At 45.4% G+C, this 134,647-nt stretch overlaps 6 protein-coding genes across 13 annotated transcripts; 2 read left to right on the forward strand and 4 right to left on the reverse strand.

Annotated features, from left to right (window-relative positions):
* Window positions 1-3,469: 3,469 nt before the first annotated feature.
* Window positions 3,470-23,935, reverse strand: incenp (inner centromere protein). The gene is made up of 21 exons (XM_056282119.1): window positions 23,811-23,935; window positions 20,161-20,309; window positions 19,821-19,931; window positions 19,091-19,713; window positions 18,899-18,947; window positions 17,964-18,033; window positions 17,737-17,854; window positions 17,561-17,600; window positions 16,427-16,514; window positions 15,912-16,052; window positions 15,626-15,643; window positions 13,009-13,118; window positions 12,806-12,926; window positions 11,995-12,108; window positions 11,393-11,541; window positions 11,085-11,205; window positions 8,438-8,518; window positions 7,495-7,542; window positions 5,681-5,740; window positions 4,429-4,582; window positions 3,470-3,847 (listed from the first exon to the last, which is right to left on the reverse strand). Exons 2-21 carry the CDS (start codon window positions 20,298-20,300, stop codon window positions 3,666-3,668), a joined length of 2,538 nt encoding a protein of 845 aa, XP_056138094.1. The 5' UTR covers window positions 20,301-20,309; window positions 23,811-23,935; the 3' UTR covers window positions 3,470-3,665.
* Window positions 23,936-30,133: 6,198 nt separating this feature from the next.
* Window positions 30,134-40,157, reverse strand: pgghg (protein-glucosylgalactosylhydroxylysine glucosidase). 2 transcript variants are annotated; one of them, XM_056282138.1, is made up of 14 exons: window positions 39,957-40,157; window positions 38,231-38,490; window positions 37,842-38,052; window positions 37,274-37,709; window positions 37,050-37,169; window positions 36,321-36,452; window positions 36,104-36,215; window positions 34,605-34,677; window positions 34,065-34,201; window positions 33,831-33,964; window positions 32,733-32,828; window positions 32,531-32,628; window positions 32,211-32,434; window positions 30,134-30,412 (listed from the first exon to the last, which is right to left on the reverse strand). In XM_056282138.1, exons 2-14 carry the CDS (start codon window positions 38,472-38,474, stop codon window positions 30,336-30,338), a joined length of 2,094 nt encoding a protein of 697 aa, XP_056138113.1. In that variant the 5' UTR covers window positions 38,475-38,490; window positions 39,957-40,157; the 3' UTR covers window positions 30,134-30,335. The 2 variants fall into 2 exon arrangements, with proteins under 2 accessions (XP_056138113.1, XP_056138114.1); XM_056282139.1 differs by lacking the exon at window positions 39,957-40,157 and adding an exon at window positions 39,189-39,387.
* A 1,067-nt stretch (window positions 40,158-41,224) lies between these two features.
* On the reverse strand, window positions 41,225-61,796 carry zmp:0000001167 (protein phosphatase 1 regulatory subunit 12A). 6 transcript variants are annotated; one of them, XM_056281561.1, is made up of 25 exons: window positions 61,475-61,795; window positions 58,237-58,367; window positions 57,856-57,974; window positions 55,637-55,793; window positions 55,267-55,411; window positions 55,046-55,120; window positions 54,849-54,928; window positions 53,871-54,076; window positions 53,625-53,734; window positions 53,291-53,485; window positions 53,080-53,162; window positions 52,895-52,984; window positions 52,640-52,741; window positions 52,440-52,541; window positions 52,218-52,308; window positions 51,940-52,065; window positions 51,757-51,859; window positions 51,513-51,616; window positions 51,229-51,288; window positions 51,077-51,099; window positions 50,886-50,949; window positions 50,678-50,782; window positions 49,293-49,337; window positions 47,849-47,899; window positions 41,225-42,587 (listed from the first exon to the last, which is right to left on the reverse strand). In XM_056281561.1, exons 1-25 carry the CDS (start codon window positions 61,748-61,750, stop codon window positions 42,501-42,503), a joined length of 2,730 nt encoding a protein of 909 aa, XP_056137536.1. In that variant the 5' UTR covers window positions 61,751-61,795; the 3' UTR covers window positions 41,225-42,500. The 6 variants fall into 6 exon arrangements, with proteins under 6 accessions (XP_056137536.1, XP_056137537.1, XP_056137535.1 ...); XM_056281562.1 differs by having other exon boundaries at window positions 49,293-49,343; window positions 53,871-54,052; window positions 61,475-61,794; XM_056281560.1 differs by having other exon boundaries at window positions 49,293-49,343; window positions 61,475-61,794.
* Window positions 61,797-70,875: 9,079 nt separating this feature from the next.
* Window positions 70,876-78,354, reverse strand: pnpla2 (patatin-like phospholipase domain containing 2). Of its 2 annotated transcripts, XM_056281687.1 has the most exons (9): window positions 77,711-78,354; window positions 76,647-76,879; window positions 76,032-76,097; window positions 74,543-74,752; window positions 74,340-74,400; window positions 73,651-73,851; window positions 73,109-73,241; window positions 72,670-72,792; window positions 70,876-72,512 (listed from the first exon to the last, which is right to left on the reverse strand). In XM_056281687.1, the coding sequence occupies exons 1-9, from the start codon at window positions 77,895-77,897 to the stop codon at window positions 72,314-72,316; spliced, it is 1,413 nt and encodes a 470-aa protein (XP_056137662.1). In that variant the 5' UTR covers window positions 77,898-78,354; the 3' UTR covers window positions 70,876-72,313. The 2 variants fall into 2 exon arrangements, with proteins under 2 accessions (XP_056137662.1, XP_056137663.1); XM_056281688.1 differs by lacking the exon at window positions 76,032-76,097.
* Window positions 78,355-80,244: 1,890 nt separating this feature from the next.
* Window positions 80,245-101,330, forward strand: pidd1 (p53-induced death domain protein 1). The gene is made up of 15 exons (XM_056281910.1): window positions 80,245-81,524; window positions 81,807-82,220; window positions 82,404-82,556; window positions 82,655-82,706; window positions 82,836-83,037; window positions 84,063-84,212; window positions 84,381-84,554; window positions 84,664-84,811; window positions 84,894-85,029; window positions 85,131-85,281; window positions 90,458-90,581; window positions 90,730-90,845; window positions 92,740-92,847; window positions 93,356-93,549; window positions 99,448-101,330. The coding sequence occupies exons 1-15, from the start codon at window positions 80,837-80,839 to the stop codon at window positions 99,683-99,685; spliced, it is 3,048 nt and encodes a 1,015-aa protein (XP_056137885.1). The 5' UTR covers window positions 80,245-80,836; the 3' UTR covers window positions 99,686-101,330.
* Window positions 101,331-101,730: 400 nt separating this feature from the next.
* Window positions 101,731-116,597, forward strand: slc25a22a (solute carrier family 25 member 22a). Its single transcript, XM_056281905.1, has 11 exons — window positions 101,731-101,807; window positions 111,811-112,016; window positions 112,123-112,248; window positions 112,443-112,498; window positions 112,861-112,951; window positions 113,621-113,675; window positions 114,435-114,495; window positions 114,754-114,898; window positions 115,868-116,022; window positions 116,127-116,202; window positions 116,346-116,597. The coding sequence occupies exons 2-11, from the start codon at window positions 111,997-111,999 to the stop codon at window positions 116,497-116,499; spliced, it is 939 nt and encodes a 312-aa protein (XP_056137880.1). The 5' UTR covers window positions 101,731-101,807; window positions 111,811-111,996; the 3' UTR covers window positions 116,500-116,597.
* The last annotated feature ends 18,050 nt before the right edge of the window (window positions 116,598-134,647 follow it).

The following is a 134,647-nucleotide window of genomic DNA, read 5'->3' on the forward strand; positions in this document are numbered from 1 at the left end:
CGGGTATCTGCATTTCAGGAAGATTTCAAATTGATTGATTGACTGATTGATTGATTTGGGGTTAAAAGACAGAAACATAATCCAAAGGATAACTTGTTAAAGTGTTGCCACTTATTTTCAACATGGTCACTGACAGACTATCAAACAACATTTAGAAAAATATTAAAAGCTATGAGAAAATTAAATACATATCTTGTAAAACATAAATAGAGCAGTCATAGATGAACAAAATCTAATTCAATAATTTAAGACTTTTTAAGAACATGCGGGTTTGGTTTGTCAGAATTGAAAGTATTTCACCTACCCAGTCGTCAACATCTGCTGTGATGCTTTGCCAATAGAACCTCTTCTTGATCTTCTCCATCATCCTGTCTCGTCCAAAATGACCAGCATGGACTTCCTCAAGGATGACCATCTTCTTCTCGTCAGTGAAAACAACCCTCCTCAAGGGGCCATCAGCCCTCTGGTAGAACAAATCCTCACCTGAAAAAGAGAAATGAAAACAAAATGTCAATTGCAATGAACCTAACAGTGGGACACTTCTGTATACATATACAGCATATTTCATTTTCTATACAATACTTGATTATTTAGAAAAACGTTTTGTGAATGACTGCACTGTAAGGATGGAACATCAACAAAATATAATTGCTGCATGCTGCATACAAAAAGGGAAAACAACATATCAGACATGTACATCTCATAATAGTATTTTAAAGTAGTCAAAGGACATAAATCACTTTGACTCAAATGTAAAAAAAAAGCAACACGTAGAAAAAGAAAATATTCCTTTCAAACTTGGTGCCAGTATATGAAACAACTCCTTGCCAGTCAGAAAACCAGTCCCTAGCACTAGTCGTCACCATTTAGCAAAGTCATTACGGTTTGATTACCAGAGTTGACTCTCCATTTGTCTCAGGTAAATTCTGGGGTACAACTATCCTATCATAGTAACATAAAGATAGTCCCGACACACACCCCTCATAACATGGTATATTACTTACATTTGATTGGCAATAGGAAACACTTTGGTCGACTGACACTACTCTAGTCTGACTGCTCTGTTGAACAACTAGCACTAGTGCTAGCTAGCTAGTGAGTTAACCATTAGCCAAGGTTACGAAGTGTTTGGTGAACTTTAACGTCAGCAATGATAACCTACGGGAACTTGCAAACCAAACGAGTTTACATGAGCCTGCAATAACAAAGCGGTGTCCCTGATATACAACTCAAGTTACTTAGCATTACCTTGAAGTGAATAGTTTTTTGCAGCCTTCCTGATGGCTCTCTTGGAGGACTCGGAGAGTCCAGGGTTGTACTTCTCCTTTCTGGAAAGATAAAACAAAATATCCTGGAATAACACCATCCTAACAAGTTACAGATGACTGACAGGTTGTTAAGTTATACAGTATTAGTAAGATAGCCGTCTAACTATGCTTTGAAGTATCTAGCTGCTAGCAAGCTAATGCCTGACTATAGCTAACGCGATCGGTAGAGACTAGCTAACTGTGAACAGCTGATTAGAACGCCATTGTCGCGTCAACCGGAACCTTTCCCCCGACCGGAACAAATACACTGTGACGGCAGTAAATTTGTTCCGGCGGGGAAACAGTTCCGGTCGCGTCATCCGGAACTGTTTCCCCGGCCGGAACAAATTTACTGTGACAGTTCCATACTGTGAGACATTTAATCGCTCCGTTGTCAAGATGCTGAGCGTCTATTTACAGAGAAGTGGCGCCAAAAGAACAGAACAACTAAAGATATATGTGACGAGAAGGGCCCTGCCTTTGTGAAGCTATGAAAGTTTCACAACATCAGATGGTCTGCATGGAGGCAAAAGACTTGGCAATATGGAGGCTATTACCTGGCATTCAAATTCAAGAGGCTACAAGGGATGACAGTGACCTAAAACATATCTGCACAGTGTTTTCAGTGTTTCCTAGCCAACATGCTTGACACCGGAAACATTTCACAGTTCACCTCCTTCAGGTTCCAGCAAGACAAACTGACTATTGGTGAATACAAAGATGGGCTCATGGTAGCTGCTGGACAGCTGACACTATTGCTTGACAGTGAAGGCAAGTACAGGAAAGAGACTGCTGACAGGGACAAGACTGATGTATTGAGAGGTCTAGTTCATGAGTTTGAAAGCAGATATGAATCCCTTAAGTCGTGTGATCGGTTTTTAATTTTTGACCCTTCAACTCGGCCTGAAGAAATGCAAGACCTCCACAGTTTTTGGCAACACAACACTTACTAACATCCTCCAGAAATATGAGGCCAGCTTGTCTGTTGACAGACAAGAGAATGGGTACGTTTAAAGCAAGCAGGAAAATGCTTGGCAGCCTCCTCTGTGTATGACTCAATAAACACAGTGAAGATAAGTGATCCAGATAGTTACTCCAACATTCATAAAGTCCTTCTGTTGTCCCTTACACTGCCCGTGCAGTGCTACATGAGAGGGGATTTTCACATCTCAATATAATAAAAAGTACAGATCCCACCTATCAGACTACCTATCAAATACCCCTTTCACACTGGCCAAAAAAACCCCACTAACATCCGCCTTTGGTGGTCAATCATTGACCAAAGGCGGATGTTTAGCGGGTTATTTGGCCAGTGTGAACAAGAGACTTTTGACCCGAAGCTGGCTGTTGATTTATGGATGCAAACAGCTAATCGCAGACTCAACCAGGAAGAAAGAAGTAGGCCTACATCTTCATCTGCCATGTTTGAAAGAGAGGAAGACAGTGAGGGGAGCAGTCAGGAGGGTAGTGATGATGACAGCTTGTAGGATAACCATGCCGCGTAAAGACTGAGTACCAAGCAACATCTCCAGGTGCTCCCTGGAGAACCAGACCAAAAAAGTTATGTGCACCCCTGCTTAAACAGGCAAAATAAGAGGCGATAACGTGCAGAGAATACATCAGAGATGCTGCAATAGATGCTAGCAGGTTACTTACATACATGCCTGACGTAGCTGGACATGACAGAGCGTACCAGTATCCTCAATAAATGTTTGATACTTCCATGTATGAATGCGTGCAATTGTATAAATAAAGCAGGGAATTGCTGCAAAAGAGCCTCTGTACTCCATAAACCTACCCGAGGGGAAAAAAAAGAAGTCTGCATAATTGCAATTGATTTATCAGAGGAAACCCTGCCCATTTCATTACATTTGATAAATGAGCAGATGTCAGAGGAATATGCAAATGTAGAAAAAAAAGTTTGCATAGCATTCACAGAAAAGCTTAAGAATGAGTGAAAATGCAGATATTGGTGATGCTGTATTGCACTGATGAGTCTCAAGGCTCTGCACGTGGTTTCTTATTCATAACATGTTTAACACGAGGACACCGAGGCTGCCTCATTAAACTTGGAAAAAGGTAGACACCTTTCTTCTAAGCCAGCCATAATAGATTCTGCAGACCATTTTTTTAGTTTTTACAAACGAAACTTTAATCCATATTTACCCCTCATCTACCAGTCATAAAAACATCTCAATCATTTCACGTACATCGTATTTTACAAGAAAAAAATATAAAGAGCCAATCACCCCATTAAGAGGAATCCGTAACTTTATTCAGAAGATTTGACTTTATACAAAATGTTTGGAGAAAAAAAAAGAGAAAAGGTTTCAAAAAAGACCCATTCCCAGTGTTTAATTAAAAATGTTGGCCATTTCCAGGTGGTGAGTACCAGACCGCAGAGCTGGTGCGTTTAAAGTAGCGAGGCTTGTTCTTATAAAAGATGTCCTCGAGCCTTGGTGGTTCAATCACGCCGAAATAGCCATCTAAATCCGGAGGGTTGAAGTACTGTTTGATGATGGTCTGCTGTAGATTGGGACCTTGGAGGATTAAAAAGAAAAAAAGCATCAAGTAACATTTTACATTTAACCATGACGCATAGACATTAAGTTTCACATCCATCCATTATCCAAACCGCTTATCCTGCTCTCAGGGTTGCGGGGTGCTGGAGCCTATCCCAGCAGTCATTGGGCAGCAGGCGGGGAGACACCCTGGACAGGCCGCCAGACCCCCCCCCCACCACCACCACCACCACCACACACACACACACCTAGGGACAATTTAGTACGACCGATTCACCTGACCTACATGTCTTTGGGAGGAAACCCACGCAGACAAGGGGAGAACATGCAAACTCCACACAGAGGACGACCCGGGACGACCCCCAAGGTTGGACTACCCCGGGGCTTGAACCCAGGACCTTCTTGCTGTGAGGCGACCGCACTAACTACTGCGCCACCGTGCCGCCCCATCGTGATGTTTCACATCATCCATCTTATTTGTATATACATTTGATTCATAGCCCAAGTTACAACTAAGACTCTGTTGTTAGAATGGCAAGATTGTAAAATAACAGACATCAGGGTCGTCATTAAACGGAGAAATTCCACTTTGTGCATACCTTCTGCCCACGACGGTATTGTTTTCCTGGGTGCAGACTCGTCATCAGTTGAGTCATCACTGTTTTGGTCCATCCCATAATCATCAGAATTATTGCTTACAACTACTGCTGCGTTGCCCCCCTTTGGAGTAATGTTATAGGTCTGGGGTGACTTCTGCAGGAGAGGTCAAAACATACATTAAATCAGCATTATTTTAACTACGGAGTGAAATGGGTTAAATCTTTTCTGATTAGAACTTAAGGAAACCACAGAAAGTTGAATCAGTTCACCTGGACACAACGTTTATTGGGAGAAACGTTCCATCACTCATCTAAGTGACGTCTTCAGTCTCGACTGCAGGTACGCCCACCCTTATAAACAATACAGCTGCGTAACGACCGAACCAAAGCCCACTGAGGCAAATTTGTAATTTGTGATAATGGGCTATATACAAATAAAATGGACTTTACTTGATCGGTTTCATGTGCAAATTGCCGTGACCATTAACTGGAGTTACAATGGCCATGTGTACTATTCACAGAGGATTTGGGGAATAGTTGCAATCACAGCATTGTAAGACGGTTGATGGTTGTAAGATGGTCGGTCGGACAGAATCTTCACCCACTTGTCCACATCACTGACGTGTGTCTGGCATCCATCTCTGTCTGCCGTTGAGGGCAACGTCTCTGGTGTGCAGCAAGTGGGTCGAACTTCTTTTGCTGCCTGGTTTTCGACTTCCCATGGTGGGCTGGATGAGCCTTCTCCGTGAACTCAATCACACGGAAAGTGATCTCATCTAGACGCGACGTGAGTCTCTGTTGGATCTGCTCCTCTTTGGCTTTCAGAGCGTCGATGGTAAAATTAGTTTGTCTCATCCATGCATTCAACAGTTGGCTCTGTGCCTTCTGGAGGATCTTATTAGCTCAATGGCCGAAGATTTCATTTGCAGGCTCTTAGGTTTAATCCCGCTCTTTCTGCACCCGAGGCTGAATCTCAGGTGGTTCCTGTAGTCTGCCATCTTACGCGCTGTTCGCTTGTACTCGCGTACAAGTTTAAGGCAATCCTTGCCAAAATGACAGTTGTGGGGATATCTGCAGTCAGTTGAGACTGAAGAAGTCACTTAGATGAGTGATGAAACGTTTCCCCCAATAAATGTTGTGTCCAGATGAACTGACTCAACGTTCCTGGATTTCCTTACCTGGATTACTGAGCATGCATCAAGACAACTTGCAACAACAAAAAAAAAAGACTAAAACATATTAGGTGCTTTACCTCAATATCCATGGTAACATTCAGTGTGACAGCATTTTTAACAGGAGTCATTGCCGATTGCTGAAAGAGAAAAAAAGTGCCTCATAAGTCTTTGCATTTCTGCTCCTACTATACAAGCAGAGCCTATTGAATATCCTTTAAGAATACTTGTACATGGAGAATTTCCCTTTTATATGTATAATCACTGCCTGTTTTGTTACCTACAAAAAATTACCACCAAATGACTTTATTTCCTAAATCCTGGTACAGTTCAGAGAAGTGTTCTGGTTGGATTAATCGGTGCTTCAAATGAAGAGGCACCATCCAGTTATCTTTAAACATTAGGCAAGATGTCAGCTGGGAATTGATGAAGTGTATACAGTTAATATAGTCCCTATCTACTCTGAGAGAGGGGCCCCTCCTCTGATGCTGCTCTTGATGTCTTTTTTCCTATGGATTTTTGTCCTCATCCGATTGAGGGTCTTTGGTCTTCCTCTGAAGTGTCTCCATAAACTCCAATTGGTCCAGAACTCAGCTGCCCGTATCATTACCAGAACACCCCTTCCATAGATCATATCGCTCCTGTTCTTCAGCAATTTCACTGGCTCCCGGTTAAATACCGTATCGAGTTCAAGATGCTGCTTCTCACCTTCAAGGCCCTTAAAAGCTCCTTCACTACCACACACCCTCCCGTACTCTCAGATCCTCTTCTGCCATCCAACTCACTACATACACCATCTGCCCGCTGGACTACCATGGGGTCTAGAGCCGTCAATCGTTCTGCCCCCCGCCTCTGGAACCCTCTCCCACAAGACATTCACAATATCGACTCTCTTTCCATCTTCAAATCCCATCTCAAAACACACCTTTGCAAACTGGCATATTCAGTCTGATCCCAACTTTAATGGTTACACCCACATTGAGTTTTGCACAGATGTTGATTTTATACCTACCTGTTGTATTAACTTATTATGCTTTGTTTGATTTTATGATGTCTGATACAGTGCTGTTTGTTTTTAACTGTGTTTTGTAAGGTGTCCTTGAGCGCCCATACATAAAATGCATCAATAATATTATTATTAATAAAGACAAGAGGGTGTTGTCAAATGTCCCTTACTGTATCCACCCTGCCTTTTAAGGGGGTGAATACAGTAAGCCCTGCAAGGCGGTAACTGTGATTCAAAGCTGTGCTGATAAGTGTGATGTAATGTAAAATGCTCTCCAGGCACCCTATTCAAATTAAAACCTAAATTAGCCAGAGCAGTCAATATAAAACAAATTCTTGACAATGAGACTTGACAAGCTGAAATAAGCTTCCAGAAGTGAATAGTGGAAGGGGTTAAAAAGTAAGTTAAAGGGCTTTAACAGTTAGGGAAAATCAATACCAGGGGGACATTAGACAATGTTGACAACCCCCCCCCAAAAAAAACCCAAAAGACCCCAAAACAAAACACCCAGCACCAATATTAACAGAACAGTGATGAAAAGCGGGGGGCAAAGGGGGGTGGGGAACAGTCAAGTCAATTTTATTTGTATAGCTTAATATCACAAATTTGCCTCAAAGGGCTTTACAGCAACACAACATCCTGTCCTTAGACCCTTGCGTCGGATAAGAGACTAGTATTGCAACTTAAATGGGTCAAACTTGTAGATGTCACCATCGGCTTGCTGCGCCGGCTAGATCACACTATTCCAAAGAGGGTCAGTTGTTCTTGAAATGTGAAGTCACAACCTTACACAAAGGTTTACACAAATACCAGCGTTTAAAAAAAATTGTGCAAATAAAGCCATGCGGGGACACATGGTGTAATGGTCAAACTGGTATAACTCTTTACCTCAACATCCATAGTCACATTTAGGCCTGCCCCTTTGTCCACAGGTGTCTTCATTATAAAGTGCAGAGAAGAGCAAAGAGGCGTATTTTAGACTACAGAACTGGTTTCATTTGCTCCATAAAAACAGACACCCAGAGAGATCTTAACCAAGCATGTCTTTATGCATGCTCAATAATCCAGGTACCACTGTGCCCAAGAGAAGTTTTAACACTGGCCAACATTTAGTCTTATCATGGCGTTTTTAATTCCCATCTTTTGTTTTCATCCAACTCCCTTTTCAATTCTTAATACCAGTTCTGGTGGCAACTTTTTTCTTTTATTCCACCCCCCCCCCTTTCTCCCCAATTGTTCTTGGCCAATCACCCCACTCCCCGAGCCGTCCCGGTCGCTGCTCCACCCCTTCTGCCAATCTGGGGAGAGCTGCAGACTACCACATGCCTCCTCTGATACATGTGGAGTCGCCAGCAGCCTCTTTTCACCCGACAGTGAAGCGTTTCGCCAGGGAGACGTAGCGCGTGGGAGGATCATGCTGTTCCCCCCAGTTCCCCCCCCCCCCCGAACAGCCCCGACCGATCAGTGACCAGGACACATACCCACATCCGGCTTCCCACCCACAGACACAGCCAACTGTGCCTGTAGGGACGTCCGACCAAGCCAAAGGTAACACGGGGATTTGAACAGGCAATTGCCGTGTTGGTAGGCAACGGAATAGACCGCCACACTACCCAGACGCCCCTGGTGGCAACTTTTGATTTGTTCATGCTCACTGATATGCATAAAATATGAAACCATTCTGTATCCTTTGCAATTTGAGAAATATATCAGAATGTTTAAAATGATGGGGGTGGTAGAAGACTACAACTTCCTTTTCTTCAACTTCTTATATCTGAGTTAACGTCTAAGTTTTTATTCAGTTAAGTGTTTTTCCCCTCAGTTCACTCACCTGAATAGTGGCAATAATCTTGGCAGCAGCCTCTCTTTGCTTAGCAGCCTGTTCCTCAGCAGCCAGTCTCTGTTGTTCCTCCTAATCCAAAAAATCAGTCAACAAAATAGGAAGGTGAGAAAACCTGTGCAACCCATTAGTGTTGCAGAGAATAAATAAGTACAGTGACAGTTCAAGTTTTTCAGGACGGCAGATGGGGTTCGTTGCAATATTGGTGTCAAATGAAACACAATGAAGACATATGTAAGAAAACACAAAAATGCCACGAAAAGCGTTTGCTATTTCACCTATTTAATGCATGGTTAGCCTAGTACAATCCGTTTCCAAGCTAACTTTATCAGTGAAATGCCAGGAGCCCGAGTAATCCACTTATTACTCATTTTACATTTATTTACACACGATCCATCTGTCACCCACTTTTGCCAAAGAACCTTTTTTTTTAATTCAGGGGAAAAGAAAGAACGACATGATGTAATGCACAGTGGGTTATGTTGATTTTTTTTTAACCATTCATTCAAGAGACATTACCACTTTCTCACGTGAGCTGTTGAGTAATGATAAACCATGCAGTCTACCTTTCTACCAAACTCTCTCCCCTCAGCGGAAACTAGGGCTGTCAAAATTGGCCAAAAATAGCCATCGATTATTCCTTCTAAAAAAACACATGGGTTCGAACCCGTTCGAATATATTTTTGTGCATTATGTCCACAAGAGGGCAAACCAGTACGAGACACAACTACTTGTGCAGGTATATTTATTTCAACGTAAACATGTCTTTTAAAAGATCTGCATACCTACACATTACAAAACAAAAAAATAAAATGTCCTATACCGTAAAACATTTAAAGACAACAGACCTCTCTCTCTCTCTCTCCCTCATGGTTGGTGCTAGAGTCAGAAATGAGAACGCGCTGTCTCCCGGAGCGAGATGAATGATTCGTAATTGATGCGTTATTCGATAGCCTAATTTTTTATAAAGATTAGGTAATATTCATACTGATTTAAATGAACAATTTGCATCCCCCAGTTTTCCCGTTTTCTGACCAAAATCCGAAGTATTTCCAAACGGGGCTTTTTCGTTTGTTCAGAGTGAAAATCACTTCCTCTGCAGCCGAGCTGGGTTGTGAACTCTCTGCCATCCTTACCACACGGTTGTTGAATTTTTCACTTGTTTCAGCTTGACCTAAATTTCCTTTTCAACCAATGACGACGTTGTGTGACTCCTGTCCATCATGCAGCAGCGTATTCAGTACAGCCGCAGTAGTGCTTTTTCTATTTCCACAAACAATAATTGTCCCACTGGAATCACTCTCTTTTTTTTAAACAATTCAGTTATATATTTGAATTTGGAATATTCATTGACAGCCCTAGCAGACACCCATAATGCATTGTGCTCACATCAAAACTTTCTCATTATGGGCTGGATTTTACAGGAGTCCGTGTGCAAGAAAACCGAATTGCCTAGTTTTGGCGTGGATGGAGCAGTAACGGTATGTGCTGGCAACACACGGTATTAGAACCACGTGACATTTCACCAGGAATTGTGACATAAGGAATACCTGAAATTAACAAATGATGCTAAAGATGACACCAATCATGAGCTTTGGTAATAACAGCCAATCAGTTATACTGTTCTGTACGTAAGTACAACTCTGAACAACTTATGTTGTGCGAGCTGCGGCAGCTGTTGTCGCTCACAGCACTTTTGGGCGTAGTACTGGGCAACTTAAAGCCTCGGACATGATCGCAGCGTCTTGCGATGGAATCTGCCCTCAAGACTTTTGCTACACGTCCTCCCCTTCTACGTTCATCCTTTATTTTTTGTGTACATCAACTATCTTGACTAATATAGCCTAAAATGTCCAAAAGCTAGTTTTTAGAAAACAACAAACAAAAAACAAATAAAACCGCAGCAAGCAAACACATTCCTCAGAAAATTTAAACTTTTCTAGTTTAGCTTTTTATGTTATATGTGCTAAATCTAAATCATATCTAGTTTATATAAAATATAAGTATAATAATACATATAAAATGTAAATCTAATATGTGCTAAATCATCTTTAATATCGGCATAATATAAGAACGATTTTCTAACAGACTAAGAAAAGGTCACACATCAAAGAAGGTTGAATCAGTTCATCTGGATACAACGTTTATCGACAGATACTACGTTTTCATCTCCCCCCCTTTTCTCCCCTATTGTACTTAGCCAATTACCCCACTCTTCCGAGCCACCCCCTCTGCCGATCCGGGGAGGGCTGCAGACTACCACATGCCTCCTCCGATACATGTGGAGTCGCCATCCGCTTCTTTTCACCTGACAGTGAGGAGTTTCGCCAGGGGGATGTAGTGCATGGGAGGATCACGCTATTCCGCCCAGTTTCCCCTTCCCCCCGAACAGGCACCCCGACTGACCAGAGGAGGTGCTAGTGCAGAACCCAGAACACATACCCACATCCAGCTTCCCACCCACAGACACGACCAATTGTGTCTGTTGGGATGCCAGACCAAGCTAGAGGTAACACAGGGATTCGAACTGGCGATCCCCATGTTGATAGGCAACAGAATAGAATGCTATGCTACTCAGACGCCCCCACACATCATCTTTATTTGAGGATACTTTGGTGCCTTGGTTCTTTATGCTTACCCTTTTTCTCTTTTCCTCAAGTGCCTTTCTTTTCTCCTGCAACTCTCTCTGCTCTTTCTCCCTTGCAGCCTTCTCCACTGCTCGCTGAAGAGCAAGAGCCTTTTCTTTCTCAATGCGCTCCCTATAAAAAGACAGGATTAAAATGAGAGAAAGAAATAAAGAAATACACTCGAAGCAAGCCAATTTCATTTCAAGATTTTAACGCCAGTCTCAACCTTTCTAGGTACTGTTGCACAGTCAAAGGCTCAAAAGAGAAACTGTCAGGTTAATTAGTGAGGTATCTCTCAAGTCTACAAAACATGACAGACCGCTCAGCCGCATCTCGTCTTTGCTTCTCCAGCTCCCTCTCCTGCTCTCTTTTCAGCTCCAGGGCTTTGCGGGCCTCAGCCAGCTTTCGAGCTTGCTCCTCTTCAGCCTTCCGTTTAGCCAGGGACTCCTGTTGCCGCTTCTCTTCTTCCTTTGGAGTGAAAGTTGACAAATGAAGCCCAACAACAGATAAATAATCAACAAAAAAGTACTCCACCATTAAAGACAAATACAGATTTTTTTTTTTAATCAATCTTTCCATTAACAAAGGTCAATTACCAGGATTTCAGAGATGCATTTTTTTTCTTCAAATTTCAGTGTAAAAAATAAACACAGAAAGCTTAAAGTCAAAAGCTGATCTAGCAGGAAAACTTCATTTAATTTGTTGACTAATCAGTATATATTACAGGGAGGGGACCCCACCTCACCTGTGATTAAGGGGAAATGGGATAGAAAAATTCGAGTCACATGCAAAATATAGGTTGTCAAAACAAATTCTAATTCCATGGTCTATCTAAGTAGTGGGTTTTTTTTTTTACAACAGTGAGAAGTATGAAAATATCATCAAGTTCAGCTTCAGTGCAAAAACCAATAATGGTCTGACCATTTTCTTCTTTCGAGCTTCCTCTTCCAGTTTGCGTTTCTGCTCCTGTTCTTCTTGACGCTTCAGTGCGACCTTTTTCTTGGCCTTCTCATCTGCCTGGCGTTCAGTGCGCAGCTGGGATGAAAAAAGGCACACAATATTTCCAAGGGTCATTTTCCCTCACTCAGTTTTTGACTTAGGGCTGAAAATCTGTTTTTTGTTGTTGTTGTTGTTTTTTAAATACACCAATAACCTTAGACAGCTTATTATAGATTTGCATATAAATAAAGTTGTACAAATGGTAGACTTTGACACAAGTTGTCAGAATGTTAGTTTGGGATATATCAGAACTTTGTTTTATAACCATTTTATTTTAATGAAGTTAGGAATTTTAATGGGACATAAATATTCGGTGTCTGCCAAGTCAGCGTTAACCGCCCATGGTGCGGGAGACACTGGTTTGCGTCCCGGCTGTGGCGGTTCCTGGGCTGCCCCCCCGAATTCGCTACATTGGTGTCAGAATTGGGATGGTGAGACCGTGAGGCCATCGGAAACGCGTGCTACCAGAGGAGTGTGGGAGCGTGTATGCGCGCTTTTAGTTCCTTGGAAAGTAGTTCCCGGTACTTTGGTTGGAAGCGCGGCTCAAGTCTATAAATTTCCAGGTTTTCCCAGACAGGCGGGAACCCTGTTAGACCACGCTATCAAAGTTTTGGCTGAAGCCTTCATGCTTACAAAAATTGTATAACTGAACGAGGACCTTCTCGAAAAACACTTCCTTTCTATTTACAGTGAATATTCACAGAAAACACAGTCAGAATGTAAAATTACACACCTTGTCATTTTTCTCCTCAAATTGTGCCATTTTCTGCTCAATCTTCTTTTTCTTTTCCTCTTCTTTCTTTTCCTCCTTTACTCTGGCTTCGACAACTCTTCTTAGCCTCTCATCCCTCTTCCTAAAAAAAGAGTCATAAATTCAAACAAAGCCAACTAAAGAAACAGAAGTCACCGGGCTAAACAGGAAATCAGTCGGTCAACCTTTTCTGTTCCTCTTGTTTCCTTTTCTTCTCTTCCTCCATTTTCTTTAGTATTTCTTCCTCATGCTCCTGCTTCTTTTTGAGTGCCTCCAGTTTCTGACGCTCCCTCGACTAGTGAGGACAGAAAAATAAGTCTCAATAAAGTTTAGTTGGTCTGTATCAAAACTGGTAAATATTGGCAGAGGTCAAACAGCCCCAATATAGCAGGTAGGGTAAACTGTCTAACAAACAACAAACAAAAAAACAACAACTTTGCATTTGTTAGTTAGAGGGAAAACCACCAGGACAAAACAGCCCATATTCATTTAAACACCATATGCTCCCTCCATCTCCAAAATGGCTGCCGTGCATCACCCAGGTGGTGCTACACATTGGTGGTGGTTGAAGTGAGTTACCCCCTTCAATGTGAAGCGCTCTGGGCGTCTAGAAAAGTGCTTTAAAGATGTAATGATTATTATTATTGTAACCACTAGGGATGGGGTGGGTACTGTTTTTGTCTATATAGTGTGATAAAACTGCTGATGGTTATACCGTGTCAAATTTTCATAATCTAATTTACTGTGGTTTTATTATCCCTTCAACGTAATTTACGTAGCCACGCAGGCATGTTGCTTGTGGAACGTGCTACTACACAGACTAGCTGGGTTTTTTTTTTTCTTTCTCCAATTTAATGGCTGAAGAATGTGATAGTGATGCTCAGATTTTTCACCCGTCTAAAAAGGAAGTCTGAAGTCCGGGCATATTTCAGTTACTTTAAAAATTCTGACGGGAAGCTCACAGAAGATGACTACCCCATCTGCCGAACACGCAGGAGAAAAGTTGCTGCAAAGGGGGCAACACTTCCAATATGTTAACCCAGCTCCACGAACGCCATCCTTCGCTTTACAGTGAGCGCAAGATAAGGCAACATTTATCGTTACTTTATGCGTGTGAGGACTTTGGAATGGGGAAATGCACATCAACTGCACACGTGTTGTCATGCAGTATGCTCACTGCACGTGATCCACACATGCAGTATGTTTAGCTTTTTAATGTAAACTCTAGCGGTCGTGGAATTGGTTATAAAAGTAACGACAAACGCTATCGGTATCATCATCTTTTCATTTACATAATCTATGAACGAAGACAATACAAGTACTGTATAACAAAACACACAGAAGACTGTGTTTGCATGTACACGTGTATCTGGGCATTAATATTTTGAAGATATTTTAACAATACCGTGATAACAGTGAAAACCGTGCTATTTGTGGTCACAATAACCTTGACGTGAAATTTTTTCATACCGTTCCATCCCTAATGACCACAATGCCTCTCTTACGTCCCATAAGTGATTCATAAAAGCAAACCACTGCACAAATTTAAAACTTGCTCTGGCAAGGTGGTAGTTTCCAACTTGTGATTATCTACCATGTCAATCTGTGCCAAGCTTGTCCTTGGAAATAGGTCCTAGCAGCCAAATTAAGAGGCGACATTTGTCACTACATTTTCAACAGCTTATATGGACCATATTCAAGGGCCAGTCTCCATCTTATCTGACTTGGATTCATGGCAAATATTGTAGTTATCACACCAATAACACAACGGAAGAGTGTCTCTGCAGCTCTAACCACCACCACGGTATTTTTAAGAATGAGCTTTGATTGCCATGATGCAATGATTTTACTGCCGGGTTTTATGAATATGGGGAAAAGTGTGTTATTCCTAAATTGGCATAAAGCTCAGCCAAGATTTGTGCACAAAACCAAGCCTGGTAAAAAGCTGGGGCATCCGTGTGGCATGGCAGTCTATTCTGTTGCCTACAAACACGGGGATCGGCGGTTCGAATCCCCATGTTGCCTCCGGCTTGGTCGGGGTCCCTACAGACACAATTGGCCATGTCGACAGGTGGGAAGCCGAATGTGGGTCTGTGTCCTGGTCGCTGCACTAGCGCCTCCTTTGGTTAGTCGGGGTGCCTGTTCAGGGGGAAGGGGACGGCGTGATCCTCCCACGTGCTACATCCCCCTGGCGAAACTCCTCATTGTCAGGTGAAAAGAAGCGGCTGGCGACTCCACATGTATCGGAGGAGGCATGTGGTAGTCTGCAGCCCTCCCCGGCTCAGCAGAGGGGGTGGAGCAGCGACCGGACGGCTTGGAAGAGTGGGGTAATTAGCCAAGTACAACTTGGGAGAAAAGCCCCCCCCCCAAAAAAAGCCTGGTAAAAAGTTTAGTACAAAAGCAAGGGCTCTAGTCTTTTGATTATGCAGAAGCCTCTTATTGGACCATGCTACAGTACTCCAACAGGCAGAGTGGGTGGGTAACAATTTGTTCACAAACGTTGATTGAACTCTCCATGATATTAGCAACTTATCAAAAAGTGTGTTTCTTAAAGGACCCCACCTTTAGTAGTGTTACAGAAACTATTTGACACTCTATGGGTTAAATCTATCATTGACAAAAGTAAGCCCTTGTGACACCTGCAAACTAAGGTACCCTCAGCTGACAAAGTCCAGGTTGGGTGAGTCAGGTGAATGAGAGGCAATAAGTGATGAACAAAAGTAGACATTTAGACAAGTTGCTTAAATAGCTATTGCAGACGAGACAATGCCCATATATTGTGCAGTTACACCTTGCACTTACCACCACACCACCGCTAATCTGAGGAGATGAGAAAGAGATCCATAAGAACACCAACCACACAAAATAAAAACTACATCTCAACAGCTTGGTCTGATGAACGGGTCTGAAGCGACGTGTAAAAATCTTTTCTGCTAGATCCCTCAAACTGTTGTGTCTGAGATACATCATGATTTTCTCCTTCCTGAACATCAGTGATTCCAGCTGTGACACTTTTAAAGTAACTATGTTGACTTAGAGGGACCTGAAACGACTTGAGGCCAAAGAACGTGAAGGATATACAACCAACCTTGGAATCACTCTTAAGTGGAGTGGTGTGTTTTATGAAGGACTTCATGACATTGCTTCGGCCCAGGGAAGTAGGAGCCATCATTAGCAACTGGTTCTTCTGCACAGTGTGGAGGAATGATCTCATATTGGGCCGGATCGCCTTTACAGTAAAAAACAAAACACAATGAATTAATAAATATAAACTCAGTGCACTAGTTTTTGGAGCAACAAACAGACAATAAGAACAGCAAAGACAGTAACTATTACAATAATTCAAAACGTAATTTTTTGCCAGTGGCTCAGGCAAGAAAGGAAGGGTGATTGTTTGGGATAAGATTGTTGACAGGTTTATTACAGGAAATGCAGACTTGCATTTGCATAATACTTGCACGCAAATGTTGAGTTTTCCACCAGGATAGATGTCTTTCAAGAAGCCATCAATCCGTTTTTCATTAAAAAGTTGATTCAAAAAACTCGGAGTTATTCTTAAAATAAAAAGCAACAACGTCAAATTTTTTAAGACTCCCATCTTACGCTTTGAGTTTTCTTTGGTGGAGAGGACCTCTTTGTTGGGCTTTCCTCTGAAAGGTCTGGAGCTTTGCGTTTGGCATTCTGGTGGGACCTATGGACAAAGATAGGTTTCTTTAAAGAAATAATCCAGTACAAACTTGACCTTCTAAAACCTATAGTTAACATTAACATATGTACATACGTTGCACATGACGTGTAGATGGAAAATCCGGTTTTCAAAACCTTCCTGACCCGTTCCATCTTAGGATACAGGTCTTTATGACCGGGGTTTCACTCCTACCTAAAACGACCATGGGCCTTCAAAATTACCGCCGGTTTTTAAACTCTATATTCTGTCAAAATTAATACCCAATTGAGATATTAATGCACTGCATATGTTAGCATGTCTGTTAGGAAACGACTGACACCAAAATGAACATTTTAACAACTATATTTTTAAACCATTTTAAAATCGCCACTGTCCAACACCTGTAAATAGTGCAACGCCTTGGTAGTCATGGTGCGTCGGAAACGGCGTCTGTACCCAGACATGTTGGAAATAATCAAAAATCAAGTTTAGACTATTACTCTGCACTGGAGAACGCTAGTGTGTTTCTAGGACAGAGCAGTTAACTTCATGATGCAACCAACACACGTCATAAATAGTGACATGACACGCACGATCAATGTACAAATTATGGGCGGTCTTTTTGGCGGCTCATGGTCGTTTGAGGTAGATCTTATCATAACTTTTTTTTGTGCAATTGATCTGAAACTCATATTAATGCAAATATATACAATTTTAGGAGCACTCATTGAGCGGCAGGTCTGTATCTTTATTTTCCACAAAGTTATTAAACTTTGAAAATCCAAAACCGTCAAAATGACGGCCTTGGTCGTTCCAGTGTTAACACCAGTGTAAAAGCAATGCAGCTGTACACAGTCCTTTCAAAGCCTCTAAACACACATAAATCATGTTCGGCTGTCACATGATTTTCCTCTACCAAAGGCTTCAACAGCTTTAACAATTAAACCTTACATAAAATAATCTATCTGTAGGTAGAGAATAAAGTTGCAAAATACAGAATAAGTTATGTCAAAACTAGAAGTGAAAAATTTTCTAGAACTGTAAGCTTAATTAGTACAACTAAAACTTACCTCAAACTTGACTTGGGCGGTGTTTTTGATACATTTCCATCTATGAAAATAAATTTCAATAAAATATGAGAAATTCACTAAACAGTTCAGCCAAAGTTGTATATCAGTAAATGTAAAATACTAAATTTTGCTCATGTTAAAAAACCGAATTTCATGTGTGCAAACTTTAGGCTCACCAGGCAACAAACCTGGAGGGGTCATTTTGGAAGAATTTACAGCCATAGAACGGGTAACAGGACAGAGCGTCGTGTTGTTGGAGTGACGTTGGTTAGCCTGAGTCAGCCCCTGGTTTTGCTGGGTAAAATTAAGAGAAATCATCAGATTTTGAATTCCTAGCTGAAAAACTGCATTATGGTCATTGGAGGAAAAAAAAGGGGGGGAAAAGTTGCTATGCTATTCATACCTCAAGAGCCGCCTCAGGATCTGTAGCTCCTGCCTCAGCCATCGTATCCAGAGGTTCCACTGTTGGCACACTGCACACAAAACAAAACAAAAAGATGTCTTATATCTTGTTTTAACATATGACTATGACCTTTGATGGAACGGGTCAGGAAGGTTTTGAAAACTGGATTTTCCATCTACACGTCATGTGCAACGTATGTACATATGTTAATGTTAACTATAGGTTTTAGAAGGTCAGTGTGAGTGACGAGTTAACAAATTAATTAGCTAAAGAACCCCCCCCCCATTTTTTGGAACCCCCCCCCCTGTTCTCCTCAATGGTATCCGGCCAATTACCCCACTCTTCCAAGCCGTCCCGGCCGCTGCTCAACCCCCTCTGTCAGTCTGGGGAAGGCTGCAGACTACCACATGCCTCCTCCTATACATGTGGAGTCACCAGCCGCTTCTTTTCACCTGACAGTGAGGAGTTTCGCCAGGGGGACGTAGCGCGTGGGAGGATCACGCTAATCCTCCCAGTCCCGAACAGGCGCCCTGACCGACTAGAGGAGACGCTAATGCAGCGACCAGGACACATACCCACACCCGGCTTCCCACCCGCAGACAGCCAATCGCGTCTGTAGGGACGCCCGACCAAGCCGGAGGTAACAAGGGGATTTGAACTGGCGATCCCCGTGTTGATAGGCAACAGAATAGACCGCTACGCTACCCGGACGCCCGAAAATCCCAAATTTGTATTGTATTTTTGTTGCTAGTGTCAACTTCCCACAGTCTCCATCACTGGAAAAACTGCATTGTAAACAAGTTATGGTTCTGTTAGACAAGTAAATGCCATTTCAACCATAATTTCTATAAGCAAAAAAGAATAAATTTGACTTGTACAAACAGAAGATGATGCATAAACCAATGGATAGCAATTTTTTAATACACATTACTCACGTATCTCTGATATCTTCAACCTGTTCCTCATTCTCCATGAAATTGTCCGCTATAATGAAAACACTAGCATTAACCAAAACTAAACAATTCAATGTTCAACCAAAATTAGCATGGGCCTTGTCAGACAAACCACTAATAAATTGTGTGAAGGCTTCAGGCAAAGCGTTACAGCATAAGTGGCCAATCACTTACCACTGCTGCAGATGGAGTTTCCCATGCCAGCCCTCTTCTTTAGCATGGAACGCCTAGAAGCTCGACGAACTGAATCTTGTGTCATGCTGTGCCGTAAGCCAGCCAATGAGTGTCGCAACTTCAGGGAGACGCGCACGGAGCTCCGTTGAGAAGCGTTCGCTGGGCCGGCTATTGCAATCCTAGTGGCTGAGCGGCCAGGAGAGACCTCCGGCTTCACGGCCATCTCAGCAGTCGTACGCTCTGCTGTGGACAGCTTCAATGCAACCTCAGGCAAAGCCATCTTGGCTGAACCGTGGGCAATGTTTGATAAATCAGGGTCAGAACTGTCCAGCTCACCCGTGGTCCCTGTACGGTTGACCTCACTCTGTTGGTTGGCCCCCTCGTCTGCCACAACTACTTTTTGGTCTTTGTTCAGATCACCGCTCTGCTTGGTTTTACGGCTGCTGAGTGGAGGTTGCATTGCTGCATCTGCGGAGTCTTCAGCCTGGATTTGTTTGTTTCTGCGGGTGCTACGTTTGGGCATCTCGCAGGTTGTGGCCTCAGGTACACTTTTATCTTCATCAATTAGGTCTAGTTTTCTGACAGACGAGTCACGTAGCTTACTGCGTTTCCCCTTAGAAAATCTGCATGTAAAAAGGAAAGTCACTTGTAAAACAAAAAAAAACAAAATTTTACTGGTAAAAAAAAGAAGTAATTAAACCATAACAGTATAGAAACAAAAACAACAGACCGTCGCTTCATATGATTCTCTTCCTGATACCCCACAGATATACGCTTCCTACGACTGCTCTTCTTTTGGGATGGAGTTTTTGGCATCAATTCTGGTTCAGTACTAAAGTCACTGTGGGAGAAAAACAATCCTTAGCTTGTTGATAGATCAGTATGAACAGATACATGGTGCCTACAACCCCAACAAAACCAAGCAAAAAGCCATCATTCTGAAAGAAAACTATGTCCTGTAGGGATCACGAGTTGACATTCAAACCCTTCTGAAACATAATTCAGCTACCCAAAGCTGCTAAATCCAGAAGGATTGAGTTAACAATTTTCTTGGTTCACTCTGAGCCTACCTTGAAAACATGCGGTTAGCCTCCTGCTGGATCTCCTCAAGCCAAATCATGTGGACATTTTCAATGTCACTGATGAATTCTTGCATTTTCCCATCAAAGATTTGTGTAAGGGACCTTACAGATGAGAATACGGAGTCCATGGTGACAGTCTAAGGGAAAGGTGACATCGTCAAATCAAGCCAGGCTCAACATCATTCCTTAAGGCAGTATAAACACTTTATTTTTGCAGGAGTAAATATCTAAAATTAAGGACATGCTTTTGTGGTCAGTAAAATGGAAAGTTGACATGCAGAAGCAAAAAGTTTAAACAAAAATTTCCATGACGCCACATAAAAAGGAATAGTCTTGAATGCTGCACTTAGAGTAAGTTTCAAGAATTCACGAACATCTAAGCTTGTCTTTTCCATAGAGGCATATTCTTAAAGAAAGGCATTGGCAGTTTATCACATGTATGGTCATACAAACCTTACTACAAATAGATGCCATCACTATTTATACATCAGCTTCTTTTATGTCTATAGTTGAATATCTCCACGTCTCATTAAGAGGGCTGTGGAGTATGAATAACATAACAATAGACCATCTCAATAAAAAGGCATAGAGAACAAAGTGCAGTTGTGAGACCAGCTATGTTATATGGTTTGGAGACAGTGACACTGACGAAAAGACAGGAGGCGGAGCTGGCAGAGTTGAAGATGCTAAGATTTTCAATGGGAGTGACGAAGAAGGACAGGATTAGGAACGATTATATTAGAGGGACCATTCCGGTTGGATGGTTTGGAGACAAAGCAAGAGAGGCAAGATTGAGATGGTTTGGACATGTGTGGAGGAGAGATGCTAGGTATATTGGGAGAAGGATGCTGAATATGGAGCTGCCAGGGAAGAGGAAAAGAGGAAGGCCAAAGAGGAGGTTTCTGGATGTGGTGAGGGAGGACATGCGGGTGGCTGGTGTGACAGAGGAAGATGCAGAGGACAGGAAGAAGTGGAAACAGATGGGACGCTGTGGTGACCCCTAACGGGATCAGCTGAAAGTAGTAGTAGTAGTAGAGAACAAAGTGCAGTATTGTAACAATGACTACATGGGCAGAAGAGTTGAAACTATAAAAGACTACATATTAGTGTCTAATTTAGTTAATACACATACACACACACACACACACGCACCCTTAAAAAGCCTTGGTGAAAAGCTATATACTACTTTATGTCAGTCAGCACATTGTATCAAACATGTTACTTTTACAATCATACGCAATATCCCTTATTTTAGCAGACACTTTTTATGGCCTCTGAAAATTTTGATCTCATTTTTAATGTCAGTTTTTCCACTGTTGACTTCTTGCATCTCCACACATTTTCAGCAAACAGACTAAGACCCCAATATCAATAATTATCCATTATCCAAACAGCTTATCTTGCTCAGGGTCGCGGGGATGCTGTAGAATATCCCAGCAATCATTGGGCGGCAGGCGGGGAGACACCCTGGACAGGCCGCCAGGCCATCACAGGAGCCACACATTCATACATAGGGACAATTTAGTATGGCCGATTCACCTGACCTACATGTCTTTGGACTGTGGGAGGAAACCGGAGCACCTGGAGGAAACGAAACCCACGCAGACACGGGGAGAACATGCAAACTCCACACAGAGGATGACCCCCAAGGTTGGACTACCCCGGAGCTCGAACCCAGGACCTTGTTGCTGTGAGGCGACCACGCTAACCACTGTGTCACCGTTCCACCCAATATCAATAATTGTCTTGAAACAAATAAAATTTGAACAACTGAATGAATAAGACACTCATCTTCTTATATTTAAAACTAGAAGAGTGCACTCAGTAGAGTGCAGATCTCCGTCAGGCGTATCTCCCCCCTCTGCAGTGCTCGGACTTTGCGACAAACCACCCCTTTTTACGCCTACCCAGAGAAGGGAAAATACGAGTCACCTCCTGCGGAGGACTTCCATTTCGATGGTTATGTTTTGATCACATTCTTATCGTATCCAAATTCCAGCGTTGCCCTGTGATGGCCTGGCGGCCTTGTCCAGGATGTCTCCCTGCCCAACGCCCTATGACTGCTGGGATAGGCTCCAGCATCCCCGCGACCCTGACATCAGGATAAGGCGTTTGGATAATAACCGAGTGAACAGCAGGTGGATAATAACCGAGTGAACAGACTTCATGTGTCAAAAATAACTCTCCTGTTATTTTTGACCCATGAAGTCGTTCGTGTGGTTAAATAGCTTTACTGAAAGTAATGTTTGGAAACCGCTTGAAACTGAACTGGACGCAGCAAAGTAATCCCAGCAAACACCCAGACACCGAATATGGTATGTAGCTAGCAAAAAAAAAAAAAACAGAACGAGGAACCAGATCGATTTACACTGATAGTAAATATCAAACAGATTGTGCAATAACAAGAACCACGTGAGATCACTAAGTTGGACATTCAATGTCACAAAAATTAGTATGCGGTTGCAATCATTTATGATCATCACCAGCTAAACTAGGTAGCTAGTAAGCTAACGTTAGCAGGATAGCGATCGTTTTACGTTAACGCTTGTGTTTTCGGTACCTCTGTATTCCAGTTGAAAATAAAATCCGATCTTTGCTCACGTATTCACAAAGTCGCTATTGTATATTTACTTGATTAAAATAAAAATCCTAAAATTTCTTTTCTCTTCGGTGATCATTTGGAGAGTCTGCGCCGCCAAGCTCCCCTCGGACCCGCTTGAAACGGTTTAAACTGCGAAAAACTGCACCAGCCAATCACAGGGCGCGGCACGTAATGACGTCTGCAAGCAACGCACGATTTATGTATGAGCGTTGGCAAAAGGGGAGGGAAAACAGGCCTGTGCCTGTCTTTAAAGCCTGTGGCACAAAACGGCCAACGCGGTGAAACAAATCGTGCGACCCCCAATCGGAGGCGGGGTTACGGAGCCACTCAAGATTTTAAACGCACCAACCAGGAGCCAACCTACCTCCGCCGCAGGGATGCGGTTTGTTTCTGGGGTTTTTTTTCCCCCTTTGTTGCACGAAACACATGTGCGTTACATTCACTATGAACAAACAGAAACTGTTCGTGCCAGGGGTACGTACACAAAACAAAAGGAGAAGAATTCCAGAAAACATGAAAAAATATTTTCTTCTTCAAAATAAAGTGTTGTCAGTCTACAAGAAATTCAGCTTGTTTCTTTGTTATGAAGGTCACGGAAAGTTGAATCAGTTCATATGGACACAGCATTTATTGGGAGAAACGTTTCATCACTTATCTAAGTGAGCGCTTCAGTTTCCACCGACTTGCAGGTATCCCCACAAAACAACACAGGGGGCATAACGACCGGAAACAGTGATCGGGGCCATATGCAACGCCGTGACCATTAACTGCAATTACAGTGGCCGTGTGCACTATTCACAGAGGATTTGGGAATGGCATAGAGAACTGGTCAGTCAGTTTATCCGTGCAACCGTGCATGCACGTTCGACAGCCAGTGCCGCCAGCCCCATAAAGCTTCACTTCAACGTATTACTAGTGATCGTGTATACATTTACACCACCGAAGATAAAATATTTATCTTAATGCATTGATTCAGCATCCCGCTTGTATGTAGGCAGGCGGTGTAAGCTCAATACGTTACAGAAATGCCACTGACCAAACGAGCCGTCGTTCTTTCTGAGGAGCAGAGGTCAGAGTTCGTTCGATCTCGTTCAGCTTAACCTGCCGTCCGTCTCGACTCGAGTCCGATTCCGTCACAGCTCATTCACTCGTCCGTCCCGGTTCGAGATACTGGTGCATTTGATCTCGTTGGGGCCGCCTCGACTGCCGCTCACAGGTCAGCTGTTCCGCTTCCTGTTTTGAGCGACCGCGCCACCGCGGCAGGCTTCCGCGAGCGGCAGTACCCTGCTGCCATAACGGCGAGTGGGCGTGGGCAGCATGGATGGGAATAGCCGCGGCTTAATGGGGACTCGGTAAGTTCAGCAGGCTGACCGACCCCTGGAAAACTGAACGGAGAACGTGCAAGCAAAGTGGAAGGGAAACCACGGTACAGCCGCAGTGGCGCCCCCAGAAATGTTTCATCGGGGGGGGGGGGGGGCAAATGGGGCCACTGAAAATCTTGGGGTGGCACACCAAAACCAAAAGCCATGACTGAATTTCGGGAATTCTATGATGCTGTTGTTAGTATACAGCATTAGGCTGAAAACTGTCAATATGAGAGTTAAGAAAAATATACATTATTGATTTAAATGAACAGCACCTAATGTAAGATATCAGATAGAAGCATATTATGCATAATCAGGAAGCATATTCTGCATATGCGACTCGTGGCTGGGGGTGCCAGCGGGGGGGGGGCAGGGATAGTATCAGGGTGGCCGTGGCCACCCCTTGGGGGCGCCCCTGGGTACAGGATCAGCACAGTGTGCAGAAGGAATCAAGGAAGAGAACGTGAATAAGCTGGGAGCAGAAAAGGGATCGTCGTATGCTGAAGGTGCTACAAGAATGGAGAGAAACAACGAGAATGACGTGTGGATGTGTGACTAGAAGCTAGGGAGGACAAAAAGCATGCGGAGTTTTGCTTTTGTAAGGACCAGATGACGTTTTTGCCCTTTATGGAAATGGTAATTAACTGTACTGCTGGAGTAGAAAGCAAATCGGAGGGAATTGCCATAACTGTAGATGCAGCAAGGACATTTCTGGGTGTTGTAGGGGTTTGTGGAGAAGGTGTGCAGCAGCAGCTGCTGAGAGAGGCTTTTAGTCCCTCCCACAAACCTGCGAAATAACTAGTTTAATTGGGAAGACATTAGTTTTTTTTAAGTAAATAATGTGGGAGCGCAGGAATGAAGAGACAACGGGACTGATGTCTCCTTATTAGTGATTAATAATTAATTACTATAATATAATAATAACTTTGTTAAAAGAAACACTCAACGGTAGGGAAAGTGTTTAACTCCTACTACTACTCCTACTCCTACTCCTACTACTCCTACTACTACTACTACTACTACTGCTACTTTCGGCTGCTCCCGTTAGGGGGCGCCACAGCGGATCATCCTTTTCCATTTCTTCCTGTCTTCTGCATCTTCCTCTGTCACACCAGCCACCTGCATGTCCTCCCTCACCACATCCATAAACCTCCTCTTTGGCCTCCCTCTTCTCCTCTTCCCTGGCAGCTCCATATTCAGCATCCTTCTCCCGATATACCCAGCATCTCTCCTCCACACGTGTCCAAACCATCTCAATCTTGCCTCTCTTGCTTTGTCTCCAAACCATCCAAATTGAGCTGTCCCTCTTACATAATCATTCCTAATCCTGTCCTTCTTCGCCACTCCCATTGAAAATCTTAGCATCTTCACCTCTGCCACCTCCAGCTCCTCCTCCTGTCTTTTCGTCAGTGCCACTGTCTCCAAACCATATAACATAGCTGGTCTCACAACCGTCTTGTAAACCTTCCCTTTAACTCTTGCTGGTACCCTTCTGTCGCAAATCACTCCTGACACTCTTCTCCACCCACTCCACCCTGCCTGCACTCTCTTCTTCACCTCTCTCCTGCACTCCCCGTTACTTTGAACAGTTGACCTCAAGTATTTAAACTCATACGCTTTCGTCACATCTACTCCTTGCATCCTGACCATTCCGCTGTCCTCCCTCTCATTCATGCATAGGTATTCCGTCTTGCTCCTACTGACTTTCATTCCACTTCTCTCCAGTGCATACCTCCACCTCTCCAGGCTCTCCTCAACCTGCACCCTACTCTCACTACAGATCACAATGTCATCCGCAAACATGGTCCACGGAGACTCCTGCCTGATCTCGTCCATCAACCTGTCCATCACCATTGCAAACAAGAAAGGGCTCAGAGCCGATCCTTGATGTAACTGCACACCTCACCACTGTCACACTTCCCTCATACATATCCTGCACCACCCCTACATAATTCTCTGTAACTCCTGACTTCCTCATACAATACCACACTTCCTCTCTCGGCACCCTGTCATACGCTTTCTCTAAATCTACAAAGACACAATGTAACTCTTTCTGGCCTTCTCTATACTTCCCCATCAACACTCTCAAAGCATATACTTCTAAATCAACAGTGCTCAACAAATAACGAGCAAAATAATCCAGTTAGTCAATCAAACTCTCTATGAGACAGTACAAGCCTGTTTCATGCTATAAGCAATCATCAGCTGTCAATAAAACTACTCGAGGAAAGGTCCTTTCCTCGAGTAGTTTTATTGACAGCTGGCCAGCCAGTTACTTGACTAACTGGATTTAATATAATATACATAATATGCAAATATTAATTATTAATTACTAATGAGACTGATGAGAATGAGTGGAGGACTTGGTGTGGTGAGAGTTGATGCTTATTTTGTCTGAGGCTGCAGACTTGATTACAGAAGCTGTCCCTTTTCTGCCTTGTTCTTCATCCCTTTGACCTTCACCCTTTCTTGCGTCTAAACGACCTCTTGCAGTCTCGATGATTGTCCTTGTTACTGCTTCACAGGTGTCTACTCTGCGACATGTGTGATGGTTGGGAATGTCAATGTGCCTTAACTCTTCATAAACAACATTCAGATCCTTTGAGGTAATTTTTTTTAAAGTAAATAATGTGGGAGCGCAGGAATGAAGAGACAACGGGACTGATGTCTCCTTATTAGTGATTAATAATTAATTACTATAATATAATAATAACTTTGTTAAAAGAAACACTCAACGGTAGGGAAAGTGCTCAACTCCTACTACTCCTACTACTCCTACTACTCCTACTACTACTACTACCACTACTACTACTACTACTACTACTACTACTACTCCTACTACTACTGCTACTTTCGGCTCCTCCCGTTAGGGGGCGCCACAGTGGATCATCCTTTTCCATTTCTTCCTGTCTTCTGCATCTTCCTCTGTCACACCAGCCACCTGCATGTCCTCCCTCACCACATCCATAAACCTCCTCTTTGGCCTCCCTCTTTTCCTCTTCCCTGGCAGCTCCATATTCAGCATCCTTCTCCCGATATACCCAGCATCTCTCCTCCACACGTGTCCAAACCATCTCAATCTTGCCTCTCTTGCTTTGTCTCCAAACCATCCAAATTGAGCTGTCCCTCTTACATAATCATTCCTAATCCTGTCCTTCTTCGCCACTCCCATTGAAAATCTTAGCATCTTCAACTCGTCCACCTCCAGCTCCTCCTCCTGTCTTTTCGTCAGTGCCACTGTCTCCAAACCATATAACATAGCTGGTCTCACAACCGTCTTGTAAACCTTCCCTTTAACTCTTGCTGGTACCCTTCTGTCGCAAATCACTCCTGACACTCTTCTCCACCCACTCCACCCTGCCTGCACTCTCTTCTTCACCTCTCTCCTGCACTCCCCGTTACTTTGAACAGTTGACCTCAAGTATTTAAACTCATACGCTTTCGTCACCTCCACTCCTTGCATCCTGACCATTCCGCTGTCCTCCCTCTCATTCACGCATAGGTATTCCGTCTTGCTCCTACTGACTTTCATTCCACTTCTCTCCAGTGCATACCTCCACCTCTCCAGGCTCTCCTCAACCTGCACCCTACTCTCACTACAGATCACAATGTCATCCGCAAACATCATAGTCCACAGAGACTCCTGCCTGATCTCGTCCATCAACCTGTCCATCACCATTGCAAACAAGAAAGGGCTCAGAGCCGATCCTTGATGTAACCGCACACCTCACCACTGTCACACTTCCCTCATACATATCCTGCACCACCCCTACATAATTCTCTGTAACTCCCGACTTCCTCATACAATACCACACTTCCTCTCTCGGTACCCTGTCATACGCTTTCTCTAAATCTACAAAGACACAATGTAACTCCTTCTGGCCTTCTCTATACTTCCTCATCAACACTTTCAAAGCATATACTTCTAAATCAACAGTGCTCAACAAATAACGAGCAAAATAATCCAGCTAGTCAATCAAATTCTCTATGAGACAGTACAAGCCTGTTTCATGCTATAAGCAATCATCAACTACTCGAGGAAAGGTCCTTTCCTCGAGTAGTTTTATTGACAGCTGGCCAGCCAGTTACTTGACTAACTGGATTTAATATAATATACATAATATGCAAATATTAATTATTAATTACTAATGAGACTGATGAGAATGAGTGGAGGACTTGGTGTGGTGAGAGTTGATGCTTATTTTGTCTGAGGCTGCAGACTTGATTACAGAAGCTGTCCCTTTTCTGCCTTGTTCTTCATCCTTTTGACCTTCACCCTTTCTTGCGTCTAAACGACCTCTTGCAGTCTCGATGATTGTCCTTGTTACTGCTTCACAGGTGTCTACTCTGCGACATGTGTGATGGTTGGGAATGTCAATGTGCCTTAACTCTTCATAAACAACATTCAGATCCTTTGAGGTATCGCTTGATGTGCTTGCACAGCAGGTTGTTTGAGCATTGTCCCTTCAGCACTTGTTTGGCATCTTTAGTGATGGCCTTCCACTTCTCGTAGCTCACACTGAAACAGTGTGCAAATCTTCTTACTCACTCATCATGCAGTTCTAGGCCTATCCTAGAAGAGAGATGGCAATCCATTCTTCATCACCAAGGCCTTCGGGGACAAGCTCGATGCATGGCCCAAGATAAGCTCCAAAGGCAGCGCGGAACTTCAAGTGCTCACCGACTCCTTCGCAGCTGTGGGGCTGCCATGTCTCAGATCAGAGGTCTGGAGGTACTCAAAGACTGCAACGAGAACCAGAAAATGCTTGCTAAACTTCCAGACTGGCTGACCTCAAGATGGAATAGGAAAGTCAGAGAAGTGGAAGAACAAAGTCACATATTCCCAAGCTTCAGCCAGTTTAATATAATAATTATCATCATCATCATCATCATTGCATTAATATAGCGCTTTTCTAGACACCCAAAGTGCTTCACCTTGAAGGGGGTAACTCACCTCAACCACCACCAATGTGTAGCACCCAACTAGGTGATGCACGGCAGCCATTTTGTACCAGAACGCTCATAACACATCAGCTTGAAGTGGGGAGGGAGGAATCATTGAGCCAATTACAGATGATTAGGTGGCCAGATGGAGAAGGTCGCTTAACTCATGCTGCCCTACATCAACATGTGAAGCATCCAGCGGCCCTCCCAAGACAGTCATTTGTCAGCATTACTCATCAAGCACTATCATGAGCGAGTGCACCATCAAGGGTGAGGAATGACTATGAATGAGCTCTGATCTAATGGAATATGGGTCCTAGGAGGCAGCAATGCAGAATCATCCCATATTTACAATCATGATTATTATCTGGACACAACGTTTACTGAGAGAAACGTTTCATCACTCATCTAAGGGACCCCTTCAGTCTCAACTGACTGCAGGTATCCCCACCCTTATAAACAAAAGGTACAATGGCATGATAAATGGGCTGGTGCCAAATGGGTCACCATACAGGATATTTTGCCCTGGATACAGAGACAGTTGGTTAGATTTACGTAATGTTACGCTTTTAGCTTGATTCAGGTCATGGTAAGCATCTTTGAGGGAGCTTTGCAAAAATAACTATAGTTCAACTAGTGTGCGTTTGATTTTATTGTATTGAACATACGAAACAAGTGCAATTGATATGGCAAATGATTCCTTGCCATAGTAAAACAATGAATTGGAAAACGATTTGTAACACTTGTGGGGTCCCGTTTAAATTCATATTTTATGTGATATGTATATGCATTAGAAAAGCATGCATTTTCTTAACACATTTGCTTCAGCTTCAACAACTTTAGCATCCTCTCATATACCCCACGGCCCTCAGGGGCCGCCCCTCAGTTTGAGAACCACTGTGTATGACTCTCCACTGTTTAGCAGATGCTCAGCACCGCCCCTGATCCTCAAAGCATGATACTGCATTCTTTTTCCATGTGAGCTGGATACAAGCAGATAAGACAATGAACTCTTTAATAAAAAAAAAATCCACTCAATTAATTTGTCATACTTTTATTTCAGCTTTGGCTTAATATTTCAATTTTGCATTGTAATTCTCATGGCACTATAACTGCAGGACAAAATACACAATTGCACTGTATTGAATTTTATCCCGTTTAACATATTTCGATTGTGTGGTACAAGGTAAATGAAGGCGAAATTAAATGTTGTTTTTTTTTTTAACCACATGAGGGTTTTAGTGGTTCCAAGCTCAGAAAGGCCAGCATGAAAATGTTGATTCCACTTGACAGACGTGTCCCACCTGTCTAGGAAAAGTTGTAGGCTGCCCTGGAAACACACACAAATGCATTAGAAAACAGATAATTACCGTTTAATTGTTACAGTTTGATTTATAAGCTGTAATTGAGAACTACTGTGTTCGATCCCCAGGAAACTTATTTTCCTTAATCAGCCCCTCAATTAGTTATACGGTCCTGCATGAACACTGACAACTAAAGGAACATTTTTAGTTATTCGAAATGAGAGATTTCTGCATATTGCCTTTTCTCTTGTTCTTCTCTCACTTGTTTGAGACGGGTGGGACTGTGCTGGACGCTGCTGGCTTTAGGTAATTCCATGAGGAACTATCTATTTTATTTATCTAACTATGTATAGGTAATATATAATTATATATTATCTATTTCACAGTCCATATAACTGACATATATCTATATGTATGTATTTATGTATATGTGTGTATGTATGTATGAATGTAACTGACATATGTCAGTTATATCCATACTACACTCCACAAGCACAGGCAGTCCCTTATACTTGCATCTTTGATATGTAAAGAAAGCCAATGGTAGGTGTGCAAACATTACCAAACACGAGAAAAAAAAACATCACACCCACACAAGGTTATTCAAATTAGCTATAGAAAGAAGAAAGCCACCCTGCAGCTCTAAAGAAATGGACAACTGACAAGTGGAAGAGAACCAAACACAGTTTCTTCCATCACTCCCAACAACCAACTGGGATGCACACACATAACAGCCCACCTAACCTTGGGAAAAGCTCCAAGGGAAACAAAGGATAAAAAACAATGTGGGGCAATCTTTTTTTGCCTTATACAAGGACTATGAATTCACGTTGCAAAAACATGCCAAAGTCTGCAACATTATGTATCCTAGCTAGCTAACATGAGCCGAGCTTTCTGCCTTTTACAACACTATTCAGTGAGCAGTTGCTGTCATTACCCACCAAGTCCTTGTGTTGTTTACGTTGCAGGGAAATGCCACTGTCAGTCATTATGTGATCAAATTCAGACCACACAAACATATCTTGATCAGGAAGATCAGTTAACTTCCCCCCCTTTTTTTTTTCTCCCTAACTGTATCCGGCCAATTACCCTACCCTTCCGAGCTGTCCCGGTCGCTGCTCCACCCACTCTGCTGATCCGGGGAGGGCTGCAGACTACCACATGCCTCCTCCGATACATGTGGAGTCAGTCGCCAGCCACTTCTTTTCCCCTGACAGTGAGGAGTTTAGCCAGGGGGACACAGCACATGAGAGGATCATGCTATCCCCCGAGTCACCCCCCCCCCTCTCCCTCCGAACAGGCATCCCCCCTGACCAGAGGCGGTGGTAGCGCAGCAACCAGGACACACACCCATATCTGGCTTCACACCTGCAGAAACAGTCAATTGTGTCCGTAGGACGCCCGACCAAACCGGAGGTAACACGGGGATTCGATCCGACGATCCCCGTGTTGGTAGGCAACGAAATAGACTGCCACGCTACCCGGATGCTAGTTGACTTTTTTAAGCATGTTTAAGTCTATTTGTGTGGTTTTTTTTTTAAATTAATTCTAGCTTTGAATAATGCATTTTGAGTCACACATCTTAAAAATCCTAAAGACATTCTTAATATCTGAAATATAATATTTGAATTTCAGAGACTTTAACCACATGTCGCCAAATAAGTAACAGAACTAGGATGCTACGTAGCAATAACTATGGTCCCCATTATACAAGTTGTGTTGCACTGTGGTAATCAACGGGAAAATGTATTCAATTAACAACTAGGAAGTTGTCTCCTGAGAAAAGTCAGAAATCTGTGACGGCGTTCCTTAACTATACGTTACCTGGGATGAGAGGGATTTTAGTTTTCGATGCCTTTAGGACCACCTGCAGAGCACAGGGCTGGGTACTCTCAGCATCACCTGTGTGTTTCCTCAGTATGATACAAACCTCATCTGTCCTCAACAACCAGTCCATCTTGTTACCCAGGTAACTTATGCCGCGAATATACAGCTCGGATATGTCATCAGGAAGAAGTGGAGCAAAGCCAAAACATTCCTTCTGAACTCTAAAAGAAATTGGAAAACACCACACTTAGTCGATATACATTGGTTGACTACAAAAGCATCTTTTATTGTGTATGGTGGGAGATATGATGGCCGACCTGAAGCCAGTATAGCCAAACAGTACAGCTTGCAGAAATCCCCCCATGCCTGTGAGGAAATTGACGGCTCCGGAGCCATCTGATGATTCACTCCACACCTGGGGGGGGGGGGGGGGTATTACACATTCATTGCACACAAACAATGGCATGAGTGTTCTTGGGAATCTGTGGATCAGAAGGACAGAATAAGCTCCTCCCCCACCTGGAATGGTCCCTGGATGTTTTTGAAGCACTTCTGGAGCAGTTTCTGAGCTTTCTCTATGTCACCCAGCTCGAGCCAGCCAATGGCAAACATACCCTTACAGTGGGAAATGCAGACAGCTTAGTTAGGTTCACTCTCTTCTCCAGAGTACAGGAGGATGGTCTTATGCCCCTTTTCCACTGCATGGTACCGGCTCAACTCCACTTGTTTTTTTTTGGTTTTCCATTGGGCAAAAGTTAGGGATAGTACCTGGTAACAGGTACTTTTTTTGGTACCACCTCCGTCGAGGTTCCAAGTGAGCTGAGCCGATACTAAAAGGTGACATGAAAATACCACTATGATAAATAAAATAAAATGAATGAAATATAAATAAAATTTATGTAATTTATATATTTAAATATAAATAACATTAAAAAACAACAACAAGTCAACATGCCCACAAAATGACCAACTATATAATGACCATTAAATGACCCCCCCCCCCCCACCCCGGTTCAGGGGCGGGGGGCAAGAGTACATCTGTTGCCGTATTAAAATGCTGTGATTGCAACTGTTCCCCAATTCTCTGTGAATAGTGCAAATGGTGACTCAAACTCTAGTTAATGGTCACGCCCATATTTGCATATGAAACTGATCGTTGGTTTCGGTCGTTAGGCAACTGTATTGTTTATAAGGGTGGGAATACCTGCAGTCAGTTTAGACTGAAGAGGTCACTTAGATGACTGATGAAATGTATCTGTCAATAAACGTTGTATCCAGATGAACTGATTCAACCTTCTTTGATTTTTTTTTATACCTGGATTATGACCTGGAGCATGCATAAAGACATGGCAATTGAAACCCCAGTTGATGGCCACACCTATTTGCATAATATCTGCATAATCCAAGCAATCGTTGGTTTTGGTTGTTATGCGACTGTGCTGTTTTATAAGGTCGGGGATACCTGCAGTCAGCTGAGACTGATGAAGTCACTTGGATGAGTGATGAAACGTTTCTCCCACTAAACGCTGTGTCCAGATGAACTGATTCATCTTTCTTTGACACAGCATCAATTGTTTGCAGGAAATGCAGGGTAGTATAAATTGTTCTGTATCTCACCCACGTCATGGCTGGACCGTAAGGGTCTGTTACTGGCTCATAAGCCTCCAGGTCATTTCTTCTGACCTCAGGCGGCATAGGAAATCCCAGTGGATAACCTAACATCACTGTATCTGCCTGCTTCACTGGCTGACCTGAGAGGGATAAAAAAAAAAGAGAGACAATAACATTAAGGCAAAACTACAGTGAGGACACTTCATTCTTTCAAATGGTTGAACTGATGTGAAGAGTCACCTTTTTTGTAGCCATCGTACTCAGGATGATACTTTAATTCTTTGTCAAAAGGTATTATGATTTTCTCAGCTACTTCAATCCACTCTTTAGGTGCAGGGTATTGGATGAGATCAGCCAACTCCACAGCAAACTGGAGACTGACGGATGATGAAAAATTATGTATTAATAACAGCAATGCGTAGGAAATATGTAGCTCATCCGGCCATCCATCTATCTTTTATCTATACCCGCTCATTCCAGTTCAGGATGGTGGGGAGCGGCAGCCTATCCCACTGGGCATTGGGCGGAAGGCAGAAAGACACCCTGGGCAGGTTGCCCATCGATTGCAGGGCCCACTCACACACCATTCACATCTATTGTATGGGCAGTTTTTAGAGACTCCAGTTAGCTTAACCTGCATGTCTTTGAACTGCTGGAGGAAACTGGTGTGCGTGGAAAAAACCCAGCAAACACAGGGAGAACATGCAAACCCCACACAGATGGGCGAGAATTGAACCCCAGCACCCTCTAAGAATAACAAATGATTGCAAAAACCAGCACCTTAATTTGGCCACTGCATTTGTGTACACAGAGTCGTTGACATTGTAGTAATACTCATCAGGTGGCATGACACCTGTGTGGCACAAAAGGGAAATGCGTCAGAGGAAAAATAATTCATGAAAATGGTCATCTGCCAAGCTACTATCTAGTGCTATTACATGTTAGTTACCGCAAAAGGTTCTGTCTTGGTGCTGCTCAATAGTCCAGGTAAGAGAATCAGAGGAGGTTGAGTCAGTTCATTTGGACACTACGTTTCTTGACAGACACGTTTCATCACTCACACCAGGTCGATGGTCGGCCAATGTCGGTGAGCGTCTGTGACCCTTGTTTTTGCGGTGTGTCCCACACCGTCGGCACTAGACGGACACTTTTCAGCCGATTCAGCATGTGGAATTGGCGGAGCCCATCGGTGAGAGCGATCACTCCGATTGGCTGTTCAGCTTAGCGAATCAGTGCTAAGCTAGCGAATCAGGGGCCGTCGGCTGTAGTCTTTGCGGTGTGTTCAAGTGCTAGTTTTTGGCCCAGGCGCCGCAGGCGACGCAACAGCCAGCCTTTGTCACCGCTAGTCGGTTTGGTGTGTCTGGGCCCTAAGAGTACATCTGTCACCATTTTACAATGCTGATGCTGTGATCGCAAACATTCCCTAATCCTCTTTGAACAGGACACATGGCCTTTGAAATTCTAGTTAATGGTCATGTCCATATCTGCATATGAAACTGGTCTTTGGTTCCAGTCGTTATACAACTGTATTGTTTATAAGGGTGGGGATACCTGCAGTCAGTTAAGACTGAAGAGGTCACTCAGATGACTGATGAAATGATTCAATTATCCAAACCACTTACCCTGCTCTCAGGGTCGCGGGGATGCTGGAGCCTATCCCAGCAGTCATTGGGCGGCAGGCAGGGAGACACCCTGGACAGACCACCAGGCCATCACAGCCCCCCCCACCCACCCATACACACCTAGGGACAATTTAGTATGGCCGATTCACCTGACCTACTTGTCTCTGGACTGTGGGAGGAAACCGGAGTCCCCAAAGGAAACCCACACAGACACGGGAAGAACATGCAAACACCACACGGAGGACGACCCGGGATGACCCACCAAGGCTGGACTACCCCGGGGCTCGAACCCAGGACCTTTGATGAAATGTATCCATCAATAAACGTTGTATCGAGATGAACTGATTCAACCGTCTTTGATCAAAGGGTTGTTTATGTAATCCTCTAAAGTTCAGCTGTTTCGAAAGGTCTTAAGATAGCTATACGATCAACACAATTCACAAATGAGTTTTAAATCATTAAAAAATGTATCTAAAATGTTTTTTGAACATAAATACTCAAGATGTCTTCGGTTAAACTCTAATCGAAACAGTCACACAGGCTGATAAATATGTCATCAAATCATGAAGTTTACCTATTCAGTTTAAAATAACTGTGCTTTTCCTCCTGTAACTCAAGAGAAACCTTTTAGACAACGACTGAGAGATGTGGACTTACCCAAGATGTGGTAGCTCTGATCCAGAGAGCTCCAGGTTGCTCTGGATACCCAGTAGTCAGCCACACCCCAAACCACCTCACTGCCACGTCCCTCTGTAAACATGGAAAGATCCTGGAACAATTTTAGCACAAAACCGTTAAAAGTCATTGGAAATTGCGTAGCGACACCAGTCACATCAGTTAAGTGTGAATAAAACTTTTTTTAAAAAAAGTGTACCCGTGTGAGGTAGAGGAAATGCTGGAAAGCCAGTGTCACATCGCCATTGATGTGAATCTCTTGTTGTCCATAAATGTCCTCAGGACATACCTCTCTACCTGACACAGCACTCTCCCATGGAAACTTCAGTCCCTGCACAGATGCATTTTTATAGTTGATTTATTTCCAACATTTTGTAAAAAATGTGACTCAAAAACTAAACATTGCTAGTTTTTTGTCCCCCCCCTCAATTACATCCAGCCAATTACCAAACTCTTCCCAGCTGTCCCAGTTGCTGCTCCACCCCCTCTGCCGATCCGGGGAGGGCTGCAGACTACCACATGCCTCCTCTCATACATGTGGAGTCGCCAGCCGCTTCTTTTCACCTGACAGTGAGGAGTTTTGCCAGGGGGACGCAGCACGTGGGAGGATCACGCTATTCTCCCCCAGTCCCCCGAACAGGCGCCCCGCCCGACCAGAGGAGGCGCTAGTGCAGCGACCAGGACACATACCCATATCCGGCTTCCCACCCGCAGACACGGCCAATTGTGTCTGTAGGGACGCCCGACCAAGCCAGAGGTAACACGGGGATTCGAACTGGCGATCCCCGTGTTGGTAGGCAACGAAGTAGTCTGCTACGCTACCTGGACGCCCAGCATTACTAGTTTTAACTACTATCATTAAGTATGCCTCTCAAACATATCACCTACCAAATAGTGGTGTACTCTGTCATTATATGGATCACTGTACCTTGTAGCCCTGCTTCTGGGCATTGTCTTTAGCACCATCAATAGTCCGTACCCTGTACTTCAGCACAGACTCTGCCAGTTTGGGATAGAAAAGAGCTATGCCAGGATACATCCAAACATCCTGAAAGGGGAAATCAGTGTCCATGTTGATTATATTATTAATGCCATTAAGGAAGGACACAGTGCAAATAACATGGGTAGGCATCACTTCCAAACCAGCCTTACTTGGTCCCAGAAAACATGGCCCCAGTAATCCTGGCCGTTCCCCCCATTAGACAGTCCTCCAGGACTGACACCGCCAAAAGGGTTAGAGGCCTCATGGAGAGAAGGGAAGGCACTTAGGAGGTAGAACATGCAGCCAATCAGAGCCTTACTGAGCACCTCTGACCCTACCACCTCCACTTCACTCTCCAGCCAAAGCTCCTCCCAGGCACGCAGGTGAGAAAGACGCAAGTTACCAGACGCCATTAGATTCAAGCCTACGTCAAAGGCGGCCTCAGTAGTTTCTGTGGTGTTGCCCACTACAAGGATGAAGCCCCAGCGAGACTGCGTCTGTTCAGGCAGCAGTGTCACACTGGCAGGGACAGGGATCCAGATGAGATTCACAGTCGGACAGGTACCCCCTGGGACCTCGGCAGTAGTGGTCTGACCTTGAATGTGCCTGCGGATCGGGCGAACATAAATGGAAAACTGACAAAGTATTTCATTATCAGCACAGCCTGTCAACATTAAAGATAGAGACCTTAGAGATATACAGGGATCGATGTTGGGCCCGTGTTGTTATTACCCTCACCTCCCGCCTTTGTAATCGGGAGCAGACTGGAAAACAATGTCGTCGCTCTCAGGTGTGAATGAACTGACCAGCTTCACCGTGATTGGCTCCTCCGATGCTGTCTGACGCGCCATCAAAATCTCCATGACCATCAGGTTGGAATAGTATCGGTGTGCATAGAAAGACTGCGACACGGTTACATCAGCGGTGTTGAGAGTGTGTGTGAAAATGCCTGGGTGAGAAAAGGAGATAGTACTACAGTGAGTAATCATTCAGCAGCGGGGAAACTCTGACAGCAAAAAATAAACCAAGATAACGTGTCAACAACAAAACATCCTCTGTGAGAAATGAAAATGAAATGGCATGTCAAAGCGTGTGGAATAACCCCCCCCCCCCCAAACAAAGACTACCTGCGTGCGTGTCTAGGCTGTAGGTGTGCTGGGCGGGCTCTTCCATTTCAGCTGTCACAGAAAAGGGACACGGGACATCTGCCCGGTGACACTGTCCTCCTTCGCCGTTGTATATTCCTCCCATATGCATGATACTACTGTAAACCCTCCAGCCCAGCAGACCATTGGCCAACGGGGGTAGGAAACGCGGGTCGGGGGGCAGTGCGTTTGTGATGAAGATGTAGGGGTCTGGTTCCTTGGCCATGGTGAAGTGATGAAAACTTTGAAAGATTAAGGATAAATGAATAATACCAAGAGCAATGGTTTCTGGGTTGAGGTCATGGGTCCTTGAGAGGTTCCCAGGGATTGCTCTGCAAAATGAATGACGTCACTATTTCATTTGATGTAAACTGATGCTGTTTTGAGACAATCGGAGTTTTAAATCACAACTTTCTTTGTGAGCCACCTTCACTAGAGACAGCTATGCACTTCAGCTCTGCGTCAATTTGAATGGTAAAACAGCCTCATTATACATGTCAGAATGTCCAGTGAACAGCACTGGGGGGGGGGGGGGGTGAGAGATCGGGTTGTTACACCCACTGCGGAAGCTCTCACGCTCGAGTTAATCTTTCGCTGGCTCATTGTAAACTGTGAACTTTGACATCGAACTTTGTTATTGCATTTCTCGCAACGAGACACAACCCAACAGTGCAAAGGTGCTTGACAAAACAGATGACGCTCACCACAACGCAGAAAGTCGCAAAGCACACTGGACGAGCAATTTCATCTCAATCGTCAAAGAATCAAAAAGCATGTGCACACGGTGCGTTCAAGACATTCATTTGTAAAAAAAAAAACCCCTCAGAAATCGAGACGTGCCAGGCTCGTCACCCCTGAGACGTCGCCTCTCTGACAAGGTAACAGAGCAACTCGGTGTGCAGACACAAAAGCTGAAGTACAAACTTGGAAACGTTCTCACATGCACGAACCCAACTGCTTTTCCTTCTCGCGCCTATGTGAAACACCCGAACCCCGTTTCTGCGAGAGAGAGAGAGAGAGAGAGAGAGAGAGAGAGCGAGAGAGAGACAGAGAGAGAGAGACAGAGAGAGAGAGAGAGAGCGAGAGAGAGAGAGAGAGAAAACAGCTCCGACGCTCGAAGACGACTGGGACGCTCAAGCCGCGGGGTTTTCTTTTTGTGCCTGCTGCAGCCTCGGACTAATTGCAGGGGGGGGGGAAGTCGCGGATTTGGCGCGCCGCGACCGGATTCTCGGTTCCGCGAAAAACGTGGCTCGGACTTCGTGAAGGATCGCGTTCCGCCTGCGGAGAGAAGCCCGCGTCGCGCGCGGCGACGTCGTCGGCGCGAACTGAGATTGCCCCCCCCGCCGCCGCGCGCACCGAAACGGGCGACGTATCATTGAATGCGCAACAAGTTTTGTTTTGTTTATTTTTGCATATTTAAGCGCTCGATTTCAAAAAAGTACTCCCTTGCTTTGTTTAGTTTGATCGTTTTGTCTGCGAGGTTTTGTTCAACACCAGGACGCCCAACGAGTCTTGCACGACGTCCGTTTCATACTGTAACGCGCGTGGATAAGAAGACACGCTGGCCGCCGGCTCACCCCGCGAGCCGGCGGCCAGCGTGTCTTCTTATCCACGCGCGTTACAACACTTTGACCACCATTTACAAGCAGGAGACTCAGCTCTTAAGGGTTAGGGAACATTGATGATTTTTAAAATGTTTTTAATTTACAATTCACATCCCCCGTCCTGCCCTGTGATGACCTGGCGGCCTGTCCGGGGCGTCGCCTCGCCTGCCGCCCCGTGACGGCTGGGGTGGGCTCCAGCCTCATCGCGACCCTGAGAGCAGGCTAAGCGGCTTGGGTAATGGATGGATTCTCCGTCCCCCCCGTTAACTCTGTGAACCCAGTAATCCGTTCTCCTTCTTCGTCTATCGCCGCATTTTCCCATTTGCCTTAAACGCTTCCTTGAACGTTTTATGGTAACGGCTATCGTAAAGACGCCACGACTTGGGACTCTTGCGTCGTGCGCCAACTTTATTTATTAGTTTGCGTCACTCGGGAGAAAGCGTCAGCCCCTGGTGCAACATGTACCGTCGGGCACACGCCGGTCTCTCGAACTCCCGTTTGCATCGCACCAAGCCCACCAGTAGGTGGCGCTGCGTTGCCGTCTGCGCCCCTACTGGCAACTTGCCTAGGGTCAGAGCCGCAAACCCTGGGAAAAGCAGTGCTTTGCCCATATAAGGCTGCAATCCATCCGCTTCCCTCTTCCTGCTCGGCTCCCTTCCTCTCCCGTCTTTCTCAGACCTAAGGGATATTTACAGAGAGCGCCTTGGCCAGCTTGGCCTACCTTATTAGGAGCTCAGCTTATTGTCAGTGGTGTTATCCCTGCAGGACAGTGGTCTATCTGCTCACCCAGATAAGACAAACAGATGGAGCGGTATCACTATGGTTTGGTACATATGGATGGGAACTTTAGACACCGGGCTTCTCATGCCCTCCCATCGGCCGATTATAATGCACTTTTGGTTGCTGTAATGTCACAACTCTCAAGTACATCGCTCATATGTCATGTACACCTGTCAGTGTCGATGGCTCGGCACACCCACCCCGCATAATTGTTAAAACACATGTTGTCCCTTTTTCCTGACAAGTAATCTGTGAGAATGTCTCTACTGCAGTAGCCCCCTTGCCACCTCTTTCCTCCCATCTGGGGGACGTCTGGCTACCAGATACGGTAGACCCAATTCTGTAACAAGAGGTGATGGGCGATGCAGTGAAAAACATCCAGGTAATCACAATGAGCAGCTTAATAAATTTAACCACAGCATGACACAGAAAAAAAGGCCAGGTATCCCCATAAGAGTTGTCTTGGGGTGGGTATATGATGCCCCCTCTAAACATGAACTCGATACTTCGCAGTTCGACGACACGCTGAAGGGTGGGCTTAAGGTAGCCAAAATAAAACCCAGCTAATGTAAATATGACAAGACAGTTGCTACAAACACACTTTTTATTAGAGTGCCGTCATCCATTTAATATATTAGAAAACCAACCTGTGAAGACTACGTGAAACTTCATTTGAAAAGATTACTCAAGACTGACATTATTTATACACATACAATGTACATAAAACCATGCTCCCTTCAAAAGAGAGGAATTGACAAAAAAAAATAGGAAAATAACTTTATCAATGGGAATTAAACAATGCATAGCATAGTAGGCTTTTACAGAACAGCCATTTCTATATTGTGCAATGACCTTTGACCTTCAGCTATGGGTAAGTTCTCCCCCCTAAGTACCTCAAACAGAGGTCACGGAGGGAAGGTGTTGCTCTAAAGAGTCATCTGGAGGGCAGGCAAAGCCTCGTGGATTTATTATTGCTTTATAGTTAGTAAAGTGCTGTGGTCGACCGACCTGGATTCTATGGTCATTTTAAGAGCACGGAGTGCGTCTGTGGTCACAAAAACAAATGTGGGGAAGTGCATAGGCGGAGAGGTAGGTGGGTTCAAACATTTGCATGTGGAATGAAATTACCCAGAGTTTCACGGACTTCCTGTGTGGTCGGGGACTTTTTCATTGATGAATGACAGTGATGAGTAGGTTTTACTTAAAACCCCGTTTTCACAGTTTCAGAGAAAACCGCAAGTCAGGGTTGTTTCAATAGACTACACCGAAGCCTTTAGTGCATTTCTAGATAGGTTAAAGTGGGGCTACAATTGTTAGTAAATTGTGGGGTAAATTTGTGAATATGTGGTGTGACGTGTTCACAAAAAAATAAATACTAAGTGGGAGCTATGAGGACCAAGATGCCATAGGTACTTGTGGAACATGCATCAGCTGTATGTAATGAACACAAATGTGTGCATATTAGTGGACCGACGATGCACAACCAGAGTTTTTTTGTTTTTCGTTTCCCTTGCCGTTCACAAGCCCCCAGGCGTTTGGCTGTTGTCAAGTCTCATGTTGCTCCTGTGGGAGCCGATGGCCACAGCCACTGATGATGCCATTGGCTGGTGAGAAATGGGAATTAAGGCACACAAAAAGCCACTCTCAAAAATGTTCCACACTACAGAGAATCATCACAATCAAGCTATGGTGCTCATTTATGTGACGTTCTGGTCCCCCCCTTTGTCTGCCCACCCACCCAATTCTCTCACTCTTTGGCACTGGGAGGAATGTGTGGAGGGAAGGGAGAGGAGACAGATGGATGGAGGGAGGAGGAGGGGGGGGGTGTTGTTCCCTGCATGCTCCTTGCGTCTTTCTCTCCTCCTCGGCTATTTGGAGAGCTTGCTGATGACACGGATCAGTGCTCCATTTTCATCTTTAAGACGCTGGTTGTCAGCTCTCAAGTCACCCAAGACCTGAAGAAAATGGCATAACGTGAAAACACTTTCAAAACGGTGGAACAGTAATTTAATCTTGCCAGTTTGTTTTTGGATATTAGATTTGAAATGGGACACTTTCCAGGAAAAGCAATTCATTATAAGTGCATTTGTATACACGTCTCATTTGTATACACGTCTCAGGGCACTGAGACAGTCAAGACACATTTGTTGGCCCCGTTTCGAAAGTTAATGAGCTTGTTCTCCATTTCATGCGAGCTGGTACATAATGTTAATCATAGTAAAATGCCAACGTCAAAACTAAATGGCACAACGTGATGCAGTGAGCCTTGTAAGCGTAACTCAATGGCATGTTAATGTCTGATAAAATCTTAGGACTGGATGTGAAATGTTGTCGTGACAGGTTCAAGTGGAGATCATTGAATTTCCATTATCAGTCCATCTGGGGAGTGCTGAAAACAGGATTGGTGCAAAATGAGCACAAGTGCAAAGGGAATAGCTCAGGTTTTTTTTTTTTAAATCTATTCCCATTTTACTAACCAATCATGTAGTACATAGGTAGATTTCTAATCATAGTCATCCACCCTTTTCTTCATACTAGACACAAAGCTCCAGCTACCCATTTACAGTTCAATGCAATTAATGGTGGGCAAATCCACAATCCTTGTTAAGTGGAGGGAAAAAAACTGCAGTTAAGCCGAATCCAACATTGTGCTACCTACAGCAGTCAGTCACTCATAGTGGTCATTTTAAAAATTCCCAGTTTAGGGACAGTTACGGTTCTTCACTAAAATGCTTCTTGCCACACAGCCTACAGGCGAGTACCAGCAGGACTCCCTCCGCCACGGCACAGCAAACAGTAAGCGGGAATTTAGCAATAAAAACAACCACTCGAATTCACCATGATAGACTGCTGTAGCATCGTGTTAGCTTTGGCTGCACCGTGGAGTGGTATTCTTTGCACTGAACAAAGACTGTGGATTTGTCCCCCATTAATTGCAGCAAACTGCAGATGGCAAGATGAAGCTGCTCAACCCATACAGGGTCAAGTATTACGCAGAGAAAGCAGCTGTTAGAAAATTCTAGCACTTTCTGGCCTCTATATATTTCACCAACTCGCTGGACATGAGTTTTTTTTCCTTTGGATTTTTCCCTCTTTTTCTCCGAATTGTATTCGGCCAATTTCCCCACTCTTCCGAGCCGTCCCGGGTGCTGCTCCACCCCCTCTGCTGATCCGGGGAGGGCTGCAGACTACCACATGCCTCCTCCGATACATGTGGAGTCGCCAGCCACTTCTTTTCACCTGGCAACGAGGCGTTTCGCCAGGGGAATGTAGCACATGGGAGGATCACGCTATTCCCCCCCAAACAGGCACCCCGACCGACCAGAGGAGGCGCTGGTGCAGCGACCAGGACACGTACCCTGATCTGGCTTCCCACATGCTGACACGGCCAATCGTGTCTGTAGGGACGCCTGACCAAGCCAGAGGTAACACAGGGATTCGAACTGGCGATCCCCATGTTGGTAGGCAACGAAATAGACTGCTATGCTACCCCAAAGCCCCTGGACATTAATTTTAAACATATTCAGTAATACCCTAAGGTCTTATCTTCACATTGGTTGCTAGGATGGTTTTCAGAACTCTTTGGTTTTATATATATATACATATACACACACATACTCAAAATCAGAATTTGGTCCGTCACGGCTACATTTAAAAAAAAATGTAAAATTTAAGAAGCCATGATGACGACTAACTTAGGGGTTGCTGGATTTGTTGCTCGCGCAAGCGCATATCGTCTGGTTTAGGCGACTCACAGGCAGTTAGCATAAAAAAGAAGAAGATATCTTTGATATAGCCAAGGACCTCTGAAAACCATCACACCAGCCCATGAGAAGGCGAGACCCTAAGCTATTACCAAATGTGTTCAAAACGGGTGTTCACTGATTTTGCAAAAAGTTATAGGCGCCAGATTTGTGGTCAAGGCTACTCTGCACACCTACAAAGGATCTCAATGTACTGAGCTGCTGTACGGGCTAGGAGGTCCTTTTTCAATATGAGGAAGAGGATGGATGACTGCGAAAATGAAACCTATGTATTAACGGGTAGAGAGTATATAACAGGGATAGACTTCAAAAACAATCCAAACTATTCCCTTAAAATACTACAATCTTGAAAATTGTAATTTAAATTTAGACACCCATGGTGATACTGCATTGTTGCTGGACTAATCCAAATCCAGAAGCTCCATTTGAAACGGTCCACCATCAATCATGTCGTCCCTACTTGGGATGCGTCGATCAGCTCCCAGTTAGTTTAGCGAAGCACTATAAAACCTTCCGCCCGTGTAACATGAGAGCACGATGGCAGAGATGACCCATTCGTTATTCTCTACATCTGTCGATGCTTTTAGATCTACCTTGTGGAGGACACAGAGTACAAGTGTGGCGAACAGACGGACAGGTCCATAGCTGCTGCCCCCATACTGAGTTCTTTGGGTGGGCAACAATATGACAGTAACCAGTACTGTTGCATGTGTACCGTCCCCACCAGTGCAAAGAATAACATGGTTTAAGATGGGTTTTAACTTACTGATGTTGTAGTTTCTGTTTAAGAGCTTCAGTGAGCTTGATCTGACAAACCTGCTGGCCAGCAGCAGGATTTCAGCTTTAAGAGCAGTTTAAAGTCATATGTCATAGACCCTTTTATGACCTACGTCACGCATAGTATGCACGTGCATTTTGGCAGCAAAAGAGACATCTCCATCTCCAATCAATGCAGGGTGCAAGTGGATTTTTGATCGACTGATATTTACATTTTTAAAAGGTCATCTCGTTGTGTTGTGGGTTGCCAGAACAGGTCCAGCAAAACTAAAGGTATTAATTTCTACCGCATTCCATTGGGGAAAAGACCGTTCAATGCAAACAGGCGGAGATTGTGGCTACAAGCAATAAAACGAGTCTAGATAAATACATAAGTGGCTATCATAACAAATAGAAGTTATATTGTAGCATAAATAATAGGTTATAGCATACAATTGTATGGTCGCAAATAATAAAATCAATTTTTTTGCTGCCAAAATGTGCGTGCATACTAAATCACGTGATCACTGTTTACCAACTGTAAAACGGTCTATAGCTGAAGCCTTACCAACGATAGACTGACATGTGCAAAGAGATAACCTGGTTATAGCAGCCAGTATGAGGGTTTAATGAAAATACCCATAAAGCAAGTCTGTACCTCACCCTGAAAGCCATTTATAGCCCAAGCTGTAGATGTCTTCATGCATGCTCAATAATCCAGGTAAGGAAATCACAGAAACGTGAGTCAATTCATCTGGACACAACGTTTAGTGGCAGAAACGTTTCATCATTCATCCAGGGGACTTCGTCAGTCTCAGCTGACTGCAGGTTTCCCCCAACCGTATAAAACAGCACAGTTACATAATGACCGAAACCGACGATTGGTTTCATATGCAAATATGCGTCACCATTAACTAGTTTTAATGACCATGTATACTATTCACAGAGGATTAGGTAATGTTATAATCCCAGCATTTTAAGATGGCGACATATGTACTCTTAGCCCCCCCCCCCGGTTCAGGGATGGTCATTCCCCCTTCACATAGATCGCCTCTTTGACTCCCCGTTCAAACCAGCATTCCTTCCTATAAAGGATGTGCACGTCCTCATCCCTGAAAGAGTGGCCCCTGGCCTGTAGATGGGTGTAGACTGGAGTCCTGGCCTGATGCGTTAGCTCTTCTGTGTTGTGCCATCCTCTTGGTCAGCGTCTGTTTGGTTTTCCCGATGTACAAGTCCTGGCAATCCTCAACTGTTCGGACATTCCCGCCACACACAGAATCAGCACTGGTTTACGCCTAGGCAGCTGTTGTCCTTCTCCTCTCTTCCATCAGATAGTGCACTGTATGGGCATCTTCCTGGCTTTGGCAAGCCAGGAAGATGCTGCCTAAGTGTAAACCAGTCGTGACCAGTAGCGGTATGTGGCGGAAGTGTCCGAACAGTTGAGATGCGTATTTTCCGAACACCCCATCGCTGTTGCTTTCAAGCCCCAAAACACGCTGTGCTAGAAATTGGTCCACCCCAACGATCGGGCCCCCCGGCACAAGCAGAGCAATATAGCATATGCTGTTAAGTGCCAGGAGAGTTGTCGGGACTTGTACATCTCAAAAACCAAACAGACGCTGGCACAACACAGAAGAGCCGACGCATCTGACCAGGACTCCGCAGTCTATACCCAATTACAGGCCAGTGGCCACTCTTTCAACAATGAGGATGTGCACATCCTTGATAGGGAGGAACGCTGGTTTGAACGGGGAGTCAAAGAGGCCATCTATGTGAAGAGGAAATGACCATCACTAAACCGAGGGGGCGCCTAAGAGTACATCTGTCACCATCTTACAATGCTGTGACTGCAAACATTCCCAAATCCTCTGTGAATAGTACACATGGCCACTGAAACTGTAGTTAATGGTCACGTCTATTTGCATATGAAACAATCGTTGGTTTTGGTCGTTATGCAACTGTGCTGTTTATAAGCTTGGGGACACCTGCAGTCAGCGGAGACTGACGAAGTGCCTTGGATGAGTGATGAAACGTTTCTCCCAGTAAACGTTGTGTCCAGATCGACTGATTCACCTTTCCAAGATGTACAGTTTAAAACGGTAAATAGGACTTTCAGAAATTACATTAATAATCTGCTACAGAAATTACAATAATATTTGGTAAGTACTACTTAAGATTTATTAATCTGTTTCGCCTGTCTAAATGGCTGACCCAAAATAGAGCACACGCGTATTATAGGCGAGACCCCTTTTAAAAAGGTGGTCATTTGGCAGGATAACTATGACCCCATTTCCTTAAATATGATATAAACATCTACATCCAACCCTTACAGAAAAATCTGAGGACATACTTAATAAAAGAATTGGGCTACTACATTGCAACAGTTCTGGAGATTTGTATTTGGTAAAGGAGTGGCTTTCAAGCTGGTCCTTGAGATAGAAAAGCTCGTTTCCTGTTTCGCCAGGCAGTTACATTCGAACCGTTGTGACAGTTCTAGCCTCCAATGAGATGTCGGGAATACCTGACACATCAGGTGAATTTAATTAACTACCTGGCAAAACAGAAAGCCAGCAGCAGCACTGGGGGTCCCCAAGGACTGGCTTGAAAACCACTGTGCTAAAGCAAGCTAAGGAGGTATGAGCATGCAAATCAATGGTGGCTGTAGTCTAATCTCACCCCTGCCTCCGCTCACTCACCTTCAACTCCTCTTCCAGCTCTGCAACGCGGCGCTCCAACAATCTCCGCTCCTGATGCCATGGAGAAAGGTGTGGGTCAGGGTGGAGGCACGTAAAGAGGATATGGAGGAGGGGACAGAGGGAAGAATGAACAAGTGGGATGTAGAAGTACAAATATGATGCAAAAAGGTATGGGTGGAGGTAGGCAGAGCTGGCAAAAGTATGCTTGTTATAGCAGTACAAACAGTTAAAGGGAAAGAAACGCCAGTATTTTTTAACCTAAGCTCTATTTTCCTATCATTAAGGAGTCAAACCGAGCAATGAGTAGCAGAATCTTTCAAACTGACTCAGTATTGAGGAAGCTGGCATCAGCAGGCTGCAGCGCATCAAGCTGCAACGTAATCCTTCAAGGCAATACCATTCATCAAACAACATCCATTAAGAGAGCTTTTTTTGGCTCCAATGGGCTCAATAATATGAGAAGAGACTAAAGAGCCTTGGCCTCGATATCAATCATGGAATTATATAGATAATATATTTCTAACTTGGAGCAGAAGTCGCACTCTGTAATCCTGCGAGGAGTGAGGATGACAGGAAGACAACAGTGGAGGCATAAGTGGCTCTGAGAGAAGTGCAAAAAAAAAAAGGTCAATGACTGCACTCACTCTGCTGGTGAAGACTGCTGGTGAAGAAGGAGCTGAGCCGGAAGGCAAAGCTCTCAATTTACCAGTCAATCTTCGTTCCAACCCTCATGCTTCGGGTAGTGACCGAAAGGGTGAGATCACGGATACAAGCGGCTGAATTGAGTTTCCTCTCTAAGGTGTCTGGGCTCAGCCTTAGAGATAGGGTGAGGAGCTCAGACATCTGGAGGAAGCTCGGAGTAGAACTGCTGCTCCTTCGCGTCGAAAGGAGCCAGTTGAGGTGGTTCGGGCATCTGATTAGGATGCCCCCTGGGCGCCTTCCTTTGGAGGGTTACCAGGCACGGCCAACTGGGAGGAGACCCCGGGGTAGACCCAGAACTCACTGGAGAGACTACATGTCCAATCTGGCCTGGGAACGCCTTGGGATCCCCCCAGGAGGAGCTGGAGGGCGTTGCTGGGGACAGGGACGTCTGGAGGGCCATACTTAGCTTGCTGCCATTGCGACCCTACCCCGGAGAAGCAGCTGAAGATGAATGAATGAATGAATGACTGCGCTCACTGTCTTTTCATTGCAGAAGGTGTTTTCAGACACTTCTTGACACATTGAGCTTGTATGTGCCAAAAAATAAACAAATAATTTTTGTCAAGCACTATTGCCCCAAAGAAGCACATCAGTCGGCTGACTGCCAGCTTGTTCAATACTGAATCAATTTAAAAGGTTCTGCTACCTGTCACTGGGTTAGACTCCCAAATACAGGAAAACAAGATTTAGGTTAAAAACATGCCCAGGTATCCCTGTAAATCCAATAAACAGCCATGCATACCTTCTTCTCCAGTTCCAGCAGGGCTGAACAGTCAGTGAAGCGCTCCTGTCTCTTTTGAATACAAGAATATATCACGCAACATTAAAATTAGTGTCACATAAGTACAGTTACATATTCAGTAGAAGATGTGCATGCATGAATAAATGATCAGCATTAGATGGTCTTACCTGAGCCTTGTGTTCAACTGCTGGGCAAGCTTAACACTTGTGTAAGGATGTTCACAGTAGCTAGATTTACATGCAGAGAGTTTCTCTTCCAAATGAACATACATGTTCACCCAACACAGCGATCTGTTCAAAGTATCCATTGTGCAATAATGCAGTCTAAACAAAACTTCTGCGCAAGCAGAATGGCATTTAGCATCAAGTTACCCCACGAGCCCTGTCGACACAGAAATAGACACACCAATATTTAATGAGATTAAACCTCAAATTCACTAATTTATATTGTAACCCGTTTTGCAGGGAAGCGCACATGTACATCCTCTCTCTAATTAACACGAATAGGCTACAGTAGTAAGCTCAACTATGTTGCAGCATAAAGTTTGTCCCTTCCGGGCACCTGGGTAGCGTAGTGGTTTATTCCATTGCCTACCAACACGGAGATCGGCGATTCGAATCCCCGTGTTACCTCTGGTTGGGCATCCCTACAGACACAATTGGCCGTGTCTGCAGGTGGGAAGACGGATGTGGGTATGTGTCCTGGTCGCTGCACTAGCGCCTCCTCTGGTCGGTCGGGGTGCCTGTCCAGGGGGAGGGGGAACAATGTGATCCTCCCATGCACTACGTTCCCCTGGCGAAACTCCTCATTGTCAGGTGAAAAGAAGCGGCTGGCAACTCCACATGTATCGGAGGAGGCATGTGGTAGTCTGCAGCCCTCCCCAGATCAGCAGAGGGGGTGAGGCAGTGATCGGGACAGTTCGCAAGAGTGGGGCAATTGGCCGGGTACAATTGGGGAGAAAAATCCCCCCTCCCCCCCAAAAAAGTTTGTCCCTTCCACAGACCAGTTCTTACCACAAGCCACTATGTTTATTGTTGCTTGTCGACAGCGACGCAAATCGTCATGCGCAAAAAGTACACAATCATCCAGATTGAGAAAGTAGTCAGACTCAACCATTTATATGGCTAGTTAACAGATCGTCAAATGCTGTAAACCCATCCATCCATCCACTATCGGATCTGCTTATCCTGCTCTCAGGGTCGCTGGAGCCTATCCCCTTTTTCCAAATCTGATGGAATTTTCAAATCTGATACGCTTGCTCGGATAACTCTCTTCCAATCTGGATGTTCACATGAAGGTTAATCTTACAGATTGAGCCGTCAGTCAGATTGCTGCATGTAAATATAGCTAGTGTCAAAATTTGTCAACAGCTTAACGAGTTTCACCTGTGTGGCTTTCTCCAGGTCTATCCTGGTCTGACTGACAATCCTCTGGGTGTCCTGCAGCTGAGACTGGAGTTGGCTGTTCTCCCTGGAAACGTCTTCAAACAGCTGACACACACACACACACACACACACACACACACACACACACAAATAATTAGAAAGAGAAAGATTTGACCTTAATATCATCAGGCCTCTTGTGTCCGTTTACCTTCTTATAGTCCTGGGTCTCAGTACTGACTCCCTGAATACAGTCGTTATAGGACACACCAGATCTGAACAGACCACAAGAAAACAAGTCAGTGACAGCATAGTGGCCACAGTAGGCTAAACAGATTAAGGGGGGCAGGTTTGAAAAAAAAAGAAAGTTTAATAATATGTCTGAGAAAAATGGAGACATACCTGAAGCTTGAGTGCTGGTCTGCCTGTTTACAGGGAGAACATGCAACACAGTAATGGTCAGGATTCCATACCACAGGATACCCAAAAATAGACACAGAAATACAGGTTTACACACACACACACACACACACGCACTTTTTATGCATACCAACCTGTGGATCCGCCCCGCTGCCTGAAAACTCTTCCTCTCCACTGGGATCATTGTCATCACTCTGTGGAAGTAAATAGACCAAAACAGACCATTGTCACTTGCTCAACAACTTCTCCAATATCAAACCATAACCACTTCATTTTAACTTTTGTTTCCAACACCAGTATTCATTTGATCAATTGTCCTCATATCGCATTAATTTCTTTCAACTTTTTACATGACTATTTTAGCTATATTTCAATAAAAGCTCCGGATCAAAGCTGTTGAATAAAGTTTTGCACTTGCCTCCCCAGACCTCATTGCCCTCCTCCTGGCCCGAGCTCGTCTCCTTTCTCTGCTCTCCCTGGCCCACCGCTCTGTCTCACTCTCCCCTGTACTGGCCTCAGCATCTGGGACAAAACCAGACACTACTCACTTAACAGCATGTCCAGGTTTTTTTTTTTTCCATATAAACAAGCACACAGTGAAACCTGGACTTTTCAAATAACTACTGTATTTATGAGTCAGGGAAGGACATAGCAATGCGTACCTCTCCTGTCTGCGCTCTGAGGCCGCATAGTGCCAGCTGGCTGCGTAAGGCCCAACAGGTCAGACTTCTGCAGACTGGCAATACGAGACCGCCAGCTTACTTCCTGTCAACAGTATTCCAAATGAGAAATGTCACACATATGATGTGAAAGCAACCATCAGCCTTCGAAAATATTGTTCTCACCCCTTCCTCTCCCTTCTTCTGTTTTGCTTCCTCTTTTTCCTTCTCCTCCTCCTTTTTGTTTTCCCTCCCTTTATTGTCCGTCTTCATTGTTTTCTCCGCCTCCTGCAGGTCTGTCAGTGTGACCCCCTAGTTATAAAAAACAAAGATTAGACAGACACTTGAGTCTTTGAGGCCAACGCAAAGTACTGCTGAGATCCATCAGAACACTGGACCAAGAACAAGAAAGGTTCTCTCTACTTTTCACTGCACATCTGAGCAGGAGGTGTTTATATACACACCTGAGTGGAACGGCGGGACTGGCGAGCATGTCTGGAGCGAGCTTTCCTCTGAGCTTCTGCCTCCTCATCCCGCACTGGTGTCAGATAAGACCTACAAAACAGCAGAGATAATGCTCTTAGCAATAGCAGCAGTACAGCAGTTACGTTATTTAAAATGTTAAACCATAAACATCCCATTATATACACAAGCCACTGAGTATGCTAGCCATTCTTTTTACTCACTTGCGTCTCTGCTTGGTCTCCGAGTCACCTGTGGTCGTAGTCCCAGAGTTGGAGGTGGTGACGAAAGACTGCTCCTTCTTTTCCGTCTGTTCCTGAGCTAGTCTGGGGTAGAGAGAGCATGCTGGGTTGCAAGCGAAGAAAACAAAAAAACAAAACAAAACTTCACTTTGCATCATGACGGACATGTCAACCTTAAGTACCTCTGGGACACTAAATTATTAAGGCGGCTGAGTCCAATAGAGCTTGTCCCTGTGGTGGCTGAGGTCACGTTGGGGTCATCCAGTCTCCTTCCATAAGATGAGCTGGAGATGAGACACAGCCAACCTGATATCTCAAACATATTGCCATCATTCATAGATAAACATGCAACATTAACTTACTAGAGCAACGCAACAAGCTGTGCAACAGTGCGCACACACACACACACCAAAGGAGCTGTGGGCTGCGTGACTGACCTGCGAGGCAAGGAGGGGTTGGAGCCAGCAAGGTCACTCCCTGATTGACTATGAAGGCGGCGGGTGTATGAAGAGCTACGACTCAGCCAGCTGAGAGACATGGGGTTGACAAAAAGCACATATGCAGAGACGATGCAGGAAAAAACAGATTTGCATTTCACTAGCACACGAGCACAAAGGCTTACCTGTTAGAGTTGTCCGTGCTGCTGTCTGGAATACTGAAAAGTCTGCGTGTTGGAGTGGGGGGTACCCGAGCAAGCCTTGGCTCCTGTGGTCAAGGGACAAGATCTGTTACTAGCCCTTTATAATCCAAGCGTTCATGTGAAAGCAACGAAAGTTCTTTGTAGTTCAGTCAACTTTGGAATCAGTTGAGTCCCACGTGCTTTTGAATTTTACCTTACTATCAGGCTCTGAGCTAAGGCGGGGGCTAGACGCCGAGCGAGTCATACCAAGGCCAGACTCTGGAGGTTTGCTGGAGTCCTGGCTGGAATCAGATACCCCAACTGAGCCCAGCGTCACTGAGCTGCCTGCCTTCCGCAGGGAGGTTCTCCAGGAGCCTGGGGCCTCAACAGCTGGGGGCTTGCTTAGTTCCTATAACATACCAATAAATATTATCAATGTCTCATTTGTCCACTATTAAAATCATAGTCATTAAAAATAACACTTTTGCAGCATTTTTCCCACTATCCGATGTACAGATACAATGTCCAAAGAGTTGACCCACACTTGCCTTTTTAGCTTGGTTTCCTGTAGTACTTGTTGACATGGAGGTAGCAAGCAGGGCTGCGTTGTTGCGTTTGTTGTTCAAGTTGTTAATAAGTTCTCGATTTTTGGCTTTCTCTGCAACAGCACCAACATCATTTACTGATACAATGTGTAACATAACCATCTGACAAACATGCAAATTAAGATCCTGACAAGACTCCTCTTGTCAACAGTGTTAATTTGAAAACAGAACACAATCCTCTTCACTCACCTGACTCTGTGTCGCTCTCTGATTCACTCTCCTCCTCAGAGCTGGAGCTGCTTGAGGCCTTGGCCTGTGTCCGGGACTGAGTCTGTCCCGCCTGGCCTTCGTCCTCCTCCTCCTCAGCTGGGCTGCTCTGCAGGGCTGGAGGTGGGTGCTTCTCCCGCTCATGGAGGCAGATCTTCTCCTTGCTGCTCATACGAGAGATTGAGGTCCTGTGGGGGCGGAGCCAGGGTGCAGTAGAACAACAGGTGGCATGCAGGGGCTGATCAGTGAGGGCAGTCATTCCATGTGCAGCCAATTAAAGCCAGCATGTGTCAATCAACCAATAATTCAGTGCAGGGAACAGTGGGTAATTTTTCCGTGATGCAAAGTGTTAAAAATATATATAATTTCCACCCTATTTCGTTCCTTAGCTGTTGTTCTATTTTTTTTCCAACTCTCCGGTTTACAATGTTTAATTGCTCAGTGGTCATAGAAATATAAGTTTGTTTGAACTCCTATTTTGATTGCTTGTCATTTTGGATAAAATGTATTTTTCCATTGTCATTTGTAAATGTAAAATCTCTAAATACAAAAAGGCATATGGTATTGTTAAGTTACATTCCACAATTCAATCATATCACTTTACCTGTGTCAACTCGATTTTTGGTTTATATTCAATGGTGCAAAGCTTCACAAATTTACAAGCATACTGCAGGGATAATTTTGGGTAATATCATCATGTGGTGTCTCTAGCCACTGACCTTCAAGGCAGATAAAGTAGTTTCAATGGTGCATTTTAGGTTGTCTATCTCACACTGCAGTCTCAGTGGATAGAGACAGCACTGGTGCAAAGGAATGCTGGCGCTGTTAATGACACCTGCATGCAAACTGCTGGTACGCTGCAATGTCCGGGACTCAGCTCAGAAGCGCACTGGCACATGCTCACACCCTCACACACACGCTTAGAAAACATGCATGCAGACACCTCGTGCTGCCACGAACCTGCGTGTGCGTACTGGTGCCACGGAGATCGTTGGGCTGGTCTCAATAACAGGAGTCTGTTTCTCTTTCTCGGAGCGCAACTGAAGGGGAAATAAACACAGATCAACACGCTGAACATTTGGCACCGCAATGCAATCAATCACATCTCGTTTAACTAACAGCAGGGGATCGGACAGCCTGGTGGAATACATGCTTACAGCATTCTGTTTCTTCTGCAGCTCCTCTAGAGTGTCCACCAGGTTCTCATCAGCAACATCAAGTGGTGTTTGGCCCTACAACAAAGACAATTCATGCTAGATGATTTGACACAGGGGAAAGACGCATGATTTTTTTCCAATGGTAAATGTTTTGATCAGTTTATGTGAAGGCAGGCTTTTTTCCTCCCCTTTGTTTGTGTGTGTGTGCTCTTGCCCCTCACCACATTGTTGACTGCACCCATATCACACATGTTGTCAGCCAGCAGGGTGCACACCTCCTCCTGTCCCCAGTGGGCCGCTGCGTGCAGGGCTGTCCACCCGTCAATGTCCCTGCTGTCCACATCCAGCCCGCACTGCAACAGCACCCTGTCACAAGGGAAGGACATGGGGAAGGGTAGAAAAAAGATTAAAGCAGGGCAAAAGACAAAGGAATGGGAGCAGAAGAAATGGGACAGTAAAAAAATTTAAAAAAAAAAATAGGTTGACCAGGGGAAAGGACAAGGCTATGAAGAAAACCTGCTGCGATACCAAAAATATACCCAAACGCTATTAAGATGTCACTTCTTGCTTTGTGTGTGAACTGATCCTCACTTCAGAACTTCAATGTAGCCCTTAGCAGCAGCCACATGGAGTGCAGTGGCCTTGGTGTTCGGGTGAGGCGTGAGAGCACCACTTCCTGCCAATACCCCCATGGCGTCCTGGAGCATGATCCTCTCTTCCTCCTTACGGGCCTTGTCCACATCTATGGCTGAGATACAAAAGGACAAGCGCAGGGGCAGAAAATATGCACACATCGAAAGTTACAAAAAACAAAGTGAAAAAAGAGGGAAAAAAGACCTTTAAAATTGCGGAAAAACAACTGACAATCAAATATCCCAGAGCTGTACTACTTAAATTCCCATTTATGATGTCAATGACTATTAAAGAGCTCCAGAATGTGTTTAATAGATAAGTATTTTATTTTTCACTTGTACTTTGTCAAAATCTGGGTCAGTTGGAGGCCAAAGAAACTCTTGGAATAGATTGGGTCCCTGTCCCTATTTCACTGCCTATTTTTACCCATTTACAGCCAAATTAAATGCTCTAGTTACATCTGCTAAGCATGCAAGACCCAAAATTTAAAGATAGCAAACTGATTTGAGGCCTTAAAATCTATCGATGGGTTAAACCCCTTTGTAACATTGTTTTAGAAAAGTGCTATATAAATAAAGTTATTATTATTATTGTTATGCTCTCTAAATGGATTTTATTTATGAAGAACATAGCTGGTATGTACATGACTAATAATAATAATAGTGAATTCATGTTTTGATGCCAAACCTGCTGAAAAAACCCAATGATAGAAACCAAATGGTTACAAAAAAAAACACAACAAACAATCTCCATTATGCTTACATGAATTCAAGTAAGTATAGTGTACTGCTGATATTGGATGAACACAATTCATCAACATGTTGTATAGACAGTTTACAAAGCACAGACAAGAACAAAAATAAAATAAAATAAAACCAAGGGTAATGTTCAAGCAGTGTGTCTTTCTATTGAAATTAGGCCTTCGTCATAGTCTAATTTCATATGGCACAATATTGGCTTCTAGATTAATAATAGTACAATGTTGGCATATAGTCAATATTGTGGGAAGATGGCGGCGCGAACTCACGTGCAGCAGCTTCACCTGTCTGCGTCTACGTTTGTGTCATCGTGTGACGTTTTTATTCTGATCTTCGATTTTTTTCCCCCCATTTAATGGCTGAGAGAGTTGGTCTGCTGCGTCCTGTGGGCCCAGGGACCATGGCCCTGCTCGATGCTACGCCCGAGAGGAAACACCGAGGTGGCCTGGTGGCGGCCTCGCCTAGAGTCGACTGTGCAGTGTTTTTGTCTGCATTTGTGTCGTCGTGTGGAGTGCGGGGGAGGTGTGTCGAAGGTGTCTGGCTGGGAGAGCGAGCGTTGGATCGGCTGAGGGAGCCTGGTCTGCTGGACCACGGCCCTGCCTGGAGCTGCGCCCGAAGAGGAAGCACCAAGGGCGGTCTGACAGGACGTGGAAGTGGGGCAGGCTAAGCTAACTGCCAGCCCATGCGGACCAGCAGTTCCGACAGTCCTCCTGGCTGGCTTTCGTTCTCCAGACAGTGGAATTTTTGCACTGTGTTGTTAACTGTTCATGGTTGTTTTTTTTTTGTTGTTTTTTTTGCTTTGTTCTCTCTATTTTTGGTAGTGTCGTTTTTGGAAATTTTGTATGTTTTTTTATCTTTTGTGTTGCACTGCTGTGGGCTGGTGAAACAAAATTTTCTTTTTTTTGTGTATGCAAGTACATGATAGAAATTACAAATTGTTCCTGATTCCTGATATTGAAGCATTTCATTTCAATTAGAATACCTATTGTACCTAAAAAAATACCAAGGACGTTGATATAAAGTACTGAAAAATTCAGTAAAATAATTCTGTTCCTTAATTTAGACTGCTTGAGATTAACGCTCTTAATAAATGTGATCACAGTATATGACAATAATTTGGATTTTAGTTTTAACCCTGATTATGCAGCCCTAAGTGAAATGGCACCAAACATAGCTCCGAAAAATGTCAACGTCACACATGAGTATGGGTGTAATCACAACTCTTTGACCTGTTGCGTAGTAGTTCTGGATAAGAATCGAGGATTTACTGCTTTAACTGCTGGCATGGCAAATTCTCCTGCAGGCAGTAAAGTGTGCCTCATAGGTCTTGTGCTGAGAAGTGAACTTCAGTACACAATTTCTTACTTTCTGCGATTTTCTTACCTGGATTATTGAGCATGCATAAAGACAATTTCTTACTTTGTTTTTTGATCTCTCCTTTGAGGAGTCTCTCCATAGCATCCTCAGAGGCCACATCCAGAGGAAGCTCTCCTTCACTGTTCACGGCCCCAACATGTGCACCATGCTCTATCAAGTACCTGCAACAAGAATCCTATAGTGAACACAGAGTATAAAATTGATAGTACAGCTGAAATATAAAAGTTGACAAGAATATTGCCAATATATTGTCCCATCAATATCATCTCACATTGATGTAGATTTTAGTAATGTTCAGTTTTTTTGAACACGGATAAATATCTAACGTGGGGCCAAGTGTTTTTGTTCATAATGGAAACACTCACAGTCTGTTAAAATGTTGTGCCTCCCTACTAAGACATTGTGACGACAGCCAAAACTCACTTGGCGATCTGGATGAAGCCGCAGGAGGCAGCTGCATGGAGAGGAGTCCAGCCCTCGTTGTCCCCCCGGTTGACTTCACTCCCATTCTCCACCAAAAACTGTACCATTTCAGCATTCTCATCGATACAGGCCTGCCAGAGGACACAGACACAAAGATGTGCATTACAGATCGCTATATCAGAAACACATTAACATACTGACAACCGATAGTATGAGAGAAGGCTGCTGCCTTGGGAGAAGAGCTGCATACTTTGTGGGTAAGGTCGTAAACTATGTAGGCCATATTATTTCGGGATATTTTTTCCTGCTCTGTTTGACTTCCACACTCTACTGATTTTGGTCTCCAGTAAAACAAAAAGACAGTCATAAAATGTATTTTATTTCTCTTTCGAGTAAAAACAATGACTACTCTGTCTACTTGTTGTGATGATTATCAGCTCAGAGGATTGCTAAACGCCCTGAAGTTTCCTCCCCAAATGGTTATTCTGTGGTTGTAGAAGAAACAGCCTATCCATCTAGTTGCTTCTCCTTGGGCTAGCTGCAGCAAAGATCTCATGTGAGTCACCTCACACAAACCCCAAGATGCATCCCGTGACAACCCCATGGTCTTCTGATATGTTGATTTAATTTTAGCCAATATTTATGGGGATCACTACAATATTAGATATGAAAGTTGAGACTGAACCTTAAACTTGTAAAGAGCCTCTTTATATGAACAATAGCTCTTCAAATACCTATAAAACTACAAAGATAGACAGAATCAACCCTAACAAAATATAGCCTTCCTCATAGCAATGGCTATACTGATGTTTAAAAGAGATGACTATACCATATCTACTTTTCAATTAATATTTATTGTCTTATCTGCTACATCTATTTTTCAATAAATATTTAGTGTAAGTCAATCAGTCATTGGTTTTTATTGGTATGCCATGCCAGGAATCAGATCTGTAGTATTATTGATTAGTCTGTTATTTTCATCTGATTTTTATCCATTATGGGGATGTTTCTCAATATGTCCTCAGATAGACATGATGACTGAAAATGTTTTGTACCTGTGCCTGGTTTGTAGCGCTTACTTACAGGGTGAACTGATTTCTCAGAACACATTGCCATGTCCCCTACTGTGACCGTGGTTTAATTTATTTACACTTAAAATTCAAAATTGACAGTTTGCACTGCTCGCGGCACAGCAGCCAGTGACGATAGAGAACGAACGTACCGAGCCGGAGAGCCTTGTCTGTCAGGCCTGTCCTAAGCCCCCTAAGAGGCTTTGCTTTTGGGCTAAATCAACTAAGCTACTTAGGTCCCCACTCTCCTTCATAATGTGAGATAATTAGTCAACACAGGTAGTAAAGGGGATAATTAGGAAGAAAAAAAACCCCACCAACTTTAAGACCCCCATGACAAATATTGTACTCTCCACAGGCAGAAATGTATAAAAGCCCAGAGTTAATTTGCAGCGGAGGGGGAACCCTCTTTAACAAGCGGGTACTCTCAGCTGAATGAACAGAGGACACAACATTTCTTCCACCCCCCATGTCATGAGGGTACACACTCTTCTGGTAGCCCGTCACTGGGTCATCAAGTGACTCATTGTGGAAATCGCCTTTGACAACAAGAAACTTGTGCAGTTTTGAGGAATGTTTTCCATTTCTTCATCTGAAATCCCTGAAGTCCCTACCAGGGGAATTTGGCAAAGAAAGAGGGAGACAGAGGAGAAAAGGAGAGAGGGACAAGAGCGAGAAAGAAAGAAGGGAGAGCAGCAAGGGGGGGGACGACAGAAAGCCTTTGGATGGATGCGATGGAAAGTTTAGAGAGCGTAGGCCTATATTTAATTCTAGTTGCCAGGCGACCAGTAAGCAACAGCAGAGTAAGGGATGGACAGCGGTCGAGGGACCACACCGGGTGACAGTAGGATGCACGGGGAGGCTGACTGACGGCACAGATATTGTCGATCACTCATCAAAACAGAAGTGGGATGGGAAATCTATGGGCAGCACGGCATCTTTATTTGGTAACCTTTTTCATAGTGTGTGTGTGTGTGTGTGGGGGGGGTGGGGGTGGTGAGGGGGGGTGGGGGCATTATCAAAACAAGAGTTTCTTCTAGCACTGTCCGACAGCAGCATGTACTATTTCGGGGGAGGGAGGGGAGGCAAACTGAGTCACAATAATCTGGTAAACTGGATACGGTCAGATGTCGTTCCGATCCACGTCCCTGCGCTCCTACTGTATGTAAAAGGAGAGCCACGTGTTTACCACACGCGGCGTGACAAAAGCGGGGGGGGGGGGGTACCGCATCGCCGAGGCTTCGCGTGACAAGCGACGATGTCCAGACTCGCGCCGACCTCTCTGGCGTTAAGGGGAGGGGAACACAGGTTGCTCCGCGTCGGCGCTGTAAGATGACAGAAAGATGTGTAGCCCCTGTGGGTGGGGGAGGTGGGGGGTGGGGTGGGGTGGGGTAGTATTTGGCTCAGTCGTTGGACAACTCACAAGTAATTGGGGACGCAATATTGTCCCAAAAAATAAAAATTTGCAATCACCCAATGATCCCCCCCCCTATCAACCCATACGGTGCGGCGATGCCATTAACCCCCCCCCCCCCGATCCTCTCTCGACCCGGCGATGGACGTGCCTCAGTCGCAGCTCGCTGTGTTTACTTTGCTCTCTGCCTTGAGAAAACATCACGGGACGGGACGGAGCAGCCTCACAACGGAGATAAGCCGAAGAAAACGTCCCCCCCCCCCACCACCACCACCCCCCTCCACCCCACACACCATCATCTCTCGGTACTCTTGGCCGTTTCACTTGCCCGTTTTAGTAACGCCAGTGAGTCACTGCAGATGGAACAGCTTTTTCTTTTTTTCCCCCCTTTTTCTTTTTTTCTTCTTTTTCTTTTTTTTTTCAGCCGGTTCGCTCCCAAAAACCTGAGGGAGAAGCGGAGCCGTAACGCCGCAGCGCGGACGAGCCAACCTACGTGTGCAAGCGATGCCCCCCCCCCCCATAAGCATAATAACGTTTTGGGAGACATCTCTGACACCCTCGTTGCACACAACACAACACAACAACAAAAACGACAGTTTATTTCTTTCCACTTGCTTGTTTTACTCCATGGAAGCAGCCGCCGGCGAGGATCGTTTCATGTTCGCAGCCTCCCGGGAGACTCCGCCCGTCCCGTATCAACGACCGTTAAAACCTCCGACAAGAGCAGCGACCGCGCGGGGCCGAACTTCCCTACCTGATGGAGCGCCGTCAGCCCGTCTATGTTGGCGTGGTTGACGTCGGCTCCCTGTCCGAGCAGCGCCGCCACCTCCTCCCGGTCTCCGGCGGAGCAGGCGGCCATGAACACGGCCCCCTGGGCGAACCGGACCTTGGCCCGCCGCGGAGCACATCCCGACGTGTCCCCACGCGTGTCCGGTCCCGTCCGGTCGGTCTCGGAGCCTATCCAGCGCTGCAGCTGGTCCTGCCGCCGCTGTTTGGCAGCTTCGGACCGGGAGCGATCAGTCGCCGCCATCTTCCCTGGTCTGTCCCGGACAGATTCAGCTCACGGCGGGGAGAGAGAAGCGAGAGAGAAGCGGTTTTTTTTCTTTTCTTTTTTTTTCTGGACGGAGCTTTTTGTGAACGTGCGCCCTCTGGCGGCGAAACTGGAGAAAACGGCCCCGGACTCGTTTGGGCACGTTTGACAGCGTTGTGCTGCGTTCCGGACGACGCATAAAGTCAGACTGAATCAATCTCCCGCTAGGGCAAATTTAGTTGGATTTTCCTAAAAATCAACGTGTATTGATTTTATGTTCTGATTCTGGAAAAACAACACCCCCCCCACCCTCAATCATCACTTATGACCCACTAGAGGTTGTGTGGCGGTGTCTGAATCTGCAGAGACCCTGTGCTCTGGGTGCATTTTCTTATTTTGCGTGTGTACGGGACGTTTCTGGGCGTCGACCTTTGGGCAGCGGCACACAATAAAAACGTAGCGACCAGGTGGCAGAGCGAGGAAGCCACGACAATGGCGGACACGGCGCCGAAAAGGCGCAAATACAGCGAAGCGAAGCTCGTTTCAAAACAGCAGTGAATCAGGGGTTGGCTTTCAGCTGTTGGTGGGCAGCGGAGGAGAGGATGGAAGTAAAGTGCGACGCGGAGAAGCGCACGCTTTCCTAGTGCCGCCGAGCTGGGGAGGAGGGGCCAACTTGAATGTTGCCTCAAACAAACCGCAAGTACCTTCTCAGTACCCCTGACCGCAGATGGGGGCGGTGCTCAATGTGGGCGGAGTCAATGGAGCTCACGGCATGATGTCACGTACCGCAGAGCACAGTGAACAACAAAACCTAGCTATTCTTGCAGGGAGAGGTGTGTAACCATACACGTTAGATCATGAAATTTTAGCGTTCGCTTATTTAGCAACTTGATATCAATTAGCAGCATCAATTAGCCTTAATAGAGTGTAGCAATTTTATTCCTCATCTCGTCATAACTCGTGTAAACTACTAATAAGACACGTTAGTCCCTAGCTAACGGGTCTGACCCTTTAGCCGAGCGGTTAGTGATGTCGCCTTGTGGTGCAGTACACCCCGTATCGAATCCCGCACCGGGCAAAATATAACCGGTTACATTGGTGGCAGCGGTGGGATCCGGAAGTGTGCAGATCCTCAGAAGTCTCTTCGGAGCGCGGGAATAACAAAGCGCGAGGGCGCGCTTCCGGGGAGGGTGAAGACTGTAAACTACTAATAAGACACATTAGTCCCTAGCTAACGGGTCTGACCCTTTAGCCGAGTGGTTAGTGATGTCGCCTTGTGGTGCAGTACACCCCGTATCGAATCCCGCACCGGTCAAGAAAATAACCGGTTACACTCGCTTCTCCGGGGTCGGGTCGCGGTGGCAGCAGGCTAAATAAGGCACTCCAGACGTCCCTCTCCCCAGCGACGCCCTCCAGCTCCTCCTGGGGGATCCCAAGGCGTTCCCAGGCCACATTGGACATGCAGTCCCTCCAGCGAGTTCTGGGTCTACCCCGGGGTCTCCTCCCAGTTGGACGTGCCCGGAATACCTCCAAAGGAGGGCGCTCAGGAGGCATCCTAACCAGATGCCTGAACTGGCTCCTTTCGACGTGAAGGAGCAGGGGCTCTTTCCGAGCTCCCTCCGGATGTCCGAGCTCCTCACCTTATCTCTAAGGCTGAGCCCAGACACCCTACGGAGAAAACTCTTTTCAGCCACTTGTATCCGCAATCTCACCCTTTCGGCCACTACCCAAAGCTCATGACCATAGGTGAGGCCGGAATGAAGATTGGCTGGTAAATTGAGAACTTTGCCGTCCGGCTCAGCTCCCTCTTAACCACAACGGTCCGGTACAACTTCCGCATTACTGCTGATAGACCCCCGGAACACTTCCGGGTACCTTGACAACAGGACGCCAGGAGAGGGGGATAGAGAACCCAAGCCGCCAAGCCGCACTGTATTAGATACGCAGCCTAGCCGTAGCTACGATGCCCAAAAGTTGCTGTGTGGTGGACTGTACTGTTAACAAGAAAAACAACCCAAATATTCGTTTTTTTGTATTGCCTAAAAGGCAGAAGGAGGGAGAAAAACGATTGAAATGGCTCCAGGCGATCAGAAGGAAAGACAAGGATGGACAACTTTGGGATCCTGACAGCAAACATGTTTACGTCTGCGGTCTGCACTTCATCACTGGTAACGTTAGCTAGTTTAACTAGCTAATAATAGGTTACGTCTATTCTACATTTTATAATCACCAAAATGTCAAGTTAGAATGCCAATAGATCAGTGGGCCCAGATGGGAAAACGAATTTAGTCAGTGTAATAGGCTAGCTACATTGAACGAGATGTAGCCGAGTTAGCTAGGCTACAACCCGCATAATGTTAGCTACACTGTAGTCTCCCTCGCCAGACTCCCTTCAGCTACACTGTAGCAGCTAGATGTGAAACTCAGTTGCGGGGTAGGTTGATTCATCTCCCTCTTCCCCTCCCCTTGCCTTCCCTCCTCCACTCATATTTTCTAAGACCCGCTCTGGCCCCTCCCTCACCTCCTCCCCTTCCCCTCTCTCTCCCTCCCTGGAACAGTTTGGTCTGGCGCAGGTTGTTGAGTCGGTGGCTATATGGAATTCCACAGTTAGCTAAACCTGTCTGAATGGGATCACATTCTTCAAACCCATATGTATTTTTATCCATTAAAAATCATAAAATGGTCCCTCCCCCCTGAATATTTGGTCACATGCTCAATTTTGTTTATCTTTCCTAGAAACAAGGGGTAACTACCCCGGTCTCCCTTACCCAGTTAAAATGCAAACATTGTTATCACATTATTGTTGTCATCCTTATTGAGTAGTATATCATGCATCGTTGTATGCAGTCATGTGTAATCCAGTAAAAAGTAATAATTGAATAAAATGCAAACATTTGTTGAAAATGTAGCCTAGTTCCTATGTCTTTTCCCCATGGCTGCTCTAGGTCATGATGTGTGATTTAATTTTTGCCTTTTATCATTTCAGGGTGTAATGCAAAGGACCCCATGCACCTGGACTACTGTCCCTTGAAAGGACCCTGGCCACCGATACTGCGAATTTTTCGCAAATATCGGTTCTTGTCCGCAGCAGCCAACGTGGCGACATAGTAGTTAGCCATTTAAACCGTGTTCAAACTTGCCGGCTTCTATCCCCCTCTAGCTCCTCCCGCTCTAACGTTCCAACGCGGAAGTACAGTGGTCTATGCTGCACCAATCCGCCAGTCAATCTCCCACTCTATCCTACCCTTACTCGTGAACAAGACCCCGAGATACTTGAACTCCTTCACTTGAGGCAACAGCTCATCTCCAACCCGGCGGGAGCAATCCACCATTTTCCGGTAGAGAACCATAGCCTCAGACTTGGAGGTACTGCAACCGCCTCAGTGCGCGCTGGAGGTCGCGTTCTGATGAAGTCAACAAAACCACATCATCTGCGAAGAGCAGAGATGCAATTCTGAGGTTCCCAAAATGGACATACTCCTCATCTTGGCTGCACCATGATATCTTGTCCATGAATATCACAAACAGAATCGGAGACAAGGGACAACCTTGGCGGAGTCCAACACCCACCGAAAACGTGTTTGACTTTGTGCCGAGAATGCGGACACAGCTCTCATGTACCCCGTACTCCCGCAGTACCCCCCCCCCCCCCACAACAGAGTGCCCCGGGGTACACGGTCGTAAGCCTTCTCCAAGTCCACAAAAACACATGTAGACTGATTGGTCAAACTCCCATGCCTCCTGTGGTGTATTGGATCGAGCACTCGGTGCTCGATTGTGTTGGACTGTCACCACTACTGAGTTCTGTAATACACTGGTCGAGCCTAGTAGTGTGTGATGTCTCCGTCAGTAAAGATCAGACTTGTGCCGCATCCTCGTCTCCGTGTACTTATATATAATAGTGATTAAGTTAGTAACCCACGAATAGTAACACTACAATAGTGTACATAAGAGAAGTCACAACATGGTGTCAGAAGACGGAGTTTCGGTATAATTCGAGGGCGGTACTTTAACGAGTTCGCTGGTAGCTGAGGCAGCTAGCTAACACGTGCTAGCCTGAGCACAAATATGGAACAGTTCAAGCCGCCACCACCGCTGATCCTTACCGGGAATGTCGCAGAAAACTGGAGAAGATGGGAGCAGCGTTTCCAGCTGTACATGACCGCTTCAGGTGCGCTGGATAAGGAAGAGACGGTTAAAATAGCCATTCTGCTTCACACCATCGGCGAGGAGGCGCTGGAAGTGTATAACACACTCACCGTCATCCCAGAAGGAGACGACGAATCGATGGAGGACGTTCTGAAAGCCTTCAAGGACACTGCAGCCCTCGGGAGAACGTCGTGTTCCAACGCCATCAATTCTGGTCGCACACGATGTCAGCAGGAATATCGGTGGACAGATTCATCACAGAGCTGCGCCAGAAGAGCAAAGACTGTGAGTTTGGCAGACATGAAGATGACATGATAAGGGATAAATTAGTGTTCAGCATAAATGATGCCCGTTTGAAAGAAAGACTGTTACGTGATAATGAGCTTACTTTGCGCAGGGCCGTAGAGATATGTAGATCAGCCGAGCTCGCTAAGTCACAAATACAAGCGATGCAGACGTCACATGTTGTCCAAGACGCCTCAGTGGAGGCACTGAAGAAAGCAACAGGGCAAACGCGCACGGGCAGCTGGAAGAAGAACAAAACGAGCAGCAAGAGGCATGTAGCAACAACTCTCTGCCACAAGTGTGGAAATAAACATGAGCCCCGTCAATGCCCAGCTTATGGTGCAGTGTGCCACAAATGTGGTAAGAACAATCATTTTTCCAAGGTGTGTAAATCAAGCACTGAAAAAAGCGGCAATTACAAGACAAAGACAGTGCATAATCTAGAAAGTGAAATTGATTCCTTATATATAGGCATGATTGGAAAATACAAAAACAAAGCAGCTACAGCCCAAACAGCAGGCTGAGCCACTTATGCCGCATCAGGTCCCAGAACTGCCATGGATGAAAGTCGGAGCTGACATCTTCGAGCTACACGGTCAGTCATACCTGTTGTTAGTTGATTACCTAACCAAATATCCTGAAGTGCTCAACATATCTGACAAAACAGCATACACAGTAATCCAGAAGATGAAGTCTGTGTTTGCCAGACACGGGATTCCTAGGGAGATAGTGAGTGACCATGTCCCATTTGCCAGCTATGAGATGAAGTCATTTGCAGCTTCATGGGAGTTCAAGCTCACACACTCCAGCCCAGGTTTTCCCTCTTCAAATGGCATGGCTGAGAGAGCCATAAAGACAGTGAAACATGCGCTGAAGAAGGCAATGCAGACCGGCACTGACCCACATCTGGTGCTGCTGTCACTGAGGAACACACCGGTGACAGGACTGGACGTATCACCTGCACAAATGTTGATGGGGAGAGTTCTACGAAGCACACTTCCGTGCTCCAGTGCTGTGCTGACACAATCGGTCCCACAGCACATTCACAGCAAGATTCGGAACCTGCAGTTCCGCCAAAAACAACGTTACGACCAGTGTGCAAAGCCCCTGCCAGTGTTGACCCCAGGAGACACCTTACACATGCAAACACGGCGCGGCTGGGAGCCTGCCGTTGTCATCCGACAGCGAGATGAACCACGGTCCTACACTGTGCAGACACCGGCTGGGAGGATGCAAAGAAGGAACAGGCGACATCTGAGGAAGATACATCCGAGCCTATTAAGAGACATGGACAGTGAGGAACATTTTGACTCAGAGGTACAACCCTCACCCTCACAAGCGCCTGTGCCAGTCGACTCACCACCACATGACCTGCCACCACACGACCCTCCTCCGGTGACTACAGGCAGTACACCCACATGCTACACAAAGTGCGGCAGAGCAGTTAGGCGCTCTGCCAGATACAATGACTAACCTCAGGGTTCTTTTGTGTGATCATTCAAGTGTTTATTAAGGGAAAAAAAAGAAAAAAAGAAGGGGAAACAAAGAGTACAAGGTGTGTTTAACCTGAAATGTTGCAAGATTGCTGAATGTTCAAAATGTTTACATGCCAACCACCAGAATGTGAAAAGGAAATGGTTTATGTTGTTTAATGAGAGTCATCTGTCATTTAAAAAAATGCTGTATTAATCATTGAAGTATGCAAGTAGAAAAGACTTGTTCAGTGTTAATGCCATAGTGTTAATGGTTCGGTAAAGGGTCTACTGTTGAAGCAACTGATGAGTAGGCCACATCTCAGTTGGAAAAGAGGGATGTGGTGTATTGGATCGAGCACTCGGTGCTCGATTGTGTTGGACTGTCACCACTACTGAGTTCTGTAATACACTGGTCGAGCCTAGTAGTGTGTGATGTCTCCGTCAGTAAAGATCAGACTTGTGCCGCATCCTCGTCTCCGTGTACTTATATATAATAGTGATTAAGTTAGTAACCCACGAATAGTAACACTACAATAGTGTACATAAGAGAAGTCACAACACCTCCCTCAGCACTTCCGCAAGGGTAAAGAGTTGATCCGTTGGTCCACGGCCAGGACAGAATCCGCGTTGTTCCTCCTGAATCTAGGGTTCGACAATCGGTCGGAGCCTCCTTTCCAGCACCCTAGAGTAGACTTTCCTAGGGAGGCTGAGCAGTGTGATGCCCCTATAATTGGAGCACACCCTCCGGTCCCCTTTTTTAAATATGGGAACCACCACCCCAGTCTGCCACTCCACAGGTACTGTCCCCGATCTCCACATGACACTGAAGAGGCGTGTCAACCAAGACAGCCCAACAACGTCAAGAGCCTTCAGCATCTCAGGGCAATTTTCTTTGTTGCGAATTCGGGGGGCAGCCGGGACGCGGAACCGCTAATCAGTCAACTAAAGGGTCCGACCCGTTAGCCAAGTGCTAGCGAGTCTACTTATCCGTGGTCATTACACTCAGCATACGAGCTCCCTCACGCCTCTGGACGCACGTGCTTCCGATGGCCCCACGATCTCACCATCCCACCTCTGACACCAATGTAGCGAATTCGGGGGGCAGCCGGGACGCGAACCTGGGTCGCCCGCACTGCGCTGACCAGTCAGCTAAAGGGTCCAACCCGTTTGCCAAGGACTAGCGAGTCTACCTATCCGTGGTCATTACAATACTTAATCTCTTCGACCAGCGGACCGGAGGAGCCCCAACTCTAACCGCCAGCAGAGGGCGCTCGAAATGCATTAAATGTAAAATGAGTATTACGCCAAATCATTATTTATTACTAGTTACAAAGTAATTATTGTAGGATAATCTTTCTTTTCTTGAAAAACCAATTATGTAGATGTATAGTGGGGTTTTTTCATTTACAACCATTGGATGACATCATGGGATGAGTGCGGTAAACTGATTTGTGGTTGCTACTAGTGGCCACGTAGCCATGGCTCTTTGATTAGCTTTAGGCTATTTTGGGGTTTTCATATTCATAGGTAATCGTGTCATCTCCCAACCAAATTTCATAAGAATGTCGAGTAGTTACGTGGACTAGCAAACCTAGGCATCAAACCTAGGCGTCCTAAACCATAAAAAACATAGGCCTGATGTCATCAGCAGCCAGTCAGACTAGCTTGGTCTAGGCAGAAAGGCACGAGCTGAGGAAGCCTCTTGGATGAGAGGCGAAACGTCTTCACGGGTGTATACCAAGTCCAGCTGCACTTGAGTCAACTCCTTTGGACATCAGCCTGATGTTGCAAGAGGGGCTTAAAATAGTAAAAAGTCAGTGGTTTAAATAAAGTATGCTGTTAGCTTTCGCTTGTTTAAGTGCTACTGTTTTTATTTTTTGGAGGGAATTCAGTCTTGACAGATTTGTCAATTTGTCAATCAGTGTATGTTACCCAGTCACAGGGCGACGACTCAAAGAACAACGATTTTTGGACACTAGAGATGATAAGAAATATTCAAATTTAGTTCATATCTTTATTATTCTATACAGGGAAATTAATTTTGCATCAAGGCACAATAGAAACAGATAAAAACACAATGGCACATAATACAATAAAACTACAATAATGGTCCATACAGTAAAGCCGGTGGATAGGTAGCCCACATGTATGAATAAGTAGATATAAGATAAAGAATTATAATAGAAGTAGTTGCAGTAGTAAGTATGCAAAAAGGGGCAATATTTTACATTTTGTATGTAGAATAAAGAAAAATGTGCATCTGTTGACCCTTCACTCTTGGGGACCTCTACATCCATCCTGAAGAGAGAGGGTTAGATTGGTTAGAGTGAATGGTCATGGTCTAGTCTAACTTTGACCTCTTTCACATTAGCCTTGAAAGGAAAGCCGCAGTGGCGATGCACCGATAATGATAATGATCATAGCTAGTTTCCATTTCACATGAATCTAATGTTATGTTAATGTGTGATTTCCTACAACACCGGATGTAAGCCTACTCCACAGCATTAAGGAAATACCACAATTCTTGTACGGTGAGAACAAAATTTTATTTAAGTCATAAATTAGGATAAAGAGATAAACATGCTATTAGACCTATGACTGTTAGCTGCTATGTCGCAGCACCAGTCAATACGGTCGTAAACGCAGACATTAGTATCTATTCATGAGCAACTACTTGGCCAGTAGGCCTTGTTTTATTACTGTGCTATCGAGAATGTGTTGGGAAGAAATATTTCCATTCAAGGATCTCAACTAGAAATCATACAAGTCACTGTATTCTGGGAAACTTGCATGAAGCGTATTCCAAAGCCGCGAAAATGTCAAGGTTTGAAATCTTCATAGTCGAATGGATTGCCACTTAAGCCATTCAACCTCATTCACTCCTGCTTGGAAATGTCAAGTGGGACCTTTCCCACATTCGACTTTGTCTGGAATGCAGCATTATGCAGAGTACATATGACGCAGGTCAGAGTGACTCATCTCCACTGGTAGCCGGTAATTTAAGTCATAATTGTAAAAGAAAATTTGTCTTCCCAACCCCTGGATGTAATAAACCTCTTGGGCTACGTAATCCTGAATATAAACATGCTCTGAAAGCCCCATGACGAAGGTACCTTTCATCAGACACCAGCAAGAGACTGTCACCGTTTAACTGACCCATGGCTTGTTTATCCTGAAAAGGTTGGGGTTTGAAAAAAAAGATAAACAAAACATATGTTACACAATAAAATTTTTATTTAATTGCAGATCACGTCAGACATTCCCTGTAATTTTGGCACTCTTGGAACCCAGGCATCCTTTGCAATTCCTTCAGTGGTTTTAAGAATACATGGCTTCAATCTGAGCTGTTTTTAAATACGAAATTTTAATAAAGTCACGTTATCAAATACTTAAAGCAATATAGTGGGGAAAAAATCCTGTCATAGCACAAGAGATAAAGTTTTATCACTTGAGAGATATGCCGTCATACCATTATGCTGGCTCAAATGAGGAAATACAATGAATTTCAGGCAACGTACAGACTTAAATGTACATTCATTCACATTTTCATAAACTTCTTCTGACGTTTACAGACAATTTCTTCATATGACACTAAAGAAAGGACGTAAGAACTTTAACCCAAAGAGTGAACAACTGGTCAACAAGAATTCAAGCAGTTCACAAAGCTACAACCAATTATATATATATATGGTTTCTCTTGTTAAGAGGAGGATGAAAAGGCTGAGTTTTTTGCAACTTAAAAAAGCAAGGCGATTGAATGATTTGACAGTTTGATTTCTGACAAAATAGCAAAGTAATGTTTGGGTTTACATATAAATAACAGTAAGGACCCCCAAGATAAATTGCCATACATAGAAAATCCAATATATAAAACACTTATTTGCGTAAAATAAATGGGGTTTTACTGAAGTAACCTGTGACCGCTCAGTTCTGAAATCACCAACCAGTTCCTCTCCTTCTCCTCCTGTAAGTCCACCATCATGTGGGCCCGATAGCAGACCCGGCCTCTGAGCGGCTAACTGGATGCAGCAGACACACTCTGCTAGATTACTGGTTCAACTACATTCCTCAAAAACACAAGCACTTGTCTCTCTAAACCATTCCATTACAAATATATGTGCTGTATTTTATTGAAAAGGTTGCACTTGGTTGTTTATGTTCATGTGCCGAAAATGCATTCATCCATCATAAGGATGGATTTAAAACATTTACATTGCTGCAACAGGTTTGCCTTTTAGCCAGATGTATTTTCATCAGACCTATATATATATATATATATATATATATATATATATATATATATACACACACACACACACACACGAGACATAGCAATTGTAAAAAAATAATGGTAAATTACTACCATATCCATCCTCTGTAGCACTGATGGCTTAATTAGGCTTCAAACACAGTCTTAACAGCTACCTTAAGGGATATGGGTGCAGGGGTCTGTCTGAAAACATGTAGCAAATTAGATTTACACTCTTTTTAAGAGGTTCGTAACTCCAGAATCAAGCCCTATGACATTCGTGACCATGACGACCTCACAGGAAACAGGAGCAGCTGGAGTGTTAGGGCAGTGTGTCTGTACATCTGTACTTAATTGGCATCCAACGAGAAGATGGATGGAGGGCCCTTATCTGGTGTTGTGGGGTCACGTTTTGAAGGCGCCTTGCAGGTCCATGTTGACAGACATGAGTCCAGGCAGAACCTGCCTCTGGTACTGGTCAAGGCGCACGATAACATCAAAGACAGAGGAACCGCTTTCGTTCATCCAGGTGGGAAACAGACTGGCAGTGCTGAGTTGAGACGGGAGGGACTGATAGTGGTACAGCTCAAGCTGACAGGAAAACCTAACGTAAACACAACCAACGTGCAGAGGATTAAAGTAAGAGTAGCATTTATCAGTAAGAGTAGCAATTATCAGAACAGGGCAGTAGGGCATTATGGGATCACTGGAAATGTGGTGACGTATACACACACAAACAAACACGGGGCAAAGTCTCTCACCTTGCAGATACATGCTGCGAGAGTCTTTTGGACGCCTGGCGTAGAACACACTGCAGCATTTTTACTGACTGCTCACGAATCCAAACAATATCCTCCTGCACATCTGGTAGCCATTCCAAAAGTCTGAAGATGGGCCATATTGAAATTAGCATTTCATCCCTCATTTCTATGTGGCCATATTGGTAGACACTGGGAAAACCTGACCAATATTTTCCACCAGTTTCTGCTACTGGAATGTATTTGTTTGCATTTATTTGGGATTAATTAGCTATTATTGCAATTAAGAGTTTCAGTAATTAATGTAGAAAATCTGTTTTTGACAAACACCCGCTTCTATATGTGACATATAAAACAGAAGTAGACAATATACTGTTCTGACTTGGCCAGCACACATCAGACAATAGGGCAGGGGAACAGAAAGAGAAGGGTAAAATCCTACCGGACAGTCATGGACATGGCAGACTCCAGGGGGAGAGTATAGGGGAGCATCATGGCCGAAGCCATCCTGACGGGGAGCATGTTGCTCAGGGACTGCACCAGGTTTCTCCTCTCTTTGCAAGCCTCCACTAGAGCTGCAGAGGAGGAAAATGTGAACACTGTCTGAAAACGATCGCCACAGAGTTGGTATACTACATTAAACAGTACTGAATATGCACCAAAGATGCAAAGAAGTAAATGTAACTCCCCTGTGTGCACATTTGTCCAGGCCAAAACTTCACAGTTCTTTCTTTCTGTTGAAGTTTTATTTGTAGACCAATTTTTCTATAATATAGCTCCTGGCATTCTTTAAATGCCCAAATATTATTCTTAATATTCCATGTTGGGGAATTTTAGATGTCAAGGGAATACTTCTGCAAGCCTTTGCAACATGACTAATGAAAAATTAACCAATACTGAGTACATGCACATTCTTTTTAAGGTGAAGAAATATGTACTGGTTCTTTGTGTACAAGAAGGTATTCCAGTGTTGCGTTCCTCTACCTCTGTGGAGTTTAGGTGGGAGGTGCTCAATGATATGTTCCTCTATTGAGGAAGCGGACTGGACCACGACTGCTCCGATTTCACCATGTGGCTGCTCCTCGTCTACATTTTCATCACTATCATCACCATCATCGGGCTTATTTTCCTGCTTATTGGCCAGCAGGGGTCTGTGTCTGAGAGGCCCATTGCAATTGAGTAAGCCTGAAAACAAAAGAATTTTGTCCTTCTTAAAAATCAGTGGGAAATCAAAATTCTTTGTTAAACTTTACTTTTGTGAAAAACAAAAGGGTAGATTTATATGACATACTCCTGTGACGGTATGTGTTTATGATTACTCACATCTAATAATGGTGAATAAAGAAATTGACACATAAACAAACTAAAAACTCAACATGTTGAAGACCGGTGTAGCATTAGGGGGCAGCATACCCTGATCTGAAAATAAAATCTAACGCGATTTAATCATTTGATGAAATCCAACAAGGAGTACCAAGTCCAACTGCATATCTGGCATCAGACACTGAGTATAAGACTGCATTATTATCATCATTATTATTATTATTATAATGTTGCCCAGCTCAATGGGTGAGGTAAAAACTCACAATTCCCCCTGTTATTCCTGATCATATCATCCATTTCCAATGAGGAAATGTTGGACAAAGTCAGCCAGCACAATCACTGATTCTTACCATTTCTCTTTAAAAAGTGAAGAGCGTCTTTATATCCCTGTTTACACATGGTCTTCATAACCTGCACCCAAAACAAACATACACATTCATCTCTTACTACTCGCACAACTCAGCAAGGTTCACTCCAGTGCAGTCGTAGCAACAATCAGTTATCTGCGTGTGGTTCGTGTTTGTACCGAGATGAGGTTAAGGAAACGGCCTACCGTTGGGTCTGGAGGGAAAAGTGCCCTGGAGACCCTGTAGAGGTTGGTGAGGGTGAACTGAATGCTGGTGTTGGTAAAGCGCAGCTCATGCAGGTTGGTGGACATGTCTCGAGGGCAGATATCGCTCTCTCCGGAGAACGGTGACACGGTGATTGTATTTTTCAGCTCATACTGAGGCAGGTTGTCCGACATCCCTCCATCAACATATCTCTGAACAACACAAAATGAATAAAAACAGATCACTACTTGTAAAATCTCCCCCATGCAAACTCAGCAAGTCCTGTGAAACCAGAAAGTAATAGGATCCTGACAAGGACTCCTGCTACACATTGTTATTTTCTTGTTATTTTCAATTTTTTTGGAACAAGCTGTTACTAGCGGAGCTGGGTGACACGCGGTGAGTGCCAAATAATAAGATAGGGCAGTGACGACAGGATTTTAATTCGGGGCCACTGAAGTCAGGACAGGACAACCTTGAAGCCTCGGCCAACACAGTCACATCTGGTACAGCCACTCTCACAGAGAAAATATTTTGATCCCAAGCCCTTGCACGCACGTGCACGCACACGCGCATGCACGCACACGCGTGCACACACACACACACACACACACACACACACACACACACACACACACACACACGTGTATGCTCTTCAGCCCATCAAAAAGGAACAAATAGGGTTAGCGCTCTAGTATTGCTCAATGGCAGTTCCAAGAAAAGCTTTGTGCCAGACATAACCAGTGAAAATACGAATTCTTGCTCTCCCCTATACTGTGAGATAGCTTTCTAGCTAACACTAAGTCCAGAGGAATTTATAATCAGTGCTGCCAAACATGTGCCATTCAGAAAAAAACACATTCTTGGGTTCTGATATGGGTTGTTGGAAAAACAAAACTGCCAAAGGGAACAACAAAACATAATTAAAGGAAATGTGAGGTTCGAGCACAGGCAGCAAAAGGCATAAAAGGAGAAGCACAGAGTGCCCATTACACATATTAAAAGCCATTTTTTGTGTGTGTTAAAGATCAATGGGCCTCATTCATTAATCGTTGGTAATGTACAAATTTGTTCTTGCACACCCGTAGGGATTTTTTTAGCCCCGAGGTTTGTCTCAGAGACCAATATAGAACCTGGATAACCCCTGAACTTAGACACCAGTTGGCCAACACTGACGGCTTTGCAGGCCTGGGTCATCGCTCGTTGCAACAGGTAGACAATAAATGTCGGGGGGTGGGGGGGTTCCAAATAACCATCAGGCTTTGCTCCTGCCTGTCAGACAATCTTGAGAGCTAAAAAAAAAATTCTATGGGTGTGTGTAAGAACAAATTGGATTGATAAATGACACCCAACGTGTCTTTGTGTAGCATTTAATTTAAAATATCTGTAGTCACTACTACTGATTAACAAAACGTGACACGATTAAGAAGTTGGGCACAAAAGGAGTAATATTATAATATAATATATATGAGTAATATTTAAAGTACTCACCACACCCCTCAAGGTAGGGGGAATGAGACCACAATACACCGGGATATAGGCACTGCATACACATGCCTAAATTATAAGCAGATGCAAATCTTATTAGCATTAATGTTACAAAAATTGCAGGTGCATGTAGACCTGAAAAGGTAGATGGTATAAACGCATTAACAATATGATTTTGATACTGACATTGTTCCAAGTACATTTCATGGCCATTAAGCAGTTATGCAATGTCGGTAATATATGGAAATACTAGCTGCTAATTTCTGAATATGCATCTGAATCATGGTCATATAAATCTTTGCCTCCACAAAGACAAGCCCTAATTTTATCTTGTGCTATGTGGATTTATTTTGTTATGTAAAAGAAGTATTCACCCTAAAAATAAAACCATGTTTTTCCTTGACTGTTCCTTTTACAAACTGTTGAATGCCCCTAAGGCAGACTAATCAATGCGTATATTTTACAACCGTAAAATTCAGCTTCATAAAACCCCTTCCAAAGTGACCCATATTCCATTATTTACTTTGCCTTTGGTCATGAGGAATCCCATGAGAGACCAATATTGTGTGCCATGTGAATAAAACTATTTAGACACACAAAGTGTGGGTTTATTCTTACTTGCACTAGTTCTTCCTTGCTGTGGAAGTGGGATACTAGGACATTTTCTCCATCCGTCACACGTGTCAGGGAGATTCCTAATCTGCCCGTGGCCCGAAGGTGAGCATCAGGTGGCAGCGTGCGATGCAGCATATGCCGCACTATCTTGACTAGGTTGAAAGAAGGATGCATAGGCCCCAGGAATCGTTTCCTGGCTTCTTTTGCCACATCGATGATACTCGCACCAGCTTCTCCTGCGAACACAAGTGTTAAGTGGCTGTCAGAAAAGGCTGATGTACTGCTATAGCAGCAAGGAAAAACGCATACTCAAAAGATCAATTTAATTTTAAGAGATGATTTATTTCAGTGCAAACATATATCAAGGTACAAGTTGCTACTAAAGCATTCCAAACATTTACTTTTTGATGAGAAGCAATAAAATGTCTCAAGGTCAAGGGAAAACATCTTATACCCCGGACGAATATGAAGCTTTTTTTAAAAAAAATTTTTTTTTTTACAATGGATAAGAATGGGTAATAACCGCTGTATATGGCTGTATTAATCCCAGGTGAATATCAATCAATCAAGCTGCATTTTTACAGCGCTTTTCTAGCTGCAACAGCCACATAATATAATAAATATGGGTACTTGCAGATTAACTTCAATCAAATAGCACAATAACAACTCGTTAATTGGACACTTCTACACTTGTTATATTTTCTTATACTTTCAGTTATACCGGCGTAATTCGTCAAAATGGCACGAAGTACACTGATATATATGTACACAAGTTGACACAAAATTACATACTGTAGCGAATTCGCTACAATACATTGTAACCCCCGCCCCACACACACACACACTCGAGCCCAATTAGACATAAACATACGTGTCAAACTTGGTTTCACACAACTACACGTTTTAGGCGACCCAACAATATAGTGTAACGTGCACGGATAAGTAGACACGCTGGCCGCTGGCTGGCGAGTCTGACCCTTTAGTCGAGCGGGTAGCGCTGCCTCCTGCGGTGCGGGCATTACGGGTTCGCTTCCCGGCCGCGGCCGAATTCGCTCCAATATACTTACCCAGACATACCCCGCTGACCAGGGCAGAGGCGGTCAGAGCCCCAGCCGATGCCCCGTATATGTGTCGCGCGTTCTCCACGAGGAACGGCGCCTGCTCCAACAGGCAGCTGGCGACACCGACGTGGTAGATGCCCAGGAAGCCGCAGCCGGCAAAGGAAATATTCCACGGCGAGTCGAGAGGAAACATGCCGGCGACAGCTGCGGGTTTGACGTCTGCCAAGTAGGTATTAGGTCGACCGCCTACGGAGCGGCTCTAGTGACGGACACCAATAAAAAAAGAAAAAGGAAAGCAGCCGCCCACCCCACTCAAGACTCCGCTCTCTCCGGCTGCGCACCGCTCATCATTTGTTATTGTTACAACCCGCTCGCACGCAGCCTCACGAGGAGCAGACGACGTCACCCAAAACTTCAGCAAAAAACCTGTTCAACTCCGCCCACACCTGCGCGTTACCGCAAACCGCTTCTCGCAAATCTAACGGGTCGTGCCGAGGACAGAGCCGTTGAAACGAAACATAAATAAAAAATTATAATCTTGTCTGATAATAACCACCACCCCCCTCAAAAAAAATAAGCGTAAATGAACCACTGCGCGATAAACGAACAACGCGGCCCGCGAGCGCTCTGAGCGCCTATCGTGAGCGCGTTTCAATTTGAGGGGAGTGTTTTTTTTCCCCCTGCCGTGTGTGTGACGTAAGGGTACTGGTCCAATCACAGCGCGCGGAGCTGAAACACCCATCCAATCAACGGAGAGCTTGTCTGTGACCTCTGGGCCACCCTGTTGCAGGAGTGTGTTTTTGTTTCTCAAGGGGGCTTCCCATAGGCCCTCCGTCTAGGACACTATGTTGTCCCCCCCCTCTCTTAATTCATCTGCTGTCAGTCAGTCGTTCGTGTTTTGACAAATACGTTTCCAGACAACAAGATGTTTGTGGTGTTTGCCAAATTTCTTTGGGTTTCCCCCCCCTTCTTTCTTTCTTGCTGATGCTCAGTTATTATCTGAATCATGGATCTCCTATTATTTGTGTGTTATTCAGAGCACAAAAAACAAACTTCGGTTGTAGGCTCGTTGCCTGGAGTATAACCCGTTTTCATCTGTTTGCCGTCTTATCTTTTGATTTGCGACGCCGAAACGTTCAGTATAGTACGTCTCAGAAGTGTTTCCCCTCAAAACCCTGTATTGGCAGACGCAAACCTATAGCTCGATATCGGCTTTACTATCTGTGCAGAACTTTGTTTAGTGCGCAAAAAAAATTTTTTGATGTCATGTATGGTCAGTAAAGGATGTACAAAGTTTGCCCGTTGATAAAACAGCGGTTACCAAATAGTTGACGGTTCGAGTTTCACAGTAGGCTCCGCTGGATTTCAAACGGCGCCACGTGGGGCGGATTGTTGTGGGACGTTCGCTCTAAAAGCTCTTCGCAGAAATATTTCACAGCCCACGTCAGAAAACGAGCAGCCCTCCAGATTCGTTAGAAAACATATTGCGCTCTGGGGGGATTTCTTGTTGTGAAATCGCTGTCGACTGACCTTTGGGAGAAACTGGTTGACTTTAAAAAGCAAGCGTCGTTACCGGAGAAGGCCTGTTGTTTCATCAAGGGTCATTTAAACGTGCACGTGTGAACGCAGGTCTATACGCTCAGCTCACATATTCGGCTGCGGATTGTCATTAAGACCAGCTGCTCGATTTGGCACTCGGGTGAACTTTTCAAACCCTTTCTTCATTTGCCCGCATGGGATTTAGAACCCGTGACCTTACCCCACACTGACCCAGAGATGATGGAAAAAATGCATGACCCGGGGCAGGAGCCCCCGGGAATCTCCCTGAAAACGGAATTTGTTGGATGTTGGCAGGCAAATTTCCGATTTCCCTTACAAAAAAAAGTAGTTTATTCAAGTGTACTGTAGCGAATTCGGGGGACAACGCAACCACAGGAACTGCCGCGGCCGGGACGCGAACCTGTATCACCCGCACCGCAGGAGGCATCGCTAACCGCTCGACTAAAAGGTCAGATTCGCCAGCCAGCGGCCAGCGTGTCTTGTTATCCATGCACGTTACAGTACTATCAGTATACATATTTTAAACTAAAAACCAGTGAGTATACTTTCAGTTTACTTTTTAAGTACCTATCAGAGATATACTGACCAAAATTATACTTAAGTATACTTACAAGTATACTACTAGTACATACACTTGAACTTGAACTTTACTTGGAAGTTTACTTAAAGGGGAACGCCACCCCTTAAGCAAGGCTAATAGCAACTTAACCCCATAAGCAAGTGAACGAGTTTTTAGTAAGGGCTAAAGAAAAGGACATCATTATACATTGAAATTTAAGATGGGTAAAAATGTCGTGTTTTATGAAAAGTAACCGAGCCTAAAAGGTAAGTTAAGTTTACTTATTCTCGTCAGCGCATATTTGTATGGGTAAAACTCATAGGGGCGGTTTTCTAGCGCTGCCCTGGTTTCTGCGCATGCGTGAAGCCGTTTAGGTTTTTTTTGTCCACAAAGTGGAAAGAAATAAACATGGAAGCGACGACAGGAGACGGAGATGGCCGCGTAGGCGTACAGGTCCGAAGCTGCGTAGAAATAGCGCTGCTCAGTGGCGAGGCGGGGATTGACGCATGGTGTCGACGACGGGTCCCCCGCCTTCAAATCAAACTTCGGCGGGGTCAAAAAGGAAAGGCGTGCGTTTTCTACCCCAAAGCAGCGCGGACAGGACGGGTTTCCCGCGCCAGAAACGGATAGAAAGAGCCAAACTCCACCCGCCGGCGGCCCGTGTGCACAAAACGAACGACTCACCGCTACAAACGCTGTTTTTCCCGAGCAGAGTAGGAAGTGAGGGAACGTTTGAGAAGCAGCATAACCAGGCGCTGAAACTCGGCTACTCAAACGTAAAGTGTGCGAATCACACGTTTGCTAGAAATGTGTAGCTAACCAGACCAGTTAGCAAAGAAACACTTAAAATGTGGCTCCTTTTTCTGTCTTATTAATGGCGGCTAGTCGTACCGGCGATCGGTATGAACGCGCCTCATCGTCTTGCAAGGATCGGTGCATCATGCAGAAAGACACCCCGGACAATGCAGGTGTGGTAGTGGACGTTCACGCGTGTGGCGCAACGAAAGGCTTAAATGGACACAGGACACGGAAAAGGTGACCAGGTAACAAGCTGGGCGGGGCCAGAAGAGGATGACGAACTGGCGTCGGTGAGAACGGATGGGGATCCCCCCAAAACGGCACCCAGGAATCGAGCAAGAAATCCCTCGTTGACCCGTAGACCCCAGGGAGGGGTTTCAAACCCAGAAGAGGAGAAAGCCGGGGAGACTGCAACCAGGCAGGTTATAAAGAGGACAGGGGGTGATGCCACACGTGTGTTCAATGCATGTCAGGCAGAATCTGTGCAGAGAGAACCAGAGAAAGATGGTGACCAAAATGGCATTTTGCCCTCTGCCTCCCAGTCAGTCAGCCTCACTGACACGTGGGCCCCTTCCATCTCAAGCATTCACTCTTCCTCCTCTCCCACCACCCATCACACTATGTCATTATCCTCCTCATCCTCCTGTTCCTCCTCCTCAGCCGTGTCTCTTACACCTCCCTTGCCCCCGTTTGTGGAGCTTTCCGCTGTTCTGGCTGAAACCAGGCTTACTCTGGATGTGTACCGGGGAGGGGCAGCTGCCCTTCCCATATTATGGGGTTCCATACCAGGACAGCTGAGGGGTCTGCATTACCTGAGACTGGGCTCTGAGGATGAACCAGGACTGGATGGAGCTCTGAAGGTCCTTCCCTACCTTACACAGCTGCATTCACTGGCTATTCGAGGTACTCTGCTCTTAACTTGCACAGTGTTGCTGATGCAAATAACTTGGGTTATTTTCACGTATCTATATAGGCTAAGTTTGTATAATTTATAAATCCATGCAATTTTTTTTGCCATTTTTTTTTGTCCAGGTAATACAATTATTAAATGTAGTCTTCTTTTCAATATATGTTATAATACATAACATTCTTTCTATTTGTCTTTCTTCACTCTGCTCAAATCTTACTCCAATTATCCTCTCATTTTTTTCCATTTACATGTGTAAACTCTCTTTCTGTTTCAAGGACATTGCTTTTATGACTCGCAAGGTGTCCCTCTACCTGGCCTTCTAACTGCTTTGCCCAGCTCTGTTTCCTCCCTCTCCCTCCTGACACATCTGGACCTCTCCTTTAACCAACTCCTGTGTCTGCCCCCCTGCCTGTTAAACCTGCCTGCTTTGTCTTCCTTGCTCATCTGTCACAATCACCTCTCAGCTCTGCCCCCTGACATTGGCCAACTGTCCTCCCTCCGCTACCTTTCCCTTTTGGGGAACCAGCTGATCTCTCTTCCTCAGAGTGTGGGCCAGCTGAAAGCACTGCAGACTCTGGACATCTCATACAACCTTCTCCAGAGTTTACCAGAAGAGGTTGGCGCTCTAGGAGAGCTTGTTAAACTGGAGTTATCCCACAACAAGCTAAGACAGTTACCAGAGACCATAGGTAAGGGCACATGTGTGAGTGGAAGGCCAGTTCCCCTTCCAGTTACACAAAGACTGGGAAGTTCAAACCAAAATGTTGACTGGATGCTTACTGGGAATGCCTCTTTTATTTTGCACGTTTGGTTGGACTGAATTAATGCCGTGGCAAGAAAAAGTATAAAGCTGTCCTCTATATTTCCCCTAGGCTCTTTGCACTCACTAAGGGAGTTGGTAGTCCATAGCAATGACCTTCGTTTCATCCCACAATGTTTAAGTGAACTGCCACTGCTGAAAATGGATACACGCAACAATCCTCTAGGGCGGCCCCCCACCCCTCCTCCTCTACCCCCCTCACCAGGTGAGAAAAAGAATGAACTTAAGGTCACAAACCCACTTTAATTCAGATTTTTCTGTTACAATTTCTGTGCACTTGGTTGCATTGCTCTCTCTTTTCAGAACAAGTGGAAAAAAATGTTCCAGAGTTGCACCTTGGATTTAATCAGCACAGGTAGGATTTCACTTTCCACTGACATTTGTTAACATGTTTTTCATCTCTGGTGCTCATATAAGAAATGAGCCAAATCCAGAAGTTTGATTAGAATAGAATTATAGATGTCTTGCTCCATTTGCTCCTCAGCTTCTGTGTGTCGTCTGCTGGGTGTCATGTGTTTCTCCCACGGGGGGCTGAGCTGTTGTTCCCCCCAGGCTGCTTGGCAACAACCACAAGACTTGAGTGGGGGGAGAGGAAGCCGCACAGGAAGTGGGTGTGGCTTGAAGAACATGACATTCTATTAAGTCACCCTCTGGAACTTTGTCCACATGGAATTACATTCTTAAAGGTATGCAAAGTGGTGACTCCTACATTGAGTGCGCTCCAAAACCGGACTAGCACAGTGTCTTCCCACACCATTTAACTTCTGAAAAAAATCTTTTACATGGCTTGGCATGGCTGAATCTAAATTGATAAGTTAACGTATTGAGCATTGGCGGCTGGTACTAAGTTGTTTTTTTTGGGGGGGGGGCGCAATTTACCTTGGCGCAGCACACCTGACAGCTGCTTTAATGTCCACACAGTCACAGAGTTATTAAGAAGGACAATGTAGCCTATATGTAGCCTATAGATTTTATCAGGGTTCATTCCCCTGATAAAATCTATAGGCTACATTGTCCTTCTTAATAACTCTGTGACTGTGTGGACATTAAAGCAGCTGTCAGGTGTGCTGCGCCAAGGTAAATTGCGCCCCCCCCAACAAAAAATTGTTAGTACCAGCCGCCACTGGTATTCAGACAAGTAATCATCAACAAGGAGCGTTACAATAACTTCTTCAGCACTATCTGCCCATGTTGATATGCATTCAAAGTAATACCTTCAGCCGGCACACTATTTAAGCTGTTTTTCATGCCCTTGCTGCAATGCAATATACACAAGGCTCAGCGTTTTCGGTTTTTATTTTTCAAAGCCATCCTACATGCCGCATCTTGCCACAAGAGGACACTGTTACATAACCTCACACAAACAGGAACAAGTTTTGGATCCGGGGAAATATAAAATCCGGGTGAAAATCAGTTTAAAAATATGGGTATTTTTCGGAGAAAATCGGTAAAAACCCGAAAACGCTGAGCCTTGACTATACATGATGCTGGCAAGACCAAATGGAGCGCACCCCTTGAAAATGCTTGGCTCACTCACAGCTGTTTTATTGAACTGTTTCTTTGCTTCGATGTCAAGAGGATCATAGTGGAAATAAGTCTTTTGCTTTTTGTGGTTTTAATTCTGATTTTCTACTGTAGTTTTAATTCACTGTGCATTTTTTTTTTTGCATGTGCAAAAACTGCTTGTACGTAATTTTTCAAATCCCTGCAGCCAGTGGAGGTATGTGTGCCATACCATCAGAGAAAAAGAAGGGAGGTGATTGTGCGGAGGTTTGATGGAAAGACATGGAGCACACTGCCTACTGTTCTGAGGAGAGGAAGCCAGAGCCACAGCAGTCATCCCGGGGGACGGCCTGCCAGGGTAATGCACAAAGCGTCTCATTGCAATTTAGCATAGAAGAATGTGTGATTTTTGTGTTTTAACTCGCTGTTGTTTTGCAGAGAATCTGTTATTACAATTGTAATTGTGTTTCTGCTTATAATTAAATATTATTCTTGTGAAATTACCCGTCTGCTGTCCTCTCTGTAGCTGGCCTGTTGCTCAGTGGGCCAGTTCTCCTGGTTTGTGGTTGTGTGTCGGCCAGTAAGGGACAGCTGCTCTGTTACAGCAGATGGGACACTGTTGGTGTCCAGTGCTGACCCTGGAATTAAACTTCATTTCCCTCCAGAGTCCACCCTGCACCCGCGCAAAATCACTTTAGAGGTATAAACAAGGAGTGAAACTTTGTTGATTTCAGAGCATGTTTACTGTTTCAGTCTGTCAGTTTGGTCTGTGTACTTGCAAGGCTTTGTGCTCTTCTTTTTTTCTGTAGGTGTTGCAAGTGTCTGTGTCAGAGGTCCAAGTGATGTGCGGTGACCCACAGGCGAGTGTTAGCCCCCTACTCTGCCTTTCTCAGACTCCCAGCATCAATTTCCTGCTCCCTGTCAAAGTCCAGGTTCCTCTGCCACCCGGAGTAACAGGTTTAGTATTCCATCTGTACTCTCACGCATGGTTCCAACATTGTCTATCAGCATGTTGTCAACAAACCTGGCACTTCTGTAGGCCACATGGTTGATATGTCCTGTCTGCATCTGCTACACGGCGATCCCAGTGCTCAGACGTGGACAGACATCACGTCACAAGTGTCTCTCCATGTCACTCATCTGTATGCCATTTTCTACATTACCAGTTTCTCCTGGTGAGTTCTTAAAATGTTATACTTGTGATCTCTGTTTTATGATTTTTTAAATTTCTGCCTGGTATGTTGGCTAACGTTTTGCATTGTGTGATCCATTATAGGTACTGGCTATGGTACACTACAAAGCGGTGTGTTGGTGGGGTGGTCAGGAGGATCTATCAAAGGCTTAAACAGTTCAGAGTCCAGTTCCTTGTCCTCCAGAGGAAGACTGACCCTACACAAGTTCTCCTACAGTGTTTACCCTCAAACAAGGTATGTAACATTGCATTCAGATGGTAGTTTAAAAAAAGCCTTACCAGACTGCATTATGGGATGCAGTCAGCTGCAGTGGCATACTGCCTTGTAGTTGTCAAGGACATTTTGATAAACAAGAGGGTTGAAGATTGCATGAGTACTGATACAATGCATGCAGGGTCCCTGTGGATCCTTGTCTTAAAATGTCTAGAATTTTATTTATTTTTTAATTCAAGGTATAAAAATGTTTTAAAATGTCTGGAATTTTAAGAAGGGAGGCATTCAATTTATGCAGGGACAGAACGAATGAGTGTGTATTTATTTTTTTGTTCAGTTCTTTTTTTGTTTTATTTTGTATTCCACAACAGCTCGACAATTGTTGCTAGCAATGTACAATGAATTTGTGCTAAATAGCATACGCTAGACCGCCATGGGCAGTGGGACTGGGAGGTAGTAGCTAGTGGGCGACCGATGAGGCAGCAAGCATTAACAAAATGGATAAATGTAAATTCAATCTCCAGTGGTTGGAGGACAACAAATATCGTGGGTAGCTCGAATATTCCTGCAGTTCTTACGAGGCACGATGTGAACTTTGCTGCTAAACGTTCAACCTGATGACATTGGGTTGTACAGCACTAGGTTATCATATGAAATCTGAAAAGTGCTACGCTATGCTATGCTAGCACTCAAGAAAGCACTGTGGCCATCGAGTCATATGTTGAGCACGTCGCTAGCTTGGCTGCTTGTGGTAACGTTAGAGCTAGTTTGTCTGCTGCAAGTGTCCGCCCAAGCTACAGCCTCCGTAACTACTACTGCTAAAATCAGCAGTAGGAGTGGGCAGTACCGCAAAATTTGGTTTCAATCCAATACCAAGTAATACAGGGCCAGAATTGCCGATATCAATACCGATACTTTTTATTATTAAAAGTGGCTTATGTACTTTCATGCAGGGGAGAACAGTATCATGATTTATGAGGGGCATGCATTATCAGTAGGTTAATTCTGAATACATATTCATGACCACTAATTGATTTGCCAAAGGTTAGCAATCATTGTAAGGTGATTGATAGAATTTCTTCCTACCACTTGTGTGACCCAGGCTTGATTCCCAACTGAAGCAGGTATGTAGCAAGCAAAACTGGCTTCATTCATATTCAATAAAACTCAACAATAGTGTCTAAGGTTTATACATATATAAACAGTATATTGTTTATATACTGTTTTCCTGGTATAGTGATCGCTGTGGGTCCATCAGGACCTTGGCATATGGCCGCTCCCACGCAAACGTGTCCGTAGCAGCACCGTCTCGTGGTACCTCCTGTTTTTACAAAGTCTGCTGCGGGGGCGACTGGGTTCCCGGCGGTACAACTGGGTGGGTCGAATGGACTCGTTGGCCTTGGTTGGCAGTCAGTCTAGGAGAAGGGCAACTCTGATGAAGCTCATTAGCCTTGTCAGGCAGCTCATCTAGGAGAAGGAAAATTGATTTAAAACCTCCGCTGCCTTGCGGGTATACTCGTCTACGGGAAAGGCTTCGGGAAGAAACCCTGAGGAAAAATCTACATCCGTCTCCATTGCCAGTTGTCTTGCTAGTCTTGCCACTGGTAGTAGGTGGTCTCGGACGAGAGAGTGGGGTTGATGATGCGCAACTCTTCCTCAATTTAATCATCATGCAAGTCATCTGTCATCCATCACAGGATGACTAGATGCTCCTCGTCGCTGCGACGGATGAATAAAAACATACTGTTTTATATAGTTTGTCGACTTTTTTTGCCATGGAAATGGTATTTTTTTCCATTTAGGGGTATTAGAAAGGTCTTAAAAGTAATTATATTTGTACTTTAAAAGTGTGCAGATACCCTGGAATGGTATTTTGAGTGGCAGTTCATTTCCAATTCATCAAAAATAATGCCTGCTGTAAATGACTAGGAAGCCAAGCAAGGTGTTGAAATAATTTAGCCAAAATGAATTTGGCAGAACATATTTTCCTCCTGGAAAAGTCTTTCCAGGTTTCAGACTGGTCAGATGGAAAGGGACAGTTGGAAGATGAAATCCAATGCTCATTCACTACTTGCACTGGAAAAGAAGACAAGTGGCCAGGTGCACAAACACATCTGTAAAAGGCAGGAATTGAGAATGTTAAACTTTTTGTCACCAAGTTTCATCTACAGGTGTGTTATGCAGCCATTTACACCCTAATTGCTAGAATATGCTATGTTTTTTCTGTTGAAAAAAATTGGCATCTACTTCCAAAATATGGAGAGATTACACTGGCCAACAATTTTTTTCAAACGTTTCGCTTCCCGAAGAAAAGAGATTATGATAGACAATGTCAAGCTGAACACAAAAATGATTTCAGATTTTCTGTATTATGTAGGAATTTGGAGAAAAATTAAAACAACTTCTATCGACTTTAACATGTTTAAACCGCATAATGATGCTGACACACTGTGTTAGTTCAGCTGAGTTTAAAATGTTTTGCAGCTGATTTTCGTTTGTACTCAGCATCTGGTGCCTCTCACGTCAGAGTCCAACAATAGTCGGCCAGCATCGATGGATTCCAGTCGCCTTGATATCTCTTTTATGTGGTTGCAATGTCCTGGTGAAACCTTTCACCATGTTCGTCACTGACTGTACCAAGATCAGCAGGGAAGAAGTCCCAAGTATGGATGCAGAAAATTAATTTTCAATGACATGTTGCACTTCATGGTTTAGTATGCTTTAAGCATGTTGTCAAGCAGCTCAGTGTAGTTTGGTGCTCTGTAGTTGCCAATAAAATTCCCAGCAACCTCCTCAAATGCCTTCCATGCTGTTTTGTCTGGCCCCACTAGCATATCTTCTAACTCCCTGTCATTGATGACCTGTCTGATTTGTGGACCAACAAAAATGCCTTCCTTAATCTTGGCATCAGTTATTCTTGGAAACATCTGTCTCAAATAGCGAAGTCCATCGCCTTCTTTGTTCAGTGCTTTTACAAAATGTTTCATCAATCCGAGTTTTATATGAAGAGGAGGCAGACATATCTTTGTTGGGTCGACAAGTGGTTTATGTGGCACGCTTTTCTGCCCTGGAACGAAATTCTTACGGAGTGGCCAGTTCTGTTTAATGTAATATGACTCTTTAGCACGGCTATCCCATTCACAAAGGACACAACTGTACTTTGTATATCCGAGCTGCATTTCTAGTAGCAGTGCCAACACTTTTAGATCACCACAGATGCCCCAGTCGTAATTGTGTTACTGTACGTGTTTCAACAACAGTTCCATGTTATTGTCGGTTAATTTCATGTGGACTGCAGAGCCAATTGGTACTGAAGGGTGGACATTGCCATTGTGTAACAGCACAGCTTTCAAGCTTAACTTTGACCAATCTATGAAAAGACGCCATCGTTGTGGGTCGTGCACACAACCCAAAGCCTTGAACAATCCATCAATGTCAGTGCAGAAACGGAGGTTGTCAACCTGCATAAAGAAGTTTGCCAAATGTTCTTGACGGTTCTGAAAGATAGAAATTTTTGTACCTGGTGACAGCAAACCCCATCCTTACAATCTTGAACCAAGTAGTTCTGCTTTAGCTTTGGACAAATCTTAAGTCCCTGACCAGGTCATTTAATTCTGGCTGTGTTATCAGATGAGGATAACCAGGCATAAAGGGTTCAACATCTGGATCAGTGTCGTTTTCCACATCTGGTTCATGCATTGTAGCATCTTCATCTGCCTCATCTAGGCTCCATGTCTCTGGTGGCTTCGGTACCGGCAAACTGTCATCATGTGGCACTGGTCTCATGGCTGAAGGCAGATTGTGGTATTCAATAGATTTGGTAGAGAAGCCTTTTTTTTGTTTCTTTGACAATATGATCATATATCTAAAAAAAAAAACTTTGTTAAAAGAAACACTCAATGACACTCAATGGTAGGGAAACTGCTCAACAAATAAGGTGCAAAATTGGCAGTTGATGATTGCTTATGGCATGAAACAGGCTTGTACTGTCTCATAAAGAATTTACTTGACTCACTGGATTTTATATATATATATATATATATATATATATATATATATATATATATATATATATATATATAATGTGTGTATCATGTTGACGGTTACAGAGCTGATGTAGACAGTTACTGAGCAGTCGTGTCGTTTCTGCTGTCTGATATGTGGATAGATAGCATTGGCATAATGTTATTTATGCATATATCAGCAACAAAAACACAATATATATATATATATATATATATACACATATATATATATATAATCGGCCCTGTGATGGCCTGGCGGCCTGTCCAGGGTGTCTCCCCCACCTGCCGCCCCAATGACTGCTGGGATAGGCTCCAGCATCCCCACGACCCTGAGAGCAGGATAAGCGGTTCGATAATGGCACTGCAAATGCAAATGGCATTGACTTCCGAGTACCTCTGAGCCAAGCTTTCAGGTTGACTGCACATGTTGCACAGCAACTGTGAGGAGCCCAGGGTTTCTCTTGGTCACCAATTTTACATCGGAAGTAGAGCTCATAGGCTTTCTTAATAAGTGCAGTCATGGTGCGTCTTTGAGCCTTAAGCGTGTACTTGCCACAGATGTAGCAGAATGTATCACAGCTGTTGCAATATTGAGACATTTCTGCTGTATTAAATCTTCCTGAAGACAATAACTTTTATGAAGTATACTCACTATGCTATTGCCTGAAGAACATCTGTAAATGTGAGCAGGTTTTATAGCCCGTCTGCCAGCATTTAACCTGACTAAGCATGCCCAGGCGTGCCGGAGACCACATTTGCGTAACACCTACACTGAGAGCATGCCCAGGCATGCTTGGACCGACCAAAACTACTTGCTTTGTGGGCAGTATACTAGTAGACTTAAAATATGACGGAAATCACAAAAATAGGTTATATCTACAAAATGGTATGTGAGAGGAAAATTTCAAGGTGATTTTTGTGATCAGCAGCCCAAAATCCTTATAATACATCCGAAAGTGTTCAGGAAGCAAAATCTTCATTGTCCAGTGTTATCTATCACTTCTGTATCACTGCAGCCTAGAATCAGGAACAAAGGTGGACTGTTTTAATCTGCCGTCCTCAGCATCTGTACCAAGTCTCTCAGGCAAGAAATTGTATTGTGTTACACTAGTTTTGTGGGGTGATGATTCCTGCAATTGTGAAGATAATGAGTAAAAGCCCCCCTTGTCCAGGTGGAGAACAGAGTGCAGTGTCTATCAGAGCAGTACGATGGACCCCAGCCTTCAGACCTGTGTGACCTGCTAGAAGGAGAGCAATTCTTTGCTGGCTTTGAGAGGGGACTAGATGTCAATGCAGGTCAGAGGTCCTCTCTAAGAATTTTATCTTAAATAAATATTTGCTATTTATTTTCTCTCCAAGGTTTTGTGACATGCTATCGTGTAAAAAACACCCAAAACACCAGATTTCGGGAAGTGTTAAGATGACATAAATGTGTTTTCTCCAGATAGACCAGATTGTATCGGCGGAAGACTCTACTTCGTGTTCTACTCCAGCCTGAAGAACCTAAAGGAAGTGTACATTTGTCCAGCTCAGGGTCACGATGTGCCTGTCAGGGGACAAGTAAGTGTTGCGTACATAACTCAGAGCAAGAAGGCAGGGAAATAGTAAATTTCACTTTTTTTGTATTTGATTGCTTGTACTTGAAGTGATGATTTATGATTCATACTGAATCACATGGACACGATGCAAGGACAACACAATCTCACAGACATTGCAAGCACATTGTTTAAGATGCAACAAGTAAATACATGTATATGTATATGTGTGTATGTGTGTGTGTGTGTGTGTGTGTGTGTGTGTGTGTGTATGTATATTTATCCATCCATCCATTATATACATATACTTTATGCATATATATGTATGAGAGAGAGAGTTAGATGACCGGGTGACAAATCAAAGGAAAAACCCTGGGGATCGCCAGTTCGAATCCCCGTGTTGCCTATGGCTTGGTCGGGCGACCTTACAGACACAATTGGCCGGGTCTGTGGGTGGGAAGCCGACTGTGGGTATGTGTCCTGGTCGCGGCACTGGCGCCTCCTCTGGTCGGTTGGGGCACTTGGTCGGGGGGGAAGGGGAACTGGGGGGGAATAGCGTGATCCTCCCACGCACTACACTATGTCCCCCTGGTGAAACTCCTCATTGTCAGGTGAAAAGAAGTAGCTGGTGACTCCGCATGTATCAGAGGAGCCATGTGGTAGTCTGCAGCCCTCCCCGGATCGGTGGGGGGGGGGGCAGCGACCGGGATGGGCTGGAAGAGTGGGGTAGTTGGCTGGATACAACTGGGGAGAAAAAGGGGGGAAATCCTCCTCCCCAAAAAAAGAGAAAACAGGAAAAACCCGAATGCTCTCCCCTACATTGTGGGGGTCCGGGGGCTCTGTTATAATGTGGAGGATGTTTGGGTTCACTCGTCCCCTTTGAGGCAAGGGTCCCTGTAAATCAATATGTGGGCGGCACGGTGGCCCAGTGGTTAGCGCTGTAGCCACACAGCAAGAAGGTCCTGGGTTGTCCAACCTTGGGGTTCATCCCAGGTCGTCCTCTGTGTGGAGTTTGCATGTACTCTCCGTGTCTGCGGTGGGTTTCTCCGGGTGCTCCGGTTTTCCCCACCATCAGAAAGACATGCATGTTAGGGTTAATACTCCTGTCTGTGCCCCTGACCGAGGCATGGCAAGACGAACTGGAGTTGGTTCCCGGGCGCTGCATGGCGGCTGCCCACTGCCCCTAGCTACACAGCTAGGATGGGTTAATGCAGAGGAAGAATTTCCCCACAGGGATCAATACAGTATATCAAAATCAAAAAAATCCAAAAGTTATTCTGAGTGATCACCTTTATCCTATGATGAGATGTTTCTGTCTTGATGGGAGTGGTCTCTTCCAGGATGACAATGCCCCCATCCACAGGGCACGAGGGGTCACCGAATGGTTTGATGAGGGTGAAAATGATGTAAATCATATGCTATGGCCTTCACAGTCACCAGATCTCAACCCAATTTAACACCTATGGGGGGTTTTGAGCCGACGTGTTAGACAGTGCTCTCCACCACCGTCATCAAAACACCAAATGAGGGAATATCTTCTGGAAGAATGGTGTCCATCCCTCCAGTAGAGTTCAGAGACTTGTAGAATCTATGACAAGGAACACTGAAGCTGTTCTGGAGGCTCCTGGTGGACCAACACCTTACCAAGACACTTTATGTTGGCTTTTCCTTTCATTTGTCACCCATTTTTCTCCCTCTCATCCTTTTTTTGGGTGGTGTGTGTGTCTTCCTCAAACCTGGGTCCATATATGTATATATTGTGTGTGTGTGTGTGTGTGTGTGTGTGTGTGTGAATTCACTCTTTGTTTTACTTCGAGCATTTGTGTGGGCCACAAAAGTATTTCAAAAATGTCTATTACAAATAGTGTGAGTATTTCTTGGATAACGCCAAATGATTTTGTTCTGCACCCTTACTACAGGTGTCCTTTTATAGAGGAGAGATTCCAGCTGACCTGCCAGAGGCGGTGGCACTTAAAAGGAAAGGCCTCGATACCCAGTGGCTTACAACTTTACCACTGAGACTTCCTGTTAGTGAAAATAACACTGCTTGTTTGGTGGCTAAGATGCTTTTACCATTTGGGACGATTTTATTAGATTTTTGAAAATGGCTGTAAGTAACCATGTGACCATGTTGTGTGTGTTTTCTTAGAATGAGATGTTGCCAACCATTAGCAAAGTCAGGATGTCCTGATTTTAGTTTTGGTCATAGCTATGGAAATGAGAGATGAAACACCATCATTATATAATAACCCAACCCTAAATCTGCTCCATATAGCAATACTCCTTTTCATTTCTACACTCAACTCTCGATATTGGAGTTTCCCACATTTTTTTGCACATCATTTCTTCTCATACTCCAACTTAGTAAAGTGAAATAAATTAATAAGTGGCAGCAGCCTGGTCCACTGCATATAGGTAAAAATTCTATATGAAGGATGCTTCTGTTCACGTTTCCTCTGCCGTCATCCTGGCATGCCAACCCCACAAACAATGGCTGAACCTGAGGCAAAACACTTATCATGTTATTCTTCTTAGGATCTAAATTCAGAGAATCGCATCATGGAGGAGTCCCATTACCCCCCGCTGAACCTGGGTGACCCTGAGAGTGGTTACCTGACAGAGGCCAATCTGCTGTCCATCTCTCTGCAGATAGGACAGGATTGGCGCACCATTGGAATCAACCTGGGTTTGCAGTACCATGAATTAGAGCATATCCAGTACAAGCACAGGTGGGTACCATCTACCAAGTTGTGTTCATTCTAAACCTGATTTTGTTGTCACATTTAATTACATCATATGCTTGTTTCCCTGATTCTTTTGGTTTAAATTCAGTATGATGATCTGTTTATATCAGGGGTCGGGAACCTTTTTGACTGGGAGAGCCATAAAAGCCAAATATTTCTAAATATATTTCATTGAGAGCCATATAGTATTTTTAACGTATAATAAATTAAATATGTCTTACTTTTAATGCGACTTCTGGTGCTGCATGGTTTTGCTGATGGCCTTGTAGTCTGGTTCATACGTGGTGAGGTTGAGCTTCATGCAGGCGTTGAGGCTTCCATCAGTTAAACGTGAGCTGTCGCGCAAGACTTTCCAACTCTCCATTAAGTGACTTGAACTTACTCATCCACATGTCTGATGCCTTCAGGTCAGCAACTTCCAGCTCAAAGTCTCCGATAGAGACCCCGGGGATGCATGTCAGGTCGATTTTGTCCACTGCACACTCATGTGGATGAGTGATGAACTTGAAAAGACCAGTGCGCGCACGAAATTCTCCAAAACGTGCTTTGAATGACTGCAGGAGATTGAACGTAAAGCCAGCTAGCTGCTGGAGATCCAGATGTTGAGTGGAGTCACTTGCTAAGCATGCATCTCTAAATTGTTGCAGTCTTTCAAAGTGCAGAAGACGACCTGTTTCAATGTCCCTGAGAAAGACTTCCAGCTTGCTTTCAAATGCAAACACTGCTTGTTGAAGGGATGAGATTGTATTTCCAATACCTTGCATTTTCACATTGAGCTGGTTCAGAAGGCCAGTTATGTCCACGAGATAGTGAAACTGCAGGAGCCAGTCAGTGTTGTCTAGCTCAGGATGCTTGACGCCTTTCATTTCAAGAAAAGTCCGGATTTCACTCAGGCAAGCTGCAAAACGGCTGAGCACCTTCCCCCTTGACAACCAACGCACGTTGCTGTGTAAAAGCAGACCGGGATGATGATTCCCAACTTCTTCTAACAGAGCTTTAAACTGCCGATCATTTAAAGCTCGGGCAACAATAAAGTTGACCACTCGAATGACCAGAGACATCACCTCGCCAAGCTCCTGGCCACACGTCTGAGCGCAAAGCGCCTCCTGGTGCAGGATGCAATGAAAACTTAGGATGGCTCTCTTTTCATGTTCACGGAGAAGCGCTACAAATCCTTTGTTCTTCCCCAACATACAGGGTGCACCGTCAGTACAGACAGAAATAAGTTTATCCATCGGTAGTTTTTTTTCTTTAGCAAACTCCATGAAAGACATGAATAAATCCTCTCCTCTTGTTGTCCCTTTCATTGGCAAAACAGCCAAGCTTTCTTCACGCAGTGTGTCACCTGCAGCATACCTGGCAATGATACTGCACTGAGATAGATGGCTAACGTCTGTTGACTCATCTAACGCGAGAGAAAAGTATGTCCCGGCGTTTATGTCCTTAATTTGTGTTTCCTCGACTTGATTTGCCATCATGATGCTACGATCGTGCACAGTTCTTGCTCACAGGGGCATGTCTTTTATTCGTTTGATTATCTTGTCTTTATTTGGGAAGTCATCAAACAGTTCATTGGCCACATCAAGCATGAATGTTTTGGCATACTCGCCATCTGTGAATGACTTTCCATTCCTTACTATTGCCAAAGCCCCCGCAAAGCTAGCGGAATTCCCGTCACCTTGCTTGGTCCACACACGTAGTTGCTGCTGACTCGTCTGCACTCTCCGCTGTAGCTCCTCGCATGCCCTTTTCCTGCTGTCTGTCCCCCGCTGGATATTTCGATGCAAATGAAGCATGGTGCGTATCGAAGTGCCGCTTTATATTTGACCGTTTCATCGATGCAATTTTATCATTGCATATTAGACATACCGCAGATCCTGCTCTCTCCACAAATGCAAAGTCCTCTGTCCACGCAGCCTGGAATGCACGGTAATCATCGTCTTTTTTTCTTTTCGCCATCTTTTCCGTTACAAGGGTTGAAGCGGATAAACTAGTTGGCTATCTGATAAAATTGATTTCTTCACCTTTACAATGACCCGGACATGCTCGCGAGCCATTGGTTCCCGACCCGACCCACGGGTGACCTGTGACCCGTGAAATTTATCTTCAAAACTAATTTCTGTTTACTTTAAAATGACACAGTATTATTAAGAAATATCACAAGTATTTTAAAATCAGTTCCAAACTGATTTTTTTGAAAAAAAAATAATTTTCAACTCAAAATTGTCTGGGAGCCATATGCCGTCACCGGAAGAGCCATATATGGCTCGCGAGCCATAGGTTCCCGACCGCTGGTTTATATTGAGGCAAGTCAAGTCAATTTTATTTGTATAGCCCAATATCACAAATTACAAATTTGCCTCAGGGGGCTTTACAGCAACGCAACATCTCTCGCAGACAGATCTCTCTCCCAAGACGGACAACGTGCAATGGATGTTGTGTTTACACAAGTTACAGAATACAACATTGAAAGAGGATAACAATTATAATTAGGGTTGGGCATCGTTTGGATTTTAACGATTCTGATTCTGATTCTCGATTCCGGTTCTTAACGATTCTCGATTCCGGTTCTTTGAGAGGCGGGGTCAAAACAGGTCACATGCATCTTTCATAGAAAAAAAATGTATTTAAAAAAAACTTTATACAAGCCATTCTTGTTTTAAGAACAGATCATTCATGTGACTGTCTCATTCCTATATTTACAGCAACTGTCTTCACACATGAAGGTGAAGAAATAAAGACACAGTCACAACCTGGTCCGGACTACCGGGTATTACACTCCTTAAATTAGAAAGTTTTTGTTTAGAAAAATGAGCATATCTGCCTTCTCAGGCTGTATACGCGAGCGTTCAGCACAGAAAACACACATTTCATTATTTGCATGCAGTTTACAGAAATTTGCTCATGTATAAGTTGTTTGCCGTCTCGCTGTTGCGAATAAGACAAACGTTATTAATTTTCACCTACCCAATTGCGATGCGGTGCTGCTCGCTGTTTGCTCAGGGTTGCTGAATAGGACGCCGGGGCAGGAGATGGAGACCGGCGCAACGCGTCAAACACGATACACTGGTTCATGTGTACACCGTGTAGGCGAAGGTGTTTGGCCATATTTGTTGTGCATCCTCCCGTGCGCGAAATAATTTTGCCACAGGCATTGCACTGTGCCCCCCCTTCATTTTTCAAGGCAAAATGAAGCCACACTTTCAACCGCCGCTTGCTCTGGTCCATGATGGCGCACATTTAACTTGCGGAGGTGGAAACGACGGGAGCTGCATGCCGCCACCACGGAAACTGAAATTAACTTAGTGCGAGTGAAATTTATTTAGGAACCGGTAGAATTTAAATTGGACTGTTTGGAATCGTTAAGATGCCCAACCCTGATTATAACATATATATGAAGAACATGATGAGGAGGATGCCAAGCAGTATCCAGACGCCACCAGAACAGCCTAGGACCAGAACCACGTGACCAAGCATCACCATGTAGACCAAAAAAAAAAAAAAGAAAAAAAATCAGTCACACATCTTAGTGAGAGAAGGATATAAAATTGAACCAGGATAACAAAATTATATGAATTTATACAATATATAAAAAGAAAATGTGATGTGGTGGATGCCAAGCAGTGTCCAGGTGGCAATCACCATGGAGACCTGGGGGGAGGACTGCACGAGCGCGCACACACACCAATACACACACACACACACACACACACACAGAAGAAGGAGATAGGGGGAGACTTCATTCAGAGAGGGAGAAAAGACGTGTGAGAGAAGAGAACAGTTTCCAAGCAGCACAATATTACTAATTTCATTTAGGTTATGAGTCTGTACATTCAGTCTGAATTGGAGTTTATGTTTTAAATGTTGCCTGGGACAGTATGCAGACTAAGAGGAAGCTCCAGGATTATGAAACAGAATAATGAACACCAGAAGCCAGACCTAGAATAGAAACCTAACCCAGTGTCTTGACCTTGTTAATCTAGTTTTTTTTTTCAAATGGGGAGGAAAAGCTGCGAAAAATCCTGGTGAATATGTCATTCCTGTGTTTGTGTGTTTTTGTTGGATGAATACAATGATGCAGCCACTACATGCGCACATGTACATCGATGAGCCAAAACATTATGACCATCTGCCTAATATGCTGTTGGTTCTCCGTGTGCCGCCAAAACTATGTCAACTCACTGAGGCATGGAATCTACAAGACCCTGAAGGCGTCCTGTGGTATTTGGCACCAAAACATTAGCAGCAGATCCTTCAAGTCCTGTAAATTGCGAGGAGGAGCCACTGTGGATCGGACTTTTCAGTCCAGCACATCCCACAGATGCTCAATTAGATCGAGATCTGAAGAATTTGGAGGCCAGGACAACACCATGAACACTTCATCATGTTCCTCAAACCATTCCTGAACAATGTGCAGTGTTGCAGGGTGCATTATCCTGCTGAAAGAGGCCACTGCCATCAGGGAATACCATTCCCATGAAGGGGTGCACCTGGTCTGCCACTATATTGAGATAGGTGGCATGTGTCAAATCGACGTCCACATGAATGGCCGGACCCAGAGTTTCCCAGTAGAATGCCCAGAGCATCATACTCCCTCCACCAGCTGTTGTCTTCTCAAGAGTACATCGTGGGGCCATCACTTCCCCAGGCAAACGGCGCACATGTACAAGGCCATCCACCTGATCTAAAATGGAAAACAGGACTCATCAGACCAGGCAATCTTTTTCCACTGCTCCAAGGTCCAGTTCCGACGTTCGCGTGCCGTTTGTCCTTTGTAGGCGCTTGCGGCGGTGGACAGGGGTCACCATGGGCACTCAGACCGGTCTGCAGCTATGCAGCCCCATACGCAGCAGGGTGCAAATGCACTGTGTTGTTACACATTCTTCCTGTAACCATCATTAAAATTTCCTGTGACTTATGCCACAGCAGACCTTCTGTCAGTTCGGACCAGACCCTCGCGCCTGAGCCTTGGGTGCCCAACACCCTGTCGCCAGTTTGTGGTTTGTCCCTCCTTGGGCCACTGTCACTAGGTATTCACCACTGCTGACCGGGAGCACCCCACAAACCTAGCTGTTTGAGATGCTCTGACTAAGTCATCTGGCCATAACAATTTGGCTCCTGTCAAAGTCACTCAGGTCTTTACTCCTGCCCATTTCTTCTGCATTCAACATGTTGACTTCGAGAACTGATTGTTTGCTTACCATCTAATCTACCCAGACCTTGAAATGTGCCCTTGTTTGGCGATGATCAATGTAATTCGGTTCACCTGTGAGTGGTCATAGTGTTTTGGTTTATCAGTGTATATTAGCATCACCATAGCCTCCAGGGGGACAAGAGACAGTGAGATGTAACGTGACTGAAAGAACAACTGCAGCACCAAAGAACTGGTGGAGAATTTTGATTGTTTTAATCCCTCTTCTGTCAGCCCTCACTGAGCCATCTGGAGCACTGCAGGAGATTACATACATACTGATGCTCAGCTGCCCCCACTCCCTGCACTCAGAAAACCTACTCGTGCTCACTCCCATCACGAGTCATGCTGGAGGCGTAGACAAGAAAGTCCTGAATATGTGATATACATATGGTGTGGGCAGTTTCTTTGTTAGATTTTGGCATCCAAACACATGCACATGCATGTATATAACAAAAATGCCAACAATCTCGGTTCTGATGATTTGTATACATGAAGAAAATGAGTAATAAATGCTCTCACCAGAAGATTGTGGGGGGGGGGTATAAAGCTCTGTGTTATGATGTTTGACCATCTGAGTTAAATACATGATGCATCCCCAGATACAAACAGGGTGAAAGTGTGAGTAAGCATAATCAAACATGTCGATTTTTTTTTTCCTTGTGTGCCCTCCTCCTCTCCCTCTTCAACAGGGACAACCTTGGAGCCTTGGTGCTGGACATGCTGTTCAACTGGGCCCGGAGGCAGAAAGGTGTAGGACCAGGGGCAGTTCTCAGGCTGGTGGAGGCCATGGTGAAAAGTGAAAGAAAAGATTTGGCAGAGGAGATTGAAGACATAGTCAGTCTAGGAAAGACGAAGTATAGGGAGTCACTGAAGAGAGTGGGTCTGGAACCCCAGACCAGCTCCCAACACAATGAACCGCAGCAGTAGACAAGCTCATGCTGGGCTACAGATGAGTGCCTTACACTTGAGTAACTTGTGCGTGCACCATGTGCCAACCGTCACCACAACCAGCTCTCCAAACAGAACTTTGAAGTACCAAAAATGACACTTGCCTCCATCATGGCAGCCAATGACAACCTAACAATACCTCAGACACACTTGCTGATGGACAGATGACTAGATCATGTGTGTAACCAGGCATAGCCTATTTGACATGTTAAAAGTCTCACATTCCAAAACATCCAAACGCCACCATTCACCTTCTATTTGAGACTACTATAGCTCCAGTAGACCTGGCACAAAAGATGGTATTAATTTTAGTGCAGGCGACCATCATTCACCCTGTTTACACTTGGTTTTTAAAATGTGTTTTGGGCGATCGGCTCACAAGTGGACAGTGAGACACATCGCCGTTTATACCTGTGTCTATCATGCGTCTCCAAATGCGTCCTGCTGACCACTTGTGATCAGATTTTGTTAATCTGAAGAAGATTTTGTTACTGTCTACGTCACTTCCGCTACAAGTTCAAAGGGCCTCAGTCAAGTGCCAGATTTGCCGACTAGCTGTGAAAACGATAGCTAATGTTTGAAGATGTTTCAAGCACTAATATACTGTAACGATTACGAATGAATAGGCTCGGTAGCCCATGGCTAACGGGTCGGACCCTTTAGTTGACTGGTTAACGTAGTCGCTCGCAGTGAGGAATACACGAGTTCCCGCCCCAGCTGTGATGGTCCGGCCGGGGACGCCCTTCCTGAAGGAAGGGGGCAATGTAACAATCACAGATGAATAGGCTCAGTAGCCCTTGGCTAATGGGTCGGACCCTTTAGTGGACTGGTCAACGTTGTTGCCCATGGTACAGGAGATACGGGTTCGCGTCCCTGCTGTGGCGGTTCCCACGGCTGCCCCTTGAATTCGCAGCAATACATTTACGGACTATTCCAACTGTTGAGATTGACAGGACTGATTCTTCTGCCCAAATGGAGATGAGGCATCTCGTTTAGCTTGTACTCCAACCACGTACACTCTCCTCTCCTCTCTCTCCATTTTTTGAAAGTTGGTGTGCTGTTACCAAAACAACCATCACGTCCTGCATTGATGACGTATTTTCCTGTTACGTCCTTGTCGGGGACGCATAAGTGTTTACGCTACAAAAGATATGTGGTCAAATGCGTCCCAGGCCACCCCAGCAAGTGGTTTGAGTAACCGGTTCACAAAACGTTTTGGTGGTCGTTTACACTTGTATTTAGCGCCGTCCACTTGGGATCCAATCGGAAAAAAACCAAACAACACATTTTAAAACCAAGTGTAAACGGGGTCTTAGTGGTTCATTGGCTTGCTACTTGTAGTACTTTGTCCTCTTACCAACAGTTTTAAACTGCAGCGTCATCTCTGTAAGAACTGAGCTTGGCCCAAAACACGTGAAGCTTTTTAAATTTGTTAGATTTATCTATGTTTATTAAGTATTTTTCTCCCTGTTTTTTTTTAGGGAGTTGTTCCTTACTCGGTGCAAGGGTCTAAGGACGGGGACAGGATGTTGTGGTGCTGTAAAGCCCCTTGAGGCAAATTTGTAATTTGTGATATTGGGCTATGCAAATAAAACTGACTAGACTCAAACAAGTGAGTGAACAACTGTGACAAAGAAACGTGTGTCTGTTTGATATGCTGAGCTGTCTGCTGTCGTTCCTTAGTTGTTGTAAACCCTTCTCTTTTTGTTCATGCAAGCTTTCTATACCAAATCATCTGGCCTTTTTCTATTTTCGGTGCCCAAGGTCGTTTGTTGGGTTCGAGAGGACTCGTTTATAGCGTCATGATGACGTCTCACCCCATCCCCCACACCTTCACAGCGGCTGTAAATGTAAAGCGCATCTGCGCTTTCTACTACACGCCACTAGAGGACCCTTATCCCCCTTCCCTTTTCGCACGAGCCCTGCTCCAAACCTCCCTCCCCTCCCTCCCTCCCAACCCCCCCGCAAGAGACTCAGACGCTAGTAACGCCGGTACTCTGACGAATGCCATCCTGTCAGCCGTGCAACGACGTAAGGCGCAAACGCTCATTTCCAGCCCAGGCGGAGCCCACAGCGGATGCCGGACCCGGCTCTCTGTACGGTATGTGCATGTAAACAGGGCGGCTCTATTCCGGCTCGGCATATGCGTTCAGAATAACGGGTTCTGTTATTCGGGAGCAGGCAAGCCGAGTCCTTCCCCAGACGCCGCAATGTCCGCGTCTGCTCGGGTACGGCGTGGATGAGCGCGCGCGCGGCGCCGCGCGCGCTCATCCTGCGTCTGTTCGGAGGTTTTTTGGGGAGGAATTTGTGCGCATCCGAGATCGCGTTTCGTGTCCGGAGTGTGACCCTTCCCGTCCCTCCGATGCGAGGAGCGAATCTTCTCCTCCCCCCCCCCCCCGCTCCCCCTTCTGTGGCGGGCGGCTCGGTTCCTCGTCGCGAAAAGCCGAGTGTTTTCGTCCTTGTCGCGGAGGGACGTCGGCTGCAGGTACGTTGTCCGAGGCGCGGGGGGATGTAACGGGAGCGGACTCGCACACCCCCCCCCCACCGCGTCTCACGTGCCGCTATAATAGCCTTATTATGGCTTATCATTAACAGTAATGCCCCGTGAACATAGGTGTAATCCATCCATCATGTCAAGAGAAATAGCTACCCCCCCCCTCCTGTACATCCGAATGGTGTCACGAGATGATGTCCTGTCAGCTGTCCGTTATTTAGGATTGATTAGGCCGAATAATAATCATAACGATGATAATTGACCTTTATATGCTTGCCCTGTGACGGCCTGGTGGCCTGTCCAGGGTGTCTCTCCGCCTGCCGCCCAGTGACCGCTGGGCTAGGCAGCAGCATCTCCGCGACCCCGAGAGCAGGATAAGCGGTTCTGACGATGGGTGGATGGATAGACCTTTTCTCTCGGACACAGAGGAGGCCACAGCGGGCGCAACGAAAGCCATCAGCCGGGCTCTCGCGCCTTCTGAAAGCTTCCGTTATCCGGCCACCCCTTGTAAATCGGGGCCTCGAGCTCTTTTATTTGCTAGATGGATACATTTTAACACACACACACTCTGTAACTGTAGTCTGGATACTGTGGTTTTGCACATCCCCCCCCCCCCACTTTCATTCATGCGCGGGAGGACGTACGATCAGACCATTTTGCCTCAGAAAGCGCTCCTGCAGCCTCGAAATAATTGATGAGGCGACGTCTCTTTGGAGTACGGTGACACCCTATCCTCATCCTTTCTAATGGACACATGCCTTTTGTCATGTCTGTGATGCCGGGGGGGGGGGGGGGAAGCCTGCCAGTTCGATTATCCCTCTAATCTGAAAGTAGGGTTGCAGACCCACACAGTGAGGTTTTCCAAGCAAACCGCTGTCCCCCCCCCCCCCCAGAATCTAGGGGGGTGTAAATGTCAGCGTACACGTGCATAGAAGTAGAACGGAGTCTAGCTGTGCTGGTGGGTGTCAGCATACTGCTGCGTGTCCAGGGATGTCAGAAATTCAAGGCCTCGCCGTTATTTACACACAATGGGGGGGGGGGGGATGTCTTGATGTGACTGATTATTTTCGTAAAGGAAATTCCAGTCCCCACCGTGTTGTCTTGATATCTTGGTTTTGGCATGGGGACGGGCAAGAGGAGGCCAGAGCGGGGCTGATAACAAGCGAGAAGCCTCTGGTAAGGTTACAATCTTGGCCCGTGTGAGCACGTTTTTCCAAGAAGTGGGACAGTCTTTACCCGTACATCTCTTTGCACCAGAGGCCCTCCCCCTCCCCCCCCCTTACACCTGAAGAAACCTCATAACCTATCATTTGTTATTTACACTGGCTGAGCATAAGAATGCACAATTGTGTAGGCCTGAAATCTACAGCAGTAATTCAGAGGAGTTCAAATGGAGCTACACAGCTGTCCGTGTACCGTGTCCCTCATTGTAAATGGAGATTGAGAGGGAGCGTCCATAAATAGGTATTAGGTTTATAATCCTGCTGCAGGAGGGAAGAGGAAATGGTAATCAGATTTATTTGTGACACTACAAAATTTCATCCCTCATTTCCGCAGTGCTGTGGACGGCTCCATAAATAGACTCATTGTAATGACACCGATTTTCAGAAACCATGACAACAACACTGCCGTTTGGGTTTTACAGAATTCCTTTAGATGAGTATCGGGGAGAGCCGAGGTTGGGAGCTGTCTGATGTTACTGCGTCACACAGTATTTGATAGAGTAGCTGTCAGATACAAAAGTACATGCTGGTTATGACCCTACATTTGCAAGTTGAAGTAAATAATGCGATTAAAGACAATGATGAAATACTGTGCATATGAACTTGCCCCTATTTTGAGACTTTTAACCGGTCCCTTGCACAACAGAGGGTCCCAGTGTGTTTTCAGTCAGCACTGATTGTGTCCGTGCCTAAGAAACCCAACCCAAGCTGTCTGAATGGCTACAGACCTGTTGCTTTGACATATTATCATGGAAATCTTTGAACGCCTGGTGTGTAACCATCTTTCCAGTGTTGTCCTAGAGCCTTATCAGTTTGCATGTGGAGCAAACAGGTCTGTTGATGATGCAGTTTCATTGTGCCTGCAGTCTATTTTTCAGCACCTAGAGGCCTCTGGCACCTTTACAAGGGTTCTGTTTGTCGATTACAGTTCAGCTTTTAATACTGTTCTCCCATCCCAGCTGTATGACAAACTCTTTCATATGGGGGTTGAACAGTCCCTGTGTCAATGGGTGCTTGACTTGTTGTCGGAGTGGAGGCAGGTGGTCAAACTTAATGACAGACTCTCTAAACCTTCAATCATCAGCACTGGGACCCCGCAGGGGTGTGTACTGTCCCCACTCTGGTACTCATTGTACACGAATGACCGCGTTTCTCACTCCCAGTCTGGTAGGATGTTTATATTCGCTGATGACACCACAGTAGTGGGTTTGATCTCCGACAATGATGAAACTGCCTACAGAAGTGAGATTTCCTCTCTGGTGGACTGGTGTAACGCAAACAACCTGGAGTTAAATGTTTTTTAAAACCAAGGAAGTAGTCGTGGACTTTTGAAGGAGCCATGTGCACCACCTACCCCTGGTCATGAACAACACTGAAGTTCAATAAGTGGACAGCTACAAATTCCTGGGAGTGGCAATAACCCCCACCTTGAAATGGGGGGATAACACCACTACTATTCTCAAGAAAGTACACCAGAGACTTTTCTTTTTAAGACAGCTGAGAAAATTAGGGATATCCAGGAACGGTACGCTGCAGTTTTATAGAGCAGCAGTGGACAGCGTCCTTACCTACGCAACAACTGTGTGGTTGGGCAACACGTCAGCTGAGGACAGGAGACCGCTGGACACAGTGGTGCGTACTGCATCCAGAATTGTCAGATGCGATCTCACCCCTAGCGGAAATATATAAGGCTTGACTACAAAAGAAGGGCCTTAAAGTTCTAAAGGAACCCTCTCACCCGGCTAAGGACCTTTTTTATGGCCTGCCTTCTCACAAAGGACTTAAGACCAGAACATCCGGATTACAGAATAGCACATATCCTGAAGCCATCCGCCTCCTTAACACTCTGAACTCGGCACTGCAGGCTGCTGGGTAGGTTTAACTGACTGTGCAACAAGGCAGTTGTTTTTATTAGGATGTACTTGAAGCACTTTATCTCGTGGCTCGTTAGATGTTCAGGAATCAGGAACACTTTATTTGTCGTTTCATTTCATGCGTACGTGGAGTGAAACGAAACATAGTTTCCCCCAGCCCACGGCAGCGCTGCTGACTGCTGCTGCTAATTCCCCGGGAGGTGCTGGTGTTTTACCCATGGCGTTCTTATGTGTGGGAGTTTATTTTATTCTACCAGTTTGTTTAATGCTTTCACGATCATTTTATTTTACGGGTTGGATTTTATCCATTTATTTATCTTGGATTAATATGTGTGTTATAAGTGAGGGGTTTTATGTGTTTGCCTGTGTTTACGTGAGCTCAGTAAGTCAAATTCCAGTCAGTTCTGTTGATGTGGCAATAAAGTATTGAGACTCTACCCTCCACAACCCAGAGGAAGAATCTCAAGAATCTCTTACAATTGTTTTCATTAATGCACTTGTTTCAAACACTCAATACAGAGTTTCTTGCTCTATATGATAGTCTGCAGGGTTTCAAACACTCAATACAGAGTCTCTTGCTCTATATGATAGTCTGCAGGGTTTCAAACACTCAATACAGAGTCTCTTGCTCTATATGATAGTCTGCAGGGTTTCAAACACTCAATACAGAGTCTCTTGCTCTATATGATAGTCTGCAGGGTTTCAAACACTCAATACAGAGTTTCCTGCTCTATATGAGAGTCTGCAGGGTTTCAAACACTCAATACAGAGTTTCCTGCTCTATATGAGAGTCTGCAGGGTTTCAAACACTCAATACAGAGTCTCTTGCTCTATATGATAGTCTGCAGGGTTTCAAACATTCAATACAGAGTCTCTTGCTCTATATGATAGTCTGCAGGGTTTCAAACACTCAATACAGAGTTTCCTGCTCTATATGAGAGTCTGCAGGGTTTCAAACACTCAATACAGAGTCTCTTGCTCTATATGATAGTCTGCAGGGTTTCAAACACTCAATACAGAGTCTCTTGCTCTATATGATAGTCTGCAGGGTTTCAAACACTCAAAACAGAGTCTCTTGCTCTATATGATAGTCTGCAGGGTTTCAAACACTCAATACAGAGTCTCTTGCTCTATATGATAGTCTGCAGGGTTTCAAACACTCAAAACAGAGTCTCTTGCTCTATATGATAGTCTGCAGGGTTTCAAACACTCAATACAGAGTTTCTTGCTCTATATGATAGTCTGCAGGGTTTCAAACACTCAAAACAGAGTTTCTTGCTCTATATGATAGTCTGCAGGGTTTCAAACACTCAATACAGAGTTTCCTGCTCTATATGATAGTCTGCAGGGTTCATATAGACAGAGCTGGTATATGCTGGCTGGATTGCATTACACGGGAGTCTGCTTTCAGCCTATTAAGGAAGGACCACGGGATTCTCCTTTCTTCACTTTGCCTTCGACTAGCCAAAAGGACTCATGTGAGCTGAGGTCATCTGCCACAGTACTGACAGGGCACTCTCTGTCTCCCGTCACGTTCCAGACCGTCCACAATGACTCCACTGTATGTGCCACCAAGTCACAGACCGGTGACACATACAGTGGCACCGGATCACAGGATTTTGTGATGGATGAACTGAAATCTAAATCATGTTTTTTTTCCCTTCTCATTTTCATAAGATAAACGGAATTCTCTTTTTGAAAATGAAAAGAATTCAAATTGGTTACCCCCCACCAGGTGACAAATTTGGGTGAATTTTAAATGACGGGGAAATGGAGCTTGTTGCAGCAGCAGATTTATAGGAGAAAAATACGGTGTATAAAAAGTTAATAGAAGAATACAGTGTATAAAAAGTTAATAGAAAAAGAGCAAGTGGTACATAAAGCACAATTAAACCAAAATAGTAACACCGCAGTTAAGATAAGAGACGAGATTACGAGAAGAAATAAATGCCGCTGTAAAACCATCAAACGTTCAAATAAACGAATGATAGTACAGAACAGGTTAACCAGAGCATATTTAAGCACAAGACTGCAAATAAGGAGGGTTTGAAAAATATGGGAAATAGAAAGCTATCCGTTAGAATAATACGTTTTATGATACTGCATGCCACGATATCAGAAACCAGTGAGGACGCCTACAGGTGCAGTAAGTGGATATGCTGGAAGGCAGCTGTAAAACATGCTCGCAAGGAAGCGCTCGAACATGTTGGAGTATGAATTTAGTTTTAAGCACGGTATTAACACATTAACTGACATTAATCCACACATAAATGTGTCCTTATAGCATATAAAAGCTATATGGTGGCACAGATGTAGAAAAACAAATGTCAGGATGCTCATGAGCCTCAACCGTGTATGTTAAATTGTAATATTTATCTGTTCAGCGAGCTCAAGTCCCTGGCCATTTTGGTGTCATTTGATTTTTTTGTTTTTGTTTTTTTGTTTGTTGACCCCCCCCCCCCCTTTTCTCACTTCCGAGCCGTCCCGGTCGCTGCTCCACCTCCTCTGCCAGTCCGGGGAGGGCTGCAGACTACCACATGCCTCCTCCGATACATGTGGAGTCACCAGCCGCTTCTTTTCACCTGACAGTGAGGAGTTTCACCCGGGGGACGTAGCGCGTGGGAGGATCATGCTGTCCCCCCCCCCCAGTTCCCCCTCCCCCCCCGAAGAGGCGCCCCAACCAACCAGAGGAGGGGCTAGTGCAGCGGCCAGGACACATATCCACATCCGGCTTCCCACCCGCAGACACGGCCAGTTGTGTCTAGGGACGCCCGGCCAAGCCGGAGGTAACACGGGGATCGAACCGGCGATCCCTGTGTTGGTAGGCGACGGAATAGACCGCTACGCTACGTGTTATGGCTCTTTAACGTCACTCTGTGGCGATGTCGCCTCTCTCAGCCCAACCCAAGGGCTCTCTGCTGTTCATCTTTTCTGTCGTCATTCTGCACAAGGCGCGAATGCTAACAGTCACATCCCCAGGCTCACAACGTGCTTAACCATATCTAAAGTTTGTTGATAATTATATTTGGGAAACTTTTTGCCATCCGTGGCCACCTCAGGACCCCTACATTCAACAGATAATTGCATTTATACAAAAAATCTGCCAAAAAAACCCCCCCCACAGTAGGCCAACATAATAAAAAGGTCCATAAAGACTTGAGTACAGTTAGCGTGAACAGTCGTCTTTTATTTTCTTCTAAGAATGAGATCCAGTAAGAGATAAGTGGCGCTTTTGCATCCACTTCCCTCACATCTAATGGCAACAGACTTAACGGACACCAGTGTTGTAGTACTCAAGCCCAGGACTCGAGTCCGAGTCCTGGGCTCGAGTCCTGATTTTCAGGACTTGTGACTTGACTTGGACTTCCGCACCGACGACTTGGACTTAGACTCGGACTCGAACATTCGAGACTCGACTCGGACTCAAGGTTTAGTGACTCGACCACAACACTGGTGTGTGAGCAATGCTTGCGAGTGCATTTGTTTGGCTGTTGTGACACAAAGTGAATAAACTGCCTTTGAAGTGGTGACAGCTGCGTCACTTTGTTTCATGTCGACCTTTTTTACGGCGCTGGGGGCCATCTTGGAACGCGACTCAGACTCAACCTTGATGACTCGGACTCGGCTAATGGGGGGCTCGACTTGGACTCGACTCGGACTCTTCTTTGAGGACTCGGACTCAGACTCGAACACGGGGGACTCGAGACTCAACTCGGACTCGAGGTTTAGTGACTCGGCTGCGACACTGACAGACACCGAAGAAGTCAGTAATGACTGCACAGCCGCGCGTGTTCCTCGCGAGATCGCCGCCCTCTCATCACGTTTTAGTGTGTGAGGTCCTCATGTTGTGAAACATGAGGATAAGTAAAAGGCTTTTAACAGTCGACATCGGTCCATAAACTCTACATTGAAAAAGAAAAAGGACCAAAGGTTAATTAAAGAAGAGACTCTTTAGAGCCTCTTTATCTACAGATTATCAATACCACCTTTTCCAGCCCCCCCCCCCCAAAAAAAAAGAAGTGTGGATATACTGAGCTTTGGACAGCAAGCTGACGTTTTTAAGGACAATCAGCAAATCTTCACACTTATTTTTGCCGAGGAAACGTATTTCACAAGCCTTTTAGAGAAGGAAGAGGCAGCGCCATGCAGGGCCTCGGTTTATTCTCGCCCCCGGCCTCATAGCGGCGCATTACGCCGGCCGGGGCACGTCCTCGTCAGCGGGGCTGTTTATCACCTCATTACTGAAACTGCATGGAAGAACAAGGGTCAGGCCCAACGCGCCCACCTCATTCGGCCCCTGGAGCCTTTTTACAGCCCTCGGGACGAGGACCGAGTCGGTGTCGTGTAGCGGGTTTGGGGGCGGGTTGATATCTTAAGTCCAAGGTGTTGAGCAGAAGGCGAGTTGTTCATTTACCTGGCCTATTGTTTACTCATCACCGCTTATCTGCCGCACGGGTACCAACTCAAAATATAACTGCCACGTGTTGTTACGCATCGATTCGCCGGCGCCGTTACGCTTTCAAACTCAAGTCGCCGTCCCAGTAGGACACTTTTGGTCTTAGTTTGGGTCCGTTTGATTCTTAAGTGTGAGATATGACTGAGCTTTTGTCGTTTGAAAGTCTGTGTAGCTGAGTAATCCCATGGCGTGGCGGTTATGGCATGAGTTGTTGGTTTCTCTCATGCTGGTATTAAAAAAAGAAAAGAGGAAAAAGAGGATTTTCCAGGGGGCCCGGCTGGATGAGCGACACCGCTCTGCCGTGCAGACTGCACGCCGAATCGAGCCAGTTGTTGCCGCACAGACTGTAATTGTCGTGACAAGACAGCGTAGCTGAGATGCAACGCTTGGCCCTTCACGGGCCGAAGGACTGCATGGGTGCTGACGTGTTGAAGTGGCCCGGTTGAAGCCCCCGGGGTTGTGAGGGATGAAGCTAGCTGTCGCTTCGGTGGACGTCATAGGAGGCCACAGCACACCCGCTCTTCCTCCTGAGCTTCTTTAAAAAGGGGTATTTGTACTTTTCCGCAGCAGATCGTGGTCGGAAAGGAAAGCCGGTGAAGACAGCGCCGACTGAGGAGGAATCGGTCACGGGTTTTCGTGGTCACGAGGAAAAGGAAGTGATTTGATGGCTGTGGCGAAACAATAGGAGAGAGAGAGCGGAAAAGAGACTGAAGGTTGTGTGACAGGGAGTAGAGAGGGGCGAAGCAGATGGAGGGGTGAGGGGGGGGGGACGTCGGGGGAGGTGAGAGGCGGGGGGGCACGGCTATGATGTTGGCCTTATGCGGCTCGCGTGAGGACAGGAAAGGCCCGACGCTCAACCAGCAGGCAGCAGGGAGTGCTCAGCGACCTGGTCTGAAACCCCCCCCTACCCCCACCCCTTCCCCTTCCCCAAACACACCGCTGGAGCGCTGCTCACACGGGGAGGTGGGCCTCCAGTCTCCATCCAAACCAAACACACTGGAGCACAGCTGCATTCATGCTTTGACACACTTATATCCCACCCCTAGACGTGCATGCTGGGTATTTTCTCCGAGCGGCAGTCGGCGGAGTTGGAAACCCAGTCTCCACGGTGGGTTTGTGCGTTTGTGCGTTTGTGTGTGCTTGCCACAGGAAAAGGGACAATTCGGCAAAGACCACAAATGACAATGCCGTGCGTCTGAGTCGTGGCTGAGAGCAAAAAGGGAGTGAGTGTCAGGCGGAGGGGGAGGAGGGGGAGGAGGCGGGTTGCACACTTACTTGTAGGCAGGTTGTGATTGGTCGACGGAGGGGGTGGAGGGAATGAAAGGGGAAATGGGAAACATCTTTTTCCACATCCAGGGCATTTTGTGGCAAAATAGAGAGAGAACATCTCAGCCGCCTGCCATCATGTTTGTTTTTTCTTCTCCCTCATCTGTTTGCTCAAAGGTTGCGGCATATTTCCAACTTGAACGAACCTCCATCAAGTCGAATAACTCTTAAACGCTAAAGTCATGAATTAAGAGTGTGCACTGCATGGCGGCGAGTGTTCGAGGACGTGCAGGAGGCACAGATGTTTGGGTGGTGATAGATTTGTTTAATTAAATGCAGTCCCCGTGCTGTGAATGCCGAAGCTCTATTTTTGGGAAAGCTGTCAGCAGCGTTGCTGAATAATGCATGGACCCCGGGAATGGGCCCCGGGAATGGACCCTGGAAAGCGTCCGCTTTGCAGCACAACTTTCCCAATGTTAGACCCCGGCTAACCTTTTAGTTGACAAGGAGAGCAAGGTGTGTGATTGAAGGAGTTAGCGTGTAGCTCTAAATAGCCATTTTCCTGCGGCACATCTCCTGTCATCCTATAAAGCGCCCCCTAGCTCTCCAGGCCCGTCTGTGAAACATTAACTCCTTATTGGAGAGCTGCTGTACAAGTTGGCAATGTTTACTTCAGCGCAACCTTTGAAACGCATCGATCCCGTCGAGGCCGGCATGGTTCTGCGAACGGGCACCCTTTCCGTGAGGGCTTTTGAGGTTAAACGCCCCCCCCCCCCAATATCTCTATACAGATATCATCCAGCCTGACGCAGGAGACACTACAGGGAGCCGAACGAGCAAACAATCAGTCTGCATGACCGCGTCACACTTGGACAGCAACCCATCACCGTAACAAACGACGGAGGTTCGAGGCCGCGACTGAGTGGCCAACTCACAGACAGACCGACACGTGGACCATCTGCCGAGGCCTAAGATAAATGGCTGACAAGCAGATCAGGTAAGGTGGAGCGTGTCTCTCCGTGACCTCTTTCGAATAATGTTTGCGTAGTTTAATGTTTAATAATGTCTCCTTTTCGTGTTTGGACAACCCCCCTCCATGTTAGTTTGCCTGCCAAATTGATCAATGGAGGGATCGCCGGCCTGATTGGAGTAACTTGTGTGTTTCCCATTGACCTGGCCAAGACCCGTCTGCAAAACCAGCAAAATGGATCTCGCCTTTACACCAGCATGTAGGTACACATTTACTGCTCGGAAGCACGAAGTGCCCCCAGTTTACAGCGGCATCGCCACAGGGTTATAGTTATAGTCGTTCTGATTCTGACCCAGTTCACGGTCTCACTCGATGTACGGTCTGGGTTCCCAGCAAATACAGGACACTTGAAGTGACAGTGCACAGCATGACGGTGTTTGTTTTGTGTTGCAGGTCCGATTGCCTCATCAAGACCATCCGGTCAGAGGGATATTTTGGGATGTACAGAGGTGGGTTTTTGGAAAAGCAGGCACTTCCGTGCAGAACATGGACCAGTGCTTCTGCGCCACGGAAAAACCTGCAGGCTGTCATGACACGTCTTTTATGTTGTGACGCAAATAAAGGAAACGTTGAGCCCACTGAAGAAGCTGGCTACGGTGTAGAGTTCTGTGTTTAGTTACCATTTACAATTTGAATGGAAACGATCCTATTTAGACAGCCCCGGTCTCGCTTTCCCTGTGCCTTTCTCTCTTCCATCTGCTCTGTTTTCATCCGGTTTTTCCTTTCGTCCCCCTTTCTTTCTCTCTCTCGTCTCGCCCTCTTCCCGTGTCTCTCTCTCTCTCTCTCTCCTTTGTTCTCTCCCTTCGATCAGGGGCGGCGGTGAACCTAACACTAGTCACTCCGGAGAAGGCCATCAAACTGGCTGCAAATGACTTCTTCAGGCATCACCTCTCCAAGGATGGGTGAGCCACGCAGGCACTGGGCAGGATGACTGACACACACATCCACTCCGCTCATTCACACCGTGATTAGCTTGTGTGTTTACTAACACGTAACCTGACACATTAGCCGTCTGTATTCACACCCAAGCTCCAGCTAATCCTCCAATACTGTCATCCTCACCCGGGCACAGGCATCCCACAGTGGCCTGTTACTTGCTTGCTCAGTGGAAAAGTACTGCATTATCCATGAGCTAATGGCACATTACGTTGTTGGAGTAGCCCTATCTGACATCAGTGTTCCCATTTAAAAACGAGAGCGCAACCCTTTCACATGTCATATGTCAATAGTCAACACATAGCTGTTGACTTAGCACATTGACATTGCTGCTTCTACTTCCCCCCCATGCACACTTTCTGCATGGACAAATCTGAGGGTTCCTTGGGTGGCCGTCGTCATCTCTATGGTAACAAATGTAGTTTGATGAGTAGTTGGCCTGTTTTCCCCAGATGTTCAGTTTGTGAATTATTAATCTGTTCCTTTGGGTGATGTGTGCTGAGATGGGGGACAAAGATTAGCCTTGTCAGCTCAAGTGGCGATGGACGCTTTAAAAAGGTAGCATGACCAGAGCTCTTCATCTGAAAAACGCACGCCTTGTATGTCCCTTTTCCTCCTTTTGCTGATCCCTCTAGAAAACTCACCCTGATCAAAGAGATGCTGGCTGGATGCGGGGCAGGTACATGTCAGGTGAGTGAGCAAGTTGCTTCTGTAATTACACCCTGCTGTCCTCCATATGGACCCCCCACCCCACCCCCCATCCCCCCCGTAAAGGCAACCCTCCCCAATGTGTGTATCACGAGTCTGATCTCTGCCACTCACTTACTCTTGCATGACGCATACACAACCATTGCAATAAACAAAAGAAGACAGAAATTACATTATTCCTAGATAGTTTCTGGACAAGATATTTGCTGTTTAAACATGCCATGTGAGTTTGATTCTGTCTAGCCCGTCATAATTACCAGCGAATAATTGTTATCAGGTTGTCCTGCGATATTGGCAGCCAAATGTGGGCGATCAGATAAGACGTGAGTGTTTGGCCATGTGCACTGCGTGATTGAGTCAGAATGGTTGTTGTCAGTGAGGGCATTTAACCAAAGAGACGCGATTAGATTAAGGGTAACAGACCTTGGATTAAGACTGTTACTACGAACATGACCATCCTACCTTTAATCCAGTTAACTAGGTACTACTGTATGGATTACGGAGGAACGCAAGAGTTGACGGTTTGCTAATAGGTGCCAGTAGATCTGTGCTTGGTAGCTCTTGTGCCTCACAGACTCGAGCATTAACACCTTAATGGCTGTAATCTTCACGTCAGACATTTCACCAACTGCTAATCACACTGCAGTGAAGCCAGTTGCCCCATTCATTCACCATAAAATCACCATACAATGTGGGATAAAATGGGCTTACAGGTAACAGCGTCATTATTTATTGTTGCAGGTTATTGTCACAACGCCAATGGAGATGTTAAAAATCCAGCTTCAAGATGCTGGTCGAATAGGTGAGAGCAAATATAGACCAGTATGAGGTGACATTTTTTATGAAATGGAGAAATAGCAGCCCCATGTGGCCAAATCAGAAATTACAACCGTCACATAGATGAATATGTTTCTTTCTATCTTTCCTTTTATGAATTACATAGTCTTAATAGATGTTCTGAATGGCCTCTATTGCGCCTCCTTTTCTGCTGATGGACTACCTCAGTATCTCCTCATCGCAAATGTGATGGTCATAATGTTGTCCTTGCTGTGCTCCTCAGAGGCTCAGAGGAAGCTGATGCCGCAGATGGTGGCAGAGGGCACCATAGAGACCAAGTCCCCAACAGCCATACAGCTGACCCGAGAGCTGCTTAGGGAGAAGGGCATTGCTGGACTATACAAAGGCCTTGGCGCCACGCTGCTCAGGTATGCCAGGTCCAGTGGTTCTAGCAGTGCCATCAGGGTACAACTGTAGGGTTGGGCATCGAGAACCGGTCCAAAATTCCGATTCCAAGGGAATCATTGAGAGATTCAAATTTCGATTCCGCCTATCGGTTCCTAAATAAACTTCACTCTCGCGCTAAAGTTGGTTTCAGTTTCCGCGGTGGCGACATGCAGCTTCCGTAGTTTCCGCCTCCGCAAGTTAAATGTGCGCCATCGTGGACCAGAGCAAGCGGCGGTTACAGCGCAACGCCTGTGGCGAACTTGTTTCGTGCAAGGGAGGAGGCACAACAAATATGGCCAAACACCTTCGCCTACGCGGTGTACAAACGAAGCAGTGTACCGTGTTTGACGTGTTGCGCCGGTCTCCATCTCCTGCCTCGGCCTCCTCTTCAGCAACGCTGAGCAAACAGCGAGCGGCGTTTGTCTTATTCGAGACAGCGAGACAACTTGTAGTTGAGCGAATGGCTGTAAACTGTATGCAGATACTGAAATGTGTTTTTTTCTGTGCTGAACGCTCACGTACACAGCCTGAGAAGGCAGATATGCTCATTTTTCTAAACAAGAAGTTCCCGATTTAAGGAGTTTAATACCCGGTAGTCCGGACCAGGTTGTGACAGTGTCTTTATTTCTTCACCTTCATGTGTGAAGACAGTTGTTGTAAACGTAAATATAACAATGAGACATTCACATGAATGATCCGTTCTTAAAACAGAACCGCTTGTATTAAGTTTTTTTTAAACAAAATTTTCCTCTGTGAACGAAGCATGTGACCTGTTTTGACCCCGCCTCTCAAAGAACCGGAACCGAGCACCGTTAAGAACCGGAACCGAAAAGCGGAATCGGAACCGTTAAAATCCAAACGATGCCCGTCCCTGTACAACTGCGCTTAGTTCAAAGCATAAATCAATAAGCAATTTCATCATCATATCTATTTCTCCTCATCTTTCGTAGGGATGTTCCTTTCTCAGTCATCTACTTCCCCCTTTTTGCCAACCTGAATAACCTGGGGAAGAGAGGCGTCGAAGGGCCTGCCCCGTTTTACGTGTCCTTTATATCAGGCTGCCTTGCCGGGAGTACGGCGGCTGTTGCTGTCAACCCCGTTGACGGTGAGCAACAGGGCACCACTGCCTTTTAAAGTGTTGTGCAAACGGTGACAGTGGATTTGGTGTGTTTCATCCCTTTGTTTTAACTGGGGCCCTTTGTATTGCAGTGATAAAGACGAGATTGCAGTCCCTGAATCGGGGGAGCACCGAAGACACATACAGCGGAGTGACTGACTGTATCAGGTAACTTCATTATGTCCTCGCAGATAAGGTGTGTTGTGGTGCCGTGTGTGCACAGCAACTCAGCCATTGTATGGAACTGACACATTACTCATGCTGACTGTAAAATATTCAGTTTATTCAATGAGCTCTTATATGCCCTTCAGCAAAATCATGCGTAATGAGGGTCCGTCAGCCTTCCTGAAGGGAGCCTACTGTCGTGCCCTAGTCATAGCACCTCTCTTTGGGATCGCCCAGGTGGTCTACTTCCTGGGTGTGGGTGAATTCATCCTCAGCTTCTTGCCCAAAAAGGACAACTAAGAAGCCCCTCCTCTCTGCCTTTCCCTCCTGTATGAATTGCACCATTCACGCCAGAACTCATCTCGTCGTGAAAGAAGGTTTTGATCATATGTGGGTCAAAGCGTAACCAACCAATACACATTTTTGTTTTCCTTTTTATGTTGAATGTCGAGTTTTCCACTCAGTTCATGGGGGGGGGGGGGTTCCTTGCCAAGCTGCCTATGGTGTTGCATAAAGTTCCAATGGGCAGGCAAAAACCAGCTCTTCTGGGATCAAAGCCACATCTATCATTCCCAATTTCAAAGAATATTACTTTATAAATTGATTATTTTATTGATTTTACAGACGTGATTGTCGAATTAAAGAAGTAGATGTACTGCCCTAGGTTGCTGCATCACCCAAGCTTTTTAGTACCTAGGTGTTTTCCAAATGGCCTAAGTCCCAATGATAATGACGACGATCTATTGAATATTCATAAAAAACAAATTAATCATCACACAGTACTGCATATATCGCCAGCTTATGAAAATATCTGAATTCCAATGTAAACAGTAGATTAGCTGGCCTAATAACAAATTATGCTCTTTGAAGAATTGTGCAAGACGTTACATCTCACCAGATAGCTTACGATGAATTCAAGCGAAGTGTATGCCTGTTTCAGACAAAGACCCGAAAGATGTGTGGATGTGTACGCAACACACTCCGTGTGCTCCTTACTAAGAAGCCACTTTCCCACCTGGATGTGGTTGCAGTGAAGCATGTCATGCAGCCTAGCTCTGAGGGCACATGGACTGGCTTGGCCCTTTTACATGGATCAGGTTACAGTGGTGCTTGAAAGTTTGTGAACCCTTTAGAATTTTCTATATTTCTGCATTAATATGACCTAAAACGTCATCAGATTTTCACACAAGTCCTAAAAGTAGATAAAGAGAACCCAATTAAACAAATGAGATAAAGATATTATACTTAGTCATTTATTTATTGAGGAAAATGATCCAATATTACATATCTGTGAGTAAAAGTATGTGAGCCTCTAGGATTAGCAGTTAATTTGAAGGTGAAATTAGAGTCAGGTGTTTTCAATCAATGGGATGACAACCAGGTGTGAGTGGGCGCCTTGTTTTGTTTAAAGAACAGGGATCTATCAAAGTCTGATCTTCCCAACACATGTTTGTGGAAGTGTATCATGGCAAGAACAGAGGAGATTTCTGAGGACCTCAGAAAAAGCCTTGCTGATGCTCATCAGGCTGGAAAAGGTTACAAAACCATCTCTAACAAGTTTGGACTCCACCAATCCACAGTCAAACAGACTGTGTACAAATGGAGGAAATTCAAGACCATTGTTACCCTCCCCAGGAGTGGTCGACCATCAAAGATCGCTCCAAGAGCAAGGCGTGTAATAGTCGGCCAGGTCACAAAGGAACCCAGGGTAACTTCTAAGCAACTAAAGGCCTCTCTCACATTGGCTAATGTTAATGTTCATGAGTCCACCATCAGGAGAACACTGAACAACAATGGTGTGCATGGCAGGGTTGCAAGGAGAAAGCCACTGCTCTCCAAAAAGAACATTGCTGCTCATCTGCAGTTTGCTAAAGATCACATGGACAAGCCAGAAGGCTATTGGAAAAATGTTTTGTGGACGGATGAGACCAAAATAGAACTTTTTGGTTTAAATGAGAAGCGTTATGTTTGGAGAAAGGAAAATTCTGCATTCCAACATAAGAACCTTATCCCATCTGTGAAACATGGTGGTGGTGGTATCATGGTTTGGGCCTGTTTTGCTGCATCTGGGCCAGGACGGCTTGCCATCATTGATAGAACAATGAATTCTGAATTATACCAGTGAGTTCTTAAGGAAAATGTCAGGACATCTGTCCGGGAACAGAATCTCAAGAGAACGTGGGTCATGCAGCAAGACAACGACCCTAAGCACACAACTCGTTCCACCAACGAATGGTTAAAGAAGAATAAAGTTAATGTTTTGTAATGGTCAAGTCAAAGTCCTGACCTTAATCCAATCGACATGTTGTGGAAGGACCTGAAGCGAGCAGTTCATGTGAGGAAACCCACCAACGTCCCAGAGTTGAAGCTGTTCTGTACAGAGGACTGGGCTAAAATTCCTCCAAGCCGATATGCAGGACTGATTAACGGTTTCTAGAAATGATTTGTGGCAGTTATTGCTGCACAAGGGAGCGGGCGGGGGGGGGGGGGTCACACCAGATACCGAAAGCAAAGGTTCGCATACTTTTGCCACTCACAGATATGTAATATTGGATCATTTCCCTCAATAAATAGAGGACCAAGTATAATATTTTTGTCTCATTTGTTTAAGTGGGTTCTCTTTATCTACTTTTAGGACTTGTGTGAAAATCTGATGATGTTTTAGGTCATATTAATGCAGAAATATAGAAAATTCTAAAGGGTTCACAAACTTTCAAGCACCACTGTATATCTAACGTCTGATTGCGCCACAATACATCTCGGCTGTGTTACTCTCAGCAAGGAGAAATCTTCTAACATTTTTGCTGAAGTACAGTGGTATGCAGCACCAAACTATATAAAAAGCAACACCAAACCAGTAAGTACCACGACCAAACTGTAACGTAGGGTAGATCAGTGAGAAAACCTATTCCTTTAAGCAAATCGGACCGTTGTCTAGCTTGTGACCTCGTACGTAATGGCCTAAAGATCACGCAAGTAGAATGCCATTGTAACGTAAGGAAAGACGATATTCGTTTGTTGCACGTTGACAATGACCAGATGCAACCTCCTTAAGCGATACGAGTGCCGCAAACCACCGTTGAGCAAGCAAAGCCATAGCCAGATCAACCCGTGCACCCCTGGCCCAGAAGCCATTGTGCTTACACACGAGTTCACATTCAGCATCCTCAAATCAAACACATCGACCCATACACCCACTCAGCGGCAGTAACTGAAACAGTGACCGAAAGACGTTTTCTTGATCAGAGAATCGAATCGGAGTGATTTCAGCGTCGTGCAAAAAATTTTTTGGGACGTGCTATGATTTTTACTGAATGTTTCCTCTTGTTTGTCTCACGCGTTTGCTTCATGCTCCTTTGAGAAAGCTTGCACGGTGTATATGGTGCATGATGTATTACATCGCTGAAAGCCTGCCACGAGTTTAAATCCCCCGAGATCAAGGTGACTCTGATGTGTACCATCCAATCACATTCCTTCTTTACTTCCACTGCTTAGAAGCAGCAGTTTTACTGTTCTGTTGCCCTGCAAATACGCGGCGCGACTCTTAAATGTATGATCATTTGTGGAAGTGAGATCTATTTATCGATAATCCTTTCAATAGGCAGTATAGCACTATATATTTGTATGTGTTGTCTTTCTGTGTCAAAATGTCCATTATATTGTACATATGCAGATGATATGAACTTAATATTTTAGTTTTGTTTTTGTTTTTTTTAAAACATGACAGCTTATTTGCACACCTACCTCTCCAGCACCTCTCTCAATTATTGTTGTCGTGATTTAAAGTTACATTTGTGTGGATTTGATATATCAAATCAAGGAAATGCAACGAAGAATATCATTTGAACTTTAATTACGGAGAAGTAAAGTTAAAGTTTGATCCTTTTTTATTTTTTATTACTGTATGCAATGGGGGACAAGTCCTTACATGGTTGTTTTCTGGTGCCAGAGCTCCCGGGCTATTAGCTAGCTCCAGTGGACTGCCTTTAGGTAGGTCTCCTCTTGCTTTATCATCCTGGACCAAATACAGAAATATACTAACGTCACAATGCCGATTAATTTTCCAATTATCATGGCAAAGTGAAGGTTTCTCCTGGTTTTCAGACATGACATAATGGAAGCACCATGTAAACTGAGTTAAATGTGACCTGGGCATAACCGATAGGGACCTCTTGATACTAGACTGGAAGGTTAATGTGACCTATGGCATTAGCAGTGATATGAAACTGGCTAAACTAAAGATGGAGGCTGTTTTAACTGAATTGGTGCTAAAAAATGATCTAACCAGAGGCAAGGGAGGCAGAAAGGAAATGGTTGATGCCCCCTTGTACCTTAAGTTGTTGGAACAGCAGGGCCTCAGACACAAAGACAAGCCAGCTCAGCATGGTTTCTGCTTTATGATTTGCATTGGACATTGTCATATTCCCCCCTAACATTCCAATTGCTAGCTCATCTCATATGCTATTGTTGTGATCATTATACTTCTTTTATTGCTGTTGAAATTATTGAGATTATTGAGATTTAAAAAAAAAATTATTTTACCTTGTTTTCTGATTTGTTTTTTTGTTTTTTTCTCTCTCTCTCTGTGCGGTCCAATCTTGAAAATGTCGTGCAAGTCATTTAGTTGGACACAGCTGTGTCTCTTCTCTGACCTTGTGCATTTGATTGTGTATGTGTATGTGAGTGTGTGTATGTGTGCGTCTGGCCGTGTAGTGCTGTAGTTGATATTGTATGTAGTTGTTAGTGTGACACTGCGGTATTTTTCTTCTCAGATTGTAAGTCCCACTTCCTCCACCCTTTCCTCCTCCCATCTGTCACCCTCTTCTGCCACCTAGACTCCCCATCAGGTATAGCAGGGGCGTAGACAGAAGTAGGAGAGGCCGAAAACACCAAATATATGACTTTGAGTGTATACAATCACAGAAAGCACAAAGAATCAGGAGGCACAAAAGACCCCACGTACCCACATTTCTTAGACCTAGATAAAATGTCCCTGGATGAAACCCCCTGATATTACAAACGTAAATTACACTTGAGCTTGACTCAGAAGTTTATTTTGGTGACGATCTCCATCACCATCACTATAAACACCTTAGTCTTGTGCAATAAAAACACTATTACTGTGGACGTGGTACCTTGCAGAAAAGTGGTCACTTTAAGAGACCTGTTCGATAGTGTCCACTATCGTCTATCTTGCCATTCTGCAGTTTATTCACTAGATACTCCAAAAAAAGTCAAGTATGAGAATATAACCTATATGTTATAAGATATACTTAAAAAAATGAGTATATTAGAGCTTAGTCAGAGATATTTCTGTAAAATGCAACCGCAAAATACACATGCCAGCTTACCCAATATGCAATAAGTAGGAACGATACACACATATGATGGGGTGGGGAGAATAAAACACAAGATGTCAGTCATGACTTCACACCACGTAAGGGAAATGTAATTCTGGGGTCCCCAGAGGCCTTTGAGCATCTGAGATTTCTCCAGGGCATCCATATTCTTCCTCCAAGAGGAAATGTGCAGTGCAGCACTTTAAAACTAGGGCCCCACACCCCGCTGTCCACCTATTTCTCTACTACATAGAGGGTGTTGTGAATATTTGTGATGAATGACACAGTTGCCCAAATCAGTGTTTTCAATGCAACGGGGGGGGGGGGGGGGGGGGAAGAAAAACTCATAAAATGTTGTTCTCCCTGTCAGAGTTTGCTGTTCAATAAAAAATGACTGCCCTTGACTTGTGTGATGTAATTTGTTTTCCCTCCCCTTGCTCCATTCTGCATTTTCGCCATAGCTCGGCATCTGCTTCCAAGGTTCAGTGTTCCTCTAGAGAAACACAAAACCAAACACGCGATGTCGTATTTGTCTCGGTTACTACCATGGAAACTAAACAGTCGAAAAATGTTTTGAGGAACAGGAGGATGACATTGTAGTTCCTCCTCGGGGCGCAAGGACATCTGAGGCTGCCTACTTGTCACATGACTAGTTGGAGCCCGCAGTGGCCACCAGGTGTCACTGCAGGCTCACTGGAGCGCTCCACTGCCGACGGGGGCGTGGGAAGCGTATCAACGATGTCAGATCACAGGTGTATCCATAGCGTTGGGGGGGGGGCGTAGTAATATCACGCGTACAGATCTCATTCTCTGATTATTAATTTTTCTGCTGTTATATTTAACCACCTATATTGTCTCATGTTGTGATCAAGTTCCCTTTTTTTCGATCACAGTGCCCCCCCCCTCCCTATGATGTTTGTGGTCTCACTTAATTTGAGCTTTGTGTTGCGGTACGCCCCTGTAATTTGCACAAAAGTGTGGAAATGTTCTCTCCCTTTTGAATGTGATGCAACGTCCAAGGTCAACAAACCACACACATCATTCGTGGTAGTGTCCAGAAAGGCTAATGCTATCAGGAGGGCACACCCATTATTAATCTCATCTGTGGCGCGTGCTACGTATTCAGCATTGCTGTTCGCAGCACTTGCTCCTGGGGTCCTATTTTGCCAGGAGTTTGACTTCTTCAAAAAGAAAATTGCATCATGTCTGAACACACACACACACACACACACACACACACACACACACACACACACACACACACACACACACTGCTGTCTCTCTGTCTGTGTCTTTGGGGTGTGTAACAAGGTCTTATTTCAGAGTCAGATTTCATATCGACTCTTGTGCCTCTGAGGGACTCCTTTCATCATACTATCTACTCTACTGTTTATGCACACTAGAGATTAGCCACGGGCTCAGTTTACCACAATGGCAACACTTTGAAATAGGCTATAAAATTCAACACTAAGCCAATGTTCTTATGCCCAATCAAATCCATTTCGTATGCCATGTCTTAAGCTTCCACCGTGAACTATTATTAGCATTTCTGGGTTTCTAGTGGGAGAAGGAAAGAGGATGGAGGCAAGGTTGTCTGACTAAGTGGCGCTGAAAACGAGAAAACGATGGAGGGAATGGAAATGGAAAGGTGGAGACATAAAGGGACCATCGATAGAAGGAGCCGAGAGACTGGGGAAGGGAGGGGAGGGAGTTGGTGTGTATATAGGTCACTAAATCAATGGGAATCAGGTTTTTGAAGGGAAGAGGATGGTGATATTTATAGGTACCAGCAAAGATGCATCTGTGACAGGCACCATGTTGCGGAGAGTACAAGAGGAAAAGCCCGGGAGTGCAGACTGGCCAAATTAGTCTGCAGAGAATTCTGATAACAAACGGCAAAGGATTTTCCAAGATGAGCAAATTGCATGCGGCGCCGTGGAAAACAAAATGGATTGAAGTGCATATCTTTGTACGGATGCTTTGAGCAAACGACCTTCCCAGTTGCATCGACGAAATACGAGCAAACCTCTACGTTGACCGTTATACTGCAAAATGCTCAGGGCATTTGCATCTAGAGCTCTACCTTTACTACCTTACTGGCATGTCCTCTGTGAGTTCAGGGATGCAATTAAGCAAAAACTAGCCGTGTTGTCCGCTGGCTTGTGTTGAGAACCGGCGTGTGTGCTACTGCACTGCACTGGCGGCAGAAAAGGCTGTAGGGAAGACAATCTCGCCAGCTGCATGAACACATAGTAGGCGGCAGAGCGGAGGTCAGAGGTTGCTGGTAGATGAGCATGTCCAAGGAGTAGGATAGAGCTTGACACACACTTCCTATATGTCGACCATATCTGACAAGTGGCAGTGTAGAGAGGCTGTCGGTGTAGTGTGGTTTCAAGCACTAACAAAAAGCCCTTCATGGTAACAGTGATTTAAATATTCTGCAGTGGTTCCCGTCTCAGTCCATAAAATCACGGGAAAAGAACTTCAGGGATCAATTCTGAATTTGCAGTCAGCACAATTGGCTTGTGACTGTCTTTTTAGGACTCACTCAAGGTCATACATAGGCTTGTGGCTCCATTTCCAATTAAAAGGCTTCCTATGTTTGATGCGAGACATTTTGAATACTAAATAGTTAATTTCACCTTATTTCTAATTGGGTGGCATTTTCATGACAGGCATACAAGCTTGCATCAGAAATATGTAAGGGGGGGGCACTCGCCAAGAACATTCTTAATCATATATTTAGGCTTGTGGACAACCCCACTTAGCACAAACCAGAGGCTATGGGATTCATTATGCAGCAAATGGCTGGTTGAGGCGAGGGCCACCTGCTTCACCACCCCTCCTCCTGACGACACGTCCCACTCCTCTTCATCAGCAACACTGAAGACGAATTCTCATTCGTCTTACAACATAAGGCAATCGCCTCGGTTTTACGAAGCTGACAATCATTCAGACCAGCATCTCGTTGTTGCTGAACTCTAAAAGTAGCCCATTGTAGCCTATTTCAAGCCCGGTTGGTTAATTAATAGGCCTGTGGCAATTAAGTGACTCGCATGGCAGCGGATGGACCTGGGTGGCACATGTGGTCAAGCCAGCCCTGAGCTAGGAAGTCACTCTTTCCACAAATCCACATCACTCTGTTAACACTTGGTTAGAGAGAGAGAGAGATGGGGGAGGGGGGACAGAGAGGGAAGGACAGACAGATATATAGAGCGGTCGAGAGACATAGAGACAGATAGAGAAGTAGAGAGAGAGAGAGAGACAAAGAGAGACAGAGACAGATAGAGGTAGAGAGACACAGACAGATACAGAGAGAGAGAGACAGAGACAGATAGAGAGAGGTGGAGATATAGAGTCAGATAGAGAAAGGGGTAGAGACAGAGAGAGATATAGAGACAGATAAAGGTAGAGAGAGAGAGTGACAGAGACAGAGAGAGACAGAGCGGTAGAGAGACAGAGACAGAGAGAAAGGTAGAGAGAGAGACAGAGAGAGGTAGAGATATAGAGACGACAGTGATGTAGAGAGAGAGACAAAGAAAAAGGTAGAGAGAGACAGAGACAGATAGAGAGAGGTAGAGAGACAGAGACAGATACATAGAGAGAGAGAGACAGATAGAGGTGCAGATATATAGTCAGAGAGAGAGGTAGAGAGACAGAGAGACATAGCGACAGATAGAGAGAAGTAGAGAAATATAGAGATAGAGAGACAGAGAGAGGTAGAGACCGAGACAAAGAGGTAGCAAGACAGAGACAGACAGAGAGAGAGAGAGAGAGGTGGAGATATAGTCTGGTAGACAGAGAGGTAGAGACACAGAGACAGCAACAGATAGAGGTAGAGACAGAGAGACAGCGACAGATAGAGGTAGAGAGATATAGAGACAAATATATAGAGAGAGAGACATAGAGAGAGAGAGAGAGAGAGAGAGAGAGAGAGAGAGAGAGAGAGAGAGAGAGAGAGAGAGAGAGAGAGCGAGAGAGACATAGACAGAGAGAGAGAAAGAGAGAGAGAGAGAGAGAGAGAGAGAGAGAGAGAGAGGGAGTCTGTGGTTAGCCTTCCTCCGTTTGGACGGAGGGGATTCGTCGTTGGAGCACGCGCGCGCACTCCAGCTGAGCAACAAGACAGACCCCCACTACAAGACGAGCCCAGCGGACTTCACCATTAGCCGACAGGAGTAAGAACTAATCATTGAGAAAACGCCATCAAATTGCCTCGGAGTGAAGTGACAGCCATGTATCTGAACAGGGAAGAGGATAATAGCAAAGGTAAGGACCCAGTCGGGAATTGGCACTCTTTGCGGAGAACATCCCTGATAGTTTCCAGGTGCGATATTCTTCTTAAATAGCCGTTTCTGCTCTGGGCCATAAGCTGGTAATTGCAAGGACCCTTTATTGTTGCAGGGCAGCCTTTCACGCATATCCCGTAGTGTCTAGTCAACAAGGTTGGTGACAGCGGTAAGTTAGGAGCATTATGTAATATCCCTGTGATTAAGTGCCTGCAGGAGGGCTGCTTGTTATTACCAGCCCCGATTCTACATCTCTCTCACTGCACCATGTGCAACGATCCACGAACGCCAACTCTCTGGCGGACAAGTGGCTGTGTCCGCCTGGTATGGGCTTGTTTTGTTATGCGTTCTGACATTTGGGGCATCCACTAAAGGACAACACAACACAAGGTCAAAGCCCGTTCAATGATAAGCAAGTGTGCGTGCTTGTTTTCGTCTTACTCTCCATCCTTTTCCACGGTGAACACAATTGTTGTCGAGTGGGCTGCTCCCAAACCGGGGAGAGATGACAGGCTACAATGTAGCAGCACGCCACAGCGCGAGAGGCGAGGGGGGCACGATACGGGCATAATGCGAGTGGTCTCCCCCCACGTGTTTTACAGGCGTGATATTTTTATTTATTTCTTTCGGTCGCTTCATAGTGGGCCAGCAGGATGCCCCGCAGCCCTGCTCTGCGCTGGGCCGAAGGGGGCGACTGTTAAGCGTCACTTTCCACGTTCCACGAGAATAACACCTGCTGCTATTGTACACTAAAGGAAGCAATAGGGCAGAGTGGGAGGGGCCATCTTCTTTTCTTTCTTTCTCTCTCTCTCTCTCTCTTTTTGGGGGGGGGGGTTTCGATGTGATGTGAGATAACGAGATCCCACACAGGCGACACGATGCTGCTGCTGTTGTAGAGGCGCCTCAGCCCGAGAGAACTAAAGACGAGTAGAAATAAACCGCATGCGTCCGTTAAACAGCAGCTCGTAGCCGGAGGACGGAGGACGGAACACTGCGCAGGGGGGCTGCTTTTCCAAAAAAAAACACTGCCTCTGAAATGCAGAGATCCGTTTACTAATAACACAAAATCCACAACCCTGACGTATGAGTGGTCAGCCGAATTTGCTGAATAATCCCCCCCCCCCCGGGTTACTGAGCCGAGCGCGCAGTTCTCTCACCTTTGACCGTTGCGTGCGGATGACTCGATCGCCGCATGCCTCTTGATTGACAGCCCCGTTAATTGATCCGGGGGGGGGGAAATGGGCATCCCCTCCGCTTTGGCCTTTAGATTCTCCGCGCGTCTCAAGGTGGCGCGAGAGAAAGGTGGTCGTGGGGCATATCAATTCTGCCCCCCCCCCCGAGACGTTTCAACGGGGATAAGGACAAAATGGGTTGGTCACTCGTGACTGAGCCCGACCATCTTCCGAACGCGGATCACCGAAGTACTGCCCCAGTCCAGCAGCTCACAGCCCAGGTTTTGCATTGGGTTCAAGGGATTGTTTAGTTTCGGACACGTTGGTGCGTACAGTGGTTTCTGTTATTGCCCCGTGGTGCGTACAGTGGTTTCTGTTATTGCCCCGTGGTGCGTACAGTGGTTTCTGTTATTGCCCCGTGGTTCGTACAGTGGTTGCTGTTATTGCCCCGTGGGTCAGATGTTCTACCCGTCCTGCTCAACTTGCTGTGATCTTATATTGGGTCAGGACGGAATACCACCGAGAGCTCACAGACCTGCACACTATGGTCACAGGGTTCGAGTTATGTGGGAGCTGAGCTCCCATAAGGAGGGGGGGAGCTGAGCTCTCATAAGGGGGGGGGAGCTGAGCTCCCATAAGGAGGGGGGGGGTGAAAGCAGTAGAATCATCCATCTGTGGGGGTCGCTGACACGTTACCAACAACCCTTTTGGTTTTCGATCACAAAGGCTGCGTTGTTCCGATGTAACGGGCGTTACTAACGCCAGCGAGGTGAACAGGCTGAGAGAAACACGTTGCCCAAAAGAACTAAACGCACCACATCCTCCCGCGGACGACAGCGCGGCTGCAGTTCACCACCGCGTCACTACGGGGCGCAGTGCGATATTGCGCGAACGGCCTGTTGAGAGCGCGCGAGCCGCAGACGTTCCAACACACGCGCCACATCAGCGTTACGCTCCAACTTTGTTGTTGCAATATGGCGGACAGGCCGGGCAGTCTCGGGTGCTGCAGTCTACTATCAAGTAGCGGGCTGCTGTGTGTGTGTGTGTGTGTGTGTGTGTGTGTGTGTGTGTTGGACCACGTAATGAGCAGCGAAGTCTCTCTCTCTCTGTCTCTCTCTCCTCCATCTTTCTGTCTCTCTCTCTCCATCTCTCTGTCTCTCTCTCTTTCCCCATCTCTCTCTCTCTCTCTCTCTCTCTTTCTCCATCTCTCTCTCTCTCTCTTTCTCCATCTCTCTCTCTTTCTCCATCTCTCTCTCTCTTTCTCCATCTCTCTCTCTCTCTTTCTGCATCTCTCCATCTCTCTCTCTTTCTCCATCTCTCTCTCTCTCTTTCTCCATCTCTCTCTCTCTCTCTTTCTCCATCTCTCTCTCTCTCTTTCTCTATCTCTTCTCTCTTTCTGCATCTCTCTGTCTCTCTTTCTCCATCTCTCTCTCTCTTTCTCCATCTCTCCATCTCTCTCTCTCTCTCTCTCTCTTTCTCCATCTCTCTCTTTCTCCATCTCTCCATCTCTCTCTCTTTCTCCATCTCTCTCTCTTTCTGCATCTCTCTGTCTCTCTTTCTCCATCTCTCTCTCTCTTTCTCCATCTCTCCATCTCTCTCTCTCTCTCTCTCTCTTTCTTCCATCTCTCTCTCTCTCCATCTCTCTCTCTCTCCCTCTTTTTCTCCCTTTCTCTCTCTCTCTCTCTCCCTCTCTCTCTCTCTCTCACGGAAAGCGCACCCGTTAGGCTATTATTTATTTATCTCCGCCCTTACCGTTAGTGATTTTAGAGACCCCCCCCACCCCACCCCCCACAAAGCTTATACTATAACTCGAACCCTGGTTACGACTGTGGGCCCCTAATTCATTATCACCGGTGTTCCACTGTGGAGGAGCCAAACCGCCCGTCCATGACTGGCAGCATGAAGACCGTCTCTGCACCGGCCGACTGGACCTCTGCACTGCCAGACCACATCATAACGGCGTATGCAAAACTATTTCAACATGGTAGACAGAGAGGAGGGGGGGGGGGCTGTACTGTACAACAGTCACTGACAAACAGCACAAACACAAGACCGTCGATGAACTCATAACGAACCATCATCACCGGCTTTATGTGGGACCATTATGGAACCAGGTATCACCGTTTGTTATCCTAGTAACGGAGCCACTTGACACACAGACCCACTGAGAAATCACTATCTGCCACACGGGCCCATTAAAGGCTCTAAAAATAATTGATAAGCTGTTAAGAGTTCAAGGGGTCGTACGTTTCCGTGCCTTACACGGCCAGATTTGTTTGAAAGTGTCGATCATGCGTTCACGGTTTCCTAAAACACTGGCCTCTTGCATTACTGATGTTAGTCGGTCCTAACTACTAAGCTTCACACTCACCACATCTTTTTTCCTTCATCATTCATCACCCCAAACCCCAAACCCCATTAGTCTACAGTGCCTGTTATGTGTTGTGGTTTTATGTTGTTGTTTTTTTCCTAAACATCTTTATTATCCATCCATCCATTATCCAAACCGCTTATGCTGCTCTCAGGGTGGCGGGGATGCTGGAGCCTCTCCCAGCAGTCACTGGGTGGCAGGTGGGGAGACACCCTGGACAGGCTGCCAGGCCATCACACAGCGCTCCCCCCCCCCCCACATTCATACCTAGGGGCAGTTTAGTACAGCCGATTCATCTGCCCCGCATGTCTTTGGAATGTGGGAGGAAACCGGAGCGCCCGGCCGGAAACCCACGCAGGCACGGGGAGAACATGCGGACTCCACAGGCCGGTCTCTCAGCGGGGAGCTGCACAGGGCCGACTACCTCGGCTCCCTGTAAGATCACATGAAAAGACGCTTTGATGGAAGCTGTCGAGCCCAGCCAGGCCGTTAAGGGCTTCTCGCCACAGTTTCCAGCTTGCCAAATGACGGGGGGCTGGGTAAACGGTCTCCCGACACTTGGCAAGATAGACTGTCTGCGATAGATTTGTTGGACAGGAGTTGATGCCTTCATTGATTGATTTCAGTGAAGGTGAATGGGACAGGCTGAAACGCAGGATGGGCTGAGAATAGTATAAGTTAACCTGTGATTGACTTCATCATGTATGTATTTACCTTGATCAACGTTATTTAGAATCCCCCCCGCCCCATAATATTATATATAAGGTGATATATGAGATGGGTTAATACCAGGTTTAATGGCCAGTTCAGCTGACTCCAGTGTTGGTCATTATGGTACAATTCACTCACGTGAGACTGGTTTTGTATTCGGAAAATAATGTTGCGTAACATCGGCGCATACATGTCAACAAAAAGTCCTGAGACAGCACCTTCTCCCCCCCCCCTTCTCTTTCATCTGCTCTACAGACAAAATTTCTGGAGCATAACTAAACTGCTCCAAATTTTCTGAATGAGAGGTCCTGCACTCCGTTCTGCAAACAAGACCAGCTACCACCATCATATGATATGTGATGAGAAGATCGTGTCCATTATTGATTTTGGGTGGTGTCAGCCTCGGATTTAGGCTTGGGCTACACAAATAAAAGGGACTTGACTTGACTTCAATCCAAACCCCGATGCCAGCTCACCAATCTGTTTGGTGAAACTTTGGCATGTGGACCCATTCTTGACAGGCAGCTCATGCGGTTAATTTTACTAATTGGACTGCACTTAAAGCTACAGCCCTGAAGATTTCCATGCAAACATTCTCTTTTGACATATTTTTATAACGCTGGCAAGGTAATAGCTAAATCTGCAAATATCCAGGTCCTTCGGCGTGGGGCATACTGTATTATGCCTTATCCAAAGCGAGCAAATACAGAAGACCAAAGGTCAGGCAGTAGAGGAGCAAAGTTGGCAGACCATGCATACACATTGTGCACTTATCTATTGATGTCACCTCATTTTGGCTACTCATATACCTCGGTTGGTCACAGATACCCCCCCCCCCAAAAACCCCCCCACAAGATAGGGTCATGGAACAGAATTATGAGTCAGCATGTGGCGTGACCGCCATTTGCCTCATACAGCACAGCACATTTCCTTCGCATAGAGTTGATCAGGTTTTCCGTGGAACGTTGCCCCGCTCCTCTTCAGAGGCTGTGTGAACTTGTTTGACATTGGTGGGAACTGGTAGACGCCGTCATATGTGCCGGTCCAGAACATCCCAAACATGCTCAGTGGGTGACATGTCTGGTGAGCATGCAGGCCACGGAAGAGCTGGGACATTTTCAGCTGGCACATATGCAGTACAGATCCCTGCAACACATGGCCGTGCATTACCATGCTGAAACATGGTGGGGGATGAACGGCACAACAGAGGAAGCTCGGTATCTCATCCCAGTATCTCCGGGCATTCAAACTGCCCGTCCACAAATTTCCCCTGCGTTCTTCGTTCTTACGATATGCCCGCCATACCGAAACCCCACCACCTCCACACGGGCCACCATTTTAACAACGCTGGGCATCAGCAAGCCGCTCACCCTCATGGCACCATACACATCAGCTGGTGTGTACAGCTGGAACCGGCACATCGCTGAAGAGGACGCTTCTCCAGTGTGCCAGAGGCCATCACAGGTGAATGTTTGCCCACTCGGGCCGGTTTAAGGTACCATGCAGCATTCTGGGGTAGACCCTGCTCAGATGTCAAGCATGCAGAAGAACCTCCCTGAGTTTCTGGCACTTTGATCAGAAATCCCCCCCCCCTTTTTTCCTTCCCCAATTGTAACTGGCCAATTACCCCACTCTTCCAAGCCGTCCCGGTCGCTGCTCCACCCCCTCTGCTGATCCGGGGAGGGCTGCAGACTACCACGTGCCTCCTCCGATACATGTGGAGTCGCCAGCCGCTTCTTTTCACCTGACAGTGAGGAGTTTCGCCAGGGGGAACGTAGCACGTGGGAGGATCACGCTATTCCCCCTGAACAGGCGCCCTGACCGACCAGAGGAGGCGCTAGTGCAGCGACCAGGACACATACCCACATCCGGCTTCCACCCGCAGACACTGGCCAGTTGTGTCTGTAGGGACGCCCGACCAAGCCGGAGGTAACACGGGGATTCGAACCGGCGATCCTTGTGTTGATAGGCAACGGAAATAGACCGCCACGCCACCCGGGCGGCCGTTGAGTCATCAGAAATTCTTTGGTTGTGTAAACCGACTGTTTCATCAGCTGTCTGTGGCTGACCTCAGGTGACCCCACAGGTGCACAAGCTGGAGGTAGCGGCCCCGGGCGGTGCGGCCACAGAGGTCTGCAGTTATGAGGGCGGTTGGACGTACGGCCAAAACCTTTGATGAAACAACTCGGGAGGTGGCTTGATGGTAATGCAATCAGCATACCAGTAGCACGACTCTCTCGACACTTGCGGCATCTCTGGCATGACGTGCAGCAAAAACTGCACATTTTAGAGAGTGGCCTTTTACCCTCCCCATCATAACAAGCACCCATGTGATAAACATGCTGCTTAATTAGCACGGTGATGTCACACCTGTCAGATTTGCTGGATTATGTTGCAACAGATGGAATATGATGAAATGAAATGAAACATATGCAGATTTGTGTATTAAAATCATCGAATGAAGCTCCTGGAGTGCATAGGAGGGGAAAAAAATTGGATCATTTACTTCAGCGTGTGAAAAACGGGGCAAAAACAAGTTGTTGGGTTTTAATTGTCGCTTTCGTTGTAGCGAGCACGTACCTGATCCTTTACTGTACCAACGATACAGCAATATCTGCTGCTAAAACTCAGGTTCAGCCGCGTCTTATTTATCCAGCTGCGGGGAGGGTGCTAATAAAAGCTGTGACCACTCCATTTCACTCTCCAGCAGAGGTCAAACACCAATCCAGTTACCATTAATACCGCAGGGGTGGTAAAGCATTTTACCCCCCCCACCCCCCCAAAAAGAAGTCTTTTCCTAGGTTTAAAATGCTGACATTGTCTGTAAAACCCACCCCAGACCACCGAGTAGACTTATTCTTTGAAAGCCCCCTTTCTAATACACTTTCAGTGACGTCAGACCCGTCCCTCCGCTTCTCTGCATTAGTATGTTGCATGGATGCCAGTATTGGCAAAAAGAGCCGTTGCTTTTTTCTTTTTGTCAGACCGACCCTGCTGTCTGCAGCGCCCCATGAGAGGAAGGAATATTTGTCGGCGAGAACAGAAAGTGTCGTCTTACCGTCGACCACTGAAGCGAAAGGCATTTCACTGGTTGAGCGTTTAACATAATGGGTCGACACAACAAGTTGAACGTGCAAATAAATAACGGGACTCTTCGAGACCCCCTTTACATCGCCGCTATTCTATGTAAAGGCCACGTCGATGCCTAAGGAGACTGCTGTGTTGTGGTGTTTTGGAAAAACAGGTGTGTGTGTGTGTGTGTGTGTGTGTGTGTGTGTGTGTGTGTGTGTGTGTGTGTGTGTGTGTGTGTGTGTGTGTGTGTGAGGCCCTGTGATGGACTGGCGGCCTGTCCAGGGTGTCTCCCCGCCCGCCGCCCAATGACTGCTGGGATAGGCTCCAGCATCCCCGCGACCCTGAGAGCAGGCTAAGCGGTTTGGATAATGGATGGATGGAAGGTGTGTGTGAGATATTCAGCAAGGTCATGTATGTGGCTCCGTACGCCGTCTGTGAGCCGTAATTTGTTTGCTGAATCATCACATGGTGATATCCAATCTTCTCATTTGCTTGTGTCAGTCATACAGAGGCATCAGCACTGAGCTGAGACTTAAAATCAGGATGAAATTCCTCGCACCAGCTTTAAATGTGCCCCAATTTGGACCCCCCCCCCGCCAAAACAGTTCACAGATTTGATTTTTTTTTCAAAGTAGCGTGAATACACACACACACATACACATACACACAAGAAAGCACAGAAAAGCATATTTTCAGTTCTGATTGGGCCACTTTCATATGTGGGCCTAAGATCAAAAATGTCATCAGTATGCAACCCAAGTCTCCATGCTGAAGACAGGACTCATGTGGATTTTGTCTCACTCCACGGTATAGACTGCCGTTGTCGATCTCCATTGGCTGGCTTAATACACAGTTTAGTGGCTTGACCAGACCAGACTGGAAGGAGGTGGAGGATCGAAACGGTCGCAAGTCAGCTGCAGAAACTGCAGTTACTTGTTTAATATCTATTCTGGAAGACATCTATTCAAGTTAAACTCAAGGGCAAAAATTGCTTGGGAGCAGCGTAAAATTGCTGATGAAATGTCTGAGCACGGTCATGACAGGTTATACGTTGGTGTTTCCACATACCGTTTCAGACGGGAGTCTGTTTGCACTGATATTGGACACGGGCTCCTTTCAAAACTGAATGTGAAGGGTGAGAAGAAAAAAAAAGATGAGCAAAAAAAAAAAAAAAAAAACCAGAGCAGAGCTTTCCTGAGTTGTTAGAGAAATGACAGATGGCTGACAATGATTTGAGCTGAAATCACTCTGGCTCAAAACTAACGCCGACAAAACGCTAATTCGGTCTGTACTGTGGTGCTCCTGGCTGCAGTTCATCTAGTCATTTCAAGTCCCAGTCTCACTGCAGGGAAAAATGCAAGGGTGTAACTGTGGTGTTTGGGTGGGTGGGTGGGTGGGGGGGTATGGGGGGGGTCTACCCCAGAAAAAAATTTATGATTTGAATCCCATTTCCTGCCTTTCTACATACATTTAGGGACTATGGTAACCAATATATGG

Source organism: Lampris incognitus, chromosome 6, assembly GCF_029633865.1.
Source record: "Lampris incognitus isolate fLamInc1 chromosome 6, fLamInc1.hap2, whole genome shotgun sequence".
NCBI classification, from domain to species: domain Eukaryota; kingdom Metazoa; phylum Chordata; class Actinopteri; order Lampriformes; family Lampridae; genus Lampris; species Lampris incognitus.

Excerpts from the sequence above, each read along its gene's own strand:
- zmp:0000001167 (XM_056281560.1), bottom strand. The coding sequence starts at position 61,750 with ATGGCGGCGACTGATCGCTCCCGGTCCGAAGCTGCCAAACAGCGGCGG. Across the intron at positions 53,735-53,870 it reads AGAGAGCGACACAGAGTCAG|AGAAAGCCAAAAATCGAGAA; the intron begins GTGAGTGAAGAG and ends GTGCTGTTGCAG. Across the intron at positions 52,542-52,639 it reads AATAATTTAGTGTCCCAGAG|ACTAGCTCAGGAACAGACGG; the intron begins GTACTTAAGGTT and ends TCTCTACCCCAG.
- pnpla2 (XM_056281687.1), bottom strand. The coding sequence starts at position 77,897 with ATGTTTCCTCTCGACTCGCCGTGGAATATTTCCTTTGCCGGCTGCGGC. Across the intron at positions 74,401-74,542 it reads TTTTCCCTCCAGACCCAACG|GTTATGAAGACCATGTGTAA; the intron begins GTAGGCCGTTTC and ends TTTTGGGTGCAG. Across the intron at positions 72,793-73,108 it reads GCCATGTCCATGACTGTCCG|ACTTTTGGAATGGCTACCAG; the intron begins GTAGGATTTTAC and ends GCCCATCTTCAG.
- slc25a22a (XM_056281905.1), top strand. The coding sequence starts at position 111,997 with ATGGCTGACAAGCAGATCAG. Across the intron at positions 113,676-114,434 it reads GCGGGGCAGGTACATGTCAG|GTTATTGTCACAACGCCAAT; the intron begins GTGAGTGAGCAA and ends TTATTGTTGCAG. Across the intron at positions 116,203-116,345 it reads GGAGTGACTGACTGTATCAG|CAAAATCATGCGTAATGAGG; the intron begins GTAACTTCATTA and ends TATGCCCTTCAG.
- pidd1 (XM_056281910.1), top strand. The coding sequence starts at position 80,837 with ATGGACACAGGACACGGAAAAGGTGACCAGGTAACAAGCTGGGCGGGG. Across the intron at positions 83,038-84,062 it reads ATGGAATTACATTCTTAAAG|CCAGTGGAGGTATGTGTGCC; the intron begins GTATGCAAAGTG and ends AAATCCCTGCAG. Across the intron at positions 90,846-92,739 it reads ATGTGCCTGTCAGGGGACAA|GTGTCCTTTTATAGAGGAGA; the intron begins GTAAGTGTTGCG and ends CCCTTACTACAG.
- incenp (XM_056282119.1), bottom strand. The coding sequence starts at position 20,300 with ATGGACTCCGTATTCTCATCTGTAAGGTCCCTTACACAAATCTTTGAT. Across the intron at positions 17,855-17,963 it reads ATCCTGAGGCGGCTCTTGAG|CAAAACCAGGGGCTGACTCA; the intron begins GTATGAATAGCA and ends AATTTTACCCAG. Across the intron at positions 4,583-5,680 it reads ATGTTACCATGGATATTGAG|AAGTCACCCCAGACCTATAA; the intron begins GTAAAGCACCTA and ends CCTCTCCTGCAG.
- pgghg (XM_056282138.1), bottom strand. The coding sequence starts at position 38,474 with ATGGCCAAGGAACCAGACCCCTACATCTTCATCACAAACGCACTGCCC. Across the intron at positions 33,965-34,064 it reads GTACGATGGCTACAAAAAAG|GTCAGCCAGTGAAGCAGGCA; the intron begins GTGACTCTTCAC and ends TATCCCTCTCAG. Across the intron at positions 32,829-33,830 it reads ACGGTCCAGCCATGACGTGG|GGTATGTTTGCCATTGGCTG; the intron begins GTGAGATACAGA and ends TCCCACTGTAAG.